The sequence below is a fragment of the Eptesicus fuscus genome, chromosome 20 (assembly GCF_027574615.1).
Source record: "Eptesicus fuscus isolate TK198812 chromosome 20, DD_ASM_mEF_20220401, whole genome shotgun sequence".
NCBI lineage: Eukaryota > Metazoa > Chordata > Mammalia > Chiroptera > Vespertilionidae > Eptesicus > Eptesicus fuscus.
In genome coordinates, this window is record NC_072492.1 from 44,349,818 (window position 1) to 44,472,745 (window position 122,928).

Consider the following 122,928-nt stretch of genomic DNA (forward strand, 5'->3'; position numbering starts at 1 on the left):
CTTGACCAGCCTCCCCTCCTTCCCCCAACATCCTCCTGACACATCATTGTAGTGCAAGGGTGATTTGGACATTTTTGGTTGTCACACTCAGGGGCAGGTTGCACCTGGCATCTAGTGGGTAGAGAGGGGGAATGACACTTAAAATTCTACAGTACACAGGACAGCCTCTCTTTCTTCCTCCCACCCCCAAAGAGGAATTACCCAGGGCAATGTCAACAGTGCCACTCTTTATTAATTCACATCTAGTCTTACCTAACAAAGAGGGAATATGCTAATTGACTGTCACACCCTCAAATATGGTGGCACTCACAGCCACAAGATGGCTGCGTCGAGTCCCCCAGCCCCGCTTGGCTGCAGGCGCAAGGTGCAGGCAAGCCTGGGATGGCGGCTGCCCAGCTGCCCAGGGCCGGTTGAGGCATAGGCAAGCCTTGGATGTAGGCTGCCCAAAACAAGCATTAAAACAAGGAAAACATTTATATGAACAGTAACAACAGAAAGTTACTATTGTCTATCTAAATACCTTGAAGGCAGTCTGGTGGCGATAAACTGAGATTGATGGAAATATCAACTGGTTACAGAGTCAACACAGATAAACAAGTGGCAAGGATCGCCCTTGCAGAGTCCTGATCTAGGCAAGGATCAGGGACAGGCAGCTTGGGATATTTCAAAGGTCCTTGACAATTGAATCAGTGCCCTTTTCAGGTTTTTGTCCTACCCCTTTCTTGGCATGATCTACTCTATCAGTCAGTGTAATGCTAGCTGCCTGTTGTAACAACCCCACAGTCTCAATAATGTTAGCAGTTCAACGAGTGTCTTGCAGTGGTTCAGTTTTTGGTTTTGTTTTGGTGTGTGTGTGTGTGTGTGTATTTCATGTCTCTGTCCTATGCAGGCCAGCTGCTCACCTCCACATGGTGACTAGGCTGCTCACCTCCACATGATGACTCAGGGACTTGAGTACTTTCCATTGTGCTCTCTGCATCTCGGAGCCCCTCATTTCCTGACCCATATATGAGAAAGAGAAACCTCACAAACAATCTAGCAGGAAAGTTAGGTAATGGCCCAAGAGTGGCATACATCATTTCTGCCATATTCTATAGTCCAGGGCTAGATAGATGGTCCCAGAGTAACTGTAAGGGAGCCTGGACAATGAAGTCTTCCAGTCTGTTCAGAGGGAGAATGGGATTGGTGAGCATCGACTGATCTCTACCTTAACGACATAGAAAATTAAGTGGGGGGTCTTATTACCCCCAAATTCTCAGTAAAGAAGCCACACCAGAGGAGAAACAGTGTCCAAGCTGACTTCAATATGATTCAACAAAATAGGCAACTGCATTTTATCTCCAAGTGATCTTCGTACCATTCAAACAACATAATCCATCACTGTGATTCTCCTGAAAATGAAGTGCAATTAACTTTCTCAGTGGGCACTGGAAATCCTTCAGCTTCAAAGTTTTACATTTCTGTGGTTCACAGCTGGGTCATTTGAATTTACCACCATAATTGGCTATGTTTCGGCTGCAAAAATAGTGTTTAGCTTCAAATCCTTGTATCATTGTAGTTGATACCATAACAATTAGAAGCTGATTATATAGTGTCTATTGTGTTCCTCAGATTCTCTTCCTGAAAGGTAACCAAAACTTCAAGTTGAAGGAATGTTCTTTATCCCTTCATTGCAACCTCAATCAGGTGTTTAATAACTGCTTGGTGATATCTTTTTTTTTTTTCCCCAATTTTTTTTATTAAGGTATTATATGTGTACATATCTTACCATTGCCACTCCCCATCCCACTCCCATATATGCCCTCACCCCCCAGAGTTTTGCATCCGTTGGTTATGCTTATATGCATGCATACAAGCCCTTTGATTGATCTCTTATCTCCCCCACCTCTCCCTAACTTTCCCCCTGTAATTTGACAGTCTGTTTGATGCTTTACTGTCTCTGTATCTATCTTTTTGTTCAAGTTTATAATGTTCTTTATTACCCATAAATGAGTGAGATCATGTGGTATTTTTCTTTCATTGACGGGCTTATTTCACTTAACATAATGTTCACCAATTCCATCCAGGTTGCTGCAAATGATGAGAATTCCTTCTTTTTTATGGCAGCATAGTATTCCATTGTGTAGATGTACCACAGTTTTCTGATCCAGTCATCTGCTGACGGGCACCTAGGCTGTTTCCAAATCTTAGCTATGGTGAATTGTGCTGATATGAACATAGGGGCGCATATATCCTTTCTGATTGGTGTTTCTAGTTTCTTCGGATATATTCCCAGGAGTGGGATTACTGGGTCAAATGGGAGTTCCATTTTCAGTTTTTTGAGGAAACTCCATACTGTTCTCCACAGTGGCTGCACCAGTCTGCATTCCCACCAGCAGTGCACGAGGGTTCCTTTTTCTCCGCATCCTCGCCAACACTTGTCGTTTGTTGATTTGTTGATGATAGCCATTCTGACAGGTGTGAGATGGTACCGCATTGTTGTTTTGATTTGCATCTCTCAGATAATTAGTGACGTAGAGCATGTTTTCATGTGTCTCTTGACCTTCCTTCTGTCTTCTTTTGAAAAGCTTCTATTTAGGTCTGTTGCCCATTTTTTTATTGGGTCATTTATCTTCCTTTTATTAAGTTGTATAAGCTGCCTATTAAGTTGTAGATGTTGGAGATCAAACCTTTATCAGTGATGCCATTTGCAAATATGTTCTCCCATGCAGTAGGCCTTCTTGTTGTTTTGTTGATGGTTTCTTTTGCTGTGAAAAAGCTTTTTATTTTGATGTAGTCCCATTTGTTAATTTTCTCTTTAGCTTCCATTGCCCTAGGGGCAGTGTCAGTGAAGAATTTCTTTTGGCATATGTCTGAGATTTTGCTGCCTGTGGATTGCTCTAGTATTTTTATGGTTTCCCGTCTTATGTTTAAGTCCTGTATCCATTTTGAGTTTATTTTTGTGTATGGCGTAAGTTGGTGATCAAGCTTCATTTTTTTGCATGTATCTGTCCAATTTTCCCAACACCATTTATTGAAGAGACTGTCTTGACTCCATTGTATGTTCATGCCTCCTTTGTCAAATATTAATTGAGCATAGTGGTTTGGGTCAATATCTGGATTCTCTATTCTGTTCCACTGATCTATATGTCTGTTCTTGTGCCAGTACCTAGGCTGTTTTGAGAACAGTGGCTTTGTAATACAGCTTGAAATCTGGTATTGAGATCCCTCCTACTTTATTCTTCTTTCTCAGGATTGCTGTGGCTATTCGGGGTCTTTTTTTATTCCAGATGAATTTTTGGAGAGTTCTTTCAAGGTCTGTGAAATATGCCATTGGTATTTTAATGGGGAGTGCATTGAATCTATAGATTGCTTTGGGTAGTATGGACATTTTAATGATGTTGATTCTACCAATCCATGAACATGGTATGATCTTCCATCTGTTTACGTCTTCATCTATCTCTTTTTTCAGTGTCCTATAGTTTTCCGTGTATAGGTCTTTTACCTCCTTAGTTAAGTTTATTCCTAGGTATCTTAACTTTTTTGGTGCAATGGTAAATGGAATTGCCTTTTTAGTCTCTCTGTCTGTAAGTTCACTATTGGTGTATAGAAAGGCCATAGATTTCTTGGCGTTAATTTTGTATCCTGCTACATTGCCAAATTCATTTATTAAGTCTATTAGTTTTTTGACGGAGTCTTTCGGATTTTTTATGTACAATATCATGTCGTCTGCAAATAAAGACAGCTTTACTTGTTCTTTTCCAATTTGGATGCCTTTTATTTCTTCTTCTTGTCTAATTGCAATGGCTAATACTTCCAGTACTCTGTCAAACAGGAGTGGTGAGAGTAGGCATCCCTGTCTTGTTCCTGTTCTTAGGGGAAATGGTTTTAGTTTTTGTCCATTGAGTATGATGTTTGCTGTGGGTTTATCATATATAGCTTTTATTATGTTGAGGTATGAGCCTTCTATTCCCACCTTGTTGAGAGTTTTTATCAAGAAAGGGTGTTGGATTTTGTCAAATGCTTTTTCTGCATCAATTGATATGACTATGTGATTTTTATCTCTCAATTTGTTTATGTGATGTATCACATTTATTGATTTGCGGATATTGTACCATCCTTGCATTCCTGGGATAAATCCTACTTTGTCATGGTGTATGATCTTTCTGATGTACTGCTGGAGCTGATTTGCTAGAATTTTGTTGAGGATTTTGGCATCTATGTTCATGAGGGATATTGGTCTGTAATTCTCTTTCATTGTGTTGTCTTTATCTGGTTTTGGTATTAGGGTGATGCTGGCTTCATAGAAGGAGCTTGGAAGTGTTCCTTCCTCTTGAATTTTTTGGAATAGTCTGAGGAGGATAGGTTTTAGTTCTTCCTTGAATGTTTGGTAAAACTCTCCTGTGAAGCCATCAGGCCCCGGGCTTTTGTTTGCCGGAAGCTTTTTGATGACTGCTTCAATTTCGTCCATAGTTATTGGCCTATTGAGCTCTTTAGATTCTTCTTGATTGATTTTTGGAAGGTTATATTTTTCTAGGAATATGTCCATTTCCTCCAGGTTGTCCAGTTTGTTGGAATAGAGTTGTTCGTAGTATTTTGTAACAATCCTTTGTATCTCAGCGGGGTCTGTTGTTATTTCACCTCTTTCATTTCTGATTTTGTTTATTTGGGTCCTCTCTCTTTGCTTCTTGGTGAGCCTGGCTAGAGGTCCATCAATCTTGTTTATCCTTTCAAAGAACCAGCTCTTGGTTTTGTTGATCTTTTGTATTGTTTCTTTGGTCTCTATGTCATTTATCTCCGCTCTGATCTTTGTTATTTCCTTCCTTCTGGTTACACTGGGCTTTTCTTGCTGCTCTTTTTCTAGCTCTTTGAGTTGTAGGGTTAAGTAATTTATTACCATTGTTTCTTGTTTTTTGCAATAGGCTTGTAGAGCTATGAACTTCCCTCTCAAGACTGCTTTCGCTGTGTCCCATAGATTTTGGATTGTTGTGTTTTCATTGTCATTTGTTGCCATGATGTTTTTTATTTCTTCCTTGATCTCTCTGGTGACCCAGTCATGGTTTAATAGCATGCTGTTTAGTCTCCATGTGTTTGATTTCTTTGGATTGTATTTATTGTAGTTGATTTCCAGTTTTATGCCACTGTGATCTGAGAAGACGCTTGATATAATTTCTATCTTCTTGAATTTGAAGAGACTTTGCCTGTGACCCAGCATATGGTCTATCTTTGAAAATGACCCATGTGCACTTGAGAAGAATGTATATTCTGTGGCTTTGGGGTGAAATGTTCTAAAGATGTCAATTAATTCCATCTGGTCTAGTGATTCATTTAGGATTGCTGTTTCTTTGCTGATTTTTTGTTTAGAGGATTTGTCCAGTGGTGATAGTGGGGTATTAAAGTCTCCTACTATGATTGTATTGCTATTAATCTCTCCCTTGAAATCTTCCAGGAGTTTTTTTATGTATTTGGGTGCTCCTATATTGGGAGCGTATATGTTTACCAGAATTATTTCTTCTTGTTGGATTTCTCCCTTTAGTATTATGAAGTGGCCTTCTTTATCTCTTGTTATGGCATTTACTTTGAGGTCTATTTTGTCAGATATAAGTATTGCTACCCCAGCTTTTTTTTAATTTCCATTTGCCTGAAAGATATTTTTCCATCCCTTCACTTTCAATCTGTGTGAGTCTCCTGTTCTGAGGTAGGTCTCTTGTAGACAGCATATATATGGGTCATGTTTTTTTATCCATTCAGCTACTCGATATCTTTTGATTGGAGCATTTAGTCCATTTACATTTAAAGATATTACTGAAAGGTATTTATTTGTGGTCATATCTATTTTTGTGTCTATATTCCTTCTTACCTGTTTATTTCTTCTTTTTACAGTATTCCCTTTAGCAATTCTTGCATTGCTGGTTTGGTGGTGATAAACTCCTTGAGCCTCTTTTTATCTGCAAAGCTCCTGATTTCCCCTTCAATTTTGATTGATAGTCTTGCTGGATATAGTATTCTTGGATTCAGTCCTTTGCTTTGCAACACTTTGTATACCTCCTTCCATTCACTTCTAGCTTGTTGTGTTTCTGTTGAGTAATCATTTGACAATCTGATGGGTGTTCCTTTGTAGGTAACTCTCTGTCTCTCTCTTGCCGCCTTTAAGATTCTCTCTTTATCATTTATATTTGCCATTGAAATTATGACATGTCTTGGTGTGGGTCTTTTGGGGTTGATCCTGCTTGGGACTCTCTGTACTTGCGTAACTTTTATCTTTCCCATATCCGGGAAGTTTTCTGTCATTATTTCTTCAAATAAATTTTCTAATCCCTGCTGCTCTTCTTGTCCTTCTGGCAGCCCTATTATACACATGTTACTTCGTTTCATGTTGTCCCGAAGCTCCCTTAGGCTTTCCTCCTGCTTTTTAATTTTTTTCTCCAATTGCTGTTCAGATTGAGCTTGTTTCTGTACCTGATCTTCTAACTCACTAATTCGGTCCTCTGCTTCTTGTAGTCTACTGTTGAAACTTTCCATGGTGTTTTTGATTGTAGCTATATCACTTTTCATTTCTTCCTGATTCTTGCATAAGTTGTTTATTTTCTCATCCATCCGATGTATAAATTCCACGACCATTACTCTAAACTCTTTTTTGGTCATGTTGCAAGCTTCAGTTTCACTGATTTCCTTTCTTGGCGACTCCACATTTTCTTTCCTCTGTGAGTTATTTCGTTTCCCCATTCTGGCTATCACCAGAAAGCTCAAGCTTCTGTTTGCATGGACCTGGGCCGTGTGCTGTGGGGACTTCGTTCCACCCGAGTTTCACTGAAGTGCTCTGACACTAGGACGTGTGGCTGCCTTTGGTTGGTGGGAACCAGACTTGCCCAGGGCCAGTGTCCCCAGTGTTCCGTGTGGTCTCGTGTGCACACTTAGAATCAGGGGCCCTGTCTGCACCACACTGTTGGTATGTGCCGAAAATGAGATCCTTAGCATGTGCTAGGAGTCAGAGTTTCCCTGTGTCTGCACCAAGACTAGAGTGTCAGAGTCTCTGTTGCCTTGTGCGGTTTCTCGTTGAGACTCAGGGTCCCTGTGTGTGCATGCACCAACAATTGGGGTCGCTGGCTCTTAGTGTGAATGTGCTGTGAGTCAGGGATCCCAGGCAGCTGTGTCCGGCGTGCCAAATTCCCTGAAGTGGAGCTGCGACCTGTGTGTGCTCTCTCTACTGAGCCAAACCGGCTAGGGCGCACACTCTTAATTTCCTGAAGGTGAGCTGGCTCCGTGCACTCTACCAGAGTCCCGGAAGGGGGGCGGAGTCCGTCCTGCGCACCAAATTCCCCAAAGGGAAAGCCCCTCTGTGCAAGCACTAAGATTCCCCGAAGGGAGAGCTGTGACCCGCAAGCCAAATTCCCCCAAATTCTCCGAAGGGGAGCCCTCTGTGCGCACTGACAGATTTCCCCAACAGGGAGCTGATTATGGCACGCGCGTGCGCGCGCCAAATTCCCTGAGGGGGAGCAAGTCCCTGCGCAAAGCTCTGCAGCTTGGGCGAGAGGCAGATCTATCAGTTAAAATGGCGCTGTCTGCGCGCCTGCGGGGAGGGGGTAGGCTCTTTGACTCACGGAATTCTGCCGGGAAGTCTGGATTCTTGTTGTTTGTTGGTCTGAAGCTGTGGTAGCAGTTCTCTGTCCCCAGTGGCTGCAGGGTCCTGGTTTGTGTCAGAAGCCAGGATCTGAGTCTCAGGCAGCTCTGTTTCTCAAGAGGGCGTGGTCTCCGCGTCCGCAACAGCCTCGGAGATGTGTCCGCTTTGTGCGCGGGGCTCCGCAGTCTAGGACTGCCTGGTTAGGCAGCCCCTTGGAAGACGTGCAGAATCTAACTGACCCTAGCTCATACACACACACACCACACACGTCTACACTCTCCTCTATGGGTTCCTCACTCACACTCTCTCTCTCCCTACCTTCCTGCCGGTCGCCATCTTTAATCCCTCTGCTTGGTGATATCTTAAAGTAGGTGCCACCAGACAGACTCCTGGGTTTGAATTCTGGGTCTTGGGACCTATGACTTTGGGAAGGTCAACTTCTCTAAATATGATTTTATTTATAAAATGCATTAGACTTTAATTGCTGCATAACAAATTACCATAAACTCAGTGACTTACGCAGCAATGAAAGTAACAACAACAATAAAAACTCATCTAAGTATAAGTGTACAGTATATTGTGTTAATTTTAAGGTGTTTATAGTATTACCAGTTGAATAAATCACAACATGTACAGACATGGGAAATTAAGATCTATAAAGTTCTAGTGTTTTGCAGCAGGGTAGACCCTGGCATCATAAGACAACATAAAATCAGAAATAGGTTTCAAAATTGTTTGTAAACATATGTATTCTTTCATCAACTTGTCTTACTGCAATTATTTATCTTAACGGGTTTCAAATTTTCTTAATAGTTACAATAGGCAAAACACAGACTCTAAAATCTAAACTCCTAAAAATGCCAGCAAAGGAAAATCAGTGAATGAAGTAAAACAAAAAAAAAGTGAATTACAAAAAGCAAAGACTATGCTGTGATGTAATCAACTGACTTCCTTTCCCCCATAATCAGCATCGTCTTACTTTCTATTATAATAAAAAAGATAAGAAAATATCCCATATTTTAAAGTTCAGAGAAAAAAAATTAAGCAATCCCTGCACCATCCTCATAAACATAAACAATTCTATAATAAATGTATTCTTTGTGTTTGCTACTGCATGAAATGTGAAATTTGGCTGCTGGTCCAGAGGCTGTATGGCCTGGCTTCTTTAGTCCCACCGTAGGTGATATTATTGAGAAAAAATCATGACATTTCTTTCAAAAGTACCCTGTCCATGTCTGCGATAAGGTATCATAATGCTATAAAATATTAACTGAAAAAGAGTCACAGGCCTAAAGAACAATAAAGAGCCTTTAGGGCTCTTCCTGCTGGAGGAGCTTCCACCTCACAGAGAGATCAACTTCCTCATCGAAGTCCTGCAGCTCCTGCTCCTTGGAGAGCTCCAGGAAGACCTGCCGTGGAGGAAAAGACAGAGAGAGGGTGTCACACTGCCTCCTGGAGCTCCGAGTGCGTGCAAAGGGTATGCATATATTGCACCTTTATATTCCATGCGTGATTCAGACATCTCTAAAACGGACCCACCTGCTCCAGGGTGGACTGTGACAGGCTGTACTCCTCCAGGTCGAAGCTCTGTTTAACTGCACAAGGATGGATGGATGGGCATTAGGAGGTCATATATTTTGGATCCTGAAAGTTGTACCAAAGTCATGTATAAAAAGTACCCAGAGGCCAAGAGGAGGAGGCATCACTCACCCCGGGAAGCTGTGGTCAGAGGCTAAAGATGGGAGGGGAGAGGGTCTCATCAAAGAACCCTCAAAAGCACCCACAAGAGAAAGGGAGTCAGGCCCTGCTGTCATAGGACAGCTCTAACGATCAAATCAAGCTTTGCTTCCATATTAGCTCTTCTCTCCTCTCCTTATACTCGACCTAGGGAGGCCTAAACCATCAGCCTATGAGTAGAGGTGAATAGTGTAAGAAGAGAGACAAAACTGACCATCTCACCTCCCTAGCTTCAAGTCTTCAAATCTGAAGGAAGAAGGGGACCTTGGAGGCTCTAATTTCGCTGCAACTTGCATTAGCCCAAAGCAATCTGATTATATGTAAGAATGAGTCTATGTGGCAAGGTAAAGAAATAATAATGGGGCAGGCCTTTTGCATCCATGCTACTTGGCCTAGCTCCATAATTTCAATACATGCATTGCTGCTGAGAATGTAACTATGGCTACCTTAACATTTGGAGAGAAAAACACTAGCTTAGGACATTTTGATATCTTGTACTTTGTGTAATCTTCACATAACAGGATAGGAAACTGATAAAAATATTGTTTTATCCCCTAAATCAGGACTTCCATTTCAGCAAACTAAGCACATCAGAAGGCATTTGAGGAGGGAGGGGGCATTTTTGAAAGCAGAAACACAGGAAGGCTCTTAAGAAAAAGCTCCATTGTATTCCAGGGAGGCAGCCTTCCTGAAACATCTCTCTCCCTGCTTCTAATTAATTATAAAGTCCTTCCTGTTGATCAGACCCCATTGTGGGAATCCTTCCGACCAGAATGATGCAAAATTGGTCATAAGGCCAAAATGGTCACTGCGGTAAATTGATCCATAGACCACAGAGTTTAGGGACTGGCAGAATCAGAAGGTGAAAAGAAACCTTGTCTGGGGCCATCCTAAGCTTAACTCAAGGGGAAAGATCTTTTAAAGAACTAGGATGCCTGAGGGTGCTAATGACAGATGACAGTAAAAAAAAAAAGAAAGAAAAGAAAGAAAGAAAAGAAAAGAAAGACAAGTCAGGAAGGGAAGGTGTTCAGCTTTGAATGTATCTGTTTCCCAGAGTCCTTTTAAGAAAATATATTTTTTATTGATTTCAGATAGAAAGGGAGAGGAGAGAGAGAGACAGAAACATCAATGAGAGAAAATCATTGATTGGCTCCTGCACGCCCCCTCCTGGGGTTCAAGCCCACAACCTGGGCATGTGCTCTTGACTGGAATCAAACCTGGGACCCTTCAGTCCTAGGCTCCATCCACTGAGCCAAACCCGTTAGGGTTGTTTCCCAGGCTCTTACCTCTAAATACTTGCTCTTACCGATCTCTAATTTGAAGAAAGCCTGCGATAAAGGTCTCACATCCTCAACAGGCAACTTATAGACCATCAGGGAGGAGTACCTGGAAGGAAAAGAGTGAGGCTGAACTCAGGGCTTTAAGAGGACAACCCCTGACGAGTGAACATCCAAAAAGGAGCAACAATCTGACAGGAGTGAAGTGGTATCTCACTGTGGCTTTGATGTGCGTTTCTCTAAAGAACCAACCAACCAAAGAAAGCAAGCTGAAACAGACTCAGATACAGAGAACATTTTGCCAGTTGCCAGGTGTTTTTTTGGGGGGGAGGGGAAGGGGAGGTTGGGAGGCTGGGTGGAAAAGGTAAAAGGATTAAGAACTACAAATGGGCAGTTAGAAAATAGTCCCGGGGGTGTAAAGTACAGCATAGGAAAGATAATCAATAATCCTATCTAATAATAGAGTAACATGTAAATTACCATCACTCCACTACGCCCACGATTGGGCGGCGGGAGGCTGGGGGGCGGGACTGGGGGTGGCCTATCTGGCCATTAAGAGGCACAGATCCGCTGCCACTGAGGGGGGCTACCCTGCTGTTGAGAGGCGCAGGGGGCGGGACTCCTGCCCCCTTGTGCCTCTCAATGGCCAGACCCGCGGCCGCTGAGGGGGCCTGCTGTGGACACCCAGCTGCGCCTCTCAATGGCAGGGTAGCCAGGTGTCCGCGGCAGCCCCCCTCAGCGGCCGTTGAGAGGCGCAGGGGGCGGGAGTCCCGCCCCTTGTGCCTCTCAACAGCAGGGTAGCCCCCCTCAGCGGCTGGGGACCATCAAAAGTGGGGGAGCTGGGTGCCTGTCTGCTCCGGCACCAGGCCTTTCAGAAGACTCTGCCAAGCCAGAGGCTTCTGAAAGGCCTGGTGCACCAGCGGACAGGCACCCAGCTCCACCGCAAAAAGCGAAAGCGTGTAGGGGACCCTACACGTGCATGATTCAATCATGTACTGGGCCTCTAGTATTGTAATAACTATGGATGGTGCCAGGTGGATACTGGAAATATCAGGGGGATCACTTAGTAAAGTATATGACTCTCTAACCACTATGCTGTATACCTGAAACTACTACAGAATAACACTGAACGTAAGCAGTAATTGAAAAAAATACAACCATGACATAGGTAAAAAGTAAGTGAAAGGGAGCTACAATGGCACCAATAACTTGTCTGCAGGTACACATCTGTACAGCGCTGGAAACAGCCACAGTGTGAACGCTCTTCGAACAACAGGAAGTCAATGTACGAAGCAGAACCATTTCAAGGCTCTTAAGAAGAGGCCCCTTTGGGAGACAAAGGGCAGGAATCCGACCTTGCGCACTCCTCTGGAAGGGCAGAGCCGATTCCTTATCATCCTTCTTCTCTCCTAGTGAGAATCCTATTTAACTAAAGAAGATGAGGCTCACCTCCCGGCCCCACCAAAAGTTATATGGCATGGTCTAACCAGTGGTCGGCAAACTCATTAGTCAACAGAGCCAAATATCAACAGTACAACGATTGGAATTTCTTTTGAGAGCCAAATGTTTTAAACTGAAACTTCTTCTAACGCCCCTTCTTCAAAATAGACTCGCCCAGGCCGTGGTATTTTGTGGAAGAGCCACACTCAAGGGGCCAAAGAGCTGCATGTGGCTTGCGAGCCGCAGTTTGCCGACTACGGGTCTAACCTACCTGAGCCTCCTGGGCCATTCTTACTTGATAGTGTTCCTGGTAATAAAAACACTAAGGGACACCGTTCAGCGAGGCTGACTGCTGCCCGGCACTGGGTGTTATACAGCTGGTCTCCTTGAATGGGGGTGGCTTCACCCTCTAAAAGGACAACTGAAATGAACTAGGTACAGGTACCGGTTAGTACCTGCACCTTCCCTTAGAATCAGTTTCCCAATGAGCACTTTGTTCTCTTGTTCCCCTCCTGTAGTAGCCCTTGGGTTTGGGACTTTCAATAGGAATTTTTCACAATGACCACAAAGTTAAAAAAAAAAAAAAAAAGAATGAGAAGATAGAAAATAAAACGGAGACCAAAGTGAAACAGACCATCGCCGGGGTTAACCTTTCCTGCCGAGCAGCCTGGGGGAAAAGCCTCAGGATTTCGATGTGAAGGGGCTCCAAATGGGCGAGGGTCTTCACCTTCATCTCCAGCAGGTAATCCTCTCCACTCAGAAAATCTTACATTTTATGCATGGCCATCATACCCGGTTGTCTGAGAAGATTTTTCTAGAAAATGGCTCTGCTTGCCACTGCTTTTTACTACCTTAATCATGGTGTGGTGTTTTCTTCATTTAGATTTTGGTAGCGCATTGATTAAAGCAGCAAACTTGCTCTTGTATTAGACATCATTTTCCATTGCATTGAAATGAACTTATAAATTAGGGGCCCAAGAGTCGAGAAAAAGACACATGAAATAAAATACATTTCAAAATTATACATATGAAATTTATTTTATATTTTCCACCAACTTGGTCATTGGATCTATTACATTTATCAACTTTCTGAGATGAAGTGGCAGCTGTCCATAAAAGATCAATTACAATACAAGCATCTTTAGCAAAGATTTAAAAATACAATGAACATCGAACTCTGTTAGTTTATAAAAATAAAAAAGTATAATACATTCCTAATAGCAAGTTTTCAGTTTTCCAGACTATGTCTGTATGACTGATAGTGTTACCATAGGAAATGTTATCAAATATGTTCATATCAGATTTTATGACCAATGAATGATGTTTTCATATTTTTAGCCATAAAATATGTATTAAAATATTTTTTAAAAAATATAATACTTTTTGACATGCTCACTTAAATTATCATTAAAATATCACCTTTATAAAGTGTCACACTTGCTGAAGGGTAAATATATGGATTTCTCTGTTTAGGTTAGCAAAAAAAGGATTTTAAGTTTTTGATAAAAATATTAATAAAATTTGTATATCATAATCAGAAATGTAAATTTATTTATTCAGCATTAGACAGAGAAATGGGATCAGGGTGACCTGCAGACACACGTAGGCTGGGACCGGGAGGTGGGCTCAGTCGGGTGCCTCTGTCCCTGTTGTCACTGCATTTGCCAGTGCTCACTCCTCCTCGCCACCACACCAAACACCATGTCAGTGTTCACCATATAGGTTCTAGATACAAGCATTGAGGCTATTAAAATAAATGTCTTCAAAAACAACCACAGGCTTGAATGGAAACAGAAAGTACTTGGGGCTTCAAGGCTCTTCCTGTGGGAGGAGCTTCAGCTTCATGGAGGGTTGCAGTTCATCATCAAAATTCTCCAGCTCCTGCTCCTTGGAGAGCTCCAGGAAGACCTAAAAGGCGATGAGAAGTAGAGAGACAGGGATGTCATACTGTTTCCTGCAGCTCCAAGAGAGTGAAATGCAAAGGTACATATTGTACAGTTAAATTCCATGGATGATGTAAGATCACTAAAACTGACCCACCTGCTCCAGGGTGGACTGTGACAGGCTGTAGTCCTCCAGGTCGAAGCTCTGTTTAACTGCACAAGGATGGATGGATGTTAGGGGTTTATATGTTTTTATATCCAGATGGCCTTAGAAGTCATCACAGAATTCAAATATAATTTAAAAAAAATATTAAATGAAAAGGTGAAGACAAGAACCGTTAGGATGGTTTAAGGAGAGCCTTCAGCTAAAAGAACAGCAATGCATTCACATAGGCTTGTGGAAAGGTGCTATGTTGCACAGATTCTGAGATGTCTACTTAAGGGAGGAAATGGTGCTGAGAAGGCCTCCCTTCCTGCAGGTGAGCTGGGGGTTTTGCACATCCAGCGCAGGAAGAGGTGGAAGGCAGACACATTTGGAAAAGGGTTGCATCAGAAGATTATAGAGAAAGATGCCTGTGGTTTTCTCAGAAGCAGGTAATCCTCATGGACCTCTTTCTGTCCATGCAGCTTGCTTGACCCAAACCAAGTAGAAAACCTTCTCCTTGACCAAAATGGACTGGGAAAGGTATTTAGAACCCCAATAAGAGCCCAGCAGGCTGGATATATACCACCAACAGTACCGGGTTGGAAATATAGCACCAAAGATACTAGGCTAGTACTGGCCACAGTGTCAGTCTGAGGATGCTCAGAATGCTGGGGTGTTCAGCTCAGAGAATAGAAAGAAGAGGTATCACTGTGACCATGGATGCTATTAACAAGAGGAAAAAGAGTCTTCTAGAACCAGGAGACTCGAATCTCTTCCTCAGGGAAGGTGACAAGCAAGCGAAGATATCACTGGGCAGTGACAATGAAAGAATATGGATGGAGAGGGAGGTCCAGCTAGCACAGAGCAGAGTCACAGAGTTAATGGGCTCAGATGGCAAGGTGATGAGCCTGGTGATGACAGATGCAGTGTGGTCAGTTTTATAGCACAACAGACACAAGATCATCTTAGTGACGAGACAAGAGGTAAGTTTCTTAATATAGAGTCCAAGGCAAAACAATAATATGCAAGTCCACACAAAATTTAGTTTTAAACATGTAAGCACCAGTATTCCAAAAGACAATATTCTTCTTTTTTATTGACAGTATTGTTCTTAAATGCATCTATGATTGAGTTTTACTTACTTATAATATATACACAAAAAGATATGGAAAGAAAACCAGAAGAGTAAAAATCAGTCCCATTTCCCCCACCCCCACAAACGCACACAGAATGCCTGTACTTCCTTGATATTGTGCTCCTAAAATTCAATTTGAAATTTTAACTTTTGAATTTAACACATTATAACACAGTTCATGTTTTCCATGGAGATGGATTATTTTGTGACTTGAAATTATCTGCTTTCAGGCTCTTATTTCAAAGCCTATCACTCTTACCCCTCTCTAATTTGAAGAAAGCTTGTGCTAAAGGTCGCACATCTTCCACCGGCAACTTGTAGACCATGAGAGACGAGTACCTGGGAGGCAAAGAGGAGAGAGAGATGCTGATACCACCCGTGATGGACGTGAACTGACTCAGACATCTCTCTGGCCTTTATTTCTGTAAGTGTGGTTTGGGGTAGGCGAAATGCAGAGGGTGCATCATACTAATAAAAAAGAGGCAGTTCACAAGGAAAACCGGGGATCGGAGTCAGACAGATAGTGCCCTTGGCCCCTCAGATGGAGATGAGAAGGTACAATGCAAAGTAAATTTCCAGATTTACCAAAGTCACCTTCCACCTCACTTTTTTTTTTTTTTTTTTTTTGGTTAATCCTCACTAGAGGATGTTTTTTCCATTGATTTTTAGAGAGAGTGGATGGGAAGGGGAGAGACACACAGAGAGAAACATCAATGTGAGAGAGACATATTGATTGGTTGCCTCCTGCAAGGGTCCCAACCAGGGCTAGGGATGGAGCCTGCAGCCTGCAACTGAAATGTGTGCTCTTGACTGGGATCGAACACGGGCTGGTGCTCTATCCACTGAGTCAAACTGGCTAGGGCCCACCTCACTTTCTAGGTCAACACTTACTCCTCGGCTTCGTCCTCCAACCGGGCCCTGACACCATGCAGTTTCTTCAAGCTTCCAGCTCAGGCAGAAATCTAAGTCTATTCTCCAGAGCATTTCTACCTTGCCTACCTTCCCCTTTCTACTCAAACTGCTTTCCTAACACAGGAGACCATAACTGAGTCTCTGATTAGGAAACCAGAAATCTCCAGGAATTCAAGCTCCAAATAATGTCCAGCCACCATTTTGAAAATAATTTGTTTCTCAGATAAATTAGTCTTTCCATCATTTGAAAACCAGAAAGATTCAGATTTCATTTCCTAAAGATGCTATTTCACATATTTATGGAGCAACGTTTCTCATCCATTTTGCTCATTCCCTGCACCCCTATGACATATTTCTATTTAGTCCTGGGCTGCACGATGAGTTATAACATTGACTTTATATTTATACTCCACTGTAGAAATATATTTTCTGGCCTTGTCATTATGACTTGTTTCTCTTAACTACTGTCCCCAAACTCCTAAATTACCTGTCTTCTGCAGTTGAATTGCAGTTGTTTAAAAAAATGACCCTAATGTTAATCTTTGTATTTTTTTAGTGTATTACTTTTATGAGGATTGTTCCATGACCAGACTCTATATAAAATTGGAAATATTAATAGATTCGAAATGAAACAGTTTTATATCCCATTTTTGCCACTTATTAGCTGTCATGTGACCTAACCAATTTACCAGTTTTCATGGATTAAGGTCCTTGTAAAGGCCAGAGTCTTATAATGCATTTGTGCAATCATCTCCTTTTTCACTGGAACAGCAGAGTCTACATTAGAAAGTCTCTGTGAAAATTAAGTAAGATAACCCAAGAACAGGACAATACCTGGCAAGTAGTAGGACCATAACATGTAACATCAGCTCTTACCTAGTTGACTTTTTGCAGTGTGCAACAAATAATTTCTTTCTTTAGGGTTTCCTTTGGGCTAAATGTGGACTTGAATGACCACAGCTCTATGAACATGACAAGGAAAAACTGACATCTGATAGCAGATCAAAGCCAGCCACCATCCTTACCTTTCCTGCCGAGCAGCCTGGGGGAAAAGCCTCAGGATTTCGCTGTGGAGGGGCTCCACGTGGGCGAGGGTCTTCACCTTCATCTCCAGCAGGTAATTCTTGCCAAATTTGCTCTTCAGGTGCTGGATGGAACCAATACATCTGGAGGAAGGGGGAGGAGGAGGAGGCAATGCTTGAGACTTGGGATTTGCTGCTAGCGCTATCTCAGAACTTCACCATCAGGCCCTGGCCAGGTGGTCCCAGGAAATGACCTCTCTGCCCACCGACAAACTGCCAGCCATGCACCTGGTGGTCAAGTGTGGGCTTGGGCGGACACCCACCTCAACCTCCCGGCCACCATGATGGCCACACGGTCACACAGGGCCTCTGCCTCGGCCATGTAATGGGTGGTCAGGAGGGCGCCCCCCTCGGAGTTGTTAAAGCTGGCCCGGATCACCTGCCTGAATGGAAAGAAAAGATATATGGGAAACATACACAACAACATCCAGAACCCTGACCTCTGCCCCACCTGTGAATCCTAACGAGAATTACCATTCTCACGAGAAGTGTGGGACACGGGGTGAGTGTGTCTTATTGTGTCACACAGATACACCATAGCTACTTAAATAGCAATTACAATACAGTAGGTCCTTGGGTTACGTTGGAGATTTTATCTGGTAGTCGGAACCCACCTACCTATGTCACTTACATGGAGCACATACACAGCAGTAGTGAAGTGAAACAGTAAAACTAATTTAACCGTTTGCACTCGCATGCTTTTTTCTCGATTCCTTTATTCTACTCGGGATTTAATTTTTTAAATACCCCAGATTTTACAAAGCGCGGCAGTAGAATAAAAAACTGGAGTTTCTTTTCACACAAACTTATTTATTTGGATTTTTTTATATTTCAAATTATTGATAATTCAATACAATTCGACATACGAGCTGCTACCGATGCTAACCGTGTCGAGTCACACTCGACATCCGAGTGCAAAAGGTTAAAAGGAAGATAATTCCTGACCTTTACTTGTGGTAAATACAGTAAATAATAAAAAACATAAAGCACATATGTACATACGTTGAAATGATGGAACTTTTTTTTTATATAAATAAACTAGAGGCCCAATTCACGAAGATTCGTGCAAGAATGGGCCTTCCTTTCCCTGGCTGCCGGCAGAGTGTTTGATCCAGCCTGGAGCTGCCTTTTTGCTCCGGCCCGGAGCCGCCTTTCCACCTTACCATGCTGCCCAGGGGCCCGGAGCAGATCAGGTGGTGTAGAATGCCTGCGTCATCACCCCGCCCCGCCCCTAGGCGCCTGGTATGCAAATTAACCCACCATTTTGTTGGGTTAATTTGCATACTCACTCCTGATTGGCTGGTGGGCATCAGGAAGGTGTGGTCAATTTGCATATTACTCTTTTATTAGTGTAGACTAGGGGCCCGGTGCACAAAATTCGTACACTGGGGGTGGGGGGTCCCCTCAGCCCAACCAGCCCCCTCTCACATACTGGGAGCCTTCAGGGGATGTCCTACTGATGGCTTAGGCCTGCTCCCCATGGGCCTAAGCCGCAGTCTGGCCTCCCTTTGTGGGAGGCAACCGGGCTGATCAGGGGAAGGCACCAGTCCCATCACCCCACTGCTGCAGCCACTGCCAGTCATCACAGCCACCAAGGTGTTTTCATCAACACAGACTCTAGTCCCTTCACCAAAAAAAAAATGACAACTTTCTTTAGGCATTTTCAAGATGTGTCTTTCATAGGATATGCAATTCTTTATTTATTTTTTTTATCCTCACCTGAGGGTATGTTTCCATTGACTTTTAGAGAATGTGGAAGAGAAAGGGAAAGACAGAGAGAAACATCAAAGTGAGAGGAACACTTTGATTGGTTGCCTCCTGCATGAGCCCTGATCTGGGCCCCAGCCAGGGAGGAGCCTGCAACCTAGGTACATGCCCTTGATCAGAATCGAACCCAGACCCTGCTGTGGGCAGGCCGAGGCATTATCCACTGAGTCAAACCGGCTAGGGCAGGATATGACATTTCTTAGCCCTCCAGCAGTGGACCTTTGTTTTTTTCCTCAGGAGTGAGGTGGAAAAACCCTAGATCACCTTTTTGGATTCTTATTACCCAAGTTACTAAGAATAATACCAGTGGCATACAGGGAGCTTAGCCAATGTGCAGTCAGAAAGGTGTTTCCTCTGTAGTTCACACCAATCGCGGGCTGGGGCCTGCCCAGGCCTAAAGCCTATGGCCAAAGTTTTAGGCCTGGGCAGGGGCCCCCCAGCTCCCTCTGATGCACCGGCTTCGTTCCTGCCCAGGGCTGCCCAGGCCAAAAGCCTCTGGCAGAGGCTTTCGGCCTTAGGCAGGGGATCCCAGGCTCCCTGTGATCGCAGGCTCGGCTCCCTGCCCACTGCCCAGGACAAAAACCTCCAGCGGAAGCTTTCAGCCTTGGGCAGGAGCTGACCCCCGGCTGCCCGGTTCCCTGCGATTGATCGCAGGCTCCACTCCTGCCCACTGCTCAGGCCTTGGGCAGCAGCAGACCCCTGGCTGCCTGGCTCCCTGCAATCGATCGCAGGCTCTGCTCCTGCCCACTGCCCAGGGCGAAAGCTTCTGGCAGAGGCTTTCAGCCTTGGTCAGGAGCGGAACCCCGGCTGCCCTGGCTCCCTGGCTCCCTGCGATGGATCGCAGGCTCCGCTCCTGCCCACTGCCCAGGCCGAAAGCCTCCTGTGGAGGCTTTCGGCCTTGGGCAGGAGCGGATCCCCAGCTGCCCGGCTCCCTGGCTCCTTGCAATCGTTCCTGCCCCCTCGTTCTGATTGCAGGCTTGGCCCTGCCCAGGAGCCCCCTGGCTCAGGCCCTTCCCAGGCTGCTCTTGGCCCAGGTGGCCTTACCTCACAGTGACCTAGGTGCTAGGATGTTCCTGGGACACAGGCACTGGGCGCCTATGTATGCAAATTAACCACCATCTCTTTTGGGTTAATTTGCATACTCACTCTGATTGGCTATGGGTGTAACGAAGGTATGGTCAATTTACATGTTTGTCTATTATTAGGTAAGATGGGAGGTGGTGACTTAACCACAAAATTACGTATGTGGAATGCGATTTAACCCGAGGGCTGCCAATACTCACAGTGAGTATGTTTGGGCCCTGACCATGATTATTTTTCCTTTAATGAGAAACAGGAAGATGTTTTTGCAAAGTATTGGCTATATGAACAATATTCAGGGTTGTTTTTATTTTGTATTAAGAGACAGTGTACGGGAGGTGTGGCCGCCTTGCTTTCTGTAGAGGCATGCAGTTGGTGGCCGCAGCCTTTGGGCTGGGATGAACTGAGCTCTCCAGGAGGCGGGGGAAATAGGGGAGCTGAGCTGGAGCTACAGCCGCTACAGGGGTGGCAGTTGGACCATTGTTGCTGCAGGATTGGCAGTCTGTTGTGTGTGTGTGTGTGTGTGTGTGTGTTTTAAATATGTTTTTCTTGATTTCAGAGAGGAAGGGAGAGGGATAGAGATAGAAACATCAATGATGAGAGAGAATCATTGATTGGCTGCCTCCTGCATGCCCCACACCAGGGATCGAGCCTGTTATCCAGGCATGTGCCCCGCACTGGGAATCTAACCGTAACCTCCTAGTTCATAGGTAGACATACAACCACTGAGCTATGCAGGCAGGGCCAGGCCATTGCGTTTTGCAAGCTACAAAGCATGTGGAGCCTCAAGTCAAATAACACTTTGAAAGTCTACCGAAATCTGCCTTCAGTGGTGGCTATTACACGGGGGTTTGAACCCAACATAACAAAATGGGAAGCCAAATTCACGTAGGGGTAAGCCCTACTGTCAATAAAGGAAAAATAAGAGAGGCTCATTGATGAATTATGCTTTTCAATCCCCCAGATTATCCCTTCAATGATGCTGAAGGTTCACTAGAAGGCCAAGTTAAAAATATGAACATATATGATGAAAAAGTTCTTATTAGTTATGTCTACAAGAACAGCTTTTTATAATAAAATGTCCCAAAGATACACATTTTAAAAATGATTTCGCACAAACTAAGTTTCCTATTTAAATTTGAGGATTTAAAATCAGATTGTAGAATATTTAGAGATGAATGCTTAATAATTATGGATAAATACATACTATTTGAATAGAACTATTGTTCATTACTCATTTAGCAAAGAATTGGGTACTTACTTCAAGGAAAAGGGAGCATGAACTTCTCTGCTCTCACAGAACCCCAATCTAATGGAGACTGAAAAACTGGTAATAGAATGTGATAAATATTATGATGGAATTAGTGATAGTGAACTCGTCTCTTTGGGTACAGAGAGCTGGCTGCAGCTGCTCAGAACTGTGAATTTAAAAGTGAGTAGCCATGCCCAACCGGCATGGCTCAGTGGTTGAGGGTTGACCTCATGTACTTTAATGGATGTACTTTTACCAGCTCCACTGTGAACTAGGACATATGGTTGGTTTGGGGGCTCCATCCCCAGTGTGGGGTGTGCAGGAGGCAGTAGATCAGTGATTCTCGCTCCTTGTTTTTGTTTGTATCTCTCTCTCTCTCTCCTTTCCTCTCTAAAATCAATATAAATATTTTAAAAAAAAAAGTAAGTAGCCACAACTTTGACCTAAGAAACTGATGTAAGTTTGTATATGTCCCCGACAGAATTCAGATTTCACACGTTAGAAACTTGATGAAAAGGGAAAAACAAAACCAAACAGCTTAAGGGACAATGTTCACAGGAGTTAAACACTTCACGGATTCCCTGCCAGGCGTCCACGCTGGCCCCGACCGGGCGCGCCCCTCACCACATCTGCTGCTGCCCCGCGGGGTCCATGCCCGTGGACGGCTCGTCCAGCAGCAACACCGATGGGCTTCCCAGGATGCTCAGCGCGAAGCACAGCTGGAAGGAGAGGAAGGGCGCATCTGGCAGGGATCTGGGCTCCATGGGCCTCCTGGGGTAACCCCAGCCCCGCCCCTACCTTTCTCTTGATTCCCTCTGATAAGGCCTTCACGGGGCGCTTCAGCTCCTCCTGCAGCTTGAGCGCGTCCACCAACCTGAAGCAAACACAGTGGGGCTCCAGGCCTCTGACAACCAGGACACTTGGTGGGAGAGCGAGCCACGCGGGAGCAGGGTGGGGACAGAGCTCGGAGATGGGGTTCTGAAATAGACGCTGGGCCACGTTACAATGGCCTGGTTTGACACCCCCGTGCCCCCCAACATTAGTTTTTCCTTTGAAAAGATTTGAAGTGCATTTTATGACATGCAAATAGCTGTCCTATGATAGTTTACACTTAAATTTTAGTATTTTTTATTAATTTGCCAATACATACTTTTTTCTTTCCATATTTAAGATGAGAAAATGAAATAACATGTTAAAATCAGGAAAACCAGTTTCTGATGGCAAATCTCCCCATTGTGATCTGGGTCAGTGCTGAGTCTCCTGGGAAGTCTTGAGTTTCCTGTGGAGGCTGTCAGTCCACCTGACTTCCTGGACCTCTCAGGTAGCAACAGGTGTGTGCTCCCAGTAACCCTGCCCCCACCTTCCCCCGCCGTACCGTGTGATGGTGACTGTGGCATCTGCTTTCCTCAGCCCTTTCACCGCAGCGAACACGTCCAGGTGCTCCCTCACTGTCAGGTTGGGCCACAGCCCATTCTCCTGAGGACAGTACCCCAGGAACCCCAGAGGGTCCCCTTCGCTGCTGCCTTCTAGTAGCACCTGCAGAGAAAACTTCACTCTCAGACCCTGTGGCCTGCATTGCTCCTGAGTTCCCATGACATCTTTCTCCTTATAAACCAAGAAACCTAGAGAAAGTCTCCGGTCTCATTGAGTCGAATCACCTGCAACCATTTTGGTTGGAGGAAGGTTGTCAGAGTGTAAATACATGGCAACAAACACATACTCAGGGCAAGTGACCTTAGATGGGCCCATCGGAGAAAGCCTGCCTGCTGAGGGACCATTGCAGCAGAAGGGTGACAGGGCGCCTGCCCTGGAAAGGGCCAGGAGTTTGGAGTAGAGCAAAGCCCTGTGGAGGGATGATGCTCAATGTGCTCTCAGACCCCAGGCAAAAGCAGGGGACCTGGAGCCGAGGGGTCCAGGCGAGAAGAGAGAGATGTGACAGGAGGGATGTGGGAATTGGCTCCTGACCAGCAAGGAGAGCAGTGGGAGGTCGCTGAAAGTGTTTAAGCAGGACAATGGCATTTTATAAAGATCACTCTGGCTGATCTGATTCAAGCTGATTTCATGTCACCCAAATGGTTGCTGGCTTTATTCACTTCATTCGTCATTCAGATCTCACGTAACCTTTAGAAATACTTCATTCCAAGATCTCAATGAATGGTTACCTATTTTTTTGCCCATGCTTAAGGAGAAATAAAATATTGATTTTATTTCAAGGTGGTGCTCTCATCTGAACTAAGCACTCCCTGAGCCGCCAACATCACCCAGAGGCACCGTTCACCAACACCTGCTCTCACCTCAGCGTCAGAGTGACTGTGAATATGTTTCCTCCTTCCTCTTTCCTGAGACACCTGCCAATCACGGTCTTGGTGGTCTTCCCTGGGTGGGCGTGACCACCAGCCCCTTTCCCATGGTGGAGTTGCACAGACCTCTGCCTTAGGATTCTGTTCTCCACTCCCCTCACCTCCCACATACTTTTCAAAGGAGTTCTGAAGGTCACCTATCTCCTGCCATAGAATTTTACTTTTCACTGTAACTCATGTTTTCTTTGATAAATTCAGCTCTTTTTATTTGCTTGGCCTTCTATGCAGTTGAATCGCATGGATAATTCTGTCAACATCATATCTCTATTGCTCAACTTGGAGCCATTCCTTGAAAACACTTCCCCCTAGTTAGTGTATTTCTATAAAAATATGTGTTATAGTAACTGACCACTTTTTAAAGACAATGATCACTAAATATTGTTGTGTTTTTTAAAACATTTTAATTCATATTAGGAGGACAGTGCTCATTGAAAGTTCAAATCCAGGTGTTTTATGGTAGTATAAACAGAATTTGTATGAATTCTGACTTTGGACATTCCCAGATATTGCCTTTACAGGCATGAATAATTATTCCCTTTCAGTGATTAGTTTTGTTGTGATAATTTGATAATTTGTAATGTGTATTCAGCCACATTAATCACTTCATTCATCTAATGAATAAGTGAGATTTGGCTGTGTATAATACATTGACATCTTATAAAATTTATTTCGAGCACCACTAGGTAACGTATTTCCACGTGATTCACCTACCTGTCCAGCAGTTGGTTTGGTGTCTCCAGTTATCACTTTAATGGATGTACTTTTACCAGCTCCATTGTGTCCTAGTAATCCTAAAATCTCACCTGGAAAAAAATAAAGGTCACATTTAATACAAATTGATTTTGATAATAAAACTAAGAAAAAAACATAGTCTGAAGTCTCACTGTGTGACAAGTATTCTATATGATTTGTAGGTAGTGTCTCATGTAATTGTCATATCCTCCCTCCCAGAGGCTCTCATAAGCCTTTCTTACATATTTCTGAACAAAAGCTCTTAGGGATGAGGTTAGCTGCCCAAAGTCACACTGATGGGAAGTGACAAAGTCACTCTTGGAAGCTAGGTGTATCAGACCACACATGTCACACATGTCCTGTGATCCTAAGAACTGTGCAATAATGTCACAAAATGAAGTCATGTACCATCTGCCGGTCAAGGCTTCAGAACATGCTGGCACATTCTTTTTGTTTTCTTGTGAATAATAATGAACGTTAGGAAATTAATCATGTTCATTACAGAGAAAAGCACATTTTGGGGGTTTCAATGGTTTTATTTCAACAGGGTGCTTATGGTTTCCATGTGGATGTGACTAAGCCCCTATCCATGGGCATGAGTTAGTTAATTTCTCTAGGAATGAGCCATGTAAAAGGAGCTGTCAAGGTCACCCCGCTGATGGGTCTGTGTGGGAACCAAGAGGTGGTCACAGAATGATTCTCATCAAGAACCACAGAGCTCGAAGGAGGGCTCCGAGCCAACAGTGGGAGAGTCTCCCTGTCCAACCTTTTCTGACACAGAAAGAGACATTTCTTGTGGCGATTTTCTTCTTCTTCTTGGAAAAGCAGTGTTTTCTCTTCACTGTGTACTCCTTGCGTAGACAGCTGGCAATAATGGCTGGTTTCTGTAAGTGACAGGTATATCACGTCAGACCTTCAGACTCTCCATTGACCTTCAACAAGCTGTATCCTCCCACTGGGCTGGCCCCTGACTGCACAAGCCATGCCTCCAGGAAGACTTTCTACTAGACGACACCATTCTCCTCTATGGGCCATTCTCCTCTCTTAGCACTTACGTTTCCCTCTCCTACAAGGGCACTCACACCGGAACTCATTATTTAATGCAGCCAGCCCATCTCTCAGAACACAAGCAGAGACTTGGAGAAGCAATCACCAAATCACCCTCAAAGGACAAACAACACACTGTGGACTTGACTTTGCCCTGCATTTTGTACAGTCTACTTTCTCCAAGAAGCAGTGATTGGGGTCACTTTGCTCAGTTTCTAAAATTCACAAATTCTTTCTTGGCTTCAGAAATTTCAATTTCACTCCATTTAAAAATTTATTTTCTATGAAAGACAAAGTGAGTTAAAATGACTTTTTAATCTGTGCTCATTTAGATGTAAAAATTATGACTACCTTCTAAAATAAAGTTATGATCCTCATTTGTATGAATTAGAGAAATGCAAAATCATTTGAGAATTAGACGCTTCCTGCTTTTATTCATTTGTGTTATTTGATGAAATAACTACTTTGTATGTTTTTACCTCATCAAAGTTTGTGGAATTCAAAGCATTTTCTGTTCGCACTCTTTCCATCTGGACATCTTCATCCTCCCCCCCGGGTTTCTCTGGATTTTGGTGTACATCGCTGCTTCTTGGAGAAATTCTGGAGTCAAAAGCATCCATTAATAATTGATTTTGTGTTTTTATCCTCGTATCAAAAACACTGCATTCTTTAAATCTTATACTTGAGTAGACTAGGTGATTAATAATCCATCATAATCTCTCTTCAATATAGTGAAATCTCCACCCCCCCTTCAAATGCAAATAAGATGCTTGATCTCCTATTAAGGTTAGCCATTTCTTTGGAGTATGTGTCAGATTCACTAATTTTCCTCCATTCTAACTCTGTTCCTCATACTCTCTTCCTTCTATTCTCTCTTCCTTCAACCTAAATCTCTCATACTGATCTTAGAAGACTTTTTAAAAAGTCTTCTTGTATCTTGGAAGTCTCCCATGCAACTATCTGTAAGAGTTATCAATGAAACTGATGGGGAGTAAGATGCTTATGGTTGCATCATTGAATGATGGGAACAGTCTCAGCTTTTAAGTGCCATGAATAACTGAACCAGTCTATGGTCCACCAGCTGGACTTCTCACTATGACAGGAAAAGAGCACAGCTATTGTTGTCTTTGACCTATTGATCATTCTATTCTTCCATTCTGGACCCACAGCATTCCGTAGTCACTGTCAATCTAATCAAATTAAGTGCTATTTAAACTGAATGAGCTGAATGTAACTTCCCCTAGTGTTCCACTGCACAGTGTCAGACAGAGTCCTTTAATATTCAATGTTTTAGGTCTTTTTGATCCACTATTTATAATATTTGATTTAGGTACCTATATCTCTATTATTTTTATTGACACATGGTTCCTACCCCAGCCCCTTCTAGTTCTTAGCCTTTCTTTGTTAATGGATTAATTTATGCATAAAATATTTTAAAACAGTGATCACTGAAATGAAAGAATCAAATTCCATTTCTCCAGACCGAAAGAAGGGATCCTTTCTCATTGATATCTTCCCAAACTTCCATTCCAGACATCGAAGAATAAAAATCAAGGTGATAAGTTGAAGGAAAGTCTGGGAATAAAGAAGTGCATAATTAGAAACACTAATAGAAAATCATTTCATATTAAAAGTGAGTTAGGAATAATTGGACTTCTACAAAGATGCATTTGGCAAAATCATTACCAATTTCCAATAATCTATTTTTCAAACTGTGAAACTAGCAAATTTACTCTCAATCTTATTTACAGAAACATAGGAAACAAATTCAATTGTATGATACCATCACTTTAAATAATTTCCTGTAATAATTATACAGTGTCCTTAAAAATTGGGAGGCATATTATCTGGTTAGTTGATTTTTATAAAAAATGTTCTATTTTTACAAATATTTTATCTCTATGGGCTACAAATACCTATATATCCACATTAATAAAAAGTTCCATTGTGTTTACAGGAATTAAACTAGTTTAGTTAGTAAAATACAAGATAAATTTTAAAGAAGAATGTGTTCTTACAACTAGGAATATCACAAAGGTCTCTCCTTCAAATGAAGAAAACAACCAAAGCTGCAAAAAGAAAGACAATAGTTAAATACGAAAATTTTTGTATTGTGAGTATAAAGCCTGCTTTATTCCTCCCCACCCATTATTCTTCCTCCCCACCCATCAACGAGGGTCAACTATTCTATCACAGTTCAGCTGGAGCATATTGTCCTATCTGGAGAGAGATTCAGTTGGAAGCATGAAGTAGAAATCTTCAAATGTCACACATACTGAACATGTTGCAGAGTCCCAGCCCTAAGCAAAGCTTTCACCATTGGTTGTGAGTTCCAGGACATGGAGCAGATGGTGGCATTACTTACATAAAAAGGTGAGAGCATACAGCCAACTAATGTGATGTGCGGTATTAAAAAGTTCATGAAAAACAGTGAATTATATCCAGGCAATTCTATCAGAAATATGACCGCACAGAAAAACGTCATCTAAAAAGAAAAAAACAAAGCATATTAACCACTCTGAACATCAATAGATGCTCCAGGTTAAGATCCTCATCTTGGAGATATTCCTAACTTCCATTCCCACCCCGAAAACCAAGGTGAAATTAGCGTATCTCCATTTGGCCCGGAGGATCATGAAGGAGACCTCCTGGGTAAATCAAGGATCTAATATGGAGAGCATTTTAAATATAGAAAAGGAAAAAAGGTAGTGTATATTATTTTGGGAGGTAAAATTCAAAATGGTGTATAAGCCATAATCATAGGTAAAAACTGAAATTGAATTCTAATGGGAATGTCCAGCCGTTGTTCCTCAGTGGTTGAGCATCTGACCTATGAACAGGAGGTAACGGTTCAATTCCCAGTCTGGGCACATGCCCAGGTTGCTGGCTTGATCCTCTCTGAAATCAATAAAAATATCTATTTTAAAAAAGATATCTAATAGGAATAAAGCAACAATGAAAGGAGACTATACCAATGGAGAAATATAAGCATTTAAAAACCTGGAGTGGCTTAATAGAAGTACTAAAATACAACATTCAGAGAGAAGAGAAAGTTATAAGAATGTCTGACCTCAGACTTTTTCTTCTCAACTACTGTAATGCCTTCCTAAAAATTTCTGTACTTCTAATTTCTCTCTGTTACAAACCATCACTTCTATGGTTTCCAGGATATTCTTCCTAAAAGTGTATCTGTGATCATATTTCTTTTCTGAATTATTAGCTTCCATGTTGTCTCTTGAGAGTGAGAGACAGAAACATCAATTTGTTTTTCCACCCATTCACTGGTTGATTCTTGTATGTGTCCTGACTGGGTATCAAACCCACATCCTGGGCGTATTGGATGATGCTCTAATCAACAGAGCTACCTGGTTAGGGCTATAGAATAAATTCTTCAGCCCATCATTTAATGCCAGTCATTGTTCCAACCATTATGTTCACCATGACTAGGACCAGACTAAAGCCTGGGATTGGGCCCAAACCAGCAGTCGGACATCCCTCCCGCAATCCGGGACCACTGGCTCCTAACCACTCAACTGCCTGCCTGCCTGATCGCATATAACTGTTCCCCTGCTTGTCTGATCACCCCTAACTGTTTTCCCCTGCTGGCCTGATCCCCCTAACTGCTCTCCACTGCTGGCCTGATTGTCCCTAACCACCTCTGTCTTGGCCCTGCCACTATGGCTTTGTTTGGAATAACGTCCGGAAGACGACCAGTCTACTTAGCATATTACCCTTTTATTAGTATAAAAATTTAAAATACATTTTTATTGATTTCAGAGAGAAAGGGACAAGGAGAGAGAGATAGAAACATCAACGATGAGAGAGAATCATTGATTGGCTGCCTCCTGCACACCCCCTACTGAGGATCAAGCCCATAACCTGGGCTTGTGCCCTTGACCAGAATTGAACCCAGGACCCTTCAGTCCCTAGGCCAACTCTCTATTCACTGAGTCAAACCAGATAGGGCTGTTAGACTTTTAAAGATGGATGGTATCTTGGTAACTTTTGCCTTATCACTGTTTTAGGAATTGATTGTTACTCATCTGTTTAACCTTTGAGCAATCTTTCAGTTTTAAACTGTTAATGACAGGAAATTAGAATAGATGCTTATAGATTACATATATTTTTCCTCCTAATTTAGATAAATTAAGTGTCGCTTTATAGAATTAATTCTTAGTAGAGAGTTGAAGAAGTTGCTTCTGCTTTTAACTAAGCTGGTTACAGTGTTTGCATAGTGTCATGGAGATCTTTGGGGTTATTTCTTTTTCAGTAAAAAGAAAATACAGATCGTTTCCAGGTTTCCTTCAGGTAAATATTTTATGGTGAGAAAAAATGTGGCCACTTTTAAAGAAAGACAGGGTAGAAACAGGGAGAGGACAAGAGGCAGATTTTGAAGAGGATCCATATCTAAGGCAGGGAAACTTTAAATATGTTAGACTCTCATATTAATGTATTTTACCAAGGGCAAATTTAAAGTACTATCCCAGAATTGTACATTACATGTATAAAATATGTGTTCAAATAAAAGTACTTACAACAAAGAAGCCAAAAGACCAAATGCTACAATTTTTTTTCCCCTTGCGAAAAACGAACGAAATTACATATGTAAAGAAAATAAGGGATGTGGAAGATCCAATAGCACATGGGATCTGAAATAAACAGGATGTTACATTTTAGTTAAAGACAAATGCAATCTAGGAAAACATTTTAGATTCAAAACATCGGCACAGCACCAGGTCTGATAGTTATTAATAAGTTATGACCATGTGAATATCAATGAAAACAGTTTGCATCTTCAAAGTTTCTACCTATGTCATACAATGATATTTGTTCAATAATTGTTGTAACTTACTTGAATAACCTGACTTTCAGCTTTAAATATAGAATCTTTGAGGCTTAAAATGATCTCCAGGAAATATATTAGAAGGAAAATCAGCCAGTATAGTGGGACGTCCACCAACGCCTGTCCAAACCAGTAAGCAGAAGGGAAAAGGCCGGAAATCCGAAGCTGGGACCACACTTTGTTCTGAGCAGAAGACAGCAAAAATACAGATGCTATTTCAATTACAGGTTTCATAAAATATGGATTATGCATGAGAATCCCAGTTTCTCGACACCCTCACAAACTCTGTATTGTCAGTCATTTTAACATGTATTCATTTTATTTGGTGTGTAAAGGTATCTCATTGGAGTTATTTTCTGGATTACACATGATATTAACCATCTTTTTATGGAAGTATTTTCCATCTACATATCTTCTTTGGTAGGCATCTGTTTTAATATTTTGCCCATCTTTGAAATTAGGTTAGCTTCTATTACTGGGGTGTAAGAACTCTTTATATTGTTGACACAAATCTTTTGTTATGTATGTGCATTGTGAATATTTCTCTCCCAGCCTACAGCTTTTTATTTGTTTACTAGTGGCCTGGTGCATGAGATTTGTGCACACAGGGGGAGGGTTCCCTCAGTCCCGCCTGCACTCTCTCCAATCCACTTGGGGGATGTCTGACTGCTGGTTTAGGCCTGTTCCCTGTGGGACCAGCAGTCAGACATCCCTCTCGCCATCTGGGACTGCTGGCTCCTAACTGCTAACCTGCCTGCCTGCCTGATCGCCCCTAACTGCCTCTGCTTTCCCGCCTGATTGTCCCTAACCCCTCTGCCTGCCTGCCTGATTGCCCCTAAATGCCATACACTGCCGGCCTGATCTTGCCCCCAACTGCTCCCCCCCTGCCATCCTGATCTCGCCCTCAACTGCCTCTGCTTGCCTAATCACCCCTAACTGCCCTCCCCTGCCAGCCTGATCTTGCCCCCAACTGCCCTCCCCTGCTGGCCTGATCTCACCTCCTATTGCCCTCCCCTGCTGGCCTGATCTCGTCCCGACAACCCTCCCCTGCCGGCCTGGTTGCTCCCAATTGCCCTCCCCTGCTGGCTGATCTCGCCCTCAACAGCCCTCCCCTGCCAGCCTGATCTTGCTGCCAACTGCCCTCCCCTGCTGGCCTGATCTCACCCCCAATGGCCCGCCCCTGCCAGCCTGATCTCGCCCCCAACAACCCTTCCCTGGCGGCCTGGTTGCACCCAACTGCCCTCCCCTGCTGGCCTGATCACCCTCAACAGCCCTTCCCTGCCAGCCTGGTCGCCCCTTACTGCTCCCCTTGCCAGCCTGGTTGCCCCCCAATTATCCCCCCCACCAGCCTGGTCACCCCCAACTGCCCCCCACCCCACAGGCCTGGTTGCCCCACACAGCATGCTGCTCAGTCGTCTCGTTGTCCCTCATTAACACCCCTGCCGAACTGGTCGCTCCACGCAGCCTGCTGCTCAGTTGTTTGGTTGTCCCTCACTAATCCCCCTGCTGGCCTAGATGCCCCAAGAAGGCTGTTCTGTCATCTGTTTGGTTGTGATGGTTGCTGAGGCTTTTATTATTATAGATTATTATAGATTGGTGTTTTACAAAGAACAAAAGGTTTGAACTTTGAAGAAAGTCAAGATATTATTTTGTATGGTCTATGCTTCCTCTGTCCCAACTAAGAAATATTTGCCTACCAGAAGACCTATGATTTATTTCAAAATAATTTTGTATATGGTGAGAATTGAGTGTCAAGAACATGTTTTTCATAACAGTATCAAGTTCTTTCAATACAATTTTCTGAAAAGACTAACCTTACCCCATTTGAATTCCCTGGCAGTTTTATTGAAAATCAATTGATGACATACGTGTGGGTTTGTATCTGAAATGTCTATTCCATTCCATTTCATATATTTATATGATTATCCTTACTTAACAAAACACATTCTTATTTACTACTAGAGGCCCCTGTGCACAAAATTCATGCACCGGGGGGTGGGGTGTCCTCTGGCCCAGCCTGCACCCTCTCCTATATGGGACCCCTTGAGGGATGTCCAACTGCCCGTTTAACTAAACAGGCAGTCGGACATCCCTCTCACAATCCAGGACTGCTGGCTCCCAACCGCTCACCTACCTGCCTGCCTGATTGCCCCTAACCACTTCTGCCTGCCAGCCTGATCACCCCCTAACCACGCCCCTGCCAGCCTGATCGACACCTAACTGCTCCCCTGCCAGCCCAATTGCCTCTAACTGCCCTCCCCTGCTGGCATAGTAACCCCTAACTTCCCTTCCCTGCTGGCCTGGTCCCCCCCAACTGTCCTCCCCTGCAGGCGTGGTTGCCCCCAACTGCCCTCCCTTGCAGGCCTGGTCCCTCCCAACTGCCCTCCCCTACTGGCCTGATCGCCCACAACTGCCCTTCCCTGCCAGCCATCTTGTGGAGGCCATCTTGTGTCCAAATGGGGGTGGGCATCTCTGACCACATGGGGTCAGCCATCTTGTGTGTTGGAGTGATGGTCAGTTTGCATATTACCTCTTTATTATATAGGATAACTGTAGTAAGCCTTGAAGTTAGAAGCATAAATCTTCCAATTTTGTTTTTCTTTTTCAAAGTCATTTTATTTTCAGTTATTTGCATACTCATATAAATTTTGGAATCATTCTGTAGACTCTATTTATTTATCTATACATTAATATTTCCACTTATAAAACTTCCTTTTATTTTTTACAACTTAGGATTTTTGTCTGAATTGGCTGCTCAAGTAAGCGTGTATAAATCGCCTCTTGAAAAATCCTGTAATTATATTACCTTCAACATACAATCATACAAAGTAAGGGAAGTTTCAGTTACTCATCGTTACCTTATAATCATCAATGCTGCTCATGGCAATGTAAGGAGCACAACTGGATGACAAAAGCAGCCAGAACATGGAAGGCATCATGAATCCATGTGGAGTCTCCAGTTCCTTTTGAAAGGGCAAAGAATATAATGAGTTGCATGAACAAATTTGAAATTCATTTTTAAAAATATTAAACAGCCTATGTATAACCCTGCCTTACATCCCTTTTGTTACCAAACTCTTTACTATCTATCTAGTCTTGAAGCTTGATTTTTGGCTTGATACCCACATGTATGGATAAGGAAAGTGCTAGTCACAGGAGAGTACAATTTCACTTTCATTTCTTCATGTTCTCTTTGAAAATATAGTTTGTTAGTTCTATTTAAATTTAAAAAAATTGAAGCTCTAAAAAATTACATTGATTTTTCAAAGCCACAGAACTTGCATGAATCCAAACACTAATTTACCCTGCAGATGTTTACTCAATAAGAATAAAATCCCAGGACCCGGGAGATGACTGATGGAGGAGAGTCATAGAGTACATACTTACCAGCAAAGATGTACTTCTCCCAGTTTGGATACGTGCTGATGGTTTAACCATTCTAAGCAGCCCATTACTCACAATATCCATTAGAACTGGGAAGCAATTCAGTCTCTTGGTATTGCATGCTAATGAAAAACTGTAATTCTAAAATAGAAAAAGCAATGTTATAAATTCTCAGAGATCTTCATTTTTTTCCTAAGGAAGTAAAAATTCAACACTTTAATTAAAAAAAACGTGTTTTAAAAATAGGGTTAAATAATCCAAACAAAAACCAAACATTGTGTTAAATAAACCAAAACATGTATATAGGCTGTATCTGGCTTTCAGGACACCAGGTATTTGGCTTATGGCTAGAATCAAATATTACCATTGTTTAAAAATAAAACAGAAGTTTCAGCATATATGTATTAGAAAATCCTTGAGAGTAAATACATATTTTTTGGACTTAAATATGTTCTTGATGGTGGGTATTGTATAGTATTTATTTTGCTAATGCACATAGTCTGTGTTGTTACACAGTGATTGATATATGAATTATTTATCATACTAATGACTACAATTAACTAAGTAATTAAAGCAGTACTCCTGTATTTGTTTCCAGTTTGGTTTCCTAAATTGAAGGTCAGGGTATACTGATAGTTTATTAGCTTTGCACACCTTTAGGATAATTTCTTAAGTGGAGACCAGCATACCTTGTTGTGACCAGACACTATGATGGCTCCATTATAAGATGGATCATCTAGGCCACTTCTATTTCCAGATGCATCCACTTCCAAAGCTATGTTCTGACGCTCCACAGAATGTATAAAGTCATCAATGCTTGCCCCTAAATTGTAGTTTACTGTATTAGGAATCTCAAAACTAGGCAAATCAACATCAACTTGTGCAGTGAAATAAAAATTCATGGCCTTATGTAATATTTACTGTAATATGGACTGTGAGGATATTTTCCCACATAGTAACATGCCTGCTACTGTGAATTTAAAAATCTACTCACTTCTATGGATTTTACTTTATAATATATTTATTCACTTATGGTCACTGCTATATGGTGCATATGGAATAAATGTTATTCCAAGAAGATTTCAATGAATAACTATACCAATATGGTCTTAATGACATAGATAATCTCTACTAATTAATCACCAAATTGGCTAAATCTCACTTCACTACCACTAGATTATTAATTGATTTTCAAAATGTTTCTTGATACAGGAAGACACTTGTTGAATGGCTATGTAAAGAGCTCCATGGACCTTCTCCCCAGAAAAACAACCATAATTTGTAAAAATTACTAAAAAAACCCCAACAAGTTGAAATTTTTTTATTGTCTTAAAGACATACAGAAAATGAAAAAAGAAATTTATTTAAGAAAAATCTACTAAATCTGTGTAAGAACACTAAGAAACTGTAATGAAGACCTAAACCTTCACAACCTATACCTTCCTTGATTAGCATAACAAAAGCTCCCCTCTGAATGGGTTAGAGAAGGATTCAGGGATTCTACCTCCTCAAGCCCAGTCTATAGTGTCTTCCAGGGAGGAACTGTGTTGAGGATGGTTGTGAACCACTAGTCCATAAATTAGAGCTTTTAATTTATGGGTAAGAAGAGAGCTCCAGATCTCTCAGCCCCCCATTTCTGGTGGTCTCAAGCTTCTACAACATGAAGCTGAAGGGAATGGGAAAGTTTGGTGGCCTGACCTTCCCAGGAAGATAACTGGATATCTATTGAAGTTGCATCCCTTCCTCATACCACACACAAAAATGACCTCAAAATGCACCACAGACCCAAATGTAAGAACTAAAAGTATAAAAACCTTTGAAGAAAATATAGGAGTAAATTTTTGTGATCTTGCATTAGGCAAAACCTACTTAAATATATCATCCAAAGCACAGGCAAGGGAAAAAATAAGTTGCACTTCATAAAAACTAAAACATTATGCCTCAAAGGATACCAATAACGAAGTGAAAAGATAATCTACAGGATGAAATAAAATATTTGCAAGACATTTACAGTTGATTCTTATTATTCACAGTAGTTATGTACTTCTGTAAAATCACAAGAAAGTTATCATAAACACTGAATTAGTGAATACTGGATCAGCGCTTATAGGGGAAACACAGGTTTAGGTCTCTGTAAGCCTCTGGTCTTTACTAATCAGTGCATTTGTTTATTTTATGTATGTTTCTGTATATTCATTGTTAATTCATTAACCTTGATCTCACAGCCAAAAGCACTATAATGCATGCTTGAACAAAGCTAATCTAACACACTATTTTCTTTGTAAGGTATATCACAGCTTTCTTTACTTAGGAAAATTAGATAGGACTTCAGCACTACAATTGGGGGGCATTTTATTTTATTTTTTAATAATTTGGCTTTTTTGTGTGTAGAAATTAGAATCCTCACAAAATGCTAGTGCAGTCACTTTAAAAATAGTTTGATAGTTCCTCAAAAGACTAAACATAGTCACTATATAACACAACAATTCTACTCCTTGGTTTATATCACAACGAAATGAATAAAACAACATTCACTTAAAAGCTAGTACATGGATGTTTATAGCAGCATTATTTATAATTGCCAATTATTAAAAAAACAACCAAAATATCAGCCCTCTGATGAATAATAAAATGTGGTATATTCATTCAATAGAACATTATTCAACAATTTAAAAAATGAAGTATTGACACTTGATACAATATAGTTGAACCTTGAAAACACCATGGTAAGTGAAAAAAGTCAGTCACAAAAGATCATACATGTAGTGTATGGACCTACGCATATTAAATGTCTAGAGTAGCAAATCCATAGAAATAGAAAACAAATTTGTGATTGATCAGAGCTGGGGGCAGAGTGAATGGAAATGATTACTAATGATATGGGATTTCTTTTTGAGATGACAATATTCTGAAATGAATTGCACTGAAGATTACATGATTCTGTGACTACAATAACAACCATCAAATTGCACATTTTAAATGAATAAATATGGCATGTGAGTTCTATCTCAAGCTATTAAAATGTGTTTTTGGGTATAAACTTTTTATTTCGCAAAATGTCATCAGATCATTTATTGTTCCTTGACAAATACTTTCTTAATTCCTGCTCTATTTTGGGCTCGTATATTCATCATCCCAAACCACATAAATTGTTTTTGAACACCTGCTGAAGAAGTAAAAAGCTCATTTTTAATCTCATGTTTACGTTGTCTAAGTAATGCTCTGAACAGTGAATCTATTGGAGACAAAGTATTCACCACGTTATTACCTGTATTATTGATGATTAATAACTGAGTGAGAGGATCATGCGGTGGTTGTCCAGGAGCAAGGAAGTATAAATGGGGAGAAAGTTCCCATGTGTAAGTGCCACCATATGTTTTCAAGGTGATGTACTCCCACAGAATAGGAAAAATTCCAATTCCTAGAATCAATAGCCTACACAGAAGAAAATTGCCAGTGTGAATGCACAGTCATGCCCTAACCTTTTAAAATGGTCTAGGCAGATTCTAATCGAATGAGATCAAGAAATTATGAAAACTAAACATATAGCCCTCTGACTCAGGTACTGAGTACCCTGTCCTTTTCCTACCTCTAAGTTAGAGATGATAAATTGTAGATTTATCCTTTTGTTCATTTCTCTTGTTCCTCTCTGGCCATGAGCCACCCTGTACACTATCATGGGACATGTGTCCTTTAACTCTGTGTCCAGATTCTGCCTCTTCCTGGAATTCCAGTAAGGGGTTCATTCACCAACACATTATACTCAATTTTCTTCATGGCTAATCCTCTTCACTTAGTCCTGTGATGACTGCATGGTTTCTTGAATCTCCAGGTTACATTTTCAATTATTTTTTACTCTTTATTTTCCCGTGCTCTCCATTTCAAGTAAGTTGAAAAAATTTTTTCTTATATTTTCATGATATCTTATTCTGAAACATTTCTCCATTCCTAATTTCTAATTTTATGGTACATCTTGTTGTAATTCTTGCTGAAGGACTGGCATCTCTGGAGACTCAGTTATATGATGTTGCGAATTTAAGCTTAAAGATTTTATTAAATCATGCTCATCTCCTAGTCACATATTCTCATAACTTATTTATTTAATACGTACTTATTAAAATCCTATTTCTTTGATGCCTAATCAATGTATTCATAGACAAGGCACTGATTGATAGCCAAAATCCCTTGGACACCAGGGTGCTACTGAGAGGTGACATGATTCTTAGGAGCAGGGATGGTGCCCATTATGCACACAGTACATAGGAAGAATGAGCTACCATCCCTTAAGAAGGCTGCAGGGAAGTTAGGACATCTAGGTTAGAGCCAGTAGGACATAATGGGAGAGTCAGGACTTCTAGGCTGAGTCAGTAGCATGACGAGATAACAACTAAAATGAGACATTAGTATATGGACACTTCTAAATAATATCTACATAGATATTCACCTGCCATAGAAAATCTAAAGGAGCACAAATAGCCCTATCCAGTTTGGCTCAGTTAAGAGAGCGTCAGCCTGCAGACTGAAGGGCCCCGTGTTCCAATCCGGTCAAGGGCAAAACCTCCAAAAATCAATATTGGAGAGCAAATATTACAGGAAAACAAACATTAATTGAACTTTCCCCCTAAAATTGGTTCTGAGACCTTATAAATTCCACTTGCTAGTCTGCTAGTAGATAAAAACTAGGCCCATGAACTAGATTGAGGATTATACTTTATTCAGTTTTGCAGATGCAGACATGTATTTTTATTTTTTGTTTGTTTTCTCTAGTCTTTAGGCCTTAATATTTTTTAATGCATCGACTGAACAAAAGCTACTGCTCTCTGATACTCACAGTGATAAAAGAGATTTTCTTTCATGCTTTAGCTTTAATAAGCGGACCCTTGCAATTGCACGGATTTGCTGTCTCCACAGAGCCATGCCACCTACTGTTTCTTTCATCTCACTAAGTGAAGAGAGAACTTGTTCCATCTCAACAAGTCTTTCTGTGTCTCCAGCCTCTTCTGCTTGTACTTCTCCAGATGTGGCAATACCTGCAAAACACAAAATAAGTAATGCATGAAAACCTACTTCGGATGGACTTTACTGAGCTTACTATAGGCATTTGTTATACCAAGGACATCACAGATAACATCCCCTCACACTGTAGGCACTTGAACAAAAGGACCAGAAAGAAAATCTTAGATGGACACAGACAATATATTAAAGAGGTTAAGATAAGTATGCAAGATCATCATAGAACCTAGGTGTGACTTGGCAACTTGGTAAAGGAAACAATTATCTTAGGTGCTCACCTAGAGAAACAAGTTACAAATTGACATGCTACACACTAGGGAGTTAACTGTAAATTAAACATAACTATAGCAACAACCACCTTAAAAATAATGGACTAAACATGCCACTATAAGAAATGTTTCAATAAGCAAAATTCAACTATATGCTGTTTATATGAAATGATTTTTAAATTAAAAGCACAAACAGGTTTAAAAAATTTTAAAGTCACAATTTACATTAAAATTAAAGCATTCTATAATAATAAAAGCATAATATGCCAATCAACCAAACAGCTGAAGAGCAGAACGACCTTCCGGATGATCTTCCAGATGAAGCTGGGGCTGCAAAGGCCTACTCTTGCATGGATTTCGTGCATCTGGCCTCTAGTTGTATTAATATTAGACGAATTGGGCTTCAATATAGAGAGAAAGGGACAGAACGCATAGTTGAAGAAATAGTGGCTAAAACCTTCCCAAATGTGATGAAAAACTCTAATCTTCACCTATAGGAGGCTCAACAAACAGCACATAAGATAAACAGAAGGAGGTCCACACCTGAAGACATGATAGTTGAACTGTCAAAGCCAAAGGCAGAAAGCTGCAGGAGAAAAACAACTCATCATACAAAGAAATCCTCAATAAGATCTAGAGCTGACTTCTCATCAGAAACCATGGAGACCAACAGGCAGCGTGATGACACATTCAAAGTGCTTGGAGAGAGATTTAGAATAAGTGTTTTGTCTGAAATTGCTCTTGGAAAATGGGATACAATGAGGGCTATGAGCCTTGGGTAGAAGAAAATGGGCCATTTTTAATATCAAGGCAAAACTGGCAGTGGAGGTAACAAAAGTGACAGGGATGCACTTCACCTTAATATATTCTTGTCCAAAATGGCCTTAATCCTGGAACCCCACATGTAGTAATCATGTTATTGAATCATGTTATTGGAATGGTGTCTTCTTTTTATTTATTGATTTTTAGAGAGAAGAGGAAGGAGAGAGAGAGAGAGAGAGAGAGAGAGAGAGAGAGAGAGAGAGAGAGGTGTTGTTCCACTTATTTATGCATTCATTGGTTGATTCTTGTATGTGCCCTGACTAGAGATCCATCCGGCAATCTTGGTGTATCGAGATGATGATCTAAGCAACTGAGCTACTCAGCCAGGGCCTGGAATGGTGTCTTCTTGAAGAAGATACTGGACCTGGTGTTATGAATACACTTATGTGATAATTTTCATACATTTTATTTACCTGGATCATTAATAGTTGATTTTCCTTCTAGTTTCAGGAACACCTCATTCAAGGTTGTCATGGAAACACCATAATTCTCAATCCCCAGGTCAGGACGGAGATCAAGATTCTCATAAAGTTCTAAAAAACACATACACAATAGCAAATCAAAACAAGCATAGTGTATCAATTAGAATGTAATATTTCCCACTGTAGATAAAAGTCTAGTTATTCTTACCTCATGTTTTAAATACCTGAACACATTGTATGCTCTTAATAAATGTAAGTTACAGTATTTATCATTGATACTATTTTTATCAATAACATTTATGTATTTCATTTCATGATATTCTTGTACACTACCTGGAAATTTATTTGTTCTTTCCAAGGGCAATGTATAGACAAGTTTTCCTTCACTTTTTGCTGATAATTTGGCATCAGGGATGTGCTTTGTAATAATGGATGTTATTTTTTCTTGAACACACATTTCATTCAACTGCAAACTGGTGATAAAAATAGAGCTGTGTTATTTGACATCATCTCCAATTGCATGAAGAAAATTACTTGTCTCTAGGAGACAAAGAAAAATCAAATAAAATCTAATGTAAGAAATAGGTCATCCAAACATGAAATAAGAGGTAAAAAAAATCCGATTATATACAATCCCTACCTCTTATAGTAAAAGATTTAACAACAACAATACTAAGCTTCTTATCTCTGAATCAATCAGTAAATAACAAAATATGTTACTATCTAAAAATAATAATAAAATAAAGTGAAGAGGATGGACAGGAGAGAAAGAACAAGAGAGAAGAAAAGGGGTTAGGGGAAAGAGAAGAAACAAGGAGTCTGTTTAAGAGACTGTGTTAAAACCCTGGGTGAGAGATGATGAGGTTGTGAAATACAATGTCAGTTGAGAAAGTTCCCTTAAATACATACCTTTCTTACAAAATAAGTGTGGTGGATATATTTAATATCACATTCATCTAAACTTTTTTGTTATCTTATATTCTCAATCTCTAAAATCTGCTAATCAATAACTCATATGCTCATACTATACACTCCATATATCTCTATCTGTATCTTTATATCTAACCTCTCTATATCTGGCTATACATCTCCTTATTTTTATTTGTGTATATGTGTATATATGTATACATCAATAGCTGTATATAATAGTCAAAGGTTTCCTTGTGTGCTATGTGTTGCTTCAAGCATCATGCCTTGCTTTAGCCCCTTTCTGGTTCTCCAGCCTCCTCAAGTGGCCGCACCTTAAGTGATACCCAATCCCCCATTTCTTCTTTAGAAACAGACTTGAGCCTGCACACTTCAGCTTCCCTTTGGAGAGAAACACTTTCCTGTCTGAAAGGGAAGAAGCAAAAAAGAAAATTTGTTAGGAAGTTGACCATTATTTCCCCAAAAAAGATAGGCCATTGTCTGTATGATCCAATTCTAATTCAAGAGCTTTTATATTTTCAAATACAGGGCTTCAGAAAGACCCATTGAAATAGACACATTTTAATCTTATTTATATACTTTAGACTGTTGTTTTCCCTTCTAGCCAGTCATAGAGGTGATGCGGATAAATCTTTGTGTATAGAAAATCATTACATTATACGTTTTAATGGATCAAACATAAAATTGTTTGAATATTTCAAGTTGATTTCCTCAAATTACGAGTAAAAGGACCAATGCCTTTGAATATAGACTCTTTCTTCAAAATAAGTGAGTTTCCTGGCAGATCATACCTCCATGTAATCAAAGGATACAAAATCCTAGGAGATACACAGAAGTGGTTGGGAGTCATTACCAGCTGTTCCAATGGCTGGATATAGCTGGATGATCAGGTTACAAAATACAGCTGCTGAGCATATAATCCATATTTCTCAAATCTCATAAAGACTGCATTGTGATGCTTAAAGCAAACCAGCACGTACCAGCCAGGATGTCAGCCTCATCCATGAACTGGGTACTGAACACGATCACACGGCCCATTCTCCGCTCCTTCAGCACGTTCCACACTTGATGCCTTGAAAAGGGATCCAACCCAGCAGTTGGTTCATCCAATAGGAAAATCTACAGTGGAGGGATGTATATAAAAGGATTTTTCCAATAAAGTATGTAGTTCTTCCAGAAAACACGTTGAAACCATATTATTTATATTTCAAAGGGCATTGTGGTTAGGATTTTGTTCTTATATATAATGTCCCATCATAAATATTTTATCACAGATGTCCTTTGCAAATAAAAGGTTGGAACTACTACCAAAAGTTTTAATTTAAAAAATTTTAATCCATCTCTAAATCTCATCTTATTTACCTGAGGATCTCCTAAAATGGCAATCCCAAAGGTGAGTTTTCTTTTCTGTCCACCACTTAAGTTTTGAGCAACGATGTCTTTAATACTGTCCATTTGCAATTCCAGCACAACTCTTTGTATCTAACCAAATGACAACATTTGTGTCATGATACAAGATTCCTTTCTTTTTTTATTTTTACATTGATAAATATAAGGCAACAAAGTGTAATGGTTAAAAGCATGCATTCTGAGCCAGATTGACTCAATTTGAATACCACTCCACATTAACTAGCTAGTCTTGGTCAAATTACTTGCTCTCTTGAACCTCAGTTTCCACATCTATAAAATGGGAATAATAATAGCACCTATCTTATAGAGTTGTTATGGGAAATAAATGAATTAGTATATTTAAAGTTAAGGATAATGCTTGGCATATAAATTATACATAAATGTTAGTTAACAATTTAACTGAGATAAATTAGATTTTTTTGGTCCAACTTTCATACAATGACTTTCCTCAAAGATAATTTAATGAAAGCATAAGAACTCAATGCAAATAGACTTCACGTTCTCATTTTGACCAATACGTTAGTTCTGATATATTTATGTACCTCTTGTTCCACTTCCTGTGGTGGAATCCCTTTTATCTTAGCAAAGAGTCTGAGATTTTCTCTCACAGTGAGGTAGTCAAATTGCACATTGGACTGTGGGCAAACTCCAGTGAGCTTGCTGATATTTTCGAGGTCAGCCATTTCTGAAAGTTTATTACTATACATGGTGACTGAACCTATAACAAAGATTAAAAGTTAACATCAGATTATACTTAAGATATCTTTCTAAATGAAAAGCCACTATAGAGTTATTTATTACATGGTTTTATCTTCAAGGTTTATACAACTCAGGCATTGTGAACTTTCATTTTAGTTGTATGGTTTATAGGGTAGGAGAAAGGTCCCTTCTGCAGATTTTTCCATTAAGATGTAGTCTATATATTCTCCCCTCATAGTTAGGTGTGGTTCTATGATAAATGGAATTTTAGCAAATGTGGTATAAGCAGGGATTGTGAACTGCCTCCACCCTGGGATTGCCCTCTTTTTGCTTCTGGAGTCATGGGCATTACTAGATGAAGAATCCCTAACTAGCTTTGTGGGGGATGTAGAAAGAGAGGTGCTGTGGTGCTAACTAGAGCCCCACATGTGTGAGTAAGGCTATGCTAAAGCGTCTGCCCCCAGCTATTGTAATCCAGACAGAAAAACCACCAGGCAACCCACAGAAACATGAGAAATAAGAAAACATTTTTATTTTAAGCTATTAACTTTGGGAATGCTCGTTGTGACGCAAAAGCTAACAGATACAAGTTGGAATGCCAAAGGACCATGAAAATAATGATCATGAAATAATCAAATTCCATATATATCAATTAAGTATTGCATACCTCTATAGAATACTATAAATTAACTTCCATTTTTTCCTGGTAATCTGTGTGTGTGATTAATGATCACAAAAACTTATTATTAACAGTTGATTTGTCAGCCTGACTTTGGTAGAAAAGAACCCTCTTACCTTTGGTGGGAACAGATAACCCACTAAGAATGTTTAATAGTGTTGATTTTCCAGCTCCACTGTGACCAAGTATTGCAGTGATTTGGCCTTCATATATGTCTAATGCCAGATCTAGGAAGAAAAAAGAAAGAAGGCTGGGAGAAAAAAAGGAAGGAAGGAAAAGAGGTAGAAACGTAGGGAAAAAACCTACAAATTTATTGTGGAGCTAAAATTTGTTTTTTTATTTCCTTGAATGGCCATGTTTTCTATATATATGAATATATTAGGTTGTTAAACTCAAAATAACAAAATATGCTTTTATAAATTTATATGTGCATCCTGTTTTGAAAATTTGAAATTACTTCTTTTAAAACCAAGAAATATCTTACTTGTATACTCTTAAATTCATTGATATTGCCTGGCATATGGCAGATGAATGTTAATATTTACTGACTAATAGTAACATATTAATTTAATCAATAAATGATAGATTAATAGTTCAGTAAATTGTTATGTGGATAAAAATCCTTGGCGTACATTACATTTTGCAAAAAATAAAAATAGCAATATCCACAATAGGTTTAGAATTACAGAAGAAAAATTTGAGTTTGTAGAAAACAACCCAGAATAGCTTTAGGCTACCTCAGTATGACACAGTATATCTTTCTAAGACATATATAATTTGAAAACACAATCAACTTTTTTCTTTTACATAGTTGAAGTAATTGTTAGAAAGGAAATTTTATCATATGGGTAAATAGCTCATTTCAAATCTGAAATATGACCAGTAATTTTTTACCACAAGCAAAAAAAAAGAGTAAAAATCAGAAAATTAATATCAATATAATAACTAAATGGTACCTTTCAAAGCTTCTACTTTATCAGGCTTTCCTTTATATTCTTTTGTAACATTTCTGATTCTAAAAAAGAAAGAAAAAGAGGATTCAAGTTATGACAATTTTCTTCAGTTGGTAATTCTAGGTTTGGCTGACATGATTTCTGAATCTACCCCGTAGGGCATACAAGAGCTGGGAATTAATAGTACTCTCTGGCAATCCTGCTTGTGTGTGAGAATCAGCTAGAGTATTTTCCCCCAGCCTTGGCTGCACATTAGCTTCACCTGCGAAGTTTTTAAAAAAATATATTTTATTGATTTCAGAGAAGAAGGGAGAGAGAGTGAGAGATAGAAACATCAATGATGAGAGAGAATCATTGATTATCTGCCTATTGCATCTCCCACACTGGAGACTGAGCCCACAACTTGGGCATGTACCCTGACCGGGAATAGAGCCATGACCTCCTGGTTCATACATCAACATTCAACCACAGAGCCACACCAGCTGAGCCCCCTGCAAAGTCTTAATATTTCCCTATGCTTGGAACACTTCACCAGATAATATTATTCCAATGACTGAGGTGGAACCTGACATTACTATTGAAGACCAGGATCATCTCTAAACTGCAAAGCCAAAGAAGCTAGACCAAGAGGTAACACAGGCACCCATTCCTGAAGGGCTCATTGTGAACTACTGACTCACATTGGAGGTATCTTTGGTTATCTTGAGTCAAGGTCAGGGTGGAGTAAGGGAGAGAGGCAAAGATCATAACAGTGAGAGCAGTGGGTTTTACAGTCCTACCCAACTGAGCTCAACCCAGCTAGAACATTTAGTAGCTCTGTTACCTTAGCCAATGTACATATTCTGGGTAAATTTTGGCTTTTGTAACCTAATAAATGAGATGCTTTAGGGCTGTGTTGAAGGATGAGTAAAATATTTCGTGTTGCGTGCATAGTGCTTGATTCTTGGTAATTGGTTTATGATGATTATTATGGTAAGAAAAGGAATGGAATTAGCCTGCTGTGTGCTATTATAGATCTGGAATGCTAGGCATTTTACCTATTTTATCAGGTACATATCCATAAACTGAATCAAACTTATGTTTCTTATTTTGTCATCTATTCATCAAACAATCCAGGTTCCATTCATATTGAACTGTTTAGATTTTCTCCTTTCTGTTTTAATCCCATTTTACCATCACTCTACATAGTTCTTATAGTTGAGTGAGCTGCTAAAGAGATAGAAAAATTAAAATAAACATATAAACACATCAACTAAAGTCACTGCTTTGCTTCCAGTTGATCTGCTGGAGATTAAACCTAGTTTAGGTCACAGGACAAATATAAGATAAATATGAAGCAGATTAAAATAAAAAATGAAATGGTTCTAGAAGCTCAGTAGTCTGGCATAATCTGAGACAGTTCAGGAAAGACCGACATATATGTTGGACACAGATGGATGCATAAAATTTGAATAGTCAGGGATGTTGAGAAATTTCTTCTTAATTTTTTATTTGACAATAAAAGTTACTAGCACTGAACAAAGCACATTCTAAAAGGCACTTCTCCCTCAATTCCCTTTATAACTATTTTCAGGTCTTCTCTTTCCAACTCTGTCATCTTCTTTGAAAGGGCAATAAATAAAAAAGAGAAGTTTAAAAAACTGAGAGAGAAAAATAGGGAATATAATAAATGAGGTGGGAGCCATGTGTGAATAAATGAGTTCAGGCAAAGAAAAGAGTGAGGTTGAGGCTCAGGTTGGAGAAGACAACAGATAGAAGATTAATAATTGAACAATAAAAAAATTTTTTTAAATGACCAATAAAACAAAAAAAAATAGCAAAAAAGAATGTAAATGTCAATAATATAAGACAAAAAAAGGTAAAGGAATTTTTGATGAATGTAGCATGGATGCTGTTCGATGGGAGCCATCTATAGGGCACCAGAGAGAACTTGGCTTATTTCAGGTGCGAACTACTAGCTCCTCATCCTTTGGCCTGTTCTCCATCTGCATCCTTGTTACCTGATGGCTTCTTTCCCATGGAATTCTGGAGACACTGGTTCAAAGGAGTCATTAGATGAAGGATCAGAATATATTTCATCTTCAAGGGCCACATGATCAGCATTATGTTGTCGTGACCAAAATGAGGACTTCAGGAAAAACAAGGGTGAGTATTGGTGTCCGTATTCATCTATGTGGCCAGGAGACAAATTCTAGGTCAATCACCATGTTATGGGAGAGAGTCACCCCAATGCAGCATAGCAATGAAAACTTTCTGCCAATAAACTTGAAACATGGTCAACACAAAAAAATACATGTAGCTTCTTAAGGAGAAAAAAGATCACTAAGATATCTCTCTATTATAATTATTGTTCCTCTGGGAAAAACTGAAGCTGTGACTTTAAAAAATTCTGGAGGAACTTAAAGAAACGTTAAGTCTCTTCTTACCAGCAGTTCTCAACCTGTGGGTCGTGACCCCTTTGGGAGTCGAATGACCCTTTCACAGAAGTCTCCTAAGACCATCGGAAAACACAGATATTTACATTAGGATTCATAACAGTAGCAAAATTACAGTTATGAAGTAGCAACGAAAATAATTTTATGGTTGGGGGTCACCACAACATGAGGAACTGTATTAAAGGGTCATGGCATTAGGAAGGTTGAGAACCCCTGTAACCTCAGATATTGCAAGGCAAATGCAAGATAGGTTGGGCATGCTGAACTCTATCAACACTGGCAAAGGAGGAAGAACTTGAGGACTGACTATTGCATATAAAAACAACAAAAGTTCCAAGAAAAGATTGATTAGGATTTAACAAAAATAAGTGACAGAATGGGAGAGAACAGGGCAAAAGGACTTATTGAAATTGAACACAGAGTGGAATTTCAAAAGCCAATTTGTATTTATGCCTTATCTCAACTTCAAATTATAACATTCCTCTGAAGCAAATTTTTGATCTGCAGTAAGAATACTTTATCCATGAACCTCTTTCTGGAAATAAATCCACAGTATATTTGCACTTAATTATCACTTCTGTTTTCCTACATGTTAAGGGACATTATGAAATGGAAGAATTATATTTATCTAATATTCTGCAACTGGCTTCCAGTGTAATATTGATGGGTTTTCAAACTTCTGTGTACTTTTCACATGTTCAGGCATTCATCCATGCAATAAATATATACCAAATACTCCCTACATACCTGTCGTAGGTATATTATTAGTTAGTACCCATCTTTTCCCCTGGATTAGGAAGCCTAGCAAATAAAAGCATGTAGCTTAATTGGATACATTCTGCCATGAGATATATTAATACATGATTCGATCATTTTATCTAGTTAATTTACCTTCCTAACATTCATACTTCTTATCTTTAAAAGAATTTCTAACAAAGTCAACTTGTATAAATTCAGGCTTAAACTCAGTCTTTTTTTTTTTTTTTTGAGAGAGAGAAAGAGGTTGGGGGTGAGGAAGAGGGAGAGATAGAAACATCGATGGGAGAGAAACATCAATTAGCTGCTTCCTACAGGCCCGTTACTGGAGATAAGCCCACAACCCAGCCAAAAAATGCCCTGACAGGGAATCAAACCAGTGACCTCTTGGTTCATGGGTTGACATTCCACCACTGAGCCATACCAGGCAGGCTAAATTCAGTCTTAATGAATGGATGATACAAATATTTCCAACTGCATAATAAATGTATGAGCCAATGACAAGTGTTGGCGAGGATGCGGAGAAAAAGGAACCCTCGTGCACTGCTGGTGGGAATGCAGACTGGTGCAGCCACTGTGGAGAACAGTATGGAGTTTCCTCAAAAAACTGAAAATGGAACTCCCATTTGACCCAGTAATCCCACTCCTGGGAATATATCCGAAGAAACTAGAAACACCAATCAGAAAGGATATATGCACCACTATGTTCATAGCAGCACAATTTACAATAGCTAAGATTTGGAAACAGCCTAGGTGCCCATCAGCAGATGACTGGATCGGAAAACTGTGGTACATCTACACAATGGAATACTATGCTGCCATAAAAAAGAAGGAATTCTCATCATTTGCAACCTGGATGGAATTGGAGAACATTATGCTAAGTGAAATAAGCCAGTCAATGAAAGAAAAATACCACATGATCTCACTCATTTATGGATAGTAAAGAACATTATAAAGTGATGAACAAAAAGATAGATACAGAGACAGTAAAGCATCAAACAGACTTTCAAATTACAGGGGGAAAGTTAGGGAGAGGTGGGGGAGTTATGAAATCAAACGAAGGACTTGTATGCATGCATATAAGCATAAACAATGGACGCAAAACTCTGGCGGGTGAGGGCATGTATGGGTGTGGGGTGTGGGGGGGGTAATGGTAAGATATGTACACATATAATACCTCAATAAAAAAAAAATGTATGAGCCGAAAAGTGTAGATCCTGACATCTATTATTCTGGGCTCTTCTAGAAGGCAGAGGTAGTTACTGTGCTTGAGGGATTACCTAAAAAGAGCACAATCAAGTCACTGCTCGAAGACCTCGCTGTGCGTTTTCAGTCTCACTTCCTATCCTTCTTCCCTTTCTACCAGTTTTTAGTCACTGGTGGCATTTTTACCCACTCTGTGAGTTTATGCCATTAGTGACTTTCATAATTTTTCCACCTTTACTGAAGTATGATCAACAAATAAAAATTATATATATATATATTTAAGATGTTCAATGTGATGTTTTGTGAAATAATGATGGGGTGGGTAAATAGGGGGGAGCATAAAGATTGGGGGAGCAAAAGGGAGTGAAATGGGAGTTATTTTTAACACTATCAACAATAAAAACTATATTAAAAATAAATAAAGCAGAGAAACCTGAAAAAAAATTACCATCATCAAGCTAATTAACATATCCATCACTTCACATCATTTCTATTTCTCTGCTTGTGCTTGTGTGTGTGTGTGTGTGTGTGTGTGTGTGTGGTAAGGACACTTGAGATATATCTTAGCAAATGTCAAGCATACAATACATTATTACTAACTATAGTTACCGTGATATACATTAGATCTCCAGAACTTCATCTTACAAATAAAAACTTATACCCCTTTACCAATATCTCTCATTTTCCACTCACCCTTGCGCCCAACCCCTGTTAACCAGCATTTGACTCTGTTACTGTTATTTTGACATTTTTTAGATTCCATGTATAAGTGAGATGCAATATTTGTCTTTCTGTGTCTGGCTTATTTCACTTAGCATAATGCCCTCTATCCTCTACCGATGTTGTTGTAAATGGCAGCATTTCTTTCTTTTTTTTTTTTTTTTAAGGCTGGATAATATTGCATGGTAGACAGATAGATATACAGACAGCACATTTTCTTTATCTATTCACCCACTAAAGAACACTTAGGTTGTTTTCATATCTTGGCTACTGTGAATAATCCTGCAATGAACATGGGAGTACAGATATCTCTTTGAGATAGTGATTTTATTTCCTTTGGATAGATACTCAAATATATATACACACACACATATATGGATTAAATGTATAATAAAGGCCCTTGGTGTTCTGTTTTGAATGGGAAATGCAGAGGTGGACACAGCCCCTGCCTTTCATAATAAAAGAGGGAGGAAAAAATGCTGCAGTATTTCAGCTCCAAGTACTTACTGAGCCCTGGCATTCACCAGGCTCTGAGGTGGGTGCTTGGGTTTATCTGTGAACAAAACAGAGCCCTGCTTTTGTGGAACTCATATTCATTTGTGTTGAGGGTGATAAAAATGAAGATTTATCGCCTATTGACTTTCCCATTGTGAAACTGTGTGGAGATCTTTTTGAAGTAGAGGTGCCCTGGTCCCACCACTAATTAAATGAATTATAACCTCTTGGAGTTGAGCTGGGCTCAGAATGTTTTTTCCAGTTCCCCACGTGTTTCTGATGGACAACCAGGGCTCAGAACCAGTGAGCTAAATAGTTAGACAAAGCAGCTATAAATTTCCATGACTAAGTACCAAGCCAGACCCACTTAGGAACTAGCTAAGCATTTCTTTAAAAAGAAACAAGCCACACAGAGTAGAGTGAAGTTCAAACTAAGACTAGTTATTCTATAAGCCAAATTCAGGCTTTAGTTCCGACCAGTCAAAACAGCCAGAGAGAAATAAAGAACTGAAATCAAACCTTGTTGATTTCAATGACCTTGATGCACAAGATAGTTCTTTAAATATAAACAACACGTGTTAGGAGATTCATTTTAGGAAATTATTTAAATGGTGTTTGATTTTAATCATATCACTACTCACTTGGCAAAATTTTTTCAAAATAAATCGTCAGTGCCAGATAGATGAAAATATCAAAAGCCAACATAAAATGCGTTGTTATTATTTGACTTGAGTAGTTCGAAAAAGCAGGAAGTGCATTGGAATTCACATCATAGTCCACACGTAAAAACTGAAAATTAAAAGGTAATTAATTAAGGGAAATTAGGCTTATGATAAATGTTAAACAGGTTTAGCATAAAAAATAAAATAAGCTACTCTTTGCCCCATACTGGGAATACAAAGTTGAATAAAACTGACTACTTTACTCTCAAATCTATTAGAAAGCATGTGCACAGGAATAACTATAATGCAAGTTTTAAAATATGTTCCCAATGAAATGGGAGTGTCAGGAGGAGGTAGAGGAGTATAGGAAAATATGACATTTGAGCTCCGCCTTCAATAAATCTTTACCAAATAGAATATGGAAGAAAGGTGTGGTGTTCTTTGAAAATGTGTCCTGATAGAGAATTCATGCTCTTGGAAAGATCACTGGTATGTTGAAGAAGAACCAGTGCTATGGCCTATAACAGTCAGGCTAATGAGTACTTTATAACAGTCTTTTTGTTAAGGATTAAATAACGGACCTGTAATGAGTGACATGACCATTAATTGGAAGAATGGCGAAGTAAGTTCAATGTGAGAATCAGGTCAAGAGAAATGACATTTTGTGAACAGAAGTGTAATTTACTTAATGCATTCTCAAGGTGTTTTTAACTTTGACTTTTCTTTTCTTTTATGGTTTCTATAATCATGCATGCTGTTCAATTACTAAGTCAAAATATTAACTGGAAGAGTTATTTAGTTTTAGAGTTGTGACATCATGTCCATATTTAATTAGCTGCCAAAAGTAACACTCCAAGAATTGTATATTGGCCTTCCATTTTTTCACTCACCTGTGGTTTATTTTACTGGGCTAAGTGCTGCTAACACTTAAAAAACCCCACAATAGTCTTTATTAGAATTTTCTACCTTACAATACTGACCATAGGAATGACTACAGACAGTTAAATTCCAGAGAGGAGACAAACATTGGGTTAATACATAGCAAAATAATAGTTTACTTTTTATTTACATATAATTTATTTTATTTTATAGTCTTGTGTTCTAAGATTTGAGTTGCTCCTATAAGTCAGTGCATAGAGCATTCAAATTGTTGTGTTTAAGGTAATTATTATGCCTAATCTCACCAGGATGCGGTGTGTAGACACTTACCTATGTGTGCATAGAAAATTTAACAAAAATTTAATATGCCGGTGTTTGATTTTTAATGAAGTAATGTGATACCGAAAACAAAATCCCAGAGAAGGAAGATGGCTCAGAAGTGCCATTAATAAGTGATCAGATGGCTTCTCACCTGGGTCATTCCAAGCATGAAGGCAAAGGGGCTGAGAAAACCCAACATCCACTCCAAGGACGCAGGAAGATGCCTGTGCAAGACCGTGAATCCTAGACTCCCCCAAAAGACAGTGAGAAGGAACATGACCAGGCCAGTGAGGAATGACTTCTTTATCAAGACGCTCATTAGAAAAGCCAAAGCTATCTACGGGGAGAGAAGACACAGTTGGTTTATGTTTCTCTATAAATTATTCCTAACAGAATAACATAAGAAATCAAATATATAAAATTAGCATTATATTAGTCTATGTAAAAAATACAAAAAGATGATCTGAAATTTGCCCTACAAACTGGCATTACAGGTCAAATACCAGTCTACAGATTTTCCAATGCAAAGAGGGTAGGCACAGAAGAAAAGGGTTATGTAGAACAACACCTTTTTGAAAACCAACACTTAATCTTGTCAGATGGGAAAAAGTGTAATTCACCAACTCACCAAAGACAGTCCATAGAGGAAAAAGAGAGTGAAGACCACCATGAAGCCAGTCCAAATTACAAATTGGGTAGATTTTATAATAAGCACCAATAAAAGGGTAGTGATGAAGATGAAACCAGCATAGAGCAAGCCCCAGGAGAGCCTAATGTGGAAACAAAATGCTATTTTAGTATTTCATGTTCCATTGGAAAGGGACTGCCATGGATTCTAACACACCTGGAATAGCTCTCAACTTGTGACATTTTAAATTCCAATTATCCAGCTCCGATATACCAGCCTGTTCTGCCAGTTTGCTCCCTCGATTACAGTATATTCATCATACCTGATCTCCAAAAGAGCTTCTGATTCCTGACCTCTTTTTTCCTGTTCAGCTTCACCCTGGCTTGAATTTCACTTCTGGCTTAGGCACCGATGTCTATCACTTCTACCACACTCTTCCCTGTAGACTCAGTGGTCATCCCCCAGGACCCCTGCTTTGCAATCACCCCAAAAACCCAAACCTCATGTTCTCCCTTCGAGATGCATAGTAACCCCTAGCTTCAGCCTGGAAAGCATTCCACTAAGGACAATGTATCCCATTCATAGAAAAAAGGTGGAAAAACATTACATTTGCATAATGATGCTTTGAAGAAGTCCACTTTCCCTAAACTCCTACCTTTATTTATTGGTACACTTGACTCACCAGAATGCTGATTGTCGAAGACCCATCATTGTCATCAAAGCCTTCATCCTTTTCCTCTCTCTTGTAACATTAATAGAGGCATAATAAATGAATGGGGAAAAGGAAATAATGTAGAAGAAAAGGAAGAAATCCATGATCATCCCTTCTTGTCTCACGAAGGGATGTATCTTCATATTTTTTCCAGTAACTGACATCAATTCCTCCATCACCGAGTGATTCGTTGTGATCTGAAGAAAGACATGGATTTGTATATTCATGGATGACAGGCTCCATTTTATTTCAATCATCTCTTTTACTATGGACACGTAATGGGTCTGTGTGGAGCTGATGCTAGCCCAACTTTTCACTTCCCTGTTCCGCCACTGGCCCGCTTGGAGCCTCCACTCCAGGCATCCAGAGCTGCACACAGTTCCCCAAATTTGCTATGTGCTTTATCGCCGCCCTGCCTAACATTGCCTGGTGATTTGCTTGCAATGTCTTTATGACATTATCTAGTCAGCAAACCTCTTCTCTCAAGCTTCAGTGTGGAATGTCATTTCAATGAGGCATTCTTCCATGGCGTCCTAGACCAAGAAGCTTGTGCTCATTCACCTGGAAGGACTTTATGAACACCTCCATGACTGCCTACTTCTCCTCTTCCAAGAATTTAATTCTATGCCTGGCTTCCTGAGAAGGTGTCTTCTCTGAGGAGAAAATTTCTCTTCTATTTATACATATCCTCCATGGCACATGGCAACTTAAGTAAACTTTGTTGTAAGGAAACTGGTGAGTAAATGAAAGAACAAGGCTATTGATTTGTATTTTCTTTGATGAAACTTTAAAAAAATTGATTTGAGAGAAAGGCAGAAGGAGAGAGAGAGAGAAACATTGATTGGTTGCCTCTCGTACATGCCCCAACTAGGGATGGAACCCACAACCTAGGTATGTGCCCCGACCAGAATCGAACCCGTGACCTTTTGGTGCACAGGATGACACTCCAACCAACTGAGCCACACGGACCAGAGCTGATGAAATTGTTGATGCTTCTAATACCAATAATCTGCATTGAACACTGGTTTGCATTGGACATTTTTGTACTCACTTCTATAATAGCAGCATTAATGACAGCTTGAAGAGCCACAAAGCCTGTCTTCCAGGATGTTGTAACTCCACAGTCAGTATCTCCCAAATATGTTTCATAACAATGAGCTTTAAGGGAAAAATGCATAACTCTTTTGTTTAAGAAATTATTTTCTATCCCACAGTTATAAAGACATTGTCCTCTACTGACTTCTGAAAGGTTTAGAGGCATGTTTCTTTCTCATTTAACTTTTCATCTGGCATTGTCATTTCATGTGAAATAATTTTATTTTGTTCTTTACGGAAAGACAATTTTCCTTGCACTGACTGACCCACAATGTCTTCCAGAGCTCTCTCTCCTGCTTCACTGATCTATCTGTCTGTTACTATGGTCATAGCACAGTTTTAATTACTTTAACTTCCTTCTTTTCTAAAGAGCATCTTGGCTATTCTGTGCTCCTTTTAGAAGTATATTTTAGAATAAATGTATCAATTTAAATTTAAATATTTGTTATGATTTTGATTGAAATACAATAGGTTCCTGAAGAAATCTGGGCAGAATTCATATATGCAATAAATAAATTATAAACATGTAATATATGTATACACTCATACATATCTATACAGATGTAAATATAAGTATACTACATATATAAAACTACAACATAATACAGTATGTTAATATACTTCAAAATCACTGTATATTTTTGAAACATGTTCATTGGCCTGTTGACATCACCATTGCAGATAAAGATTTTAAAATTCACTGCATTAACTTTATGACATGAACTAAATAGAAAGTAGTGGAATTGTATAGCTAAAAAGTTACCTGTATGGGCTCTGTGTTCCTTCCTTTCTGAAATTGGTTCTTCCCGTGAGAATTTCAAATTATATGAGAATGTATTAGTAAAGACGACTCCCACTATTTCCCTAGGAAGATGTGCCATTAATTCTTCAATACTTTCTTCATCAGACAGTCCCAAGACATCTGTATCTGCCATTTTAAGAAAGAAATATTATAATTAACTAGAGGCCCAATGAATGAAATTCATGCAAGAGTAGGCCTTCCTTCCCCTGGCTGCCAGTACCCGCTGCCCTCTGGCACCCGGAACCCGAAACCCAGGCTTCTTTCTGGCGGCCAGCAGGCACCTGGGACCCGGGCTTCCCTTGCAGTCCGGCTTTGTCAAGAGGGTCGCCCAGAAGGATGTCCAGTCTCATTAGCATATTATGCTTTTATTGTTATAGATAATTTATTTGGAGACTAACTTCAGGTTTCGCATTCAATTGCTTTTACTAAAGTTCTTTATGGAAATAAAATTCAATCAAATATCGATTTGGAGTAAGTCAGGTACAGTCAAAATTGGGTACAGACGTTTCTACTTAAAAATATATTGTTTATTAATTTCAGAGAGGAAGGGAGAGGGAGAGAGAGAGAGAAACATCAATGATGAGAGAGAATCCTTCGCGCCTCACACTGGGGATCAAACCATGTGCCCTGACTGGGAAGCTAACTGTGACCTCCTGCTTCATAGGTTGATGCTTAACCACTGAGCCATGCTGGCTGGTGGGACAGACATTTCTATAATTTTATCCAGATAGTATATAATCAGATGACATACATTAAAATTATTTTCATATGTTGGAATTATTGAACCAATTTTAATTACATATGATATACCATATCAATTAAACTACTCAGAAGAATTAGCATTACAATAAATTTAGAGTTATCATTACAATAAATCTAAAATTTTATGTTTATATCACAATTAGGTACTGGTTTATATCAGGTGGAAATAACTATGTAACTTCATTTTTCTTTAACAATCCTCACAGTATGGTTGATATGCTGAGAAAAAAAAAGAGTGAGAACTTAAAAAATATGTGAGTGCTTATTTTTATATCACTAAAATAATCCCTCTTTTTTGCTAATATTGTGTTCAATGCTATATAGATGCTTTAGTAAGACTGAAAAAATGAGAACAAATGGAAGAAAAGTTCAGTATTGGGGTGGGAATGTCAAAGATCAAAGTGGAACCCTAGCTGGTTTGGCTCAGTGGATAGAGCCTGTGGACTGAAGTTGTCCCGGGTTCGATTCCGGTCAAGGGCACATGCCAGGGGTTGCAGGCTTGATCCCCAGTAGGGGGCATGCAGGAGGCAGCCAATCAATGATTCTCTCTCATCATTGATGTTTCCATCTCTCTCTCCCTCTCCCTTCCTCTCTGAAATCAATAAAAATATATTTTTAAAAAAGATCAAAGTGGAGGGAGCAGGCAGCATGTATTTTGACAGAATTAACATTTTTCCCCCTGGGATAATATGTTTCATTAAATATGTTATAATCATGAGTAAGTCCCTTAACCTTTTTGACTCAATTTCCATATTTATAAAATAAACTTAATATCAATTATTATTAGTACAGAATATTAAACATAGTACAGATAAATATAATACTAAATAATACTATTAATATTACAGAATAATATTCTATTACTATAGTTTAAAGTCTAAAAATCTAGCACATAGTAGCATTTCATGAATATTTATTATCATAATACAAATGACCTTACTGTAAAATAAAGATAACACATTCATTGTGAAGACAAACTCCAGGTAAAAATCTTGCACACAGTAGTCATTTAATGAACATTTATTATTGCAATTGCATGTGAGTTTTAACAAAGATGGTGTTGAGAAGCACATGTTTATGTCATTGGGACCCCTAGGAGGACACTGTGAAGCAGGGTAGGAACAAACCCATCTCAGGGTACACAGGAAGAGTAGGCCTCAGTTTGTCAGGCAGATCAGGTTTAGATCTTGAATCAAAGGCAGATTCAGTGTTTGCAGGCAAGGTGCACAGTGTAGACATTCAGATTCAAGTGGAGCCAATGGTGTGATGTGCACTGTGGTACCATGGGAAAGCTAGGGAGGTTTACACCCACCCTCCTGACCTGTGTGCAGGGAAGCAAGGACAGAAAAGAAAAGTCCACATAATCTGGGATCTGTAGTCATGAACACAGACTGTAGAGCGGGTGGACTTCTGGATGCTGATTTCAGATATTGAGTCAGAATCCAAACACAACATGAATGGTTACTGAGGCCAGAGTAGAATTATGGACAGAGGTTGACAGAAAGAAGAGACATTAATTCTTTAACCTCCAGTGACGGGGTGGAACAAGAGTCACAGGTTGCCTTTATAATAATACCACTCTTGGTAGGGAATTATGGTGCCTAAAATTAATACCGAGTCCCTTCCAAGTCATGTTTTATGTTCTTTAAAAAAAAATTCGAGATTTAGTTCCATAAAAGTCATCCTTTTAAACTGTGCAATTTCACGATTTTCAGGATATTCACAAAGTTGTGCAAGCAGTAAGCCACTGTCAAATTATAACCCAATTCACATTTATGGGGCAGTCACCATAGATTCCCCTTTGAAGTGTGTGTTTATATTTGTAAGAAAACCCAAAAACCTGCTGTTTTAATGGCCTGACATCCAGTCCTCCTTCTAGTAAACACACTAACATTTATCTATAATACTGCCCCTCTTCCATTCACACATCCTATGGCTTGGATGTGGTTCTCAGGGGGACCTGGACACCAACCGATGGATAATGACAATACTTTATTTCCCTTATGCAATGAGATTAGGTCCTGATGGACCAAGATCCAGACTAATCTAAAGACCATTTGTTTCATGGGTATAATTTCCAAAATTAATTTGAAATGTTGGGAAAGATCTGTATTCCTTTCACTGGAGTTGTTTATGTGGTAGGGCTACAACTGGAGATTCTGAAGACTAACTCTGCGTCTTTTGGGGAGAGCCAACCTGTGAATGAAGGCAGCACACATTGCTATAGACCTGAGAAGCAGACACATATTTCTTCCTCTGCTGTTGACACTCACCTCCCCAGCTGTGCTTTGATACTCTTTTTCCTTAAACTACACAAAAGGTGCCCCTGTTCCTTACCACAAGATGAACTGGAATTCCCTCATTCTCAGCTGGGATATTCATGAAAAATATAGTACTGTTAACTTAATGTTAAATATGGTGGTGAGACTCAGAGAAGGTGATGACTTGTGAAATGTTCTATAGACATAACATGGAACTACTATTTTAGTAAAATGTTCTCTGACTCTATGTCCAGTTCTCTTGCCTCTGCTTTAGGCTGCTTCTCCTCAAATTTCAGGAAATTGTTACAGACACAATCTTGACATTAATAATGCTCATCTTATTTTTCATTGACAAGTACCTTACCACTAAAGGGTGAACAATTAAAACATAGAATACTCTTCAATAAAATCTTCAAATATAGTTAGACTAGTGGCCCGATGCATGAATGAAGATTCATGCAAGAATGGGCCTTTGTTCCCCTGGCTGCCGGCACCGCTTTGCTCTGGCCATAGCAGCCTTTCCGCTCAGGCCCGGAGCCGCCTTTCTGCCTTCCCACGCTGCCCAGAGGCCCGGAGCGGCTGGGGTGGTGCCGAACGCCTACATCCTCACTTGGCGCCTGCGTATGCAAATTAACCTGCCAACTTTGTTGGCTTAATTTGCATACTCACTCCTGATTGGCTGGTGGGCATCCCAAAGGTACGGTCAATTAGCATGTTACTCTTTTATTAGGTAGATAATCTTTTTGGTAATGAAAGATGAGAATAAAATTCCTATAATCAAATTTAAGAGGAGAAAAGACTGGTTGTTTTTTGGATATAATAATAAGCAAAAACTAGAGCCATAGTATCATTCCAGTAACAAAGCTTCCACTGCTACAAATCAAAAAATCATTAACACTCCTTCTTTCAGCATCTACCCATTTGTGTATTACATGCTTCCCCAAACCCTACACAACATCAGCGGGTTTCTTTGTTGAAAGACTGCACACTGCACGTGATAATCCCTTGCTTGGCAAGAAATACTTTAATAGTTTTGACTTAGATATGGCCTCTTACACTCTAGAAAAGGAAAATACATTCACATTTCACATTACCTAGAAATGGTGACAACTGACATAGTTATCAACAGAAATACAAATTCAATGCACACATCTGCAGTCAAATGAACCAACTATTGACATTAGAAATTCCTCTTAGATTGCTAGAAAACTCACCATTTATACAGGAGGCCAAGGCAACTTTTTTCATTATCTGTTGGGTTATATTGGTGAGAGGTGTGTATGCAATCTTAATTGTAGATAGGTTAAATGAATCTACCCGTCCCAGGTCCATGGTAGGCAGTGAAGAAAAATCAATGACTTCATGAGAATTAGGATATAGGTACAAAATAAGCAGTAGGAGCAATGAGCTCAACCATTCCTACACAATGCAAGAGAGAAAAAAAAATAAAGAAAATGATGATTTCAAATAAGTTACCCACAATCATTTGGTCATACAGTTTGTCTCGTTGACTTTTCTCATTTCAATATAGACCACATTCTGAACCATTTTCAATATGGACAGTACAAATTTCAGCAGTCTGGGTCATACCAATGAACTATTACTAGGAGTTGATTTTGTTTGTTTATTTGTTTTTGTTAATCCTCACCCAAGGATATTTTTCCTTTGATTTTTAGGAGAAGTGGAAGACAGAGGGAAAGACAGACAGAAACAGTGATGTGAGAGAAACACATCAATTGGTTGCTTCCTGCCTGAGCCCTAACCAGGGTCCAGGACGGGGAGGAGCTTGCAACCAAGGTCCATGCCCTTGACCAGAATCAAACCCAGAACCCTTTGGTCTATAGATTAGCACTCTATCCACTGAGCCAAACCAGCTAGGCTTACTAGGGGTTTAAGTTTTTTGATCCACAGCTCCAGTGTAAAGCATGCACTGATCATGAAAAGATGAGCGGCAAAAGTGGCAAGCTATTATCAATTGTCAGCTGATATTACTGTGGTGACCTACTCATGCTGTATAGGGAGATCTCGTTTTATTGCACTCTGCTTTATTGCACTTCACAGATGGTGCATTTTTACAAGTTGAAGGCAAGACCCTCCACCAGCAGAAAGATTACAACGAGTTTCATTGGGATCCTCACTTTATTACGGAGGCCTGCAACTGAACCCACATACCTCCTAAGTATGCCTGTATTTGATTCTGCTGAAAGCGCATGTGTTATAGAGACAGTTTCAAGGCATTGCACAATTAATGGTAATGCACTGGTTACATGCCTAGATTCTAGTATTGGAAACTCAACAGCATGTTGGCGACCTGAGAAATACTATCCTGTTAGTAATCAAGACTAGTCACTTAAAACACTAGCAATAAGAAATCACTCTATTCTCTAAATGCATAATTATAGAAAAAATTTCACACTAGATATACAGTAAAATCCCTACTTATATAAAAGTGCTACATAGCTAAAACTATCTGATTTTCTTTTTTTAAATATCAAAGTTTAACCAGGATTTTTGTTATATGGTAAAATTACAAGTTGTAATACTAATTTTCTTCTTGGCACTAATCACATTTCCAAATTATCCACTATTTTTGAAGAGAATAATTTACTTTTTTTTTTTAAGAGAAAGGTTCAAGAGAGAAAAGTGCCAGTTGCTATTTCTGTGGGTTGATTTGTTTACCACATCTTCAGAATACCAGTATCCTAACCCAAGGATCTATGTGTGGGAACACTGGTAAAAACTGTGACCATTGGCCAGCCGTTCTGGATCAGTGGTTGAGCATCGGGCCCTGAACCAGGAGTTCACAGGTTCGATTCCCGGTCAGTGCACATGCCTGGGTAGCGGGCTTGATCCTCAGTCGGGGACGTGAAGGAGGCAGCCAATCAATGATTCGCTCTCATCATTGATGTTTCTATCTCTCTCTCCCTTTCCCTTCCTCTCTGAAATTAATGAAAAATATACTTTTTAAAAAAAGTGTGACCATTGCCTTTTAAAACATTGATTGGGTTCTCTGCTGCTGACCAACTTCAGTGCCTTCAGACCTCAAATGATGAGTCTGTGTAATCAAAATATCTTGAGAAAGATTTCCTCTATTTTATAAAGGTCTTGTTGTTTTTTTTGGAGGGGAAATACCTACCAAGAAATGGACATTTTTCAGGCATAAATAAAGAAGACAAACAGATATTGAATCATACCAATAAGGACTCCCTTTTCATTCTCCATTTTTTAAGCAAATTCTTGCAGAATAAGGCCCAGGTTTGTTGACACACACTTCTCTCTCTCTTACTCATGTTGCCCTGTTTCATGAGAAAAGAAAAGGGGAGAAGGTAAAGCAGATACGATGGTCTTACTGGGGAAAAAATCCTGCAAACACGCAAACAAGCAGCCTGAGAAGGCCAGTGTTCTGAATCTGAGTGCCCAGTATCTGAGGGTTCCAAAGTCAGCCTTTTATTACTGGTACCCGCTCCCCGCTGCCCCAGGCTTTCTCACGAATAAGTTCTTGTTTTGGAGGATCTTTTTTTCATTGTGTTTCATGTTAAACCTGGTTTTCCTTTGCTTCTAGTTTTGCCCACATTCTTACCTTCTGCTAAATGTTGTCAAGTTTTCTTTCTCCCCTCCATGTTTTCCCTCTTATCCTAAAGATATAATGGTTACTCTTTTAAAAAATCTTTTGAAACTTAAAAATAATTATTTATTTATTTTTGTTGTTGTTTATTGAGGATGGTTATTTTGAATTTTAGTTGTAATTCCAGTTTGGTCCTGGGAGCTTGTCAGTGTAGCATCCACTTACACTGCCACCATTTTGGAATCTGTCTATTGTTGTTAATCCTCACCCAAGGATAGTTTTTGCATTGATTTTTAGAGAGCGTGGAAGGGAGAGGGAGAGATAGAGAAAGAGAAACATTGATATGAGAGAGACATATGGATTGGTTGCCTCCTACACTCACCCTGGTTAAATTATGAGCTTTCCTAGGGAATAATCTTCTCTTTTTAATGAAAACCTATCCCTTCATAAAACAAAGACTTTCTAGATACTTAACTTCTGCTAAAATCTAACCTGGAGCATTCTGGTTATTATAAAATTTGGCTCAATCTCTAATTTAAAGTATATATAAATTATATTTGTTTTTTTACCAGGTACGTAATTAGAATTGCCAATAGAGTGTATAGGTTCCTATGGGGAGGCTGTCATGCATTTGAGCTTGAGATCCAGATGGTGGTAGAAATTCCACCTGATTGGGCTTGGACAGCGTTAGCTGGGTGAGAAACTCAGAATCCTCTGACTTGTGTGTAGGCCAGCTTATTGTGAAAACATTCCAGGGGCTCTGCCCAAAAGTGTCTGCAGAAAACAGCATTATGCTTCTGCAGATATTGTACCAGAAATACACAGTAGACCACAGGTAAAAGTAGCAAGTCACAGTTTTAGCATATGCAACCTTGAGCGAGGAGAGAGGAGGGAGAGAGTTAGAGTTGTGGTGGTAAGGATTGGGTAGGGGAATTTATACATAGTGCTTGGGTTTGTTTGTTTGTTTTTTCAGCAAGGATCCAGAATACCTCCCAGAAGGAGAAGCCTCAATGCATAACAATAGCGCCACATCTTTCTATTTCCCTAACAACCAATATCACACAATACGACCTGCTGAGCCTGCCCTGAACACGGTGGGACTGGAATGCTCCCAAAGAACACTGTGCATCTGAGCTGATCCATAGGAAGTAAGGGATTCTGGGACGATCCCTAGTTTTCTGGGAAGCATGCCAGGTGACTCGGAAGACTAGGCCAGGACTTTGGAGCAGAGAGCAGCAGCTCCACGCTGAAATTGGCTTTTAAGTCCTGAACTTAGAGCAAGCAGTCTGCTCTCTCTAAGCTACACAACATTGGCCAGGGGGAGAAAGCAGGCCATTGTCATGGGCTCTTCCATCATGATAATGAGTGGGTGAGGGTGCCCCTGCCTGAAGCTCTCATTCCACTTGTGGAAGAAGATGCCGACAAGGCTGTGCTATTTCCTAGAGACAAGGCTCGAGAAATGGGTCTGGAAGTCAGTTGGAATGCCAGGCTTACCAGCCAAGACATCCTAACGTGGATGTTCGTGAGGCCGAGAGGCAAGTCTAGGGAGGGTGGACTGAGTGAAGAGGCTGCAGAGCCCATGGAGAGGCAGTCAGAAGGAGGAAGAGATTCTTGGAAAAAAAGCATTAAGTGAGGGTGTCCCGTGAGAGGGGCTCAGGATCCCCACAGATAGTTCTAGTGCAGAGAATTCAGAGTAACCACTGAAAAAAATCCCCACCCCACTGATGTGAGAGAGACACATCACTGATTGCCTCCCATACTCTCCCCCACCCCAACCCACCCCCTGATTAAGGCTGAGGATTGTACTTGCAACTCAGGTATGTGCCCTTGACTGGGAATCGAACCTGTGACCCTTTAGTCTGCGGGTCGATGCTCTAATCACTGAGCAAAACCGTCCAGGGCCAGAATAACCGCTTTTAAAGCGACTGTGCAGGGCTGTGCAGGTGGGTAAACTGGCAAAGAGGGCGATTTTCCCACTGTGGAATCAGCCACAGCCCAATGTAGCATGACCATGTCAGCGTGGCTCCAACCCCTTAGCCTTTCCATTGTAAGTTAGCACCGCGTACTGTATTTTCCCTGAGCTTACGTATGTTCTGTAGTTTATCCAAAGACTCACAACCACGTGCATTCCTTTGCATACAAGTAGTAGGCAGTTTCAAAGGGTACTGACTCTGACCTTTCCCCTGTCCTATGGTTGTTGCATTCAGAACCACAGGTTTACACTGTAGGCGTGTGAAAGCTCTGAGTCCTGCAGAGCAATTGAGTATTGGGATGAGGAAAAGCTGCACATTTCACATTTGGACCCAATACGTGGTGTGCACAGAGCAGAAAACCCCGGAAGGCAGCTCTCATTTCTTAAATTCTTAGACCCGAGCCCGAGAGGCGGGAACAACAGACATGCCAGGGTGGGAAAGGCAGGTTCCCAGTGTTTCGTATGGAAAACGAGACAATACTTAGCAAATAATTGTAACACAAGAACAGACGCTGTGCTTGTTGTACTCACAACTGTCAACCTGCTTTTGCCCACCCCTGTGTTTCTGTAAATGTTTTTCGTAAACAGTCTCAAAGTCAGAAAAACAGTTTATCGCAATGCCCCCCAGTTATTGTGCAATAAAAATGAAGACCTTCAAAGACGATCCAGATGTACAAATGAATTCTCACTATTTTCAGTTCCCCACAATCTCTGAACAAATTTCAGCTTATTCCTACATTCAGTTTCTGGCTTAAAACCACATAACAGTTGCAATACTTTTTTTAAAAAGTATGTTATAACTCAATGCTTTCACCTTTACAATTTTAAATACCAGATGTCCATACACATCTAAATAGTCCATTCATTTTCAAAATAGTTTCTCTACAATGGTTGGCTTTCAATTCCTAAAGACTAATTTATAATTTTGTGATAGAATAAAAAAAAAACACCCCCCCAAACAAAACAGAAAAAGACAAAGAACGTACCTTTGAGAAATGTGAAGCACATAATCTAGAAACACATTTTATCCATGTTCTCTTTTCACAGAAGAAAGCGAGTCACATTCTTTCCTGATCTCGACCGCATTTATAGATTTTGCTGTTTGGCTTAACTGTTTGGCTTCAGGGGAAAGGAGAGTATTTCCAGAAGAGGTTATGATCTCAGTTCTGTTGGCCCTGCCAAAAATGACACTCACATGACTGTCCTTGGACTATTTCTCTCTCTCTCTCTCTCTTTTTGTAAAATTGTATAATTATACTTTATCTTCATTCTCAGTGTTTCAGTTGAGTTAACAGAAGCATGAGAGTTTCATAATAAACTTTTTTTTTTTTTTACCAAGTAGCAGACCCAAGAAAAAGTTAAAAATGTTTTAAAAGTCTATTTCCCAACTGATTATCCTACTTAAAAATCAATAATTTCTCATGGGTAACATTCTTTTAACCAGCTCAAAAAGCAATAGTTTTCTGTAACCAAGTTAGAACCTGCCTCGGTCTTTGATAGCAATCTCCTTAGACAATCCTAATTGCACAGTAACACGCCTTTGTGCCCCTCTCCGTTAGCTACTGACTCGTAGAATAATATGGAGAACATCTCATATTTGATCTCTAATCAGGATCTAATGAAGGCTTCTGAATAAAAACAAAAATGCAGCAAATTACTTAGCCAAATCGGCAGTCACTTTGAGATGGAGATGGCACCATGGAAACAATTAACTAAAAACCAGATAAACTCTTTCAGGCTTCCACAGAAATTGCAGGGAGTAATCTTTTCTGTAGTTAAGACTTATATTTGTTCCTGGTCAGAATGGTTCAGTTGATTGAGCATCAGCTTGGGCACCAAACTGTTACTGGTTCCATTCCTGGTCAGGCACATACCTAGGTTTCAGGTTCGATCCCTGGTTGGGGCCTGTATGGGAGGAAACTGATAAATGTTTCTCTCTTACATTGTTGTTTCTCTCTCTCTCTCCCTCTCTTTCTCATCAATAGACATATTTTTGAGTGAAGATTAAAAAAGCAAAAAGGGCAGTTGGGTCTTATAGTTGAATCAGGGAACCAAAAGCCAATAGTCTCCTTTTTTTCTTTTTCTTTTCAGTGTGTGCAGGCACTACTCTTGGTAGTCTCAAAGGGATTGTCTAACTCCAAGGGATTTCCTTGTGTTTTATTTATTTAAAATATAAATGTTATTGATTTCAGAGAGGAAGGCAGAAATAGAGAGGGTTAGAAACATCAATGATGAAAGAGAATCATTGATAAGCTGCCTCTTGCATGTCCCATACTGGGGATCGAGCCTGCAACCCAGGCATCTGCCCTGTATAGGAATGTACTGATGACCTCCTGGTTCATAGCTTGACACTCAACCACTGAGCCACACCTGCTTGCCTGGCCATTTCCTTGTGTTTTAAAGAGAGCTCGTTAGGTGGTGTTGCACAGCAACTGTCCAACAACTGCAAGGCAGAAGACTAGCAGTTTGGGAAAGAAAGAGAGTCCACCATAGTCAATGGAAAGTTGAGCCTTTGCCTAACTTGCCAATTAGAAAATACATGGAACTCAGTGAAGATGAACTTAACCTTGCCCAGTGAGGGTTGGCTCTTGGAGTTGGTGTTTTGAGTGAGGGTGCGAGGGGATGAAGCCCTTTAGTTTAGTTGCGGAGGATTTCTTCCAACCTAAGCAGATTGTGGAAATAGGAAGGTCTCCACCCAGGCTGCAAATTATCTGTCTATCCATTCATTTCCTCTGAACATCTGGTTTTAAATGTGGGTCATTTGGCCACTGACTTACAGGGTAAGATCTATCTAGATGCCCAGCTGGTGTGGTTCTGTTGACACATCAACCAGGACAGGGCACATGCCTGGGTTGTGGGCTCAATTACCTAGAGGGGGCGTGCAGGTGGCAGGCAATCAATGATTCTCATCATTGATGTTTCTAGCCCTCTCTCCCTCCCCCTTCCTCACTCTGAAATCAATATACTCTATATCATATTATACTGGCATGTATACTCAATATCATATCATAAGAGCAACCCAGTAGAGGAAATCCAATAGGTGTAAGATTTCCTCTATTATGTCCAAGATGATTGGGGCTCACACCAAAATTTTTAAGCACTGTCTCCAAACAATGAGAAAAGAAACAGCTTCATCAGAGGGAAGCTCCCCTCTACACAAAACTCTTGACTACCCAATTGATAATCTCACTTGGGAAATCAGGATTTTCACTCCTCTATTTCTCATTTTCATTCAGTTCCAAGTATTTCCTAATCTCCTTGGAGACTTTGTGGGATGTCCTAAACCAGCAGTTGAGAATCCCTCTCACAATCTGAGACTGCTGGCTCCTAACTGCTCACCTCCCTGTCTGCCAGATCACCCCTAACTACCTCTGCCTGCCTGCCTGATTGCCCTAACCACCTCTGCCTGTCAGCCTGGTCTCCCCTAACCTCTCTGCATTCCTGCCTGATTGCCCCTAACTGCCCTCCCCTGCTGGCCTGGTTGCCCCTAACTGCCTTGTGTCTTTGGAATTTTCATGCATATCTGAATTCCCCATGCCCATGTATTAAAATTTGACTATCTCCTGTTAATCTGTCACTGCTAATTTGATTACTAGTCCAGCTAGAAGAACTTAGAAGGTGGGAGAAATAGTATTCGTTTTTTAGACCCTCCTTCCCCGCTAAGATACATCATTTGAAGCCAACAGCAGACTTTGGTCCCAATGAAGCTTCATGAAGAATTGGGCAAGCTTTTCTTTGCTCAAGAGCAGGTGAAAACTTAAGCTCAGGTATGACACAGTTGTCATTTTCATTTCTCCAAAGACCTGGTTGTCTGTAATACTGAAGCTGGTTGAATCCATGGATTAAATAAAAAGCCACTCCAGTGCTAAAACTCTCCTTGTCCCAGGATATGTCTCCCACTGACCTAGTTTGTGTGATTTCTTTGGGTTACAATGTGAAATCCTCCATTAAAACAAGTCTGTTCAGTGTATTATTTCCAGATACCTCCTCTGGCCCTTGGGGAATCAGGTGAAAACAGGTTCATTTCGATGTGTCCTTGAGAAGTGAGGGGATAGGGACAAAAAGGGAGCTGGTCAGGGCATGGCAGAGCTTCTTTGAGTCCCTGAGCACTGGTAACAGCCAGGCAGCAGTTTGGTGTTGTTGTTGCCTTTGTCTCTTTTGGTTGTCATGGTAACCCTCTACTGTGGGTAAGGAGATCAAGATCTCCATTTTACAGATGAGGAATTAAGGTCTGCAGAGATAGTAGATGGTAGATACAAGATTAAATTTAGGGCATGCTTTAAGTCACTGTGTCACACGGCAGCATTCAGTGGAAGTAGGAACTAAGTTCCATTCATTTTTTTTCTTCCTAGCACAAGATGAATAAACAGAACTCACATAAGAGTCTGGGAAGGCAGTTAGGGCGGGGGGTGGGAGGACAGCTCTCCAGAGCAGAATTTTCTGGGATGCTAAGAATTTTCTGAAAGGGAAGAAAAGACATAAAAGCACTGGTAGAAAGCTCAGAGAATCATCTCCACTCAGAAAATCATACATTTTATGCATGGTCATCACACTCAGTAGTTTGAGATGATTTTTCTAGAAAACAGCTCTGCTTGCCACCACTTTTTACTACCTTAATCATGGTGTGGTGTCTTCTTCATTTAGATTTTGGTAGCACATTGATTAAAGCAGCAAACTTGCTCTTGTCTTAGAAGTCATTTTCCATTGCATTGAAATGAACTTGTAAATTAGAGGCCCAAGAGTTGAGAAAAAGACACATGAAATAGAAGACATTTCAAAAATATATATGTATGAGATTTATTTTATATTTTCCACAAACGTGGTCATTGGATCTATTACATTTATCAATTTTCTGAGATGAAGTGGCAGCTGTCCATAAAAGATCAGTTATAGTACTAGCATCTTTAGGAAAGATTTAGAAATACAATGAAAATCGGACTTTGTTGGTTTCTAAAAATATAATACATTCCTAATAGCAAGTTTTCAGTTTTCCAGACTATGTCTGTATGACTGATATAGTGTTACCAGTGGAAATGTTATCAAATATATTGATATCAGATTTTATGACCAATGAATGATGTTTTCATATTTTTAGCCATAAAATATGTATTAAAATATTTTTCAAAAAGTACAATACATTTTGACATGCTCACTTAAATTATCATTAAAATATCAAGCTTTATAAAGTATCACACTTGCTGAAGAGTAAATATATGGATTTCTCTGTTTAGGTTAGCAAAAAAAGGATTTTAAGTTTTCTTAATAAAAAATTAAGTAAAATTTGTATATCATAATCAGAAATGTAAATTTATTTATTCAGCATTATACAGAGAAATGGGATCAGGGTGACCTGCAGACACACGTAGGCTGGGACCGGGAGGTGGGCTCAGTCAGGTGCCTCTGTCCCTGTTGTCACTGCATTTGCAAGTGCTCACTCCTCCTCGCCACCACACCAAACACCATGTCAGTGTTCACCATATAGGTTCTAGATACAAGCATTGAGGCTATTAAAATAAATGTCTTCAAAAACAACCACAGGCTTGAATGGAAACAGAAAGTACTTGGGGCTTCAAGGCTCTTCCTGTGGGAGGAGCTTCAGCTTCATGGAGGGTTGCAGTTCATCATTAAAATTCTCCAGCTCCTGCTCCTTGGAGAGCTCCAGGAAGACCTAAAAGGGGATAAGAAGTAGAGAGACAGGGATGTCATACTGTTTCCTGCAGCTCCAAGAGAGTGAAATGCAAATGTACATATTGTACAGTTAAATTCCATGGATGATGTAAGATCACTAAAACTGACCCACCTGCTCCAGGGTGGACTGTGACAGGCTGTAGTCCTCCAGGTCGAAGCTCTGTTTAACTGCACAAGGATGGATGGATGTTAGGGGTTTATATGTTTTTATATCCAGATGGCCTTAGAAGTCATCACAGAATTCAAATATAATTTTAAAAAAATATTAAATGAAAAGGTGAAGACAAGAACCGTTAGGATGGTTTAAGGAGAGCCTTCAGCTAAAAGAACAGCAATGCATTCACATAGGCTTGTGGAAAGGTGCTATGTTGCACAGATTCTGAGATGTCTACTTAAGGGAGGAAATGGTGCTGAGAAGGCCTCCCTTCCTGCAGGTGAGCTGGGGGTTTTGCACATCCAGCGCAGGAAGAGGTGGAAGGCAGACACATTTGGAAAAGGGTTGCATCAGAAGATTATAGAGAAAGATGCCTGTGGTTTTCTCAGAAGCAGGTAATCCTCATGGACCTCTTTCTGTCCATGCAGCTTGCTTGATCCAAACCAAGTAGAAAACATTCTCCTTGACCAAAATGGACTGGGAAAGGTAGTTATAACCCCAATAAGAGCCCAGCAGGCTGGAAATATGCCACCAATAGTATCAGATTGGAAATATACCACCAGAGATACCAGGCTAGTACTGGCCACAGTGTCAGTCTGAGGATGCTCAGAATGCTGGGGTGTTCAGCTCAGAGAATAGAAAGAAGAGGCATCACTGTGACCATGGATGCTATTAACAAGAGGAAAAAGAGTCTTCTAGAACCAGGAGACTCGAATCTCTTCCTCAGGGAAGGTGACAAGCAAGCGAAGATATCACTGGGCAGTGACAATGAAAGAATATGGATGGAGAGGGAGGTCCAGCTAGCACAGAGCAGAGTCACAGAGTTAATGGGCTCAGATGGCAAGGACCACATGAGCCTGGTGATGACAGATGCAGTGTGGTCAGTTTAATAGCACAACAGACACAAGATCATCTTAGTGACCAGACAAGAGGTAAGTTTCTTAATATAGAGTCCAAGGCAAAACAATAATATGCAAGTCCACATAAAATTTAGTTTTAAACATGTAAGCACCAGTATTCCAAAAGACAATATTCTTCTTCTTTTTTTGACAGTATTATTCTTAAATGCATCTATGATTGAGTTTTTACTTAACTTATACCAAGATATATACACAAAAAGATATGGAATAAAACCAGAAGAGTAAAAATCAGTCCCATTTCCCCAACCGCACAAACGCACACAGATGCCTGTACTTCCTTGATATTGTGCTCCTAAAATTCAATTTGAAATTTTAACTTTTGAATTTAACACATTATAACACAGTTCATGTTTTCCATGGAGATGGATTATTTTGTGACTTGAAATTATCTGCTTTCAGGCTCTTATTTCAAAGCCTATCACTCTTACCCCTCTCTAATTTGAAGAAAGCTTGTGCTAAAGGTCGCACATCTTCCACCGGCAACTTGTAGACCATGAGAGACGAGTACCTGGGAGGCAAAGAGGAGAGAGAGATGCTGATACCACCCGTGATGGACGTGAACTGACTCAGACATCTCTCTGGCCTTTATTTCTGTAAGTGTGGTTTGGGGTAGGCGAAATGCAGAGGGTGCATCATACTAATAAAAAAGAGGCAGTTCACAAGGAAAACCGGGGATCGGAGTCAGACAGATAGTGCCCTTGGCCCCTCAGATGGAGATGAGAAGGTACAATGCAAAGTAAATTTCCAGATTTACCAAAGTCACCTTCCACCTCACTTTTTTTTTTATTTTTTTTTTGTTAATCCTCACTAGAGGATGTTTTTCCATTGATTTTTAGAGAGAGTGGATGGGAAGGGGAGAGACACACAGAGGGAAACATCGATGTGAGAGAGACATTGATTGGTTGCCTCCCGCTTGGGTCCCGACCAGGGCTGGGGAAGGAGCTTGTCACCTGCAACTGAAATGTGTGCTCTTGACTGGGATCGAACACGGGCTGGTGCTCTATCCACCGAGTCAAACTGGCTAGGGCCCACCTCACTTTCTAGGTCAACACTTACTCCTCGGCTTCATCCTCCAACAGGGCCCTGACACCATGCAGTTTCTTCAAGCTTCCAGCTCAGGTGGAAATCCGTCTATTCTCCAGAGCATTTCTACCTTGCCTACCTTCCCCTTTCTACTCAAACTGCTTTCCTAACACAGGAGACCATAACTGAGTCTCTGAAATCTCCAGGAATTCAAGCTCCAAATAATGTCCAGCCACCATTTTGAAAATAATTTGTTTCTCAGATAAATTAGTCTTTCCATCATTTGAAAACCAGAAAGATTCAGATTTCATTTCCTAAAGATGCTATTTCACATATTTATGGAGCAACGTTTCTCATCCATTTTGCTCATTCCCTGCACCCCTATGACATATTTCTATTTAGTCCTGGGCTGCACGATGAGTTATAACATTGACTTTATATTTATACTCCACTGTAGAAATATATTTTCTGGCCTTGTCATTATGACTTGTTTCTCTTTACTTCTTTTCCCCAACTGCTAAATTATCTCTTCTGCAGTTGAATTGCAGTTGTTAAAAAAATGACCCTAATGTTAATCTTTGTCTTTTTTTAGTGTATTACTTTTATGAGGATTGTTCCATGACCAGACTCTATATAAAATTGGAAATATTAATAGATTTGAAATGAAACAGTTTTACATCCCAGTTTTGCCACTTATTAGCTATCATGTGATGGAACCAATCTACCAATTTTCATGGAATAAGGTCCTTGTAAAGGCCGGACTCTTACAATGCATTTTTGCAATCATGTCCTTTTACACTGGAACACCAGAGACTACTTTAGAAAGTCTCCGTGAGGATTAAATAAGATAACCCAAGAACAGGACAATACCTGGTACATAGTAGGACCATAACACCCAACATCAGCTCTTCTCTAGTTGATTTTCTGCAGTGTGCAACAAATAATTTCTTTGAGGTTTCCTTTTGGGCTAAATGTGGACTTGAATGACCACAGCTCTATGAACATGACAAGGAAAAACTGACATCTGATAGCAGATCAAAGCCAGCCACCATCCTTACCTTTCCTGCCGAGCAGCCTGGGGGAAAAGCCTCAGGATTTCGCTGTGGAGGGGCTCCACGTGGGCGAGGGTCTTCACCTTCATCTCCAGCAGGTAATCCTTGCCAAATTTGCTCTTCAGGTGCTGGATGGAACCAATACATCTGGAGGGAAGAGGAGGAGGGAGAGGAGAAAGATGCAATGCTTGAGACTTGGGATTTGCTGCTAGCGCTATCTCAGAACTTGGCCATCAGGCCCTGGCCAGGTGATCCCAGTTTTTCACAGTGACCTCTCTGCCCACCGACAAACTGCCAGCCATGCACCTGGTGGTCAAGTGTGGGCTTGGGCAGACACCCACCTCAACCTCCCGGCCACCATGATGGCCACACGGTCACACAGGGCCTCTGCCTCGGCCATGTAATGGGTGGTCAGGAGGGCGCCCCCCTCGGAGTTGTTAAAGCTGGCCCGGATCACCTGCCTGAATGGAAAGAAAAGATATGCATGGGAAACATGCACAACAACATCCATTGAGCAATTACAATACTCACAGTGAGTATGTTTGGGCCCTGACCATGATTATTTTTCCTTTAATGAGAAACAGGAAGATATTTTTGCAAAGTATTGGCTATATGAACAATATTCAGGGTTGTTTTTATTTTGTATTAAGAGACAGTGTACGGGAGGTGTGGCCGCCTTCCTTTCTGTAGAGGTGTGCAGTTGGTGGCTGCGGCCTCTGGACTGGGATGAACTGAGCTATCGGGGAGGCAGGGGAAATAGGGGAGCTGAGCCAGAGCTACAGCCACAGGGGTGGCAGTTGGACCAACCATTGTTGCTGCAGGATTTGCAGTCTGTTGTGTGTGTGTGTGTGTGTGTGTGTGTGTGTGTGTGTGTGTTTTAAATATGTTTTTCTTGATTTCAGAGAGGAAGGGAGAGGTAGAGATAGATAAAAACATCAATGATGAGAGAGAATCATTGATCGGCTGCCTCCTGCATGCCCCACACCAGGGATTGAGCCTGCTATCCAGGCATGTGCCCCCACAGGGAATCTAACCGTAACCTCCTAGTTCATAGGTCGATGCTCAACCACTCAACTATGCCTGCTGGGCCAGGCCATTGTGTTTTGGAAGCCACAAAGCATGTGGAGCCTCAAGTCAAACAACACTTTCAAAGTCTACCAAAATCTGCCTTCAGTGGTGGCTATTACATGTATGTTTGAACTCAACATAACAAAATGGTAAGCCAAATTCACATAGGGGTAAGCCCTACTGTCAATAAAGGAAAAATAAGAGATGCTCATCAATGAATTATGCTTTTAACTATCCCCACCCCCATGCCCGATGATCCCTTCAATGAAGCTGAAGGTTCACTAGAAGGCCAACCTAAAAAAAAGTGAACATATATGATGAAAAATATTCTTATCAGTTATGTATATGAGTACCAGCTTTTTATAATAAACTAGAGGCTCGGTGCACAAAATTTGTGCAGGCAGGGGGGACAGTGGTGTCCCTCAGCCCAGCTTGAATCCTCTCCAATCTGGGACCCCTCTAGGGATGTTCGACTGCCCTCTCACAATCCAGGACTGCTGGCTCCTAACCACTTGCCTGCCTGCCTGCCTGCCTGCCTGCCTGATTGCCCCTAATCGCTTCTGCCTGCCAGGCTGATCACCTCCTAACCACTCCCCTTCCAGCCTGATCTACACCTAAATGCTCTCCTGCTGGCCTGAATGCCCTTAACTGCCCTCCCCTGCAGGTCTGGTCACCCCTAACTGCCCTCCCCTGCTGACCTGGTCACCTCTAACTGTCCTCACCTGCTGGCCTGGTCGACCCTAACTGTCCTTCCCTGCAGACCTAATTCCCCCCAACTTCTCTCCCCTGCAGGCCTGGTTATCCCCAACTGCCCTCACCTGCAGGCCTGGTCGCCCCAACTGCCCTCCCCTGCAGGCCTGTTCCACCCCCCCCCCCAACTGCCCTCCACTGCCGGCCTGGTTGGCCCCAACTGCCCTCCCCTGCTGGCCCACTCAACCCTAACTGCCCTCACCCCACTGCAGGCCTGGGTCTCCCCGAACTTCCCTCCTGTGCCAGCCTGCTCCTGTCCAACTGCTCTCCCTTGCCCTTCCTCTACCTCTCCCTGCCTCTCTGAAATCAATATAAATATATCTAAAAAAAAAAAAAAAAAAGTGAGTAGCCACAACATTGACCTAAGAAACTGATATAAGTATGTATATGTCCCTGACAGAATTCAGATTTCACACATTAAAAACTTGATGAAAAGGAAAAAACAAAAGAGCACAATGTTCACAGGAGTTAAACACTTCACGGATTCCCTGCCAGGTGGCCACGCTGGCCCCGACAGGGCGCGCCCCTCACCACATCTGCTGCTGCCCCGCGGGGTCCATGCCCGTGGACGGCTCGTCCAGCAGCAACACCGATGGGCTTCCCAGGATGCTCAGCGCGAAGCACAGCTGGAAGGAGAGGAAGGGCGCATCTGGCAGGGATCTGGGCTCCGTGGGCCTCCTGGGGTAACCCCAGCCCCGCCCCTACCTTTCTCTTGATTCCCTCTGATAAGGCCTTCACGGGGCGCTTCAGCTCCTCCTGCAGCTTGAGCGCGTCCACCAACCTGAAGCAAACACAGTGGGGCTCCAGGCCTCTGACAACCAGGACACTTGGTGGGAGAGCGAGCCACGCGGGAGCAGGGTGGGGACAGAGCTCGGAGATGGGGTTCTGAAATAGACGCTGGGCCACGTTACAATGGCCTGGTTTGACACCCCCGTGCCCCCCAACATTAGTTTTCCTTTTAAAAGAAGTGCATTTTATGACATGCAAATAGCTGTCCTATGATAGTTTACACTTAAATTTTAGTATTTTTTATTAATTTGCCAATACATACTTTTTTCTTTCCATATTTAAGATGAGAAAATGAAATAACATGTTAAAATCAGGAAAACCAGTTTCTGATGGCAAATCTCCCCATTGTGGTCTGGGTCAGTGCTGAGTCTCCTGGGAAGTCTTGAGTTTCCTGTGGAGGCTGTCAGTCCACCTGACTTCCTGGACCTCTCAGGTAGCAACAGGTGTGTGCTCCCAGTAACCCTGCCCCCCCCCTTCCCCCGCCGTACCGTGTGATGGTGACTGTGGCGTCTGCTTTCCTCAGCCCTTTCACCGCAGCGAACACGTCCAGGTGCTCCCTCACTGTCAGGTTGGGCCACAGCCCGTTCTCCTGAGGACAGTACCCCAGGAACCCCAGAGGGTCCCCTTCGCTGCTGCCTTCTAGTAGCACCTGCAGAGAAAACTTCATTCTCAGACCCTGTGGCCTGCATTGCTCCTGAGTTCCCATGACATCTTTCTCCTTATAAACCAAGAAACCTAGAGAAAGTCTCCGGTCTCATTAAGTCGAATCACCTGCAACCATTTTGGTTGGAGGAAGGTTGTCAGAGTGTAAATTCATGGCAACAAACACATACTCAGGGCAAGTGACCTTAGATGGGCCCATCTGAGAAAGCCTGCCTGCTGAGGGACCATTGCAGCAGAAGGGTGACAGGGCGCCTGCCCTGGAAAGGGCCAGGAGTTTGGAGTAGAGCAAAGCCCTGTGGAGGGATGATGCTCAATGTGCTCTCAGACCCCAGGCAAAAGCAGGGGACCTGGAGCCGAGGGGTCCAGGCGAGAAGAGAGAGATGTGACAGGAGGGATGTGGGAATCGGCTCCTGACCAGCAAGGAGAGGTTTCCTCCCAGGCACAGAGCAGTGGGAGGTCGCTGAAAGTGTTTAAGCAGGACAATGACATTTTATAAAGATCACTCTGGCTGATCTGATTCAAGCTGATTTCATGTCACCCACATGGTTGCTGGCTTTATAATTCAGATCTCACGTAACCTTTAGAAATACTTCATTCCAAGATCTCAATGAATGGTTACCTCTTTTTGGGCCCATGTTTAAGGAGAAATAAAATATTGATTTTATTTCAAGGTGGTGCTCTCATCTGAACTAAGCACTCCCTGAGCCACCAACATCACCCAGAGGCACCCTTCACCCACCCCTTCTCTCACCTCAGCGTCAGAGCCACTGTGAATATGTTTCCTCCTTCCTCTTTCCTGGGACACCTGCCAATCACGGTCTTGGTGGTCTTCCCTGGGTGGGCGTGACCACCAGCCCCTTTCCCATGGTGGAGTTGCACAGACCTCTGTCTTAGGATTCTGTTCTCCACTCCCCTCACCTCCCACATACTTTTCAAAGGAGTTCTGAAGGTCACCTATCTCCTGCCATAAAATTTTACTTTTCTCTGTAACTCATGCTGTTACTTTGATAAATTCAGCTCTTTTTATTTGCTTGGCCTTCTATGCAGTTGAATCGCATGGATAATTCTGTCAGCTTCATATCTCTATTGGTCAACTTGGCACCATTCCTTAAAAACACTCCCCCTAGGTAGTGTATTTCTACAAAAATATGTGTTACAGTAACTGACCACTTTCAAAGGACAATGATCACTAAATATTGTTGTGTGTTGTGTGTTTTTAAAACATTTTAATTCATATTAGGAGGACAGTGCTCATTGAAAGTTCAAATCCAAGTCTTTTATGGTAGTATAAACAGAATTTGTATGAATTCTGACTTTGGACTTCCCACTAATTGCTTTAACAGGCATGAATAATTATTCCCTTTCAATGATTAGTTTTGTTGTGTATTTATGTGATAATTTGTAATGTGTATTCAGCCACATCAATCACTTCATTCATCTAATGAATAAGTGAGATTTGGCTGTGTATAATACATTGACATCTTATAAAATTTATTTGGAGCACCACTAGGTAACATCTTTTCCACGTGATTCACCTACCTGTCCAGCAGTTGGTTTGGTGTCTCCAGTTATCACTTTAATGGATGTACTTTTACCAGCTCCATTGTGTCCTAGTAATCCTAAAATCTCACCTGGAAAAAAATAAAGGTGACATTTAATACAAATTGATTTTGATAATAAAATTAAGAAAAAAACATAGTCTCACTGTGTGACAAGTATTCTATATGATTTGTAGGTAGTGTCTCATGTAATTGTCATTGCCCTCCCCCCCCCCCCCCGAGAGGTTCTCATAACCCTTTCTTACATATTTCTGAACAAAAGCTCTTAGGGATGTGGTTAGCTGCCCAAAGTCACACTGATGGGAAGTGACAAAGTCACTCTTGGAAGCTAGGTGTATCAGACCACACATGTCACACATGTCCTGTGATCCTAAGAACTGTGCAATAATGTCACAAAATGAAGTCATGTACCATCTGCCGGTCAAGGCTTCAGAACATGCTGGCACATTCTTTTTGTTTTCTTGTGAATAATAATGAACGTTAGGAAATTAATCATGTTCATTACAGAGAAATGCACATCTTTGGGGCTTCAATGGTTTATTTCAACAGGGTGCTTATGGTTTCCATGTGGATGTGACTAAGCCCCTATCCATGGGCATGAGTTAGTTAATTTCTCTAGGAATGAGCCATGTAAAAGGAGCTGTCAAGGTCACCCCGCTGATGGGTCTGTGTGGGAACCAAGAGGTGGTCACAGAATGATTCTCATCAAGAACCACAGAGCTCGAAGGAGGGCTCCAAGCCAACAGTGGGAGAGTCTCCGTGCCCAACCTTTTCTGACACAGAAAGAGACATTTCTTGTGGCGATTTTCTTCTTCTTCTTGGAAAAGCAGTGTTTTCTCTTCACTGTGTACTCCTTGCGTAGACAGCTGGCAATAATGGCTGGTTTCTGTAAATGACAGGTATATCATGTCAGACCTTCAGACTCTCCATTGACCTTCAACAAGCTGTATCCTCCCACTGGGCTGGCCCCTGACTGCACAAGCCATGCCTCCAGGAAGACTTTCTACTAGACGACACGTTTATGGGCCATTCTCCTCTCTTAGCACTTATGTTTCCCTCTCCTACAAGGGCACTCACACAGGAACTCATTATTTAATGCAGCCAGCCCATCTCTCAGAACAGAAGCAGAGACTTGGAGAAGCACCAAATCACCCTCAAAGGACAAACAACACACAGTGATTGGGGTCACTTTGCTCAGTTTCTAAAATTCACAAATTCTTTCTTGGCTTCAGAAATTTCAATTTCACTCTGCTTTTAAAATTTATTTTCTATGAAAGACAAAGTGAGTTAAAATGACTTTTTAATCTGTGCTCATTTAGATGTAAAAATTATGACTACCTTCTAAAATAAAGTTATGATCCTCATTTGTATGAATTAGAGAAATGCAAAATCATTTGAGAATTAGACGCTTCCTGCTTTTATTCATTTGTGTTATTTGATGAAATAACTACTTTGTATGTTTTTACCTCATCAAAGTTTGTGAAATTCAAGGCATTAGCTGTTCTCACTCTTTCCATCTGAACATCTTCATCCTCCCCCTCGGGCTCCTCTGGATTTTGGTGTACATCGCTGCTTCTTGGAGAAATTCTGGAGTCAAAAGCATCCATTAATAATTGATTTTGGGTTTTTATCCTCGTATCAAAAACATTGCATTCTTTAAATCTGATACTTGACTAGACTGGGTGATTAATAACCCATCATAATCTCTCTTCAATACAGTGATCTCCACCGCCCCTCCAAATGCACATAGGATGCTTGATCTCCTATTAAGGTTAGCCATTTCTTTGGAGTATGTGTCAGATTCATTAATTTTCCTCCCTTCTAACTCTGTCCCTCATACTCTCTTCCTTCAATTTAAATCTCTCATACTGATCTTAGAAGACTTTTTAAAAGTCTTCTTGTATCTTGGAAGTCTCCCATGCAACTATCCTTAAGAGTTATCAATGAAATTGATGGGGAGTAAGATTCTTATGCTTGCATCATTGAATGATGAGAACAGTCTCAGCTTTTCAGTGCCATGAATAGTCTATGGTCCACCAGTTGGACTTCTTACTACCACAGGAAAACAGCACAGTTATTGCTGTCTTTGACCTATTGATCATTCTATTCTTCCATTATGGATAGAAAGCATTCCGTAGTCACTGTCAATCTATTCAAATTAAGTGCTATTTAAACAGAATGAGCTGGATGTAACTTTCCCTAGTGTTCCACTGCACAGTGTCAGACAGAGTCCTTTAATATTCAATGTTTTAGGTCTGTTTGATCCACTATTTATAATCTTTGATTTAGGTACCTATATCTCTATTATTTGTATTGACAAATGGTTCCTACCCCAACCCATTCTAGTTCTTAGCACTTCTTGGTTAATGGATTAATTTATGTATACAAATATTTTAAAACAGTGATCACTGAAATGAAAGAATCAAATTCCATTTCTCCAGACCGAAAGAAGGGATCCTTTCTCATTGATATCTTCCCAAACTTCCATTCCAGACATCGAAGAATAAAAATCAAGGTGATAAGTTGAAGGAAAGTCTGGGAATAAAGAAGTGCATAATTAGAAACACTAATAGAAAATCATTTCAGATTAAAAGTGAGTTAGGAATAATTGGACTTCTACAAAGATGCATTTGGCAAAATCATTATCAATTTCCAATAATCTATTTTTCAAACTGTGAAACTAGCAAATTTACTCTCAGTCTTATTTACAGAAACATAGGAAACAAATTCAATTGTATGATACCATTATCCTATCTAATAAAGAGAAAATATGCTAATTGACCCTCACCCTGTCCCTAAGATGGTGGCGCCCACAGCCAATAAGTAGGGCATATGCTAATTGACTGTCCCACCTTCAAATATGGCAGTGACCACAGCCAATAAGGAGGGAATATGCTAATTGATTGCCACACCCTCAAAGATGGTGGCACCCACAGCCACAGGATGCCGACGCCTAGTCCTCTCAGCCCTGCTGGTGTGGCAGGTGCGTGGCAACGTAGGGCCCATCCCCAGGTGAGCCATCTGCTCTGCCCACCTGCCTCCAGAGTCCCCCAGTCCCCTCGGCCCCCCAGCCACCCAGGGTAGGCCTGAGGTGCAGGCTCAGGCTTGAGTTGCTGACAGTGGCAGCAGCAGAGGTGTGATGGGGCATCGCCTTCCCCTGATCACCAGGTTGCCTCCCGCCCCTGAGGGCTCCCAGACTATGAGAGGGGGAAGGCCAGGCTGAGGGACCTCCTCCAGTGCTTGAATTTTCATGCACTGGGCCTCTAGTTTTAAATAAGATCCTCTAGTAGTTATACAGTGTCCTTAAAAATTGGGAAGCTTATTATCTGGTTAGTTGATTTTTATAAAAAATTTTCTGCCCTAAAAGGTTTGGCTCAGTGGATAGTCAGCCTGTGGACTGAAGGGTCCCAGGTTCGATTCCAGTCAAGAGCACATGCCTGGGTTGCAGGCTTGATCCCCAGTAGGGGACATGCAGGAGGCAGCCAATCAATGATTCTCTCTCATCATTGATGTTTCTATCTGTCTTTCCCTCTCTCTTCCTCTCTGAAATAAATAAAGATATACATTTTTAAAAATATGTTTTATTGATTTTTTACAGAGAGGAAGAGAGAGGGATAGAGAGTCAGAAACATCGATGAGAGAGAAACACCGATCAGCTGCCTCCTGCACACACCCCCACCGGGGATGGGCCCGCAACCAAGGCACATGCCCCTGACCAGAATCGAACCCAGGACCCTTCAGTCCACAGGCCGAAGCTCCATCCACTGAGCCAAACCGGTTTCGGCATCAATAAATATATATTTTAAAAAATGTTTTATTTTTACAAATATTTTATCTCTGTGGGCTACAAATACCTATATATATCCACATTAATAAAAAGTTCCACTGTGTTTATAGGAATTAAAATAGTTTAGTTAGTAAAATACATGATAAATTACTATAAAGAAAAATGTGTTCTTACAATTAGGAATACCAGAAAGATCTCTTCATAAAATGAAGAAAATATCGAAACCTGCAAAAAGAAAGACTATTGTTAAATATGAAAATTTTCATTTTGTGAGTTTTTGCCATAAAAATGTGAATTGGCCCATTGAACAGCCCTACTGGCATGCCCCCTGAAGAGTATTGGCTAAGTGTCCATTCCACAATGTGTAGTGAGGAGCTGTCTTCCTTCCTCCCAAGGTTTATGAGCCATTGTGCTTTTATTTGAAGCAATAGGATTTAGCAGTTATTCATCACCTGGTGAGAGAATCTTGGGTCTGTTGTGCTAGCCTCCCCAAACATTGAGAGAGGGACAAGATTTAACCTTTATCACACAGTCCTTCATACACCTTCTAGTGCTCACTGCTCCTTTCATAAGTCCTCTTTCTTTCCTTTCTCTTCCCCATGGATATCTCTTAGTTCACATACTGTACCTTCCTTCCATAGGTAGAAAGAAGTATAGTTATCAGTCAGCTAGAAAAAAAGGATTGAGAGCTTCTCTAGAATCCTGAAATCCTTAATATTAGAGACATTTCATTTGCCACCTTCTAGAGCTGAGCATGCCCCAGAGTGTACAAAGCCCAGATTGAGTATAAAGGCTGCTTTATTCCTCCCCACCCATTATTCTTCCTCCCCACCCATCAATGATGGTCAACTATTCTATCACAGTTCAGCTGGAGCGTATTGTCCTATCTGGAGAGAGATTCAGTTGGAAACATGAAGTAGAAATCTTCAAATGTCACACATACTGAACATGTTGCAGAGTCCCAGCCCTAAGCAAAGCTTTCACCATTGGTTGTGAGTTCCAGGACATGGAGCAGATGGTGGCATTACTTACATAAAAAGGTGAGAGCATACAGCCAACTAATGCGGTTTGTGGTACGAAAAAGTTGATGAAAAGCAGTAAATTACGACTAGGAAATCCCATCAGGAATATGCCAATATAGAAAAGAGCGATCTAAAAAGAAAAACAAAGCATATTAACCACTCTGCACATCAATAGATGTGCCAAATTAAGATGGCTCATCTTGGAGATATTCCTAACTTCCACTCCAACCCCGAAAACCAAGCTGAAATCAGTGGATCTCCACAGACATTTTCTCTTGATGACTTAGCCACATTCATTTGGTCCGGAGGATCATGAATGAGACCTCCTGGGTAAATCAAGGATTTAATATGGAGAGCATTTTAAATATAGAAAAGGAAAAAAGGTAGTGTGTATTATTTTGGGAGGTAAAATTCAGAATGATATATAAGCAATAATCATAGGTAAAAACTGAAATTGAATTCTAATAGGAATGACCTGCTGGTGTGGCTCAGTGGTTGAGCATCTGACCTATAAACCAGGAGGTCACAGTTCAATTCCCAACCCAGGCATGTGCCCAGGTTGCTGGCTTGACCCCAGTATGGGGTGTGCAGGAGGTGGTCAATCAATGGTTCTGTCTCATCATTAATATTTCTATATCTCTCTCTCATCTCTCTGAAATCAATAAAAATATTTTTTAAAAAAGATATCTAATAGGAATAAAGCAACAATAAACGGGTACTTGTTAACTATACCAATGGAGAAATATAAGCATTTAAAAACCTGGAGTGGCTTAGTACTAGTACTAAAATACAACATTCAGGGAGAAGAGAAAGTTATAGGTATGTGTGACCCTCTCAGACATTTTCTTCTCAACTACAATAATGCCTTCCTACAACTTTCCGTACTTCTAATTTCTCTCTGTTACAAACCATCAATTCTATGGCTTCCAGAATATTCTTCCTAAAAGTGTGTCTGTGATCATTTTTCTTTTCTGAATTATTAGCTTCCATGGTATCTCATGAGAGTGAGCAAGAGAGAGAAACATCAGTTTGTTGTTCCACCCATTCATTGGTTGATTCTTGTATGTGCCCTGACTGGGTATCAAACCCACAACCTGGGCATATTGGATGATGCTCTAACCAACAGAGCTACCTGGCTAGGGCTGTAGAATAAGTTCTTGAGCCCATCATTTAAGGCCAGTCATGGTTCCAACCATTATGTTCACCACAACTAGGACCAGGCTCAGGCTGCAGCCTGCTTTCTACCCATATTCATGTCAGATTATTACCAGTAGTTAGGACTTTTCCCTAGTCTGGACACCCTCCGCTTTGGGTTTCTGTTCCTCCACTCTTTTCAATTTGCATCATCATTCTTCTCCAAATGTTGAAATCATACTCTTCCTCAGGTTTCACTCCCTGAAGGAAACCTCTACTCTCATTTTTATGAATGACTGTCTCCCTTTTCTGGTTTTCATAGACCTCTTTATTACTCAGTTGTGTTGGATTGTATTTATTTATTTATTAAATATATTTTTATTGATTTCAGAGAGAAAGGGACAGGGAGAGAGAGATAGAAACATCAATGATGAGAGAGAATAATTGATTGGCTGCCTCTTGCACACCCCCTACTGAGGATCAAGCCCACAACCTGGGCATGCGCTCTTGACCAGAATCGAACCCAGGACCTTTCAGTCTGCAGGCCGATGCTCTGTTCACTGAGCCAAACCAGATAAGGTGGTTGTGTTAGACTTTTAAAGATGGATGGTATCTTGGTAACCTTTGCCTTATCACTGTTTTAGGAATTGGCTGTTTACTCATCTGTTTTCAGATTTATTCATCTGAAACTAATCTTTTGTTAGTTTCAGTGTTAAAATTGTCGATGACAGGAAATTAGAATAGATGCTTATAGATTACATATATTTTTCCTCCTAATTTAGATAAATTAAGTGTCACTTTATGGAATTAATTCTTAGTAGGGAGTTGGAGAAGTTGCTTCTACTTTTAACTAAGCTGGTTACAGTGTTTGCATAGTGTCATGGAGATCTTTGGGGTTATTTCTTTTTCAGTAAAAAGAAAATACAGATCGTTTCCAGGTTTCCTTCAGGTAAATATTTTATGGTGAAAAAAAATGTGGCCACTTTTAAAGAAAGACAGGGTAGACATAGGGAGAGGAAAAGAGGCAGATTTTGAAGAGGATTCATATCCAAGGCAGGGGAACTTTAAATATGTTAGACTATCGTATTCATGTATTTTACCAAGGGAAAATTTAAAGTACTATCCCAGAATTGTACATTACATGTATAAAATATGTGTTCAAAAGAAACATACTTACAACAAGGAAGGCAAAAGACCAAATGCTACTATTTTTTTTCCCCTTGCGAAAAACGAACGAAATTACATATGTAAAGAAAATAAGGGATGTGATAGATCCAATAGCACATGGGATCTGAAATAAACAGGATGTTACATTTTAGTTAAAGACAAATGCAATCTAGGAAAACATTTTAGATTCAAAACATCGGCACAGCACCAGGTCTGATAGTTATTAATAAGTTATGACCATGTGAATATCAATGAAATGAGTTTGCATCTTCAAAGTTTCTAACTATGTCGTACAATGATATTTGTTCGATGAATATTGTAACTTACGTGTATAGCCTCATTTAAAACTTTAAACATAAATTCTCTGAAGTTTAAAATGACCTCCAGCAAATACATTAGAAGGAACATCAGCCAGTATAGTGGGACGTCCACCAACGCCTGTCCAAACCAGTAAGCAGAAGGGAAGAGCCCTGAAATCCGAAGCTGGGACCACACTTTGTTCTGAGCAGGAGACAGCAAAAATACAGATGCTATTTCAATTAGAGGTTTCAGAAAATGTGGATTATGCATGAGAATCTCAGTTTCTTCACACCCTCACAAACTCTGTATTGTCAGTCATTTTAACATGTATTCATTTTATTTGGTGTGTAAAGGAATCTCATTGGGGTTATTTTCTGGATTACACATGATAATACCCATCTTTTTATGGAAGCATTTTCCATCTACATTCTTCTTTGGTAAGGTCTCTGTTTTAATATTTTGCCCATCTTTGAAATTAGGTTATCTTCTATTACTGGGGTGTAAGAATTCTTTATATTGTTGACACAAATCTTTTGTTATATTTGTGCATTATGAGTATTTCTTTCCCAGCCTACAGCTTTTTATTTGCTTACTAAATGCCTGGTGCACGAAATTCATGCACTGGTGTGTGGGGGGTGGGTCTGCTCAGCCCAGCCTGCATCCTCTCCAATCCCTGACCTTTCAGACCTAAACTGGCAGTCGGACATCCCACTCACAATCCGGGACCATTGGCTCCTAATTGCTCTCCTGCCTGCCTGCCTGATCGTCCCTAACTGGCCCCCTGTTGACCTGGTCACCCCCAACTACCCCCCTGCTGGCCTAGATGCCCCCATCTGCCCTCCCCAGCTGGCCTGTTCACCCCTAACTGCCCCCCCCCAAACCAGCCTGGTCACCCATTACTGCCCCCCCTGCCAGCATGGTCGCCCCCCTAATTTCCCCCACCACCAGTCTGGTCGCCCCTCACTGTCCCCCCCTGCTGGACTGGTTGCCCCCAACTGCTCCCTCTGTGGGCCTGGTTGCCCCACACAGCCTACTGCTCAATCATTTGGTCGCCCCTCACTAACCCTCCCTGCTGGCTTGGTTGCCCCAAGCAGCCTGCTGCTCAGTCATTTGGTCGCCCCTCACTGCCCACCCCTCTGCCAACCTGGTCACCTCCAACTGCCCCTGCTGCGGGCCTGGTCACCCCACACAGCCTCCTGCTCAGTCGTTTGTTCTCCCCTCACTAACCCCCCTGCCGGCCTAGTCGCCCCAGGCAGCCTATTCGGTTGTCCGTTCGGATGCAATGATCACTTAAGCTTTTATATATATATATAGATAACTCTAGTAAGCCTTGAAGTCAGAAGCGTAAATCTTCCAATTTTGTTTTTCTTTTTCAAAGTTCTTTTATTTTCAGATATTTGCATATGCATATAAGTTTCAGAAGCATTCTGTAGACTCTATTTATTTATCTATGCATTTATATTTCCACTTACAAAACTTCCTTTTATTTTTACAACTTAGGATTTTTGTCTGAATTGGCTGCTCAAGTAAACGTGTATAAATCACCTCTTGAAAAATCCTGTAATTATATTACCTTCAACATACAATCATACAAAGTAAGGGAAGTTTCAGTTACTCACTGTTACCTTATAATCATCGATGCTGCTCATGGCAATGTATGGAACACAATTGGATGACAAAAACAGCCAGAAGATGAAAGGCATCACGAATCTAAATGGATAATCCAGTTCCTTTTGAAAAAGGCAAAGAATATAATGAGTTGCATGAACAAATTTGAAATTCATTTTTAAAAATATTAAACAGCCTATGTATAACCCTGCCTTGCATCCCTTTTGTTACCAAACTATTATCTATCCAGTCTTGAAGCTTGATTTTTGGCTTGATAACCCACATGTTTGGATAAGGAAAGTGCTAGTAACAGGACTGCACAATTTCACTTTCATTTCTTCACGTTCTCTTTGAAAATATAGTTTGTTAGTTCTATGTACATTAAAAAAAAATAAAGCTTTGAAAAATTATATTGAACTTGCATGAATCCAAATGCTAATTTACCCTGCAGATGTTTACTCAATAAGAATAAAATCCCAGCCACCCGGGAGATGCCTGATGGAGGAGAGTCAGAGAGTACATACTTACCAGCAAAGACGTGCTTTTCCCAGTTTGGATACGTGCTAATGGTTTAACCATTCTAAGCAGCCCATTGCTCACAATATCCATTAGAACTGGGAAGCAATTCAGTCTCTTGGTATTGCATGCTAATGAAAAACTGTAATTCTAAAATAGAAAAAGCAAGGTTAAAAATTCTCAGAGTTCTTCATTTTTTCCCCCTAAAGAAATATTCAATATTTTAATTAAAATTCATGTTTTAAAAATAGTGTTAAATAATCTAAACAAAAACAAACATTGTGTTAAATAAACCGAAACATGTATATAGGCAGTATCTTGCTTCCAGGACATCAGGTGTCTGGCTTACGGCTAGAATCAAATATTATTATTGCTTAAGAATAAAACAGAAGTTTCAGCATATATGAATTAGAAAATCCTTGAGAAGAAATACAATTTTTTTGGACTTAAGTATGTTCTTGATGGTGGGTATTGTAAAGTATTTATTTTGCTAATGCACACAGTCTGTTGGAAGATAGTGACTGATATATGAAGTATTTATCATACTAATGACTACAATTAACTAAGTAAAGAAAGCAGTACTACTGTATTTGTTTTTCATTTTGTTTCCTAAACTGAAGGCCAGAGTATATTGATAGTTTATTAGCTTTGCACACCTTTAGGATAATTTCTTAAATGGAGACCAGCATACCTTGTTGTGACCAGACACTATGATGGCTCCATTATAAGATGGATCGTCTAAGCCATTTCTATTTCCAGATGCATCCACTTCCAAAGCTATGTTCTGACGCTCCATGGAATGTATAAAGTCATCAATGCTTTCCCCTAAATTATAGTTTATTGTATTAGGTATCTCAAAACTAAGAAAATCAATGTCAACCTGTGCAGTGAAATGAAAATTAATGGCCTTATGTAATATTTACTGTAACATGGACTGTGAGGATATTTTTCCACATAATAACATTCCTGCTACTGTGAATTTAAAAATCTACTCACTTCTATGGATTTTACTTTATAATATATTTATTAACTTATGATCACTGTCATATCGTGCATATGGAATAAATTTTTTTCCAAGAAGATTTCAATGAGTAACCATACCAATGTTTTTAATGACATAGATAATATCTACTAATCAATCACCAAATTGGCTAAATATCACTTCACTACCACTAGATTATTAATTGATTTTCAAAATGTTTCTTGATACAGGAAGACACTTGTTGAATGGCTATATAAAGAGCTCCATGGACTTTCTCCCCAGAAAAACAACCATAATTTGTAAAAATTACTAAAAAACCCCAAGTTGAAATTTTTTTATTATCTTAAAGACATACAGAAAATGAAAAAAAGCAATTTAAGAAAAATCTACTAAATCTGTGTAAGAGCACTAAGAAACTGTAATGAAGACCTATACCTTCACAACTCTTCCTTGATTAGCATAACAAAAGCTCCCCTCTGAATGGGTTAGAGAAGGATTCAGGGATTCTACCTCCTCAAGCCCAGTCTATAGTGTCTTCCAGGGAGGAACTGTGTTGAGGATGATTGAGAACCACTTGTCCATAAATTAAGAACTTCTACCTTATGGGTCAGAAGAGAACTCCAGATCTCTCAGCCCCCCATTTCTGGTGGTCTCAAGCTTCTGCAACATGAAGCAGAAGGGAATGGGAAAGTTTGGTGGCCTGACCATCCCAGGAAGATAACTGGATATCTATTGAAGTTGTATCCCTTCCTCATATCACACACAAAAATGACCTCAAAATGCATCACAGACCCAAATGCATTACAGACCCAAATGCATCACAGACCCAAAAGAACTAAAAGTATAAAAGCCTTAGAAGAAAATATAGGAGTAAATTTTTGTGATCTTGCATTAGGCAAAGCCTACTTAAATATATCATCAAAAGCACAGGCAAGGGAAAAAATAAGTTGGACTTCATAAAAACTAAAACATTATACCTCTAAGGATACCAATAACAAAGTGAAAAGATAACCTACAGTGTGAAATTTAATATTTGCAGAACATTTACAGTTGATTCTTATTATTCACAGTAGTTATGTACTTAACTAGAGGCCAGGTGCATGAAGTTTATGCATGGAAGATGTGGGTCCCTCAGCCTGGCCTGCACCCTCTTGCAATCCGGGACTGCTTGGGGGATGTCCGACTGCTGGTTCAGGCCCAATCCCACAGGGATTCCTGCGAGATCGGGCCTAACTGGCAATTGGACATCCCTCTCGCAATCTGGGACCACTGGCTCCTAACCACTCTCCTGTCTGCCTGATTGCCCCTAACCACTTGCCTTCCTGCCTGATTGCCCCTAACTGCTTGCCTTCCTGCCTGATCATCCCTAAATGCCTCTGCCTCTGCCCCCGCCACCATGGCTTCATCCGGAAAGGAATCTGGAATGACGTCCGAAAGGTCATTCAGTTGTCTGGTCTAATTAGCATATTACACTTTTATTATTATAGATTTCTATGAAGTCACTAGAAAGTTATCATAAATACTAAATTAGTGAATACTGAGCCAGTGCTCATGGGGAAACATAGGTTTAGGTCTCTCTAAGCCTCTGTTCTATAACCAATCAGTGCATTATTTTATTTTACGTATGTTTTTGTATATTCATTGTTGATTCATTAACCTTGATCTCACAGCCAACAGCTCTATAATGCATGCCTGACAAAGCTAACCTAACACACATATTTTCTTTGTAAGGTACATCACAGCCTTCTTTACTTAGGAACATTAGATAGCACTTCAGCACTACAATTAGGGAGCATTTTACTTTATTTTTTAATAATTTGTTTTTTTATGTGTAGAAATTAGAATCTTCACAAAATGCTAGTGAAAAATGTAAATTGATGCAGTCACTTTAAAAAGATTAAACACGGTCACTATATAACACAACAATTCTACTCCTAGGTTTATATCCCAAAGAAATGAATAAAACCACCTTCACCTGAAAGCTAGTACATGGATGTTTATAGCAGCATTATTCATAATTGCCAATTATTGAAAAAACAACCAAAATATCAGCCCTCTGATGAATAATAAAATGAGTTATATCCATGCAATAGAACATTATTCAATAATTTAAAATATGAAGTATTGACACGTTACAACATAGATGAACTTTGAAAACATGCTAAGTGAAAAAAGTCAGTCACTAAAGATCATACATAGAGTGTATGAATCTACTCATGTTCAATGTCTAGAGGTGCAAATCCATAGAAATAGAAAATAAATTTGTGATTGATCAGAGCTGGGGGCAGAGTGAATGAAAATGATTACTAATGATATGGGACTTCTTTTTGAGATGACAATATTCTAAAATGAATTGTATTAAAGATTAAATGATTCTGTGAATACACTAACAACCATCAAACTACACATTTTAAATTAATCAATATGGCATTTGAATTATATCTCAAGCTATTAAAATGTGTTTCTGGGTATGAACTTTTTTATTTTGCAAAATGTCATCAGATAATTTATTTTTCCTTGACAAATGCTTTCTTAATTCCTGCTCTATTTTGGGCTTGTATATTCATCATCCCCAAGCCTCATAAATTGTTTTGAACACACGCTGAAGAAGCAAAAAGCTCATTTTTAATCTCATGTTTATGTCGTCTAAGTAATGCTCTGAACAGTGAATGTATTGGAGACGAAGTATTCACCACGTTATTACCTGTATTATTGATGATTAATAACTGAGTGAGAGGATCATGCGGTGGTTGTCCAGGAGCAAGGAAGTATAAGTGGGGAGAAAGTTCCCATGTGTAAGTGTCATCATATGTTTTCAAGATGATATGCTCCCACAAAATAGGAAAAATTCCAATTCCTAGAATCAATAGCCTACACAGAAGAAAATTGCCAGTGTGAATGCACAGTCATGCCCTAACCTTTTAAAATGGTCTAGGCAGATTCTAATCGAATGAGATCAAGAAATTATGAAAATTAAACATATAGCCGCTGACTCAGGTACTGAGTAACTTGTCCTTTTCCTACCTCTAAGTTAGAGATGATAAATTGTAGATTTATCCTTTTGTTCATTTCTCTTGTTCCTCTCTGGCCATGAGCCACCCTGTACACTATCATGGGGCATGTGTCCTTAAACTCTGTGTCCAGATTCTGCCTCTTCCTGGAATTCCAGTGAGCTTTTCATTCACCAACACATTATACTCAATTTTCTTCATGGCCAATCCTCTTCACTGAGTCCTGTGATGACTGAATGGTTTCTTGAATCTCCAGGCTCAAATTTTCAATTATTTTTTACTCTTTATTTTCCTATGCTCTCCATTTCAAGTAAGTTGAAAATTTTTATTATATTTTCATGATATCTTATTTTGAAACATTTCTCCATTCCTAATTTCTAATTTTATGATACATCTTGTTGCAATTCTTGCTAAAGGACTGGCATGTCTCAAGATACTCTTATATGCTGTTGCCAGATTAAGCTTAAAGATTTCGTTAAATCATGCTCATCTCCTAGTCAAATATTCTCAGTGAATTCTCATTACTTATTTATTTAGCAAGTACTTGTTGAGATTCTATTAAGTGCCAACCCTCCTATTTCTTTGATGCCTAATCAATGTATTCATAGACAAGGCACTGATTGATAGCCAAAATCCCTTGGACACCAGGGTGCTACTGAGAGGGGACATGATTCTTAGGAGCAGGGAGGTGCCCATTATGCACACAGTATGTATGGAGAGTGAGCTACCATCACTTAAGAGGGCTGGAGGGAAGTTAGGACCTCTAGGTTAGAGCCAGTAGGACATAATGGGAGAGTCAAGACTTCTAGTGCTGAGTCAGTAGCATGACAAGACAACAACTAAAATGAGACATTGGCATATGGACTCTGGGAAATAATATCTACATCCCAATGTTTCTGTCACCTGCCATAGAAAATCTAAAGGAGAGCAAATAGCCCTAGCCGGTTTAGCCCGCAGACTGAAGGGCCCCAGTTCCATTCCAGTCAAGGGCATGTACCTCGGTTGCAAGCTTGATCCCTGATTGGGGTGAGTGCAGGAGGCAACCAATTGATGTGTCTCTCTCACATTGATGTTTCTCTCTCTCTGTCTGTCTTCCTCCCTTCCACTCTGTCTAAAATCAATGGAAAAATATCCTCCGGTGAGGATTAACAAAAACACACACACACAAAAAAAATAATAATAATAACAATAATAAATAAATAAATAAATAAATAAATAAATAAATAAAGGAGAGCAAATATTACAGGAAAACTTACATTAATTGAACTTTTCCCCTAAAAAGACCTTATAAATTCTGAGACCTTATAAATTCCACTTGCTAGTCTGCTAGTAGATAAAAACTAGGCCCATGAACTAGATTGAGGATTATACTTTATCCAGGTTTGCAGATGCAGACATGTATTTTTATTTTTTGTTTGTTTTCTCTAGTCTTTAGGCCTTAATATTTTTTAATGCATCGACTGCACAAAAGCTACTGCACTCTGATACTCACAATGATAAAAGAGATTTTCTTTCATGCTTTAGCTTTAATAAGCGGACCCTTGCAATTGCACGAATTTGCTGTCTCCACAGAGCCATGCCACCTACTGTTTCTTTCATCTCACTAAGTGAAGAGAGAACTTGTTCCATCTCAACAAGTCTTTCTGTGTCTCCAGCCTCTTCTGCTTGTACTTCTCCAGATGTGGCAATACCTGCAAAACACAAAATAAGTAATGCATGAAAACCTACTTCGGATGGACTTTACTGAGCTTACTATAGGCATTTGTTATACCAAGGACATCACAGATAACATCCCCTCACACTGTAGGCACTTGAACAAAAGGACCAGAAAGAAAATCTTAGATTGACACAGACAATATATTAAAGAGGTTAAGATAAGTATGCAAGATCATCATAGAACCTAGGTGTGACTTGGCAACTTGGTAAAGGAAACAATTATCTTAGGTGCTCACCTAGAGAAACAAGTTACAAATTGACATGCTACACACTAGGGGGTTAACTGTAAATTAAACATAACTATAGCAACAACCACCTTAAAAATAATGGACTAAACATGCCACTATAAGAAATGTTTCAATAAGCAAAATTCAACTATATGCTGTTTATACAAAATAAATTTTAAAGTAAAAGCACAAACAGGTTTAAACAATTTTAAAGTCACAAATTACATTAAAATTGAAGCATTCTGGCTGAAACCGGTTTGGCTCATTGGATGGAGCATCAGCCTGCGGACTGAAGGGTGCCGGGCTTGATTCCGGTCGGGGGCAAGTACCTTGGTTGCAGGCACATTCCCAGTGAGGGGTGTGCAGAGGCAGCTGATCAATGTTTCTCTCTCATTGATGTTTCTAACTCTCTATCCCTCTCCCTTCCTCTCTGTAAAAAATCAATAAAATATATTTTAAAAAATTAAAGCATTGTATAATAATAAAAGCATAATATGCCAATCAACCAAACAGCTGAAGAGCAGAACGACCTTCCGGATGATCTTCCAGATGAAGCCGGGGCTGCAAAGGCCTACTCTTGCATGGATTTCGTGCATCTGGCCTCTAGTTGTATTAATATTAGACGAATTGGGCTTCAATATAGAGAGAAAGGGACAGAACGCATAGTTGAAGAAATAGTGGCTAAAATCTTCCCAAATGTGATGAAAAACTCTAATCTTCACCTATAGGAGGCTCAACAAATAACAATAGGATAAACGGAAGGAAATCCACACCTGAAGACATCATAGTTGAATTACCAAAGCCAAAGACAGAAAGCAGCAGGAGAAAAACAACTCATCATACAAAGAAATCCTCAATAATATCTCGAGCTGACTTCTCATCAGAAACCATGGAGACCAACAGGCAGCGTGATGACACATTCAAAGTGCTTGGAGAGAGATTTAGAATAAGTGTTTTGTCTGAAATTGCTCTTGGAAAATGGGATACAATGAGGGCTGTGAGCCTTGGGTAGAAGAAAATGGGCCATTTTTAATATCAAGGCAATATTGGCAATGGAGGTAACAAAAGTGACAGGGATGCACTTCACCTTAATATATTCTTGTCCAAAATTGCCCTAATAATGGAATCCCACATGTTGTAATCATGTTATTGAATCATGTTATTGGAATGGTGTCTTCTTTTTATTTATTGATTTTTAGAGAGAAGAGGAAGGAGACACACACACACACACAGAAAGAGAGAGAGAGAGAGAGAGAGAGAGAGAGAGAGAGAGAGAGAGAGAGAGAGAGAGATGGAGAGAGAGAGAGGTGTTGTTCTACTTATTTATGCATTCATTGGTTGATTTTTGTATGTGCCCTGATTAGGGATCCATCCGGCAATCTTGGTGTATCGAGATGATGATCTAAGCAACTGAGCTACTCAGCCAGGGCCTGGAATGGTGTCTTCTTGAAGAAGATACTGGACCTGGTGTTATGAATACACTTATGTGATAATTTTCATACATTTTATTTACCTGGATCATTAATAGTTGATTTTCCTTCTAGTTTCAGGAACACTTCATTCAAGGTTGTCATGGAAACACCATAATTCTCAATTCCCAGGTCAGGATGGAGATCAAGATTCTCATAAAGTTCTAAAAAACACATACACAATAGCAAATCAAAACAAGCATAGTATATCAATTAAAATATAATATTTCCCACTGTAGATAAAAGTCTAGTTATTCTTACCTCATGTTTTAAATACCTGAACACATTGTATGCTCTTAATAAATGTAAGTTACAGTATTTATCATTGATACTATTTTTATCAATAACATTTATGTATTTCATTTCATGATATTCTTGTACACTACCTGGAAATTTATTTGTTCTTTCCAAGGGCAATGTATAGACAAGTTTTCCTTCACTTTTTGCTGATAATTTGGCATCAGGGATGTGCTTTGTAATAATGGATGTTATTTTTTCTTGAACACACATTTCATTCAACTGCAAACTGGTGATAAAAATAGATCTGTGTTATTTGACATCATCTCCAATTGCATGAAGAAAATTACTTGTCTCTAGGAGACAAAGAAAAATCAAATAAAATCTAATGTAAGAAATAGGTCATCCAAACATGAAGTAAGAGGTAAAAAAATCAGATTATATACAATCCCTACCTCCTATAGTAAAAGATTTAACAACAACAATACTAAGCTTCTTATCTCTGAATCAATCAGTAAATAACAAAATATGTTACTATCTAAAAATAATAATAAAATAAAATGAAGAGGATGGACAGGAGAGAAAGAACAAGAGAGAAGAAAAGGGGTTAGGGGAAAGAGAAGAAACAAGGAGTCTGTTTAAGAGCCTGTGTTAAAACCCTGGGTGAGAGATGATGAGGTTGTGAAATACAATGTCAGTTGAGAAAGTTCCCTTAAATACATAACTTTCTTACAAAATAAGTGTGGTGGATATATTTTCTAGCACATTTATCTAAACTTCTTTGTTATCTTATATCCTCAATCTCTAAAATCTGCCAATCAATAACTCATATACTCATACTATATACTCCATATATCTCTATCTGTGCCTTTATCTCTAATCTCTGACCTCTCTATATCTGGCTATACATCTCCTTATTTTTATTTGTGTATATGTGTATATATGTATACATCAATAGCTGTATATAATAGTCAAAGGTTTCCTTGTGTGCTATGTGTTGCTTCAAGCATCATGCCTTGCTTTAGCCCAGTTCTCATTCTCCAGCCTTCTCAAGTGGCCGCACCTTAAGTGATACCCAATCCCCCATTTCTTCTTTAGAAACAGACTTGAGCCTGCACACTTCAGCTTCCCTTTGGAGACAAACACTTTCCTGTCTGAAAGAGAAGAAGCAAAAAAGAAAACTTGTTAGGAAGTTTTATTTCTCCCAAAAAGATAGGCCATTGTCTGTATGATCCAATTCTAATTCAAGAGCTTTTATATTTTCAAATACAGGGCTTCAGAAAGACCCATTGAAATAGACACATTTTAATCTTATTTATATACTTTAGACTGTTGTTTTCCCTTCTAGCCAGTCATAGAGGTTATGAAGATAAAATCTTTGTGTATAGAAAATCATTACATTATACGTTTTAATGGATCAAAAATCAAAATTGTTTGAATATTTCAAGTTGATTTCCTTAAATTTTGAGTGAAAGGACCAATGCCTTTGAATATAGACTCTTTCTTCAAAATAAGTGAGTTTCCTGGCAGATCATACCTCCATGTAATCAAAGGATACAAAATCCTAGGAGATACACAGAAGTGGTTGGGAATAAGACTCTTGGGCCAGTTCATATCATTACCAGCTGTTCCAATGGCTGGATATAGCTGATCAGGTTACAAAATACAGCTGCTGAGCATATAATCCATATTTCTCAAATCTCATAAAGACTGTATTGTGATGCTTAAAGCAAACCAGCACATACCAGCCAGGATGTCAGCCTCATCCATGAACTGGGTACTGACCACGATCACATGGCCCATTTTCCGCTCCTTCAGCACGTTCCACACTTGATGCCTTGAAAAGGGATCCAACCCAGCAGTTGGTTCATCCAATAGGAAAATCTACAGTGGAGGGGGGTATATAAAAGGATCTTTCCAATAAAGTATATAGTTCTTCCAGAAAACACGTTGAAACCATATTATGTATATTTCAAAGGGCATTGTGGTTAGGATTTTGTTCTTATATATAATGTCCCATCATAAATAAAAGGTTAGAACTACCACCAAAAGTTTTAATTTAAAAAATTTTAATCCATCTCTAAATCTCATCTTATTTACCTGAGGATCTCCTAAAATGGCAATCCCAAAGGTGAGTTTTCTTTTCTGTCCACCACTTAAGTTTTGAGCAACGATGTCTTTAATACTGTCCATTTGCAATTCCAGCACAACTCTTTGTATCTAACCAAATGACAACATTTGTGTCATGATACAAGATTTCTTTTTTTATTTTTACATTGATAAATACAAGGCAGTAAAGTGTAATGGTTAAAAGCATGCATTCTGAGCCAGATTGACTCAGTTTGAATACCACTCCATATTAACTAGCTACATAGTCTTGGTCAAATTACTTGCTCTCTTGAACCTCAGTTTCCACATCTATAAAATGGGAATAATAATAGCACCTATCTTATAGAGTTGTTATGGGAAATAAATGAATTAGTATATTTAAAGTTAAGGATAATGCTTGGCATATAAATTATACATAAATGTTAGAGAAACATTTAACTGTCATAAATATCTAAATTAGATTTTTTTGGTCCAACTTTCATACAATGACTTTGCTCAAAGATAAGATAATGAAAGCATAAGAACTCAGAGCAAATAAACTTAACATTATCATTTTGACCAATACGTTAGTTCTGATATATTTATGTACCTCTTGTTCCACTTCCTGTGGTGGAATCCCTTTTATCTTAGCAAAGAGTCTGAGATTTTCTCTCACAGTGAGGTAGTCAAATTGCACATTGGACTGTGGGCAAACTCCAGTGAGCTTGCTGATATTTTCGAGGTCAGCCATTTCTGAAAGTTTATTACTATACATGGTGACTGAACCTATAACAAAGATTAAAAGTTAACATCAGATTATACTAAAGATATCTTTCTAAATGAAAAGCAACTATAGAGTTATTTATTACATTCTAGGTCAGTGGTTGTCAAACATTCTAATGCCGCAACCTTTTAATACAGTTCCTCATGTTGTGGTTCCTAATTTTAAAGTTGGGGGTCACCACAACATGAGGAACTGTATTAAAGGGTCACAGCATTAGAAAGGTTGAGAACCACTGTTCTAGATAATATGGTTTTATCTTCAAGGTTTATACAACTCAGGCATTGTGAACTTCCATTTTAGTTGTGTGGTGTATGGGGTGGAGAAAGGTCCATTCTGCAGATTTTTCCATTAAGATGTAGTCTATGTATTCTCCCCTCATAGTTAGGTGTGGTTCTATGATAAATGGAATTTTAGCAAATGTGGTATAAGCAGGGATTGTGAAGTGCCTCCACCCTGGGATTGCCCTCTTTTTGCTTCTGGAGTCATGGGCATTACTAGATGAAGAATCCCTAACTAGCTTCGTGGGGGATGTAGAAAGAGAGGTGCTGTGGTGCTAACTAGAGCCCCACATGTGTGTGTAAGGCTATGCTAAAGCGTCTGCCCCCAGCTATTGTAATCCAGACAGAAAAACCACCAGCAAACCCACAGAATCATGAGAAATAAGAAAACATTTTTATTTTAAGCTATTAGCTTTGGGAATGCTTGTTGTGCAGCAAAAGCTAATAGATACAAGTTGGAATGCCATCGGACCATGAAAATAATGATCATGAAATAATCAAATTCCATATATATCAATTAAGTATTGCATACCTGTATAGAATACTATAAATTAACTTCCATTTTTTCCTGGTAATCTGTGTGTGTGATTAATGATCACAAGAACTTATTATTAACAACTGATTTGTCAGCCTACCTTTGGGGGAAAAAGAACCCTCTTACCTTTGGTGGGAACAGATAGCCCACTAAGAATGTTTAATAGTGTTGATTTCCCAGCTCCACTGTGACCAAGTATTGCAGTGATTTGGCCTTCATATATGTCTAATGCGAGATCTAGGAAGAAAAAAGAAAAGGAAAGAAAGCTGGGAGAAAGGAAGGAAGGTAAAGTGGTAGGGAAGTAGAAAAAAACCTACAAGTTTATGTGGAGTTAAAATTTGTCTTTTTCTTTCCTTGAATGGCCTTGTTTTCTATATATGAATATATTAGTTGTTAAACTCAAAATAACAAAATATGCATTTATAAATTTGTATGTGCATCCTGTTTTGGAAATTTGAAATTACTTGTTTTAAAACCAAGAAACATCTTGCTAGTATACTCTTAAGTTCATTGATATTGCCTGGTATAAGGCAGGTGAATGTTAATATTTATTGAGTAAATATTAATTTAGTCAATAAATGAAAGATTAATAGTTCAGTAAATTGTTATGTGGATAAAAATCCTTTGGTGTATGTGACGTTTTTGCACAAAATAAAAATAGCAATATCTACAATAGGTTTAGAATTACAGAAGAAAAATTTGAGTTTGTAGAAAACAACCCAGAATAGCTTTAGGCTACCTCAGTATGACACAGTATATCTTTCTAAGACATTTATAATTTGAAAACACAATCAATTTTTTCTTTTACATAGTTGAAGTAATTGTTAGAAAGGAAATTTTATCATATGGCCAAATAACTCATTTCAAATCTGAAATATGACCAGTAATTTTTTACCACAAGCAAAAAGAAAGAGTAAAAATCAGAAAATTAGTATCAATATAATAACTAAATGGTACCTTTCAAAGCTTCTACTTTATCAGGCTTTCCTTTATATTCTTTTGTAACATTTCTGATTCTAAAAAAGAAAGAAAAAGAGGATTCAAGTTATGATAATTTTCTTCAGTTAGTAATTCTAGGTTTGGCTGACATGATTTATGAATCTGCCCCCTTCAGGGCATAGAAAAGCTGGGAATTTAAAGTACTCTCTGGAAATCATGCTTGTGTGTGAGAATCAGCCAAAGTATTTTTCCCCAGCCTTGGCTGCACATTAGCTTCAGCTGCGAAGTTTTTTAAAAATTTGTTTTATTGATTTCAGAGAATAAGGGAGAGAGAGTGAGAGATAGAAACATCAATGATGAGAGAATCATTGATTATCTGCCTATTGCATCTCCCACACTGGAGACTGAGCCCACAACTTGGGCATGTACCCTGACCCGGAATAGAGCCATGACCTCCTGGTTCATACATCAACATTCAACCACAGAGCCACACCAGCTGAGCCCCCTGCAAAGTCTTAATATTTCCCTATGCTTGGAACACATCAGCAGGTAATATTATTCCAATGACTGAGGTGGAACCTGACATTACTATTGAAGACCAGGATCATCTCTAAACTGCAAAGCCAAAGAAGCTAGACCAAGAGGTAACACAGGCACCCATTCCTGAAGGGCTCATTGTGAACTACTGACTCACGTTGGAGGTATCTTTGGTTATCTTGAGTCAAGGTCAGGGTGGAGTAAGGGAGAGAGGCAAAGATCATAACAGTGAGAGCAGTGGGTTTTACAGTCCTACCCAACTGAGCTCAACCCAGCTAGAACATTTAGTAGCTCTGTTACCTTAGCCAATGTACATATTCTGGTTAAATTTTGGCTTTTGTAACCTAATAATTTAGATGCTTTAGGGCTGTGTTGAAGGATGAGTAAAATATTTCGTGTTGCGTGCATAGTGCTTGGTTCTTGGTAATTATTCAGTAAAAATCAGATGATATTGGTTTATGATGATGATTATGGTAAGAGAAAGGAATGGAATTAGACTGCTGGGTGCTATTATAGATCTGGAATGCTAGGCATTTTACCTATTTTATCAGGTACATATCCATAAACTGAATCAAACTTATGTTTCTTATTTTGTCATCTATTAATCAAACAATCCAGGTTCCATTCATATTGAACTGTTTAGATTTTCTCCTTTCTGTTTTAATCCCATTTTACCATCACTCTACATAGTTCTTATAGTTGAGTGAGCTGCTAAAGAGATAGAAAAATTAAAATAAACATATAAACACATCAACTAAAGTCACTGCTTTGCTTCCAGTTGATCTGCTGGAGGTTAAACCTAGTTTAGTCACAGGACAAATATAAGTATGGAAGATAAATATGGAGCAGATTAAAATAAAAAATAAAATGGTTCCAGAAGCTCAGAGTCTGGTGTAATCTGAGACAGTTCAGGGAAGACGGACATATATGCTGGACACAGATGGATGAATAAAATTTGAATAGTCAGGAATGTTGAGAAATTTCTTCTTTAATTTTTTATTAGAAAATAAAAGTTACTTAGCACCGAACAAAGGACATTCTAAAAGGCACTTCTCCCTCAATTCCCTTTGTGTCTATTTTTAGGTCTTCTCTTCCCAACTCTGTCATCTTCTTTGAAAGAGCAATAAATAGAAAGAGAAGTTTTAAAAATTGAGAGAGAGAAATAAGGAATATTATAAATGAGGTGGGAGCCATGTATGAATAAATGAGTCCAGGCAAAGAAAAGAGTGAGATTGAGGCTCAGGTTGGAGAGGACAACAGATAGAAGATTGAGAATCCAGATGAGGGTTTTGTCAAATTACCTTTGTGGGTGAAATATTTGTTTGTATTTAGTGTAAATGTCAATAATATAAGACAAAAAAAGGTAAAGGAACTTTTGATGAATGTAGCATGGATGCGGTTCAATGGGAGCCATCTATAGGGCACCAGAGAGAACTTGGCTTATTTCAGGTGCGAACTACTAGCTCCTCATCCTTTGGCCTGTTCTCCATCTGCATCCTTGTTACCTGATGGCTTCTTTCCCATGGAATTCTGGAGACACTGGTTCAACGGAGTCATTAGGTGAAGGATCAGAATATATTTCATCTTCAAGGGCCACATGATCAGCATTATGTTGTCGTGACCAAAATGAGGACTTCAGGAAAAACAAGGGTGAGTATTGGTGTCCGTATTCATCTATGTGGCCAGGAGACAAATTCTGGGTCAATCACCATGTTAAGGGAGAGAGTCACCCCAATGCAGCATAGCAATGCAAACTTTCTGCCAATAAACTTGAAACATGGTCAACACAAAAAAATACATGTTTGGATATATGTAGCTTCTTAAGGAGAAAAAAAGATCACTAAGATGTCTCTCTATTATAATTATTGTTCCTCTGGGAAGAACTGAAGCTGTGACTTAAAAAAATTCTGGTGGGACTTAAATAAATGTTGATACACTTCTTAACCTCAAGAACATCAGATAATGCAAGACAAATTCAAGATAGGTCAGGCATGCTGAACTCTATCAACATTGGCAAAGGAGGAAGAACTTGAGGACTAACTATTGCATATAAAACAACAAATATTCCAAGAGAAGATAGGTTAGGATTTAACAAAAATAAGTGACAGAATGGGAGAGAATGGGGCAAGAGAACTTATTAAAATTGAACACAGAGTGGAATTTCAAAAGCTAATTTTTATTTATGCCTTATCTCAACTTCAAATTATAACAGTGCTCTTAAGCAACTTTATGATCTGCAGTAAGAATGCATTATCCATTATCCATGAACCTCTTTCTGGAAATGAATCCACAGTATATTTGCACTTAATTATCACTTCTGTTTTCCTACATGTTAAGGGACATTATGAAATGGAAGAATTATATTTCTCTTATATTCTGCAATTGGTTTCCACTGTAAGATTGATGGGTTTTCAAACTTCTGTGTACTTTTCACATGTCCAGGCATGCATCCATGCAATAAATATATACCGAACACTCCCTACATACCTGTTGTAGGTATATTATTAGTTAAGTACCCATCTTTTCCCCGGGATTAGGAAGCCTAACAAATAAAAGCATGTAGCTTAACTAGATACATTCTGCCACGAGATTTATTAATACATGATTCTATCATTTTATCTAGTTAATTTTCCTTTCTAACATTCATACTTCTTATCTTTAAAGGAATTTCTAACACAGTCAACTTGTTTAAATTCAAGCTTAAACTCAGTTGTTTTTATTGTTTTGTTTGTTTGTTTGTTTTTGAGAGATAAAGAGTGGGATGGGGGGAGAGAGAGGGATAGAAACATGGATGGGAGAGAAACATCAATTAGTTGTCTCCTACAGGCCCACTACTGGGGATTGAGTCCACAACCCAGCCAAAAATGCCCTGACAGGGAATCAAACCAGTGTCTTGGTTCATGGGTTGATATTCAACCAATGAGTCATACCTGCCAGGCTAAATTCAGTCTTAATGAATGGATGATACAAATAATTCCAACTGTCTAATAAATGTATGAGCCAAAAAGTGTATATCCTGACATCTATTATTCTGGGCTCTTCTAGAAGGCAGAGGCAGTTATTGTTCTTGGAGGGATTACCTTAAAACAGCACGATCAAGTCACTGCTTCAGACCATGCTGTGAGCCTTCAGTCTCACTCCTTTCCCTTCTTCCCTTTCTACCAGTGTTTAGTCACTGGTAACATTTTTACCCACTCTGTGTGTTTATGTCATTAGTGACTTTCATAATTTTCCAGCTTTACTTAAGTACAATCAACAAATAAAAATTATATATATATAGTGTGTGTTCAATGTGATATTTTGTGAAATAATGAGGGTGGGTGGGTAGAGACTGGGGGTGGTAAAGAATGGGGGGATCAAAAGGGGGTGAAAAGGGAGCTATCTGTAATACTATCAACAATAAAAACTATATTAAAAATAAATAAAGTGGAGAAACCTGGAAAAAATTACCAGCAAGCTAATTAACATATCCATCACTTCACATCATTTCTATTTCTCTGCTTGTGCTTGTGTGTGTGTGTGTGAGTGTGTGCATGTGTGTGGTAAGGACACTTGAGATATATCTTAGCAAATGTCAAGCATGCAATACTTCCATATCTTGGCTATTGTGAATAATCCTGCAATGAACATGGGAGTACAGATATCTCTTTGAGATAGTGATTTTATGTTCTTTCAATATATACTAATATATGTGGATTAAATGTATAATAAAGGCCCTTGGTGTTCTGTTTTGAATAGGAAATTCAGAGGTGACACAGCCCCTGCCTTTCATAATAAAAGGAGGGAGGAAAAAATGCAGCAGTATTTCAGTTGCAAGTACTTACTGAGCCCTGGCGTGCACCAGGCACTGAAGTGGGTGCTTGGGGTTTATCTGGGAACAAACAGAGCCCTGCTTTTGTGGAACTCATATGCTTTTGTGTTGCAGGCTGATAAAAATGAAGATTTATCGCCTATTGACTTTCCCATTGTGAAACTGTGCGGAGATCTTTTTGAAGTAGAGGTGCCCTGGTCCCACCACTAATTAAATGAATTATAACCTCTTGGAGTTGAGCTGGGCTCAGAATGTTTTTTCCAGTTCCCCACGTGTTTCTGATGGACAACCAGGGCTCAGAACCAGTGAGCTAAATAGTTAGACAAAGCAGCTATAAATTTCCATGACTAAGTACCAAGCCAGATTCACTTAGGAACTAGCTTTCTAAGCATCTCTTTAAAAAGAAACCAGCCACACACAGAGCAGAGTGAAGTTCAAACAAAGGCTAGTCATTCTATGAGCAAAATTCTGGATTCTGCTCTGACCAGTCAAAACAGCCAGAGAGAAATGAACAACTGAATTGGTCACTGACAATAACCTTGTTGATTTCAATGACCTTGATGCACAGGATAGTTCTTTAAATATAAACAACACGTGTTAGGAGATTCATTTTAGGAAACAAGATTATTTAAATAGTGTTTGATTTTAATCATATCACTACTCACTTGGCAAAATTTTTTCAAAATAAATCGTCAGTGCCAGATAGATGAAAATATCAAAAGCCAACATAAAATGTGTTGTTATTATTTGACTTGAGTAGTTCGAAAAAGCAGGAAGTACATTGGAATTCACATCATAGTCCACACGTAAGAGCTGAAAATTAAAAGGTAATTAATTAAAGGAAATTGGGCTTATGATAAATGTTAAACAGGTTTAGCATAAAAAATAAAATAAGCTACTCTTTGCCCCATACTGGGAATACAAAGTTGACTAAAACTGACTACTTTACTCTCATATCTATTGGAAAGCATGCGCATAGGAACAATTATAATGCAGTTTAGTAACTGCAATGATTTAAAATACGTTCCCAATGAAATGGGAGTGTCAGGAGGAGGTAGAGGAGTATGGAAAAAGATGACATTTGAGCTCCGCCTTCAATAAATCTTTACCAAATAGAATATGGAAGAAAGGTGTGGTGTTCTTTGAAATGTCTCCTGAGAGAGATTTCATGCTCCTGGAAAGATCACTGGTATGTTGAAGAAGAACCAGTGGGCTGGTCTATAATGTTCAAGCTAATGAGGACTTTATAACAGTCTTTTTGTTAAGGATTAAATAACGGACCTGTAATGAGTGACATGACCATTAATTGGAAGAATGGCAAAGTAAGTTCAATGTGAGAATCAGATCAAGAGAAATGATGTTTTATGAACAGAAATGTAATTTACTAAATGCATTTTTAAGGTATTTTAAACTTTGACTTTTCTTGTATGGTTTCTATAATCATGCATGCTGTTGAATTACTAAGTCAAAATATGAACTGGAAGAGTTATTTAGTATTAGATTTGTGACACATGTCCATATTTAATTAGCTGTCAAAAATAACACCCTACGAATTATATGTTGGCCTTCCATTTTTTCACTCACCCATGGTTTATTTTACTGGGCTAAGTGCTGGTAACGCTTTTAAAACCCACAATAGTCTTTATTAGGATTTTATACCTTATAATAATGAGCATAGAAATGACTACAGACAGATAATTCCAGAGAGGAGACAAACATAGGGTTAATTCATATCAAAATAACACTTTATTTTTTATTTAAATATAATTTATTTTATTTTATAGTCTTGTGTTCTAAGATTTGAGTTGCTCCTATAAGTCAGTGCATAGAGCATTCAAATTGTTGTGGTTAAGGTAATTATTATGCCTAATCTCACCAGGATGCGGTGTGTAGACACTTATCTATGTGTGCATAGCAAATGTAACAAAAATTTAATATGCTGGTGTTTGATTTTTAATGAAGTAATGTGATACCGAAAACAAAATCCCAGAGAAGGAAGATGGCTCAGAAATGCCATTAATAAGTGATTAGATGGCTTCTCACCTGTGTCATTCCCAGCATGAAGGCAAAGGGGCTGAGAAAACCCAACATCCACTCCAAGGACACAGGAAGATGCCTGTGCAAGACCGTGAATCCTAGATTGCCCCAAAAGAGAGTGAGAAGGAACACAACCAGGCCAGTGAGGAATGACTTCTTTATCAAGACGCTCATTAGGAAAGCCAAAGCTATCTACGGGGAGAGAAGACACAGTTGCTTTATGTTTCTCTATAAATTATTCCTAACAAAATAACATAAGAAATCGAATATATAAAATTAGCATTACATTATTAGTCTATGTATAAAAAACAAAAAGATGATCTGAAATTTGCCCTACAAACTGGCATTACAGGTCAAATACCAGTCTACAGATTTTCCAATGCAAAGAGGGTAGGCACAGAAGAAAAGGGTTATGTAGAACAACACCTTTTTGAACACCAACACTTAATCTTGTCAGATGGGAAAAAGGGTAATTCACCAACTCACCAAAGACAGTCCATAGAGGAAAAAGAGAGTGAAGACCACCATGAAGCCAGTCCAAATTACAAATTGGGTAGATTTTATAATAAGCACCAATAAAAGGGTAGTGATGAAGATGAAACCAGCATAGAGCAAGCCCCAGGAGAGCCTAATGTGGAAACAAAATGCTATTTTAGTATTTCATGTTCCATTGGAAAGGGACTGCTGTGGATTCTAACACACCTGAAATAGCTCAACTTGTGACATTTTAAATTCCAATTATCCAGCTCCGATATACCAGCCTGTTCTGCCAGTTTGCTCCCTTGATTACAGTATATCCATCATACCTGATCTCCAAAAGAGCTTCTGATTCCTGACCTCTTTTTTCCTGTTCAGTCTCACCCAGGCTTGAATTTCATTTCTGGCTTAGGCACCGATGTCTATCACTTCTACCACACTCTTCCCTGTGGACTCAGTGGTCATTCCCCAGGACCCCTGCTTTGCAATCACCCCAAAAACCCACACCTCATGTTCTCTCTTTGAGATGCATAGTAACCCCTAGCATCAGCCTGGCAAGCATTCCACTAAGGACAATGTATCCCATTCATAGAAAAAAGGTAGAAAAACATTATATTTGCAATAATGATGCTTTGAAGAAGTCCACTTTCCCTAAACTCCTACCTTTATTTATTGGTACACTTGACTCACCAGAATGCTGATTGTCTAAGACCCATCATTGTCATCAAAGCCTTCATCCTTTTCCTCTCTCGTGTAACATTAATAGAGGCATAATAAATGAATGGGGAAAAGGAAATAATGTAGAGGAAAAGGAAGATATTCATGATCGTCCCTTGTTGTCTCACGAAGGGATGTATCTTCATATTTTTTCCAGTAACTGACATCAATTCCTCCATCACCGAGTGATTCGTTGTGATCTGAAGAAAGACATGGATTTGTATATTCATGGATGACAGGCTCCGTTTTCTTTCAATCACCTCTTTTACTATGGACACGTAATGGGTCTGTGTGGAGCTGATGCTAGCCCAACTTTTCACTCCCCTGTTCCACCACTGGCCCGCTTGGAACCTCCAGTCCAGGCATCCTGAGTTGCACACAGTTCCCGAAATTTGCTATGTGCTTTATCGCCTCCCTGCCTCACCTTGCCTGATGATTTGCTTGCAATGTCTTTATGACATTATCTATTCAGCAAACCTTTTCCCTCAAGCTTCAGTGTGGAATGTCATTTCAATGAGGCATTCTTCCATGGCGTCCTAGACCAAGAAGCTTGTGCTCATTCACCTGGAAGGACTTTATGAACACCTCCATGACTGCCTACTTCTCCTCTTCCAAGAATTTAATTCTATGCCTGGCTTCCTGAGAAGGTGTCTTCTCTGAGGAGAAAATTTCTCTTCTATTTATACATATCCTCCATGGCACATGGCAACTTAAGTAAACTTTGTTGTAAGGAAACTGGTGAGTAAATGAAAGACCAAGGCTATCCTAACATATAAAAACCCTGGGTCAATAATGAGCAGTAATGACAGGAGGCTGACCAACTGGAAGTCAGTGCTGGCCCCGCCCCCAAGCAAGCAGTAAGGGGCAAACAGGCAGGCAGGCAGAGGGTTTAGGGGTGATCAGGTAGGCAGACCAGTGGTTAGGGGTAATCACATATGCAGACCAGTGGTTAGGGGTGATCAGGTAGGCAGGCAAGGAGTTAGGGGAGATCAGGTAGGCAGACAGCCCCTCGCCGGGCTGGCCCCACCCGCAAGCAAGTGGTTAGGGGCAATCAGGCAGGCAGACCAGCAGTTAGGGGTGATCAGGTAGGCAGACCAGCATTTAGGGGTAATCACGTATGCAGACCAGTGGTTAGGGGTGATCAGGTAGGCAGACCAGTGGTTAGGGGTGATCAGGTAGGCAGACGGCTCCTCTCAGGGCTGGCCCCGCCCCACAGCAAAGAAAGAGGGAGGCCCAGGCCAGCCAAGCCTTTAAACCCCAGCCTGTCACCTGCAGAGGAAGGCCACCGGTGGGAGGGGAAGGGGGGCAGCACTGCATAGATGGCAAGCAGTGACAATGGGATACATTGACAGTGGCGTGGGTGGGGCCAGCTGCCTGCAGCCCAGGGAAGGAAAGCCCCTACAGGCCCTGATCTCAGGCCAGGCCTAGGGACCCTACCCGAGGGGTCCCGAATTGTGAGAGGGTGCAGGCCGGGCTGAGGGAGACCCCCGAGTGCATGAATTTTCGTACACTGGGTTTCTAGTTGGTTTATGTTTTCTTTGATGAAACTTTAAAAAAATTGATTTGAGAGAGAGAGGAAGGCAGAAGGAGAGAGAAAGAGAAACATTGATTGGTTGGCTCTCGTACATGTCCCAACCAGGAATGGAACCCACAACCCAGGTATGTGCCCCTACCAGAATCTATCCTGTGAACTTTTGGTGCACAGGATGGCACTCCAATCAATTGAATCACATGGACCAGAGCTGATGAAATTGTTGATGCTTCTAATACCAATAATCTGCATTGAACACTGGTTTGCATTGGACATTTTTGTACTCACTTCTATAATAGCAGCATTAATGACAGCTTGAAGAGCCACAAAGCCTGTCTTCCAGGATGTTGTAACTCCACAGTCAGTATCTCCCAAATATGTTTCATAACAATGAGCTTTAAGGGAAAAATGCATAACTCTTTTGTTTAAGAAATTATTTTCTATCCCACAGTTATAAAGACATTGTCCTCTACTGACTTCTGAAAGGTTTAGAGGCATGTTTCTTTCTCATTTAATTTTTCATCTGGAATTGTCATTTCACGTGAAATAATTTCATTTTGTTCTTTACGGAAAGACAATTTTCCTCGCACTGACTGACCTGCTATGTCTTCTGAGCAGTATGTTAGTTTTTATGTCTATGTGAAAACTTTCCAGGGCTCTCTCTTCTGCTTCACTGATCTATCTGTCTATTACTATGGTAGCAGCACAGTCTTAAGTACTTGTAACTTCATTCTTTTCTAAATAGCATCTTGGCTATTCTGTGCCCCTTTTAGAGGTATATTTTAGACTAAATATATCAATTTATATTTAAATATCCATTATGATTTTGATTGACATATAATAGGTTCCTGAAGAGATCTGGGCAGAAGTCATATCTGCAATAAATAAATTATAAATATATAATACATGAATACACACATATATGTATATACATATGTAAATATAAGTATATATATAAAACTACAATATAATACAGTATGTTAATGTACTTCAAAATCACTGTACATTTTTGAAACGTGTTCATTGGCCTGTTGACATCACCATTGCAGATAAAGATTTTAAAATTCACTGCATTAACATCTATTCCCACATATGCCTTATGAGATAAATTAAATAGAATGTAGTGGAATTGTATAGCTAGAAAGTTACCTGTATGGACTCTGTGTTCCTTCCTTCTTGAAATTTGTTTATACCATGAGAATTTCAAATTATATGAGAATGTATTAGTAAAGATGACTGCTACTACTTCCCTAGAAAGATGTCTCCTTAATTCTTCAATACTTCCTTCATCAGACAGTCCCAAGATGTCTGTTTCTGCCATTATAAGAAAGAAATATTATAATTAACTAGAGGCCCAATGAATGAAATACATGCAAGAGTAGGCCTTCCTTCACCCGGCTGCCAGCATGGGCTTCCCTCTGGCACCTGGGACCCGGACTTCTCTCCGGCTGCCAGCAGGCACCGGGGCGCTTGGCTTCCCTTGCAGCCCTGGCTTCATCCAGAAGGTCATCTGGAAGGACGTCCAGTCTAATTAGCATATTATGCTTTTATTATTATAGATAATTTCTTAGGAGACTAACTTCAGGTTTCCCATTCAATTGCTTTTACTAAAGTTCTTTATGGAAATAAAATTAAATAAAATCTCAATTTGGAGTAAGTCAGGCACAGTCAAAGTTGGGTACAGACATTTCTACTTAAAAATAATTTTTTTAATTGATTTCAGACAGGAAGTGAGAGGGAGAGAGAGAAAAAAAATCAATGATGAGAGAGAATCATGGATCAGCTGCCTCCTTCATGCCTCTTACTGGGGACTGAACCCCCAACCCGGGCATGTGCCCTGACTGGGAAGCAAACTGTGACCTCCATGCGGGCTGGTGGGACACACATTTCTATAATTTTATCCAGATAGTGTATAAACAGAAGACATACATAAAAATCATTCTCATATGTTGGAATTATTGAACCAGTTTTAATTATGCATAATATACCATATCAATTAAACTACTCACAGAAGAATTAGCATTAAATAAATCTAAAATTACATATATATATATATATATATATATATATATATATATCAATTAGATACTGGTTTATATCAGGTAGAAATAACTATGTAACTTCATTTTTCTTTAACAATCCTGACAGTATGGTTAATATGCTGAAAAAAAGAGTGAAAACTTAAAAAATATGTGAGTGCTTATGTTGATATCACTAAAATAATCCCTCTTTTTTGCTAATATTGTGTTCAATGCCATGTAGATGCTTTAGTAAGACTGAAAAAAAATGAGAATGGGAGAAAAGTTCTGGATTGGGGTGGGAATGTCAAAGATCAAAGTGGAGGGAGCAGGCAGCATGTATTTTGATAGAATAAACATTTTCCTCCTGGGATAATATTTTTCATTAAATATGTTATAATCATGAGTAAGTCATTTAACCTTTTTGACTCAATTTCCATATTTGTAAAATAAACTTAATATCAATTATTTTTTTAATTTAATAAATCTTTATTGTTCAGATTATTACAATTGTTTCTCCTTTTACCCCTCCATAGCTCCCCTCCATCCGGTTCCCACCCCACCCTCTGCCCTTACCTTCCCACCACTGTCCTCATCAATAGGTGTACGATTTTTGTCCAGTCTCTTCCTGCACCTCCCATACCCCTTTCTCCCTGAGAATTATCAGTCCACTCCCTTTCTATGCCCATGATTCTATTATATTCACCAGTTTATTCTGTTCCTCAGCTTTTTTTTTTTTTTTTAATATATTTTATTGATTTTTTTACAGAGAGGAAGGGAGAGGGATAGAGAGTTAGAAACATCAATGAGAGAGAAACATTGATCAGCTGCCTCCTGCACACACACCCCACTGGGGATGTGCACACAACCAAGGTACATGCCCTTGACCGGAATCGAACCTGGGACCCTTGAGTCCGCAGGCTGAAGTTCTATCCACTGAGCCAAACCAGCTAGGGCTGTTCCTCAGCTTTTTAATTCACTTGATTTTTAGGTTCACTTGTTGATATTTAGTTGTTGTTCATAATTTTTATCTTTACTTTTTTCTTCTTCCTCTTCTTAAAGAATACCTTTCAGCATTTCATATAATACTGGTTTGGTGGTGATGAACTCCTTTAGCTTTTTCTTATCTGTGAAGCTTTTTATTTGACCTTCAATTCTGAATGAAAACTTTGCTGGGTAGAGTAATCTTGGTTGTAGGTTCTTGTTATTCATCACTTTAAATATTTCTTGCCACTCTCATCTGGCCTGCATAGTTTCTGTTGAGAAATCTGCTGACAATTGTATGGGTGCTCCCTTGTAGGTAATTAACTGTTTTTCTCTTGCTTTTATTTATTTTTTTTTTAAAAAATATATTTTATTGATTTTTTACAGAGAGGAAGGGAGAGAGATAGAGCGTTAGAAACATCGATGAGAGAGAAACATCGATCAGCTGCCTCCTGCACACCCCCTACTGGGGATGTGCTCGCAACCAAGATACATGCCCTTGACCGGAATCGAACCTGGGACCTTTAGTCTGCAGGCTGACGCTCTATCCACTGAGCCAAACCGGTTTTGGCATCTCTTGCTGCTTTTAATATTCTCTCTTTGTCTTTTGCTCTTGGCATTTTAATTATGATGTGTCTTGGTGTGGTCCTCTTTGGATTCCTTTTGTTTGGGGTTCTGTGCTCTTCCTGGACTTGTAAGTCTATTTCTTTCACCAGGTGGGGGAAGTTTTCAGTCATTATTTCTTCAAATAGGTTTTCAGTATCTTGCTCTCTCTCTTCTTCTGGCACCCCCATAATTCTGATGTTGGTACGCTTGAAGTTGTCCCAGAGGCTTCTTACATTATCTTCAATTTTTTGGATTCTTTTTTTCTTTTTTCTTTTCCAGTTGAGAGTTTTTTGCTTCTTTGTATTTCAAATCTCTGACTTGATTCTTGCGTTCCTCTAGTCTGCTGTTAGGTCTCTGTATAATATTTTTTATTTCAGTCAGTGTATGTTTAATTTCTAGTTGGTCCTTTTTCATATCCTCGAGGGTCTTGCTAAATTTATTGGCCTTTTCTAGGAAATTCTTGAAAAACCTTATAACCGTGGCTTTGAATTCTATATCCAGTTGTTTGCTTTCCTCCATTTCTTTTGTTTATGATCTGTTTGTCTCCGCATTTTCGCTGCTTCCCTAAGTTGGTAGGGTATCTTTGTGTGCTAAACACTCCTCCTTTTCAACATCTACCCATTTGTGTATTCCATGCTTCCCCAAACCCTACACAACATCAGCCAATTTCTTTTTGGAAAGACTGCACACTGCAAGTGGTAATCCCTTGCTTGGCAAGAAATACTTTAATAGTTTTGACTTAGATATGGCCTCTTACACTCTAGAAAAGGAAAATACATTCACATTTCACATTACCTAGAAATGGTGACAACTGACATAGTTATCAACAGAAATACAAATTCAATGCACACATCTGCAGTCAAATGAACCAACTATTGACATTAGAAATTCCTCTTAGATTGCTAGAAAACTCACCATTTATAAAGGAGGCCAAGGCAACTTTTTTCATTATCTGTTGGGTTATATTGGTGAGAGGTGTGTATGCAATCTTAATTGTAGATAGGTTAAATGAATCTACCCGTCCCAGGTCCATGGTAGGCAGTGAAGAAAAATCAATGACTTCATGAGAATTAGGATATAGGTACAAAATAAGCAGTAGGAGCAATGAGCTCAACCATTCCTACACAATGCAAGAGAGAAAAAAAAAAGAAAAAAGAAAACGATGATTTCAAATAAGTTACCCACAATCATTTGGTCATACAGTTTGTCTCATTGACTTTTCTCATTTCAATATAGACCACATTCTGAACCATTTTCAATATGGACAGTACAAACTTCAACAGTCTGGGTAATATAAATGAACTATTACTAGGAGTTCATTTGTTTTTTGTTAATCCTCACCCACGGACATTTTTCCATTGGTTTTAGGGAGAGTGGGAGCAAGAGGGAAAAACGGAGAGAAACACTGATGTGAGAGAAACACGTCAATTGGTTGTCTCCTGCCTGAGCCCTAGGAGGGCCCAGGCTGGGGAGGAGCCTACAACCAAGCTCTGTGCCCTTGACAGGATTGAACCTGGGACCCTTTTGATCTGCAGGCGAGTGCTCTATCCACTGAGCCAAACGAGCTAGGGTTTACTAGGAGTTTAAGTTTTTTGATCCACAGTGCCAGTGTAAAGCATGCACTTATCATAAAAATACGAGAGGCAAAAGTGGCAAGCTATTATAAACTAGAGACCTGATGCACAAAAATTCGTGCAAGAATGGGCCTTCCTTCCCCTGGATGCTGGCACCCACTTTGCTTGGCCCGGAGACGCCTTCCTGCCTTCCCATGCTACCCAAAGGCCCAGAGCAGCTGGGGCACTGTGGAACGCCTGTGTCTTCACCATGGCAATGATGCAAGCATCCCACTCCAGGCCACTGGGCCCGTGTATGCAAATTGACCCCCATCTTTGTTGGGTTACTTTGCATACTCACTCCTGATTGGCTGGTGGGTGTCGTGAAGATATGGTCAATTTGCATCTTTCTCTTTTATTAGTGTAGATTATCAGCTGATATTACTGTGGTGACCTACTCATGCTGTATAGGGAGATCTCATTTTATTGCACTCTGCTTTATTGCACTTCACAGATGGTGCATTTTTATAAGTTGAAGGAAAGACCCTCCACCAGCAGAAAGATTATGATGAGTTTCATTGGGATCCTCACTTTATTACAGAGGCCTGAAACTGAACCCACATACCTCCAAAGTATGCCTGTATTTGATTCTGCTGAAAGCACATGTGTTATAGAGACAGTTTCAATGCATTGCACAATTAATGGTAATATATTGGTTACATGCCTAGATTCTAGTATTGGAAACTCAACAGCATGTTGGCGACCTGAGAAATACTATCTTGTTAGTTATCAATACTAGTCACTTAAAACACTACCAATAAGAAACCACTCTATTCCATGAATGCATGATTGTAGAAAAAATTTCACGATATACAGTAAAATCCCTACTTATATAAAAGTGCTACATAGCTAAAACTATCTGATTTTCTTTTTTTAAATATCAAAGTTTAACCAGGATTTTTGTTATATGGTAAAATTACAAGTTGTAATACTAATTTTCTTCTTGGCACTAATCACATTTCCAAATTATCCACTATATTTGAAGAGAATGATTTTTTTTTAAAAGAGGAAGGTGCCATTTACTATTTCTATGGGTTGATTTGTTTACCACATCTTCAGAATACCAGTATCCTAACCCAAAGATCTATGCGTGGGAACATTGGTAAAAAGTGTGACCATTGCCCAGCCATTGTGGCTCAGTGGTTCAGCATCAGGCCATGAACCAGGAGTTCACAGGTTTGATTCCCGGTCACCACACATGCCTGGTTTGCAGGCTTGATTCTCAGTCAAGGGCGTGAAGGAGGCAGCCCATCAATGATTCGCTCTCATCATTGATGTTTCTATCTCTCTCTCCCTTTCCCTTCCTCTCTGAATAAAAAATACACTTTTTAAAAAAATGTGATTATTGACTTTAAAACATTTTGTGTTCTCTGGTGCTGACCAACTTAAGTGCCTTCAGACCTCAAATGATGAGTCTGTGTTATCAAAATACCTTGAGAAAGATTTTTTTCTATTGTATAAAGGTGTTTTTTGTTTGTTTGTTTGTTTGTTTGTTTGTTTTTTACTGGAGAGGAAATAAACAATCAGAGTTACCTCCCAAGGAATGGACATTTTTCAGGCATAAATAAAGAAGACAAACAGATATTGAATCATACCAATAAGGACTCCCTTTTCATTCTCCATTTTTTAAGCAAATTCTTGCAGAATAAGGCCCAGGTTTGTTGACACACACTTCTCTCTCTCTTACTCATGTTGCCCTGTTTCATGAGAAAAGAAAAGGGGAGAAGGTAAAGCAGATACGATGGTCTTACTGGGGAAAAAATCCTGCAAACACACAAACGAGCAGCCTGAGAAGGCCAGTGTTCTGAATCTGAGTGCCCAGTATCTGAGGGTTCCAAAGTCAGCCTTTTATTACTGGTACCCGCTCCCCGCTGCCCCCAACTTCCTCACGAATAAGTTCTTCTTTTGGAGGATCTTTCTTTCATTGTGTTATATGCGCACGTTAAACCTGGTTTTCCTTTGCTTCTAGTTTTGCCCACATTCTTACCTTCTGCTAAATGTTGTCAAGTTTTCTTTCTCCCCTCCATGTTTTCCCTCTTATCCTAAAGATATAATGGTTACTCTTTTAAAAAATCTTTGAAACTTAAAAGAATTATTCATTTATCTTTGTTGCTGTTTATTCAGGATGGTTATTTTAGTTTATTCAGTCTGCTCCCTCTAGGCTACACAACACGGGCCAGGGATAGAGAGCAGGCCGTGGTCATGGCCTCCTCCATCGTGATAACGAGTGGGTGAGTGTGCCCCTGCCTGAAACCCCCATTCCACTCGTGGAAGAAGATGCCGACAGGGCTGTGCTTTTTCCTAGAGAAAGGCTCGAAAATGGGTTTGGAAGCCGATTCCAATGCCAGGCTTACCAGCCAAGACAGCCTCAGAGGGTGTTGCTGGAGGAAGAACCTACACGTGGATGTTCGTGAGGCCGAGAGGCAAGTCTAGGGAGGGTGGACTGAGTGAAGAGGCTGCAGAGCCCATGGAGAGGCAGTCAGAAGGAGGAAGAGATTCTTGGAAAAAAAGCATTAAGTGAGGGTGTCCCGTGAGAGGGGCTCAGGATCCCCATAAATGGTTCTAAGGCAGAGAATTCAGAGTAACCACTGAAAAAAATCCTCAAAATTTCAATCCTCAGCCTGGTTGCCTCCCATAGTCTCCCCCACCCCACCCCTTGACTGGAGCTAAGGTTTGAACATGCAACTCAGGTATGTGCCCTTGACTGGGAACCGAACCTGTGACACTTTGGTCTGCGGGTCGATGCTCTAATCACTGAGCAAAACCGTCCAGGGCCAGAATAACTGCTTTTAAAGTGACTATGCAGGGCTGTGCAGGTGGGTAAACTGGCCAAGAGGGCGATCTCCTCACTGTGGAATCAGCCACAGCCCAATGTAGCATGACCATGTTAGCTTGGCTCCAACCTCTTAGCCTTTCCATTGTAAAGTAGCATCGTCTACTGTATTTTCCCTGAGCTTACGTATGTTCTGTAGTTTATCCAAAGACTCACAACCACGTGCATTCCTTCTCATGCAAGTAGTAGGCAGTTTCAAAGGGTACTGACTCTGACCTTTCCCCTGTCCTATGGTTGTTGCATTCAGAACCACAGGTTTACACTGTAGGCGTGTGAAAGCTCTGAGTCCTGCAGAGCAATTGAGTGTTGGGATGAGGAAAAGCTGCGCATTTCACATTTGGACCCAGTACGTGATGTGCACAGAGCAGAAAACCCCGGAAGGCAGCTCTCATTTCTTAAATTCTTAGACCCGAGCCCGAGAGGCGGGAACAACAGACATGCCAGGGTGGGAAAGGCAGGTTCCCAGTGTTTCGTATGGAAAACGAGACAATACTTAGCAAATAATTGTAACACAAGAACAGACGCTGTGCTTGTTGTACTCACAACTGTCAACCTGCTTTTGCCCACCCCTGTGTTTCTGTAAATGTTTTTCGTAAACAGTCTCAAAGTCAGAAAAACAGTTTATCGCAATGCCCCCCAGTTATTGTGCAATAAAAATGAAGACCTTCAAAGACGATCCAGATGTACAAATGAATTCTCACTATTTTCAGTTCCCCACAATCTCTGAACAAATTTCAGCTTATTACTACATTCAGTTTCTGGCTTAAAACCACATAACAGTTGCAAAACTTTTAAATAAACGTATGTTGTAACTAAATGCTTTCATCTTTACAATTTTAAATACCAGATGTCCAAACACATCCAAATAGTCCATTCATTTTCAAAATAGTTTCTCTATAATGATTGGCTTTTAATTCCTAAATACTAATTAAAAGTAATTAGTATTTTTTATAATTTTGTGATAAAACAAAACAAAACACTCAACCCCGCCAAACAAAACAGAAAAAGACAAAGAACGTACCTTTGAGAAATGTGAAGCACATAATCTAGAAACACATTTTATCCATGTTCTCCTTTCACAGAAGGAAGAGAGTCACATTCTTTCCTGATCTCGACCGCATTTATAGATTTTGCCTTAACTGTTAGGTTCAGTGGAAAGGTCACGGGAAGACTATTTCCAGGAGAGGCTATGATCTCAGTTCTGTTGGCCCTCCCAACAAGCACACTCACGTGACTGCCCTTGGTCTCTCTCTCTCTCTCTCTCTCTCTCTCTCTCTTTCATTGAATAATTACACTTTATCTTCATTCTCAGTGTTTCAGTTGAGTTAACAGAAGCAGGAGAGTTTCAGAATAAACTTATTTTTTACCAAGAAGCAGACCCAAGAAAAAGTTAAAAATGTTTTAAAAGTCTATTTCCCAACTGATTATCCTACTTAAAAATCAATACTATCTCACGGGTAACATTCTTTTCACAAGCTCAAAAAGCAACCATGTTCTATAACTACGTTAGAACCTGCCTCGGTCTTTGATAGCAATCTCCTTAGACAATCCTAATTGCACAGTAACACGCCTTTGTGCCCCTCTCCGTTAGCTACTGACTCGTAGAATAATATGGAGAACATCTCATATTTGATCTCTAATCAGGATCTAATGAAGGCTTCTGAATAAAAACAAAAATGCAGCAAATTACTTAGCCAAATAGGCAGTCACTTTGAGATGGAGATGGCACCATGGAAACAATTAACTAAAAACCAGATAAACTCTTTCAGACTTCCACAGAAATTGCAGGGAGTAATCTTTTCTGTAGTTAAGACTTATATTTGTTCCTGGCCAGAATGGTTCAGTTAGTTGAGCATCAGATTGTGCACTAAACTGTTACTGGTTCCATTCCTGGTCAGGCACATACCTAGGTTTCAGGTTCGATCCCTGGTTGGGGCTTGTATGGGAGGCAACTGATAGATGTTTCTCTCTCTCTTTCTTCTCTTCTCTTCTCTTCTCTTCTCTTCTCTTCTCTTCTCTTCTCTTCTCTTCTCTTCTCTTCTCTTCTCTTCTCTTCTCTCTCCCTCCCTCCCTCCCTCCCTCCCTCCCTCCCTCCCTCCCTCCCTCTCTCTCTCTCTCCAATACATGTATCCTTGGGTGAAGATTAAAAAACAAAAAGGGCTGTTGGGTCTTATAGTTGAATCAGAGGACCAAAATAAAATAATCTCCCTTTTTCTTTTTCTTTTCAGTGTATTCAGGCACTACTCTTTGTGGTTGCCTAAATCCCAAGCATTTTCTACTCTTTTATTTAAATATATATTTGTATTGATTTCATAGAGGAAAGGAGAAAGAGAGGGTTAGAAACATCAATGATGAGAGAGAATCATTGATCAGCTGCCTCTTGCATGTCCCATACTGGACATTGATCCCGCAACCCAGGCATGTGCCTTGTCTGGGAATGGAATCATGGCCTCCTGGTTCATAGCTTGACAACCACTGAGCCACACCAGCCTAGCCATTTCCTTCTGTTTTAAAGCGAGCTCATTCGGTGGTGCTGAACAGCAACTGTCCAACAACTGCAAGGCAGAAGACTAGCAGTTTGGGAAAGAAAGTGAGAGTCCACCATAGTCAATGGAAAGTTGAGCCTTTGCCTAACTTGCCAATTAGAAAATACATGGAACTCAGTGAAGATGAACTTCATCTTGCCCAGTGAGGGTTGGCTCTTGGAGTTGGTGTTTTGAGTGAGGGTGCGAGGGGATGAAGCCCTTTAGTTTAGTTGCGGAGGATTTCTTCCAACCTAAGCAGATTGTGGGAATAGGAAGTTCTCTACCCAGGCTGCAAATTATGTCTATCCATTCATTTCCTCCAGAACATTTGGTTTTAAATGTGAGTCATTTGGCCACAGACTTACAGAGTAAGACTATCTAGATGCCCAGCTGGTATGGTGGTGTTGACACATCAACCAGGACAGGGCACATGCCAGGGTTGCAGGCTCCATCCACTCTAGGGGGTATGTAGGTGGCAGCCAATCAATGAGTCTCATCATTAATGTTTCTAACCCTCTCTCCCTCCCCTTCCTCACTCTGAAATCAATATACTCTATATCATATTATACTGGCATGTATACTCAGTATCATATCATAAGAGCAACCGAGTAGAGGAAATCCAATAGGTGTAAGATTTCCTCTATTATGTCCAAGATGATTGGGGCTCACACCAAAAATTTTAAGCACTGTCTTCAAACCATGAGAAAAGAAACAGCTTCATCAGAGGGAAGCTCCTCTTTACACAAAACTCGCCACTGCCCAATTGATAATATCACCTGAGAAATCAGGATTTTTACTCCTCTATTTCTCATTTTCATTCGGTTCCAAGTTTCTTCTAATCTCCCTCGAGACTTACTCTTTGAGCCATGAATTATTTGGCAATGTGTTGTTTCCTTTCCAAATCTCTATAGATTTTCCTGTTACCTTTGGATTATTTCTAGTTCAAATCTATTACTGTATAGTGAGAAAATTTATTTTGTATGTCAAATCAAGTAGGACCTGTCTTATAATCCAAGATATCATCTGGCTGGGTGAATATTCCAAATGCAAGGAGATATATTCTGCTATTGATTGAGTGGAGTGTTATATAAATGTCAGTTAGATCTAGTTGGTTGCTGTTAAGTTTTTCTGTTTTTGGTTGTTCTATTTTTTGGTTTTCCTGTCTACTGGTTCTATTGATTAATGGGAGAAGAGTGGTGAAGATTTTAACAAAAATTAGAGGCTTTGTTTTTCCTTTCAGATCTGACAGATTTTTGCCTCAGGTAATTGAAAGTTGTGGTATTGGATGCATACACATTTAGGATGGTTGTGTCTTCTTGGCATTTTTATCATTATATAATGTCCATCTTTATCCCTGGTAACTTTCCATGCCCCAAAGTCTACTTCATCTGGTCTGAATATGTCATTCCCACTATCTATGATACAACCACTATCATTTCAATATTCTTTAATGAAATTTTGGTGGGCACATTAACCAGAACATGCTACATTCATGTGCATTGAGCCTTTGTTTTCTCATGCATAAATGATCCCATATAATAAAAGGCTAATATGCAAATTGACTTCAGGGTGGAAGAGTCACTATGATGTGCACGGACCACCAGAGGCAGACACTCAATGCAGGAGCTGCCCCCTGGTGGTCAGTGTGCTCCCACAAGGGAAGCGCTGCTCAGCCAGAAGCTAGGCTCATGGCTGGTGAGTACAGTAGCAGTGACAGGAGCCTCTCCCGCCTCTGCAGCAGTGCTAAGGATGTCCCACTGATGGCTTAGGCCTGATCCCCATGGGAAGCGGGCCTAAGCTGTCAGTCGGACATCCCCTGAGGGCTCCTGGACTGCAAAAGGGTACAGGCCGGGCTGAGAATCCCCCACAAGTGCACGAATTTCATGCACTGGGCCTCTGGTTTACACATAATTGAGCCACTCAGTTCATAATACCGTGCCCTTTTGCAAATATTCATAGACCTGTGAACTTCAAACAAAAGTTGGCTGAGTGCTTCTGATTTGGGGTAGATGTAGCAGACTATGTCAGATCAATGTTTCTACTGCAACAGTGATAAGAAAGCCAGGTATATGTCTGGTCAGGGCACATGCCTAGGTCATGGGCTTGAGGTAGGGGGCATGCAGGAGGCAGCCAATTGATGTTTCTCTCTCTCTTCATCAAGAAAGTCTCTCTCTCTCTCTCCATTTCCATTCCTTTCTCTCTCAAATCAATAAAAATATGTATTTTAAAAAATGTATTATAACAGGTGTCTGGTAGAGGAGAATAATTTGTGAACAACTGCTTTGCAATCTGTTCACTCCAGCCCAGTTTCCCATAGGTAAATTGCCCTGTAATATATCCTGTTATAGTGTATGGAGTTGCCTATTTACCTTCAGTCTGAACTTACCTTCTCATTACGGTGGCTATTACACCTTTGCCCCACCCTCACACAGGTTTGCATTATGGTTGAACTGTTTCCCTGCTTTGAAAATCCTCATTCAGACTGCTTTCTGGAGGGAGGTTGTGGCTGCAATTCTCTTGGCTGGAAAACACTGAATCCAAAATTAGTTCCAAATCCTGATTAGATTTCCTAAATCAAGATGTCAATTCAAAGATCAGAACACCTGAATGGAGAAAATGCTTTTCACTGACTAACCTCTTTATTTTTTTTTTTTTACTATTTAAAGATAGTGATGTATCCCCCACTTCTTCTTGTTTGTAAAGGTAGTGATTTATATTTGGAAACCAGCCCCTTTTGTCTGAGACACAAGAACATTTACAAATATCAGATTCCCGCTGTAAGACACTTCTTTAGGATACAATACAGCCAGCCAACCAAGAATAGCTGGAGGTCAATAAAAAAGCAATTTGTCCAAGAGTGAGCTACATTGACCTGCTGACTCAGGCAATCTAGTCAGGAGTTGGACTTTTTAAAAAGCAAATTCTGGATTCTTCTATGCTTCCCATATCACAGCTTTTCTATTTTTTTTTTTTTAATCCCAGGAAATAGTACCACGTTCTACTTGCTCAACAAAAAATATAGGAAGTCTCCTTGACCAGCCTCCCCTCCTTCCCCCAACATCCTCCTGACATATCATTGTAGTGCAAGGAGGATGATTTGGACACTTTTGGTTGTCACACTCAGGGGCAGGTTGCACCTGGCATCTAGTGGGTAGAGAGGGGGAATGCCACTTAAAATTCTACAGTACACAGGACAACTTCTCTTTCTTCCTCTCGCCCCCAAAGAGAAATTACCCAGTTTAATGTCAACAGTGCCACTGTTTATTAATTCACATCTAGTCTTATCTAATAAAGAGGGAATATGCTAATTGACTGTAACACCCTCAAAGATGGCGGCGCTCACAGCCACAAGATGTCCAGTCCCGTCAGCCCCACCTGGCTGCAGGCGCAAGGTACAGGCAAACCTGGGATGGCGGCTGCCCAGCTGCCCAGGCCCGGTTGAGGCACAGGCAAGCCTTGGATGTAGGCTGCCCAAAACAAACATTAAAACAAGGAAAACATTTATATGAACAGTAACAACAGAAAGTTACTATTGTCAATCTAAATACCTTGAGAGCAGTCTGGTGGTGATAAACTGAGATTGACGGAAATATCCACTGGTAATAGAGTCAACACAGATGAGCAAGTGGCAG

The 122,928-nt window shown here is 40.0% G+C and overlaps 2 protein-coding genes across 2 annotated transcripts; both read right to left on the reverse strand.

The window, feature by feature from the left end:
- Positions 1 to 8,813: 8,813 nt before the first annotated feature.
- Positions 8,814 to 65,234, reverse strand: LOC114227989 (ABC-type organic anion transporter ABCA8-like). The gene is made up of 37 exons (XM_054709442.1): positions 65,128 to 65,234; positions 61,799 to 61,900; positions 59,819 to 60,023; positions 55,543 to 55,707; positions 54,736 to 54,842; positions 53,655 to 53,881; positions 52,973 to 53,114; positions 52,496 to 52,681; positions 51,124 to 51,271; positions 46,871 to 47,039; positions 44,874 to 44,932; positions 44,034 to 44,144; positions 43,082 to 43,257; positions 42,492 to 42,611; positions 42,110 to 42,248; positions 41,444 to 41,534; positions 40,536 to 40,675; positions 40,194 to 40,313; positions 38,508 to 38,706; positions 36,945 to 37,111; positions 34,366 to 34,499; positions 33,680 to 33,817; positions 33,151 to 33,255; positions 30,302 to 30,475; positions 29,985 to 30,098; positions 26,933 to 27,024; positions 25,929 to 26,049; positions 25,169 to 25,286; positions 24,382 to 24,473; positions 22,686 to 22,846; positions 22,109 to 22,184; positions 21,935 to 22,029; positions 17,475 to 17,594; positions 17,155 to 17,295; positions 15,477 to 15,556; positions 9,140 to 9,195; positions 8,814 to 9,009 (listed from the first exon to the last, which is right to left on the reverse strand). Exons 2-37 carry the CDS (start codon positions 61,892 to 61,894, stop codon positions 8,911 to 8,913), a joined length of 4,683 nt encoding a protein of 1,560 aa, XP_054565417.1. The 5' UTR covers positions 61,895 to 61,900; positions 65,128 to 65,234; the 3' UTR covers positions 8,814 to 8,910.
- A 4,193-nt stretch (positions 65,235 to 69,427) lies between these two features.
- LOC129147348 (ABC-type organic anion transporter ABCA8-like) lies at positions 69,428 to 117,955 on the reverse strand. Its single transcript, XM_054709161.1, has 39 exons — positions 117,793 to 117,955; positions 115,534 to 115,635; positions 113,241 to 113,445; positions 109,867 to 110,031; positions 109,006 to 109,112; positions 107,160 to 107,386; positions 106,479 to 106,620; positions 105,999 to 106,184; positions 104,621 to 104,768; positions 101,650 to 101,818; positions 99,626 to 99,684; positions 98,795 to 98,905; positions 97,682 to 97,857; positions 97,084 to 97,203; positions 96,729 to 96,867; positions 96,047 to 96,137; positions 95,133 to 95,272; positions 94,791 to 94,910; positions 92,827 to 93,025; positions 91,028 to 91,194; positions 88,033 to 88,166; positions 87,354 to 87,491; positions 86,843 to 86,947; positions 85,245 to 85,418; positions 84,928 to 85,041; positions 82,627 to 82,746; positions 81,769 to 81,819; positions 80,251 to 80,342; positions 79,274 to 79,394; positions 78,576 to 78,693; positions 77,788 to 77,879; positions 76,074 to 76,234; positions 75,502 to 75,577; positions 75,328 to 75,422; positions 73,320 to 73,439; positions 72,985 to 73,125; positions 71,332 to 71,411; positions 69,942 to 69,997; positions 69,428 to 69,809 (listed from the first exon to the last, which is right to left on the reverse strand). Exons 2-39 carry the CDS (start codon positions 115,627 to 115,629, stop codon positions 69,711 to 69,713), a joined length of 4,854 nt encoding a protein of 1,617 aa, XP_054565136.1. The 5' UTR covers positions 115,630 to 115,635; positions 117,793 to 117,955; the 3' UTR covers positions 69,428 to 69,710.
- Between the last annotated feature and the right edge of the window lie 4,973 nt (positions 117,956 to 122,928).

What these genes read in the sequence shown, in the direction of transcription:
- LOC114227989 (XM_054709442.1), bottom strand. Translation starts at nt 61,894, where the DNA reads ATGAGTAAGAGAGAGAGAAGTGTGTGTCAACAAACCTGGGCCTTATTC. An exon ending in CTCTTTCTGTGTCAGAAAAG is followed by an intron (nt 24,474 to 25,168) that starts GTTGGACAGGGA and finishes ATTTTTTTCCAG; the next exon opens with GTGAGATTTTAGGATTACTA. An exon ending in CAGAGGGAATCAAGAGAAAG is followed by an intron (nt 22,030 to 22,108) that starts GTAGGGGCGGGG and finishes CTCTCCTTCCAG; the next exon opens with CTGTGCTTCGCGCTGAGCAT.
- LOC129147348 (XM_054709161.1), bottom strand. Translation starts at nt 115,629, where the DNA reads ATGAGTAAGAGAGAGAGAAGTGTGTGTCAACAAACCTGGGCCTTATTC. An exon ending in CCATTTTAGGAGATCCTCAG is followed by an intron (nt 96,868 to 97,083) that starts GTAAATAAGATG and finishes CCTCCACTGTAG; the next exon opens with ATTTTCCTATTGGATGAACC. An exon ending in AGAAAATCTCTTTTATCATT is followed by an intron (nt 91,195 to 92,826) that starts GTGAGTATCAGA and finishes TCTTCTGTGTAG; the next exon opens with GCTATTGATTCTAGGAATTG.